The sequence below is a fragment of the Lates calcarifer genome, linkage group LG12, assembly GCF_001640805.2.
Source record: "Lates calcarifer isolate ASB-BC8 linkage group LG12, TLL_Latcal_v3, whole genome shotgun sequence".
Taxonomy (NCBI): domain Eukaryota; kingdom Metazoa; phylum Chordata; class Actinopteri; family Centropomidae; genus Lates; species Lates calcarifer.
In genome coordinates this window covers 10472296-10601343 of record NC_066844.1, presented here as the reverse complement: position 1 = coordinate 10601343, position 129048 = coordinate 10472296, and the positions used below count along the sequence as shown (strand labels likewise).

The 129048-nt window shown below is 39.9% G+C and overlaps 3 protein-coding genes across 4 annotated transcripts; 2 read left to right on the top strand and 1 right to left on the bottom strand.

Annotated features, from left to right (window-relative positions):
- Positions 1 to 35932: 35932 nt before the first annotated feature.
- snrpe (small nuclear ribonucleoprotein polypeptide E) lies at positions 35933 to 41014 on the top strand. The gene is made up of 5 exons (XM_018667615.2): positions 35933 to 36125; positions 36889 to 36915; positions 37017 to 37079; positions 39793 to 39871; positions 40790 to 41014. The coding sequence occupies exons 1-5, from the start codon at positions 36072 to 36074 to the stop codon at positions 40843 to 40845; spliced, it is 279 nt and encodes a 92-aa protein (XP_018523131.1). The 5' UTR covers positions 35933 to 36071; the 3' UTR covers positions 40846 to 41014.
- A 554-nt stretch (positions 41015 to 41568) lies between these two features.
- cdc42 (cell division cycle 42) lies at positions 41569 to 54674 on the top strand. Of its 2 annotated transcripts, none has more exons than XM_018667571.2 (6): positions 41569 to 41689; positions 47248 to 47388; positions 47924 to 47996; positions 48339 to 48448; positions 49366 to 49563; positions 50929 to 52059. In XM_018667571.2, the coding sequence occupies exons 2-6, from the start codon at positions 47284 to 47286 to the stop codon at positions 51016 to 51018; spliced, it is 576 nt and encodes a 191-aa protein (XP_018523087.1). In that variant the 5' UTR covers positions 41569 to 41689; positions 47248 to 47283; the 3' UTR covers positions 51019 to 52059. The 2 variants fall into 2 exon arrangements, with proteins under 2 accessions (XP_018523087.1, XP_018523086.1); XM_018667570.2 differs by lacking the exon at positions 50929 to 52059 and adding an exon at positions 52853 to 54674 and having other exon boundaries at positions 41570 to 41689.
- Positions 54675 to 64810: 10136 nt separating this feature from the next.
- On the bottom strand, positions 64811 to 87733 carry wnt4 (wingless-type MMTV integration site family, member 4). Its single transcript, XM_018667618.2, has 6 exons — positions 87052 to 87733; positions 69927 to 70008; positions 68584 to 68737; positions 68174 to 68305; positions 67653 to 67795; positions 64811 to 66799 (listed from the first exon to the last, which is right to left on the bottom strand). The coding sequence occupies exons 1-6, from the start codon at positions 87126 to 87128 to the stop codon at positions 66329 to 66331; spliced, it is 1059 nt and encodes a 352-aa protein (XP_018523134.1). The 5' UTR covers positions 87129 to 87733; the 3' UTR covers positions 64811 to 66328.
- Positions 87734 to 129048: the final 41315 nt, after the last annotated feature.

Here is a 129048-nt window from a genome sequence, read left to right as displayed (position 1 = left end):
AAATAAACAAATCAGCTGGAAAGAGGATGGCAACAAACTGATTATACCTTTATCCTCAGTCTTGGCAAACAAAAAAACATCTGTTTGCTGGCACTTCTCTGATGGCAATGCAAATCTGTTGGTTAAGGCTGAAAAAGTAGTAAAAGGAGCTCAAACATATTAAAAAGACAAAACAGAGCCTTTTTGTTAATGTGGCAGTATCAAATGTCAACTGTCTGTATGTCTGTTAAATGTATATATATATATATATATATATATATATATGTATATATATATATATATATATCCTGATTATTTATGTTATAATCTCTTAATTGTGTTTTACACTATAACTATTTTAATATACAATCTACATTTCTATGAACATGGCAAGCAAAAAAATCTTAATATTATTATAAACTCATGACATTTTATTCTTATATGTATAGGCTCTCTAAATTAAAAAGCAGCTTTCACTGTGTTTTATTGTTGCATAAAAAGCACATAAACTTGCTTATTCATGTCCTGCACACCAAACAATACATAGCTGTTATGTGACAAGCATTATGGGAACAGTGAGACAAAAGAAACCTGTAGTTACGGCCCTTTCACAAAGATCAGAACTTAAAACACACCACATACTTCCCAACAAAAGCTTCCCTCTCAACTCTGTATTTAATGAAACACACCTTAGTCCTGTAGGAGCTTGCATTTCTGACGTCGCGTGCTGAATGAACACACATGCATTCGATACAGGTGTGTACACACATGGGAAAGGTTTTGAAAATTTGAGACCTGTGTTTTTTTTGTTTTTTTTTTGTTCTCTTTTTTAGGGTTGAAAAACTATGGCATGAGAAATGCAGGGCAGCATTCAAGGATGCTTCCGCTCTTTCTTCGTCAAAACTGATTTACAGCTGTTGATAAACAGCCTGCCTCAGCTGAAAGCGCGGGCTTTACTCCTGCATTATTAACACGTTATTATGAGCTTATGACAGCGTTCACAGACGAGTGAGTGCACATTCAAAGCACAGCTGGCAGAATGTAAATGCACTAGGTATGTGCAGGACTCAATGAGATCCTCTATCTACTTATTTAAAACCTTTAATCTTCAGCTTTATATAGAATAGAAACCTAAATATGTGGATATCAGACACAAGTTATCAGATGCTTTAACAAAAATCAACACATGAAAAGCCTACAACATATTTGGGCTTGTGAGCAGAGAGGCAAACAAACCACGCTCATTTTACTGATGTTCGTTCAAGAAGAGTTTGCAGTATGGAAAGCAGGAGTCTTACCTTGAATGTGTGTGTAGATGCTTACAGGGTTGTGTATGTGTGCAGCTGCTGTTGTTTCTAGGTGTCTCTGAGAGTGGCTCATCATCAGTGTAAGACTTGTACTTTATCACCCGCCCAGTTTGAGCCACTGTGTCCGTTGTGTGTGTGTGTGTGTGTGTGTGTGTACCTCATGATGCTGTGTTTCCTATTAAATTTCTACAGTCATCCTTACCAATGCAACAAGTGGAAAGTGTCTTAAAAAAAAGTCCACTGAAGAATAATGACAGATGTTAAGATGAAGCGATGGGATTCAAAGAACTCGTCCACCTTTGTGTTTCCTTCATAAAGAGATGAACTCTAACAGCTTCTCCTGACACATTTAACCTCTCCGCTTGTAATTACTGCTCTTTCTTGCCCTGTTTGCCTCAGATAAAAAAAAGAAAAACTGAAGACGAGCTGCGTCTTGACACTTAAAGGATGACCAAGAAGTTCTCGCTCTCAGTCGTCTCTTTCAAACAGGCACCATTTTCTAAGCACTTACACTAAATGTACTGGAGTTTTGTCTTTGTGTTACTGATGTACAGAATCATTGGGGACATGTTCATGGGTCATGATAGCTTAACATGAGGAGAGCGGGCTGTTACATAATGCAAAAGAGGGCTTTGTGAAGCATAGAAACTGACTGTGATATCACGCTCTTATCAGGGAAGTAGTGAAGAATTAACCTGAATAATCTCACTTTATCTACTTTTTAAGGCACAGGATAGAAGAGCCTGAACAGAAACATGGAAAATAAACTCATAATTGACACAACAAATACCACCTAAACACCATCTCTAGGCAACAGACCTTCAATGCTTTAAAATACGGCCTCAATTATCGTTTTGTTTATTTCTTCACTGCTTTGTCAGTAAAGTTCCCAGAGCTCAAGGTGACATATTCACAATTCCTGTTTTGTCTCACCAACATGCAAAGATATTCGGTTTACTATGATATAAGAGAATGAAAAGCAAAAAATCCGCACATTTGCAAAGAACCACAGAATTTTAGAAATTTTTGCTTGAGAAATGATGACAGTTGACTCAAAGTAGTTGCAGATTAATTTTCTGCTTATTGAGTAATCAACTAATCGCAATGCAGTAACGGTGAGACTTCTCGTTTGCAGACAAAGGTGTTTTTTCTTTAGATGGAAGATATTAGTGTTTAAAAAGTTAGAAAAATAAAGTAAAATAAATATAAAACATTAAAAGTCAAAGTCACACCAGCTGTATTCAGATTTATCAAATGGTAACAGATTTCAAGAAGTGAAAACATGTTACATTACTGTATAACACATGAAAGTCATGAGAGCACAGTGTTGAGGACAGATCTCAGCAGTTGCCACCAAACTCAAACTCAGTTTTAAAGGATATAGATTGTCAGTTGTCTCAGCCTGTATTTGACCTATTGTTTAACAATACACTGCCCTCTTGACCTGTACTATGAAGCAGGATTTGCGGTTAGAGAGGTAAGTTCATGTTTTCAGTCTTACGATGTTGGTTCACTTTGTAGTGGGGTAAATCGGTATGGTAATGGTAACTCGTGCTGAACAAGCTAACCTGCTCCAGGGCAGGTTAACTTCAGAGGGTCAGATCAAAACCTGTCAACAGCCCAACTACTGACCAATAAGATCACTGGAAAACTAGCGTCGTCATTTCTGGAGGATTCCGACAGGGTTTAAAATAATAAAGTGACAAATAATATAGATCAATAGATATTTTTTATGGCCTTTAACTAACAAGTCTGCCTCTTTCATATGAACCCTGCTCAGGAAATCCTGGGTTGACTTAACCAGTGTCGCAAGACTGCTTAGCCAGACTGTGATTGTTAGGTTTAGTGAAGCCAGATATCAAAAAGATATCCTGGCTATGTTGTACTTCGTAGCACAGACCTCAGGTCTCTGATTAAGGGGTGCCCTGATGGCCGAATGGTGAGGCCATGTACCACACGAACTCTTAATGCTCTGAGCAGTGATTCCCCAGTTTGACTCCCAATCTGGATGGATATTTACTGCATGTCGCTCCCCCACTCTCTCTCCCCATTTCCTGTCTTTCTATCAAATAAAGGCAAGAAAGCCCCCCAAAATAACTTAAAAAATAAAAGAAAATGAGAATGGAGGGGGAAAAGGTCAAAATCATCATCACAGTATGTTCTAATTTTTCATAGGAAAATAGTGCACCACAATTTTGCAACTGTACACAAAATCATTGACAAAATAATCAGGGCTGCAACTAATATCATTCATTTTCATTATTAATTTGTCAATTAATTTTACCAAAAAAATGTAAGAAAATAGTCAAAATTATCCAGCGAGGCTTTTTTTTTATCTATCAATTAGTAGAATTTGTTGACTTTCGATAAATAAATCAATTGCTCAGCTCTAAAAATAATCCAACTGATATTCAAACTGTGTTCCACTGTCATGCGGACATGAGACCAAACTCTTCACATGTGTAAAACAAACTCACTCAATAACGTGATCATGTGATCATATTCATATAATGTGATTGATTTGACTGACAATGATTCTAAACTACTGCCAAGCTCCACGCTCAACAATCAAAACTAATGATGCTGACCAGTCTGAAGTCTGAGTGAGAGACGCGACATGTAGACAAAATTGTCACCTGTCAGTGTGTTTATAAGTCAGTCGACCAACTGAGTGTTTTCACATTCATGCTTCTACAGATTCATCAAAATGATACAATGCAGCCAGAGGGTTTTATTTAAAGAGATCACAAGGCTTCCCCGAACCCAGCATTGTTCTGTGTGATTGGCTTGGCCTCACACTGCGCTAAAGGAGAGGCTAAGGAGCATGCACGCACACGCACACACACACACACACACACGTACAGATACACCATTATTCTCCATTGTGGTGTTTCTCTGTGGACTCTTGGTTCAATAGGATTCAGAGAACAATGTCCAGAGGATATAGGAGGTCAGGAGGAGAGAGGGGGAAAAACCTTTGTCTGCTCTGCTGCCCTTATGGAGATGTCGGATGTATAGGAAAAGGTACACATGCACGCACACACACACATGCACAGACACACACACACATTCTCACTTCCTCACAAACACACAAAAGGTCTAATGCACATATTTTTCAAATGTGAAAAATAAAATGCACAACAAGGTGTCCTGATATACAAATTAAAACCTAAGGTGGAGTCTATTATTTCCAATATTGCAACATAGCAATTAGAACATGGCTGCTTTAGGAAAAAAAGGGAAAAGAAAAAAAAAAACTGCAAAAAAAAACCTGTCATTCATTTGGACTGTTATAGATACAATTTCTGCCACTCCTGTATTACCATTACATTCCACTCCTCAAAATAAATACCTGCCAGCGTTTGAAAAACCCAGCAGGTGATATAATAGCACTTGTTGCTGTTCTGAAGGTTCAGACTCAAAAACATTATGTTTGGTGAATAAATAAATGTACAAAAACAGGCGCAGCTCAGGAGACAGACTAAGTATATTTTTTATTGTGCAGCAGATGCTGAGAGGGTTAGACAGTAAATGTTGTTAGCTGAGGTTATAATTAACTAACCCAAGTGTGAGTTTACAAAAAACTTTCAAAAATGGATGACAATTCTTGCAGACCCTCCTTTTCCCCTTTTGCCTGTTTAATAAGCAGCTGTGTTATCGTCTCTATGATGCCCTCTACTGTGTTTCCAGTACAGCACCTCACCTGTTAGTTTTGCTGGAGTTTAATTATGATTTTAAACAGAGGATAAACATAAACTATCTCCTATGACAATGACAGAGAGTCACTGACAGAAAGAGAGAGAGAGAGACAGACAGAAACAGAGAGGGAGAAAAAGAGAGAAAGACAGAGAAAGCGTGAGCCCAGGTCACCTTTCCTACATGAACCCGTTCACCTGGAAAGACAAAGCTCCAGAGGAGAGAAAGGGGGAGTAGGAGGGGGAGAGGAGCAGAGGTGAAAGGTGAAATGCCAAACCACTCCTTGAGATTATCCTCTGTGTGTGTGTGTGAGTGTGTGTGTCTGTCTGGTCTGTGTCTGTGTGTGTCAGAGAGAGAACAGGTACATATCACACACTATACAGTGGTGACTCTTTACATCTGCACTGATCTGTTCTGTTCACCAATGTTGAGAGTTGTTGCTGGATATAGAGATGCAGCATTACAGTCCTAACAAGCCTAAGGAGAGAAAGAAAAGAGAAAAGAAAAAAGAAAAGAATAGAAAAGAAAAGAAAAGGAGTGGTGGCAGCAGTAGGGGGTGTGAAGATGGGAGCGGAGAGCGAGTGAGGAAAGAAAGGAGAGTGACAGAAAGAAAGGTCAGGGACTCCCCACTGACGGACAGCTTTGTATTCAGCCAGCCACTGTAAAGACAAGCACACAAAACACACAGACACACACACTTCTACGCACAAATCTACAACTTCACTGCTCGGTGCTACCCCCACTGTGGAGTGCCCACAAGCTTTTTACATACTTTGTACTCTGCGCTGAGACCGAGACATCACCTCTGAACAGGTCCCAGACCTGCTGTCTGTCCGTCCGCAACCAGAGTTCACACTGAGGCTTTCCTCAACTCACTGTTGAACCACATTAGACACACACAGCATGCCTGTTTGCATGCTGGGGGTCCCCTGAATGCTCTTTAAAGGACCTTTGGGTGGGAGCCTTGACACCACTGGTCTACATTACTCCCGTGCTTCATGTACTTTGTGTTGTAAATGACTTCTGTACAGCAAGTGTCATTTTTTTTACTCTCAACCTTACACATTTCTAAACAAATGCCACCTGACAAGATGTCATTTAAGTGCTGTCTTGATGTTATTTTTAAACACATGACCACTGGGACAACTTCATCCTGAAACTTGATAAAGTTCTAATTATTCTGCTGCACTCACTAAACGTCAGCATATCAGCAGGAGAAAAAAAAAAGGGTGTTGAAGCCTTTGGTAAAATGTTGACGTCTGTACCTATTCTCGGTGAACCTGCTGATATCTGCTCATTTGCATCTGCCAACAGAACTGACATCATCATCGCCATCCTCATCATCATCATCCCCCCCCTCCCCCGGATAATTGTATAAGCTGCCTGCCATGCAGTGAAGTGTGGCGCTAGGCTGTCAGTCTCTTAATTCTGGCAAGTTCAGAGAAAAAAAAAAGATGTCACACGAGAAGGTGAAAGAGATGGAGCCTGCTGGTGGAGGACAGTGGAGAGAAGTTGGGTCAAGTCAGACTTAAGCGGATGATGCGATAGGAAGAAGTTTGAAATTCCATTAAAGTTTTAGAAGCTGACAGTTTGATGACATCCAGACACGTCATAGGTCCACACCTGACATTTTGGTCATAGACTAGAAGTTTTCGAAGTAAATGTTGCGTGACGCAAAGATTACCAGTGAGTTTTTAAGTTGTGCAGAGGTACCCGACAAGAGCTTAGTTTTTCATGACAGAGCTTAGTTTTTACATTGAGTGCATTTCATGCGTGATGACACTGAAATATAATCAAGCCTCTACTCACCAGTCCCCGTGCGCCCTGAGCTCCCCACGAGAGAGAGAGAGAAAAAAAAAAAAACTTCCGTCCTCCTCCTCTTCCTCTCCCGCTTTAATTGCTCACCGCATGCAAAGCACGGTGGTTTGGGACAGAGGCTGCTCGGTACGTGCGCGGACTTCTCTGCTCCCGGTCCTTCAGTTTGGAGAGAGCCGGTTGGTACAGTCGTAGATTTTTGGTAAGATGACGGCGGAGAGCGCAGACATTGAGATGGGTGAATACTGCTGCGGTGCGTAATTGTTTTGGAGACAGAGAGCGGAGCGCTGCTCTCACTAACTCACTCCCGGTGACTTTCTGTCTACTGGTCTGGGTTTCCAACAGTCACCGTCCGCAGCGCCCTGCCGCTCACCTCCCACTTAAAGGGAGAGGGACTGATTTCCAGGTGGTAGCGGTGGGGCCAGAGAGAGAGGGAGAGAGAGAGAGAGAGAAAGAGAGAGTGTGTAAAAACCAAAACAAAGAGTGAAGCAGGGGAGGGAGAATCGATAATCTGTTACTTGCTCCCTCGTCATATTTACACACAAACTGACTACTCTATTGATGACTACATGGGTCAGTTCACATCAATTGAGTCTCCATTACATCAATATCCAGTCCTTGAGTGATACAGTCACAAGTTCCCAAGGTGAAGTCTTAGGGACTGTACAAAAATTATTAGAGGGTGAAGACATAGTTACATCCTGTATTATAGGTCATAAAGTTGTGCAATAAACAGACAACAATCATGTCTTTGTGCCAGGGATTGTCCCCCCATAATAATCTAACAATTGGCTAAAGGGATGTTTTGCAAAACACAATATAATCATTAAATGTTATCTCCAGCAAAGAGCCCTTAATCTTTTTCACTAAGCTACACAGTTCTTTGTTCTGCATCATAACAGAAAGCAGAAATAAAGTTAAATGTGTCATTCAGTATAAAATTAGGTTTATAGTGCAGGTTCAGTGTTGCTAGTTACAGTGAGATGAAACATGACGACTGTGGAAAGTTACTTGTATTGTCAGTTCTGCACAGGTGTTTTCAGTCCTTGGGTGATTTAAATTGACTCCCTTAACTGACCCTTCAATAAGTCCCGCCCCTTTAATGCAGACTGGCCAATCATAGTGAAACATAAGCCAGCTGCAACAACTACAGGGGTATACGCTATGCTATAGATTCTCAAGCAACTATTGAGGTTTTTTGTCATTTTTTCTGACTGGTTTTGTGGATTCACAGCTAGTCATGGTTAAACGTTATGTAACAGTGATACTCATTATCCCAGAGAGGTCAGAAAAATCTGTATTTCCCCCTTTCCAAAACCAAAATCACATCAAGCACATTAGTTATTAGCTATGCTACACTAGCCACTGAATAATATACTCTGACTTCTGCTTTTGTTTTTTAATGATTTTAACATTGAATTAAGATCTACCCTGCTGTACTGGAACAATGTTAATTTCATAGTCTTTTGTCTTGATTGCCAGGTCATGAGATGGCTTCACTTTTACATTGTGATCTGTAGCTTTAGCTTCTATCTTTATCTTTATAATGTGTTTTTGCTGCTGAGTTTGATGTTCTGCATAAATAGCTCAAACACATTCTTCAGACCCTTATGTCTGCTTCTCTCTGAAATAGTCTTTTTGTTTATTTGCTTGTTTGTTTGTTTTGTTTTTACAGAATTGTGCAGTTACTGACAGTGTGGGCACCTTGCTAACTCCGACAGCTTGATGGACTGGCAGCAGCTAACAACAAAGGGGCGGGTCTTAGCTAAGGCTAAATTGTCCATATTTCAACCAGTGGACCACTGAATTTCTATTAATAACCAATACACTCAAAGCTTCATTCATGCTGCATATTGGACATAAGAATTACCTTACCCTAACACTTAAAATATATAAACATTTGACAAACACAACAGAAATGTGTTTTTCCAGGAAGAATATTCTGTAATCCACAAAAAATCTAATGGTTTTGTGACCTTGGCCACAAAAAATAATTCTGAGAAGAAACATTTTATTCAGAGTAACTGAGTTTTCCTAAATGAAATACAAGATGCTTTTGCATTTTCCAAATATTATTTAATGCCTTGAACACCACAAGCAAAGTTCCATTTCACCACCATTGTTTTCATGTCACAACAAAAATCTCAGTGACAAATACCTCAAAACAGCAAATAAAACTACCAGCATGGGTAGACACAGTGTTTTGTGTAATAGGGGTGACATTATCATTGAAATCTCTTGATTCCCCACTTAAACTGTTTAAGGAATATTCTGTAAGCATTCTGTATTTCTTGGCATACAGTATATTTGAATATTCAAAACAGCTGCACTATTACATCAAATGAAACTACTCTGGCAATCTTGTGAATATATTTATATTTTTATATTTCTTCCATGTCCTATATGTCTTGTATCTTGCGTGTTTGGGGTGTAAAATATGGTTCTTTTGGTTTAAACTGCTGTTTTAAACCTCTGGATGTGTCAAGTGTGGATAAATTAGAAAATGTGGTGAGTTACTGTGGGTTTTCTGTCTGCACTCGTGTTTTCAGACTATTTAATAAGTTTGCCAAAATAATACAAAAACACTTCAAGCTCCTATGAAATACAAGACTTTTCCTCTTGAATTGCAGGAGAATTGTTAAAAAATTTTTTGCAGAGGCTGTTAGAACAGCTCCACTGATGTCGGCATGCTAAAATTCTCATTTTGAAAGTGTTGTTGTTAAGCAGATATAATGTTTACCTTGTTCACCATCTTAGTTTGGCATGCAAGCATGCTAACATTTGCTAATTAGCACTAAGCAGAGCTGAGGTAGATGTGAAAGTGGTTAGTTTTCAGGCATCAAACCAAAATACTGGACAAATTGAAATTCTGATCTGGTGGAAAAGTCAGCAAAATCTCCGAAGTAGTTCCAATTCATCCCAAGGGAAACATGAATGTATGTACCATTCAACTGTTGCTGAGATATTTCACATTACAATAAATGTGAACCTCATGGTGGCACTAGATGAAAAAAGTCATCAAGATCACCAAAGTCTTTAGGATTCATCCCCTGGGTTGCATGAATGTCTATACAAATGTCATGGCAAAGTACAGTAACTGTTTAGATACCTCAGAGCTGAACAACCAATATTTTCATCTGTAAAGCCATGCTGCTGTCATGGTTTAAAAGAGATGTGAGTCCAGTGTGAGTAATAAAGAAATATTTTGCAGAACGATCATAAACTGTAAACACAGTTTGAAGCTGTTCTACAAAACATCCTGTACAAAACAAGGTAGTGGTACATCTCTACAAATAACTTCTTTTTTTTCTGTTCCCAAAGACAGTGAATCAGTGTTTCTACTGGCCAACTGAGCAAAATAAAAGTTGAGCAAACATGGACTCTTCCCCACAAGTCTAACAGGAAATATATACTTGAATTTAATGGTTGTACTGCTTTCAGTTGAAATGAATGGGAGATTGAGTGAATATTTGCAGGAAGTATAATATGAGCGTATCAATACACCTACAAGTACACTACTTAAAATGTACTGCTTCATTGGAAGGTTCCGTTTTCCAAGAGGATCAAGTGCTTCTTTCATGGGATCTTTAAATCTCCTCTTGCAACCCTCTGAGGTTAAATCGATGGAACAGTCTCTCTGCTTGGTTGTGGCTTTGTCTTTGTGTTTCAGTATATTGGATCACACTGTAGCTGTCACTGATGTCTTTCTGTTTTTGCTGTCAAAGGACTCAATATGTGGAGAATTGTGATTTGATCAAAGTTTGATGCACTGTTCCTCAGACTTTTATCCCATTAGTCATATAACAGAATCAGAATATGTCAATAACAACACCTTGTTTCTGAACCGTTTGATAACATTGCTACAACGTGGAAGCACTGGACCTTTTCCATAATTGTGCATCAAACATCAGCATTTCCTAAAAGCTCAGTGTTCAACAGTGGAAAACATTGGTTAAGTGATAATGGACAGCCAAAACTAAAAGATGTATTTTTAAATGTATCTGCATTAGTGTGTACAACTTGTTCAGTGGCCTTGACGTGTCTGCATCTGAGTGAATAGCATTGGCAGTGAAAAAGGCAAAGAAGAACAACAGGCTGACAGAATGTCACAAAAATGTGGCTGAAGAAGAGAAGGCCTCATATCAAGAAAGAAAGAAAGAAAGAAAGAAAGAAAGAAAGAAAAAGAATCAGTGAGGTCATGGGAGTGCACACGGTGAGAAGATAAAAGGAGGCGCGGCTCTATGGGGACAGAGAGTGATAGAGAAAGAAAGAGGGGGAGAAAGAGAGGAAAAGAGAGAATGAAAGAGAGGGAGAGAATGAGGTAGAGAGAGCTTGGCTGTGCATTGGGGGAGCTGATGTGCCATTTCTAATCCCTCCTGTTCGTGGCTTTGTGCCGTGGCCCAGCAGGAAGTGGGAGCTGGGCAGACAACAATTAACAAAAGAGCTGTGAAGAATACAATTAGCCATCAATGGCCAACCACGGGCCTTTGTGCCTGTCGCCATGGAGACGGCACAACACCACTATACCGAGATTACAAAACCCTTTTCTACACTTCTCCTTTTTTTCTCTCCATCTACCCTTTTCTCTTTTACCCTTTCACTTTTTTTTCCACTTTCCTCTTTTCTTCCGCTTTCAAACTAATGTCCCTTTTTCCTTTTTTCTCCTCTGTTCATCTTTTCAGTCCTTTTCTCTCTGGCACAGTAGACAGACTCATGCGCTGCTATACATGTGGCGGCTTGGTTCATGTTTTCTGTGAAGCCACATGCTGTCTCTGTGTTGTGATGTTCAGGCTTCTTGAATTTCTCTGGATGACAGACAGTCTGGAGACTGAGACTGCACCAAATGCACCTCACTACATCCTCCAATAAGAGAAAATGACCTCTCAGTATGAGCTCTGGTTAAATTGGTTTGAGCAGTTGTAAACAGTGATGGTAGATGTAGTTTTATGTGAAGAATGAAGCAGCTGCAATCATACTTGCCATATTAATTACAACATTTATTGTTTAGTTGCATATTGGCAACACATGAGACTGTGAGAAGTAACTCACGAAGAAAAAATCATCAAATGGCTAGATGTTTTCAATCCCTCTCGTCATGTGGTGCACCCCAAGTGTCTCCCCATCAAAAGATTTTTATGCCTTAGTGCCACGACAGTTTTGTCTGGAGGCATGATGTCTTGTCCTTCCCATTCCCATTAATTAGAATTTGGTGGTCAAAGGTCAAGGTCATTGTGACCTCACAAAACACATTTTTGGTCATCTCCGACAGACCTGTTGGCCGTCGAGTCGAGTTGAGTTGAACGTAGTTCTGCTTTAATGATTTTTATCTCTTTATCAACAGTCCATCATTAGTGTGAAAACAGCACTACAATGCTAAATCAAGAGCTTAATTAAGCTTAAATAATACCTGCATCCCCATAGCTGAAAGGGACTATGTGATGTACATTTTGCTCTCTGCCCTTCTCACATCTGCACATGAACACCAGCTGTTGTATATAAACCAAGCTGTGTGCACCTCTGTGTCAGCCTTGCAGTGTATACTTGCAGTATGTAACAGTGTTCGCCGTGTCAACTTCTGCTGATGTGCTACCAAGCAATATACAGTGGCAAGAAAAAATATGTGAACCTTTTGGAATTTCATGGTTTTCTGCATTAATTTGTCATAAAATGTGATCTGTTATTCAATTTGTCAAATGTATTGACAAATATAAAATTTATTGTACACACTCATTCAACATTCAAAATCGTAGTGTATTAATTCCAAGGATTCACTTACTTGTTACACTACCATTTTGAATGTTGAGTGAGTGTGCTCAGTAAATTGTATATTTGGCAATACCCTTGACTTAGATGAAGATGAAAAAACCATGAAATTCCAAAAGGTTCACATACTTTTTCTTGCCACTGTACAAGTGACTTAAGTGAAACCGCATGTTGTCCTGTTGTTATTCAGAGAAACACTGGAATCTCCTGGATAATTAAATGGGGTGATTTCTGGGCAACCATTTCAAGTTTGAACTGAGATGTTATTTTGTTTTTTGTTTGTTTGTTTGCCACAGTATGTACATCAAATCTAAGTACTACAGTGCCCGTGAATGTCTGCACCTGCTGCTATGGGGAAGACACCAGTAAGAGGTGCAAACCCCGACTTTGGTGAATTCAGGAAGCTTCATAGTTGCAGTTAATAACAAAACACATAACACACTGAGATGCGTTACCACCACCCTCTGGATTGGAGTTCCCACAAAACTCATGTTTATGTTGTTAGGGAAAAACCAAGACAGATGCGATTAGATTTACCATTGCTGGGATGTTATTTTTTTGCCTTGATATATATCAGGCACAGACTTCTAAATGTATTTTGGAGTTGTCTGGTACTCAGTGTTGAGCACATTTCAGGCCTAAAGAGTGCAGGACACATATGCCACATCAAGTGGAGGTAAAACAATGCACTCCATTATTTACCCAAAATATTGCTACATGAAGCTTATTATGAAATCAAGAAGTAATGCTCTCATATACAAGGCTGGCAGTTTGGTAACATATGGCCATATCCTGTAGGCAGTATGCACCAGTGTAAACTTGACTTGTATCACAAAACTCACAAAAATACCTTTAGAAAAACGAATCAGTTGTTGATCAGCTCTAAATTTGTGACTTGGCCAGCAGAGATGCATACAACATTTGTGGCTAAGTGAATATGAAAGTGTATTGAATCTCTTATGGAGAAGAGACGCTTGAAAAGAGATGCTCGAAATGACCAAGTGTCAAGGGATATGAAAAAAGATGACAAACTATGGAGGCAAAAAGTTCCTTTTGCTAGTTTGTTATAGTGACAAAATGGAAAATGTGGAGCATCAGATTATCACTGGTCCACTTCCCAACATTCTCACCATTCCTTTTTTTCAAATCACATCATGAGCTGCCATGAAGTTATGATGACATCACTGCAGTCATGCTAGTGTTGGATTTGTCACACAGACCTTATTATAACATTAGTAATAGTCATAAACAGACTGCCTATCCAAATTTTACATTCAGTTTTTTGTTATCGTTAAATGACTGCAGGTGTGAAGTGATTGTATGAGGAGTTTTGAAACACAATTTTTCAGTCTTGTTGTTTCTGTCACCTCTGTCTCTTCAAAACTGAATCATTTGTCTCCAACAATGCATCTAAACAATGGAGACAAACTGTAGTGTGTCAAAAACTGGAAGTGCAGGGAATAGGAAGTGCAGCTGTGAAACACAGGGTTGCACAGGAGGAGGCCTGCGAAGAAAGGATCAAATTAAATCAGGGCAGCGGTTGTAGATGCAAAGCTGTCATTTAATCAACCACAGGCAAGATATGGAGCAGTACGCTTCTTTAAACTGTCCCTCCATCCTCTTTCTTGACAGCTTATAATGTTCAAGGTCGAGCTGGTCAGCAGGTTCAAAGCCAGGACATTCTGGCTCTGACCCACATGCCATCCCCCAATGGTACTGCCTGGAATATTTTTTACATTTTTAACATTTTATTTTCAGTTTCTTGTGTCACATGACTACAGACCTCAACTGTTTCAAAAAGAGAAATGAAGATTTTATTTGTAGTATTTTATTAATAAAAGACTTTCAGAACACAATAATATTTCGAGTGGGCATTTTCTATCTTACAAACGGTAACATCTTGGGTTTTTTGTGTCCTCTATTCTAAAAAGTATATCCTATTGTTTTCAACAAAGCATGGGAACAATCGGAAGAAGCTGTATTTTGCTGAATGACTACCTTCAGCCCGCCAGCAGCAACACAATATTTTGATTATTGTTATTTTATCACGTTTCATACTGGCAACTCCCATCTGCCATTTCTATAGCACCAAGATGCTTTTCTCTTGTTAAAAGCTCTGTACAATGAGGAAGACAAGCTGAAAACTTACCAAGACTGGACAAACCATGCATACAGATTCTTCCACCAAATTGCACGCAGTTTGTAGTTTTTGAAAGTCTGGAAGGAACATAGAACTTACAAGTGAGCATATACACTAGACAATGCTGAGTAACCCTGGTGGCAGACAATCCCACAGATCCCACAAGAACACCAAATATCACGTGTTCTTGTGCCAAAACAAAAATGGATGGCTACCAGCAGCTTTCACTTAAGATTAGAAGCTTTACATATCACACACTAAAAGATTTTATCAGAGCTTGATGCACCTGCAATTTTGTGGCACTTGTAGACCTCTAGTCAGGCATATGTTGGGTGGAGCTATGCTGGGTTTTGTGTAATGTCACCATACTCTGCGTATTAATAAGAATGAAAGTGGGGTAGGTTTTGGCACCCTACAAAACAAAACAGAAGACTGAGGGAGCTGTCAATCAAGTTCAGTTTGTACACACACACACATACAAACACACACACTTGCCTAAGAGATCTAAAAAAGAAACATTAATGAAAACATCCACAAGGGTGGACTATGCTGTAAGAATTTACATACTAATTATATGATACTCTAAAAAGATCTGATGTAACAACTCAATAATATATGCAAGCTCCTGCTGCATATTAAGTCATTTTAGTTTTGATACTTAAAGTACATTTTTCTGATGCACACCTTCACATCACACACTGGTGATTTTACTTTCCCTTTTCACTGATGTACACCCGGACACAGTGTTGTGGCAAAAAAGTGATTCTGATTTTAGAATGATTACCTCTGACAACTGTTTCTCAGTCTTGAATATAATTTTCAGTATATTACTTTTTAATTTGTACTTCCTCTGCATTGTAATGATAATTTATATTTTGCTTGTGCACTAATATTATTATTGCTGTGTTCATATTAAAAGTGTCTGAAATAGTGCAGGTGATTTTATTGGAAAAGAACTTACAAACCAAGGCAATAATAAAGTACATACCACACAACAGTATATTAATATTTGCAAAACAATCAGTATTCATACAGTTGTGGCCATACCACTAGTGCGCACAGGCTGGTAGATATGACAGTAGCATTTGAAATTATTTTCATCTTCTTGTCATAATCAAGATATGGCTTTGTGTCAAAGATGAGAAAAAAAAGCATTAGATATAGTCTCAATCACATCATACAAGAAAACATCTGATCCGTCCACATGTTGGACAGACCAACACATTATAGAGTCTATTTTCAACTCATGTTGCATGGTGGGACTTAGGGACAGGAAAGTGACATTTTCATAACCATGTTTATTATTCACTTGCATCTGTTTGGTGTTTTGGTAACAGACAGTGAAGTTAACTGTGCCAGTGTGGGGGCAGATGTACAATTCCAGTAACAATCAAGCAGTGAAGTGCAATTTTCATGTCAATTATTACCAGGATTTGCATTTGCTCACACCAGGACAGAGGGCTGGATGCAAAACACAGTCATATTTGTCATGTGCTTTGTGGCTTTGCCGTTATATGTGTCCGAGTATTGATCAAAAACTGAACCTTTTGTAGATAAGTTGGCCAACTGATGCAAATGTCTCAGGCAAGAAAATAAAAGGAAGATATTTCTTGATTTGAACCACACACATGGCTGTGGTGTGAATGACTATAGTCCAACACAGAGCTGTCAGTTTTTGCACCATGATGTGGTGAGAACTGTGGATGTGGCCATGTCCATTAAAGATGTTTGTTTTCTGCATTGGCTAAGACTGGAGCAAGATAGTAACCTATATATACACAAATATATGGCAACTTAAAGTTAATATACATAGCTATATTAACTTTAAGTTGCCATATATTTGTGTGTAGTGATTCTGCAACTACAACATCAGTTTCCCTTTGGAAGGTTTTCTGTTGTTGAAGCTATCAGTGTGCAGCTATCAGTGTGCAGCTATCAGTGTGCTATGGCACACAGTGCAGTGGGAAAGAGGGAATTTCATTAGTCACAAATTAAGCCAGACTTGCCACATTTGCTGACAATGTATTCCTCTGTGCTAGCTCGATAGCAGGTGTGCCATGTGCCTCAGGCTCCAAAATTACCTTAATAAGATTTAAGTCACCATATCCTGGTTGTCAACGCCAAACAGAGCCTTACATGCAGTACCTTGTGCTACAGGTGTAAAGGTTCAGTCAAACCAGCATTTGTAAAAGCCAAATTTCAAAATAAAATTAATTGATTTGAATGAAACATACAGTAATATATGTGTGTACTTCTATTTTTTCAGCTTTTCCCTCTGATTAAAGGCAACAAGACTACTATCAGGCATTGTGGAGTCAGATGTGATCCTGTCACCATCTGGAGACAAGTGGTTAATACTGTGGTAGTGGGTGACAGCAAAAGATATGACTGACAGTGTCATGTCCACTAGCCTTCGAAGACTACTCCATTAAGCATTTCACTCCAGTAACATTTTTTTTATTTTCTTCTTTTCTTTCTTCCTTTCTTTTTGTTAAAAGGATCAAGATTGATGCAACCTACTTACTTAGAGTTAACTTTTATATTCCATGGATGCTTCTTCCTTGTCAAAAGGGCCTACATTACCCCTAATAGCAACTCAGTTGTTGAAGGTTCGGTCAGACTGACACTAAAATTATCTATCAGACTTCATACAGCTCCCTCTGAAAGCCCCAAAACTACCCCCACTACCCTACTCCCCAGCATTTATAAACAGACTTTAGTGTCTGACAAAACCGATTAACAAAACATGAAACATTCAAGGGAATATTTGTATAATTTCTCTGCTTCTGAATGTGGTTTCTTGTCGGGAGCTGGTGGTGGTGATGGTTGATTATTGTTGAGTTTACACTTCAAGAGGCTAGAATAAACCCTCTACCAGTGCCGCTTCCTCAGGGCAGTCTGGATGCTAGCTGGGGTTAGCTGGTTGGCATACTAACTTCAGTAAAAGAAAAGAACTCAAGGCAAAACATTTGCATTGTTTTCCACCATTGTAGACAGCTCTTGATGGGTAAAGGAATGAAGTTTATAGAAAACAATGGCTATGTAGTGGTAGCAAATCTTACAAATGGCTCCTTTAACAGCCTTTACTCAGTTTGAGACATTTAATAGTACTTAAAAAATCTGCCAATCTTTCCACATTAGCTTACAGCAGCTGTGTGTCACTACTGGCAGAGGTTAATGCTGCTGTTAGCATTACATTCATTTTCACCATCAGTGATGGACTTCTAAAAACGTAGGTATTTCTAATTAATGCTACACGATCAACCTTTCAGTGCACTTCATGTCTACCCTTAACCTAAACTTAACCCCAACTCAGATTCCAGTTCCAAATACCTAGTACCAGTACTAGAGAAAGGACTGTGAGTGGCCACTACAACTATTTCATAATATCACTCTTAAGATCTAAGGCAGTGTCTGTCAAGGGCAGGAAAACAACACACCCACGCATAATTAAGATCCAAAATCACATACAAAAAGATGGTCAAATACATTACAAAACAAAAATAAACTCAACACATGCTAGCTTTTTGCTAAACCTTCAACCACATCTCACAGTCTTGGATGGAATTTGCTTGGTTGTCAAAAGAAGCTACAAAGTGGACCTTGAGTTTAGAATATTTTGTCAGACTACAAATTTCAAGGTTAAAAATAATTTTTCATAATAAATGTACTTTTACTCTACAGCAGAGGGAGAGAGACAGCAGAATAATACAGCTACTACATAATACTATACAACTACAGAAACCATACAGCTCATGGAGCTGGTAGCCAACTTTAAAGCACTTAGTATCTAACTGCTGAGATTTGCATCATAATTCAAACTCAGTCTCTGACTCATAATTCAGTCAAAACTCAACACACAGACATGATACACATATATTTAGATTGAGTGTGACTTACACTTCAAAGGGAACCTCTATTGTCTATTCAGAATAAACATCCATAAATCCACTTATAGATCATAAAAAGGATGCTCCAGAGCTTTCCCTGAGAGTCATCAAGTTTTCTTGCATCAGGTTTTCTTCAGTATCACAGTAATACATGTCTGTACATCTATGAGTGTACTGCAAATAAAAATGCTTTTTTTTTTTTTTTTTGGCAGCCAAGTAACTGACTCTGTGGCAACATTACACTTCCTGTCTATATCCCCTGGTTGCACCAAGTGATGGGAACTGTAGCCCCTAAACTTAATAAATGATTATTCCCCCCCAAAGAAGTAAGTCAAAAACATTTGCCTTAATTTTGTCTGAGAGTCAGACCTTGAGAACGCCTTCTCTCTAGTTAGTTTTCACTGCGCATCAGCACGGCAGCAAGAGTAATAAACCCAGAACCAGATAAGGCAACTAGTTGGGTTATTTAAGACCAAATCCTGATGATGGGAACTCAGCCTCACTTTTTCAGTCTTTAAACTTGTTCTTATTGCAGGGAATAACAGTGCCAGCCTTAACAATCTCGTAGCTTTATTATGTTTCAGGTCATGTACCTTTGTCTGTGCTGATGAGGCCAGCCAAGGCTTACTGAGAAGTGCCAGCTTGCTCTGTTTGCTCTGCCAGGCTGGACCATGCCACAGCACTTCCAGCCACTGTTAGCTATAGTTTCTAGTGTGTTCTTGTATTACCATGCTCTGTACTATATAGCCTCAACCCCTATTTGTACTATTGGAGCACCAGAGTTTCCATACTAGTGTGCCAGGTTGTTTAGAGGATGAAACTTTAATGATTCCCATGAGGATATTGAGCTGTTGCAACAACAAATAATAAGTTACAGCGGAAAAATAGGCATTATAAATAGGCATTGAGTAAACAGGGGTATTGAAAATACAGCAACATGTAAGAGCAGCTTGCACTGACCAGGTCTAGTAGAAATGTATGAATGAAATTGGAATTACTGAGGCATAATCATTAAATTTGCACTGATTCATATTTTTATGTTGACAATTAAATGACTGCATATAATGCGAAGAGTTTTGCTTGTAGTGGCAAAATCACAGACAATTATAAGCCTCAGCTCTAGGAAGCTTTTTTTTTTTAGCATCTTCCAGCTCATTGTTGTTCACTATTTTACTGGTTCACTCTGGTTGCTTTGGTTCACTCTAATAGCTCTTATCTGTTTCACTTCCAGGATCAGGCAGCTGTTTTCAGTGAAAAAGCTCCTCCTAGCATCAGACTATAGACAGACAAAGTTAGTGATCAGCTGATGAGAACAGTGGAGCACTCTTCTAATAAAAATACATAAATAGCTTTAAAAAACCTCTGTAATTTACCACTAATAGTGCATTTTGAGACTATTCTTCACTGTAGATTATTACATATTTGTTTGGAGTGAGTCAAACTAAGCTATAGTGTGTGTGTGTCACCCAGTGGCTCACTGATGGGATGTTAATACTGTAGAGCTCCATGGAAAACAGGAATATGACATATCAGACAGTGTCTGTTAGTATAGTAGATTCAGTTCTTAGTCAATATTAGTCTTTCCAAAGAGGGATTTATTTCCACTATCATTTAATAAAACAGCAGAAGTATACCAGATGAAAGGTTGAAGATACACACATAAATTTGTTGACAACATGCTCCAGTCCCTTCGGATAGATTATAAGTATGAGATATGTAAGTAATTACATACGGTACACTTCTTATCTTTTTATTTTTCACAGAGCAGCTGATTGATTCTTTCTCAGCATTGTTCCTTTTCATTGTTCTTACAGTTTTATTCATAAAACACTATTAAGTACTATACTACAGTAGTGCTATATAGTACTAGTGTATACTATACTATATAGAAATTCTATATTGGTACTGTATTGGTATTGAGTCATTCAAGTACAATGGATTGAACTAGCATTTTTTTCCCATCAAAAACAGACAAAAATGTAAAACATTCTATAACAAAGTGCTAAAAAGTGCCAAATCAAAAATAAATGAGTGACATACAGTATTCATCACAATGGATTTGAAAAAAAAAAAACACATAATATGAAAAACACACTATTTCATAGGTAACATCTAGGCATATGTTATTTTCAGATATTTTACATGTGAAATTTACTGATCTCTGTCAAAACAAATAACAGGAAAGCAAATTCTTTTTTAAAATGTTTTTTCATGTGAAATATTTTTTATTTGCTAAATATATTTTACACGCAAACTATATATTTATTTATATTAGAGGTGCTCCACTCTTCTCATGTGAAAACAGGAACTTTAGGACATTAGGGCTCATTAAATAGTATGGTGAGTATGAAAATGATATGACTGGCCTTCACTTTCACCAGATCTCAACCCAGCTGAACACCTATGCAAGATTCTGGAATTATATACTCGCACTAGACAACACTGTCCACCGCCATCACCAAAACACCACATAAAGGGATATCTTTTAAAAGAATGCTGGTCTGCCCCTCAAAGAAAGTCTACGACAAGGTGTACTCAAGCTGAAATTTGTCACCTGTCTGTATCTCAGTTGATGCAGAGATATAGTAGATATTTGTGTACAAATGAGATGAGAAATGTAGGTAAGGGGTGAATTTATCTACAGCAGTTTACATAAAATGGAGCTTACTGCACAATACTGTAAAAGGCGTCATAAAATAATTAAATAATAATTAATAATTAAATTAATTAGACTAAACGCAGAAATTGTGCAAAAAAAGAAAAGCTCTCTAAAGGATGTCAGTGAAGTTAATGGCATCATCCATGACTGAACGTCTAAGTTTCTTAATTTAAAGGTTTAACTATGAGGAAAGTTTATTTATACTTATAATCTCTTTATAGTTTGTGACAATTCATCAGAAATATTACAGTGGTATACAACAAGTAACAGAAAATATGTTATTAGAGCAAATAGCAAATAGCAAATAGCAAATACGTGTTTTTCACATGTACACCGACACAAACCCCTCTCACCGCAGTGGCAGTTACTGGAGGCTTGTGGAGACTGTGTATGAGCAGCCCGAACGTAATCTACATGCAACATGTCATAACAACCTCAACCTCAACTGAAGTCAATTACCCACACTGTCTTCCTGTGTCCCAGTTTGCCCCTCTTTTCTGGGGTTGTCGAACCCTGATGGTAGAGATTGGAATCAGGTCACTCAGCTGCTATATCTCCACTCTGCCATTAGATAAATATCTGTTCTATCTGAGGGCTGCTGACTGCACAGCTTACCTGCCGCTTCACTCACACACACACACACACACACACGCACACACACACACACACTAAACAGCTAGGTATGTCCAGCATGATATCCAGCAAATATTTTGAAATTAAGTAGATTTGAGATGATGCACTGCACCAACAATGAAACCTTCTACAAATATTGCTAAAAGTTGAGATGTGTGCAGTCCGTTGTAGTCTCAGTCTGTATGGCACTGGTTCAAATATGCTGTCACTATATTATTTAAAAACTTCCTTTTTGTTTGAATTGATGAGGAACTTTACAACATCCTGCATGCCACTCTCTGTTGAATGCAAAGTGTTAGAGACAAAAGTAGACAAAAGTTTACCATTAGTCCGTTTGGTCGGTAACACTTGAATCAGACTACAGGAGATAATCACTGAGGTCCTGTTGCACCAGCTAGAGTAAAAACACTCTTCATCAGCCGTAATGACTGGAAACCAGTGAGAGAGACTTGTAATCCCCCATAACTGACCCTCACAAAGACACACTGGAGTTTGTTGGGTCACAGAATTGGTTCAGAGCACAGAAATAGACACGAGAAACACCAGACGAAAGAGAGAAGTAGGCCTGCAGCCACTGCTCAAGGGAGGTTTTGGGTCACTGTTTCCAGCAGTAATGGTCAGACAGACTTGGTCATTATAACTAGTAATAATAAATCTTGTCAAATCAATATGTGTTTCTTGTGGTGCCTGTTACCCACTGGTATGTTTTTGTAAAGTCTTCAAAAATCATAGTTATGTTGATGTTTTCCTGCTATATTCTTGTAGTATTATTCCAATTCATCGAGATTATTGTAGTTCTAATTTTGTCAGCAATCTTGATACAATTGTTAAAAAAATTTTAAAAATTCTGAATGCAATCTGTTAAGTTTTTTATGGATTTATGTATATTTGATGCATTTATAAAATAAGTGCAAACACAACATACACTCTAACATTCCATATTTTTTGTATATATGACCAACACAATTCTATACAGATTGTTCCAAATGAAAAAAACAAAAAGAGAGAGATAATGTATGCATTTAAGTTAAGGTCCTTTCATCACATGTTGTTCTTTTAACAGAATTTCAAGATGTTTAATAGGCTTTATGTCAATATACCTAATCAGAGTCCATGTATCATATATTTATTTTGTGGTTTTCAATGAAAATAACACCTCTCCATTAACTTATGTGAAATGTCGAATTTGCTATTTCCGTGATGTTTTCCTGAAACCAGTAGCTATCCTGATTAATTTATGCAACCTGGATATGTTACCAAGTAAGACAGTATAACTGTTTAAAATCATTTAATACAATCCAAACACTGGAATTACAGTGAAGCTCTATGGCTTAATGGGGGCACTGACTGATAAACAGTTACTTTGTAAAGCACCTGTGTTGAATACCAGCAAAGAATGTCCACCTACATTTTTTATCAAGTGTTCTTACAGAACAAAATATGAAAATGAGGCTGAATTCTTTCTTTAGCTGCACTTTATCATGAACTTAAGGTTGTATAAGATTGGTAAGTGCAATTTAATTATTTAAGAAACAGCTCTATGAATACATGAGCACTTAAAGTGTGTAAATATATATAATATAATACATAATATAGACATCTCACTTTTGGTAATGAGTTTCAAGCTTTTACCTTTAAGCTTTTAGTATAGTTTTATAGCAGCTCCCTTCACCTGCAACAATATGACCCAGGACATCCAGCCTAAATATGGAATGTACCATGCACACCAGAGAGAGGGAGGGCCCCTGACTGACTGAGATAAACACCAACAGTGGAAAAACCTCGTAAGATTATTCTGCTTAGCTGACACAATATCACAGCGATAGAACAGATCTGCTTATGAGTGCATTTAGACAGAACAAGGTGTCATGTTTGCCAACATGAAGGGCAAAAAGGCAAAGTGAGAAACAACACACACACACACACACATACCGACACATAGCAAACCGCAGAGATGCGGCTGAATGAGACTCGTCGAAACAACCGTTTTTGTGAGCGTGTCAACATGTAACAGATTCTCCCATCCGATAAACAAAGTTCGCATTATTTCTGAGAAGCAAGCACACCGAAACACCCTCTTTTCCGACCCCTCATCCGCTGAATGTAGCAAAACAACGCTGCGGAAGCATGTCAAAAGCGAGAGCTGCTTTTCGCAAACATTACCCTATAGAGATACAGAGACCACAATGACCTGATTGAGTCGATAACGACATGCACAATATTCTACAGAAGGTTTCCAGGGGACAGAGGGTGCTCGGATCAGTATCGGCAAGCACGACTTGACATCGCAGGTCAGCTGGACAGGGTCATATACTTCTACAAACCCGCACCCATCACTTCCCCATCTCCTACGTTTTTTCTTTTCACCTGTCCCTCCATCTCTCCGCAGCTCTGGCCCATGTAGCTGGCTACACTTTGACCTCCACTGATGGAAAGCAAATAACAAGCCACATAAAAGGCCTGCTCTCTGTCCATGGACACACACATACGTGCACAAGCACACAGAGCCTTACACAAGATAACAGAGCCTTTGCGGGGGCGAGGGGGTGGGGGTTCAGGGAGTTGAGGATCGAAGAGGGGTGGGGGAGTATGGCACTGCCCCACACAAAGGCAGCCCTGAAATAGCCCCCTCACACAATGAGACCTGCCACTCTGTCTATGAGATAATGTCTAATTGAAAACACTGCAGCCATTGTACTCCTGTCACCGGCTCTATTGTCCAGATAGCCCTCCCCCCCCCCACCTCTCTTTTTCCATTGACGCGGTGCGATTGTTCCTCACCATTGTGGCAACCCTACTCTCTCTCTCTCTTTCTCTGTCTCTCTATCTCCCCCTCTCTCTGTATTGTTATAATTTCATTACTTATTTGTTTTTTGTTCCGCTTCTCCTTTCACTCCCCTGCAGACCTTTTGTTCACCATATTTAGGCACTTCATTGGGATCTGCTGCCAATGTGTGTGTGTGGTGTGTGTGTGTGTGTGTGTGTGTGTGAGCAGGTGTCAGTTTCAAGAGGACATAAAAACAGGAAGCAAGATAAAATAGTTCTCTGAGATGAAATAAAGCCCTTGCAGGCATCACAGAGGGGGAGATTGGTTTTATCCATGCGCAGCTCTTGATTCAAGTAATATGAAACATGGCCCTCATGTTTCTTTCTCCTCTGAGACAAGCAGTTATGAGGATAACAGGCATTGTCCTGAGTAAATTACAGTCTGTGCAGAAACAGCCTTTTGTTGACATTGTAGCTGCCTGCCCGTGTTCAGAAACTACAGACAACCTATCACCTAATGACACAGATATCTGGCAGAGATGAGGGAAACCTGTGTCATGAATCATGGGCCTGACAAGACCGGTCGACCTGAGGGAAGGCTCAGTAGTGCACCAGAGGCCTGTGGGACTAGTGTTATTACAAACCTGTTGCTGTATGCTCAAGAATCTCCTGCCTCTCACCTTACAGTTGCTTTTTGTATGGCTTTGTGTTCACTTTATGTATTCACAATAACTGCAAAAACATACAAAAGGTTGCATTAAGCATTATAATATGCTGTTCAGAAAACATAAACCACGTTTCCACAGATTCTAATGACCCCAGAGTAGTGGTTGACCAATTTGGCTTTATGAACGCCAAAACGAGTAGTGCTTTTACATTTTCCAGGCCCCAATCTCTTTGCTAAGTGTTCATTTTTATGATAAAACACATCTGTTTCATTTGCCAGTAAAACATTAAAATATTTTACATTACTCACTAAAGGCAGCTACATAAATTTATCCAGTCAAATGTGAATTTATGTAGTAGAGTAGGTAACCACACCCATGATATAAAAAAAGCACTTGACTGTTAGCTAATATGGGTAGCTATTATTCATTTAATAGTTTCTTTTATGTGACTATTCATGAGCAAAAAACATCCAGGTTTTTGTGGTTACCATTGGTTTTGAATATCTGAGTCCCTTAACGAAGGAATAGTACAACATTTTAAGTAGAAATAGCTTATTCGCTTTCTTGCAGAGAATTAGTTAACCCTAAAGCTAGGAGACCATTAGCTTAGCTTAGTATCAAAGGTGGAGATAACAGCTAGCCTGTCTCTGGCCAAAGGTAGCAAAATTTACCTACTAGAATGAAAGGGTGGGAGAAAGTGGTGTCAGTTTTCTCACATAGTTCTAAAATATAAAAATAAAATTAAATTAAAAATGTATTTCCAAATGTTGACCTCTCATTTCCACATTACTTAAGACAGTAATGAAAAGGTTTTTGGAAGATGACCAACTGGCTTGTTGTCTCCTTTAAGCTGCACTTACACTTTACATTCTGTGCATAACTAAGATCCAGTCACTCTGGTTGCAGTTTCTGTTTGGTTGAACTTCAGATGTGACAAATGAACCAGTTTTGACTTTGCCTACAGCGTTCGTTCACTCCAACCTGTAAACATGAACTCTAAATGAATTCATATAGTTTATAGTTTATAGTGGGTACCATCCATTAAATTATGTATCTAAATACATGCTCAAGTCAAAATAGTGCATCTCCACAATTCACAGCTGCTTCATTCAGGTACAAAAACAAAAACTTGAGGTGTAACAGCAGATTAATGGAGCTGGCAAAAGCAGCAAAACACGGTGACTCTGACATTCACACTTCTACAGACTGGAATCAGAAGCATCTGGTGGATATTTCAAGCTCAAGCTGTATATAAAGACCTAGAACAGTTTTTGTATAATGGTGAGTCTTGGTTTAAGCAGCACAAAAACTGAGAAGGAAAATAGAGGAAAAATGTAAAAATTGAACTATAAATAATTATGGATAATTAATAAAGAAATTATATAAAAGCAATTCAAATCAAAATTACAAGGCAAGCAATATATACAATACTTATGGCCAATGTTACATTTTAAACTAAAGGTGCTGTACAGCCTCTAAGCCTGATAACATATTATAGGGCAAAACTTTTATACCAGTCTCTTCTGCAGGGTGACAGGCTGTGGAGATGACATCACCAAAAATTCTGTTGGTGCTCACAGTGAATAATAAAACAACTGGCAGCACATTATGACTCCAGGCATGGTGATTTGGCTACAATATGAGACACATCCTGACTCACAGCTGGAACCTCTTTATTCAAAAAATGCTTTTTTATTATCTGAAACCAAACTCTTCCACTAAATTTAGTGGAATTTCCAATGACAATTCCATTTTAGGGCAGATTTTCTCTTTAGGAGATATAGCATCTAGGAGCCCAGTGTCATATCTTGCAGAGAATAAAAATGTAAAAAATATTCCAAGATTCCCATTACCTGTGAAAACATAGAAACCTTTACAATTTATAAAGTACCCTGGTTTAAACTGTGACCTAAACCTCTTTCCATTTCCTTGGGGATTTCAAGGTGAAGCATTCTTTCCCTTCTCACTCCCCTCACTTTTTTACAACAGAAAACCACAAGAGTAATCAGAGAGATTTATAACAAGGCTTCAAATCAAAACCATTTTCAGAGGTGAGAATGAATTTGAACATTATATTTATAATCCACACTATTTGCTGTTAATGCTTTTCACATCAAACCTCCAATGCAAAGAGGGATGTTTTAAAATTGCTAAAATTTTGTGAAGCTTATTGAGACTGTGTATGAGACTATGCATTTCAAATGACCTTACTAACCTACGTACTTCAGTTTTGGCCAAATTAATTGGTTTAAAAATTAGTTTGTCTTTCAATGGTATGAAATGAAGGAAAGCAAACAAATTTTCATAACTGAGAAGCAGTTTTAATGTTTTATATTTTAATTTAAAACTGAATTTGTTTATTTTATTTTGTTGTTAGGGGGTTCACTATTTATAACATTATCAGTGTTATTTGGTGCAGGGCAGATAGCTTACAGAAGATTTAACAGGGTTTTTTTTTTTTTTTTTTTTTTTTTGCTGAAAACTGCGATGGTGATGACCGCAGGCCAAGAATTTGATGCAAAACATTGCCATTGCTTTTCAGCAGAATTTTATATATGTATTTACAGTATACATTATATACTGTATAACTAGCACTGAATACAGTTTTATTTGTTTTTGGCCAAAGCCCAAGAAAAGCCAATTAATTTGAGGAAAAGAAATGTTTGAGACTAATTGAACTACAATTAAAAATTAAATTTAAAAATATATATATATTCTATACGAGGGGGCTTCAAAAAGTTAGTGGAAAAAGGACATAGCTAAAAATCATATGCAGGGATTTTGATCTCATTGCACCTGTATGTTCTCATACTAATGTGTCATAACATGTTCTAACATGAACCCTTAAGTGCATGTGGCAACGCAAAAATAAACATTAGTTAATTACAACTTAATCCATTTTTCCCAACTGTCCTTTTTCCATGAAAGTTTTGTTGCTCTACCTTTCACTTTAAAATACTCTGAAAGTCTACAGGATTCAGGTCAGGAGATGTTTGGCCAGGTCATAGTTTTCACTTTTTTCATCTTTACAAACTGTAAAATTCCTCTCTGCCAAGCCTCTTGAGTCTGTAAGCCATCTTTTCATTCAGTATTTGGTTGCACAAACTGACATTCTTAGTATTGTCAGTGAATGTCATCTCCCATGCACCTTTGCACTGATGCAGCCCCACCTCTGTGTTTCACGATCCACACTAAGCAGTCACTGTGTTAGCCCTGGCCAGGTACACAGCAAACATATTGGATCCTATCTGATCCAAACAAATTTATTTTGGTTTCATCTGACCAAAGAATGTGCTGTCAGTATTCATCAGGCACCTTTGGCAAAGTTTAATCTTGCAGTTTCTTTTTTGCCTTTATGTGTAGAGATTCCATAGTCTGTAGAGGTTGCCCTCATGCAATGTCCTTCATACTGTCAGTCACTGAAGACAGGCACTGAGCCCTCTGTTATTAGTAGTATGGCTCCTCCTGTACCTCCTAACTACTACTGCAACTGTGTTTCAGCTTCTGTTCAGTAGCCAACTGATGCTCTTGTATTCTCTCCCATCTTTATGAAGTCTCACAGTCTGGTTTCTTAGTTGTTCTGGCTGTTCCTTCCCATGTGCAGCCATGATTGCATAAAACACAGCTCAGGCCAGAAACTGTGTGTTCACAGGTTAAGTACCCTTAGCTGGAAATCACAGATAGGTTGCACTGAAGTTGTGCAACCTATCTGTTTGTTTGTGACTATATATGAGAATCAATTCCACTTTACTTCAACTTAAAAGTAATATGATTATCATAAGATGGTAAAATGTTAAGTAATTTATCACTTTTGCAATATCGCACAGGGGTGGACACAGTTTTGTTAAAAACACATTGGTTTTAAGGATTTTACTTTCTTGCATGGAACAACATGTAAACACTCAAGAGAGTGTTAATATAGTGGTTTGGAATAATCGCTGATTAGTATCTGAGAGCAGTGAGATGGCCAGTGTCAGAGATTTTGCTAAAGCTTTCCTCCTCCTCTCCTCCCCCTCAGTGCCTCTGCTCTCTGACCCCTGCCACTTCTGGCGCAGCTTTGGCCTGACATGTTCATCAGATCCCTAGTGTTACAGCCAAACAACCTCACAATGAAAAATGCCTCCACATTTCCTCGGTTTCACAAACACTGTTTGAAACAAAAAGCCCTTATCGGACCTGCGTATTATTCACCGTGTTAATTGGAGGGAAAATAAATGTATTGTGCATCTCGACTGTGCTGTTAAAACAAGATAAGAACCACATGAGTAAGTCTGAAGCAGTGGCTATTGAATGAATTGTTTAATAGAGAAAGTGTGAACAAGTTGGAAACTGTTTTTTTTCCCTCTTTCTGCTGTACTGAGGCCTGGTGTAGCTGATGTGACCAATCTGGTAATCCCCCCTGTAGATGTCATTCATAGATTGTCACTGATTTTGGCATTACCCATTCAAGCAACAAAGGTCGGAGGTCAAACATGTACGTGGAACATTGAAACTACTAACACACACAATCATCAGCCAAAATAAATATGTCTGATAACTTAACCATGCAAGACATGGATGTAAATTTGTGTGGATTCCCCGCAACAACCACAGCAAGCTGCATTTGCATTTCCAAGCTACACTGAACATTACAGTGAATTTCTACAGATATGGAGAAGAGCATACTGGTCAGATATATTTGAATGAGTCTGAGGTTATATTTCTCTCATTTACATGGAGAGTTTTATTACATTTTCAGCAGCTGTCAAGGTTTCTCCACCTTTGGCCACAAAGGACCTCACCTCTCTATTCAGTTTTGTTCCTGACAAGTATAGCCACCTAATGTTGAGAAAAAGACAGCTTTGTGTGACCTAACGAAAAATAAACTTTACTCTTGAGCTCAATGACCATGCATTTCTAAAGTTTGTTTTCACTGGGTTTCAGAAAGGTCTCATGAGCTCAAGGATCCAGTTTTCATAAATCACATAAAATTAAACCATGAAAGTCCACCATTTTGATTTCAGGGTTATTTTGATTTCAGGGTTATAACACATGGAAATGTTTTGAGAATAACCAAAGTAATAGTAGATTCAAATACGGGTGTATGCTTTGAGATGCAACACCACAAACCATAACCTGGTTTTGCAGCCTCTACTGATTGAAAAAGGCAGTAAATTGAGGTAGTACAGTGAGATGGTTATATCATGACTCAAAGTAGTTAGCTCCATATTTGGCGAAGTTGGGGCACAGAAAATAAAAACATGATTACACGTTTCTATAATTGGTTTGTGTCCTACATCACAGGTTAAAGCAATAACGACTCACTCCATCCTGTTCAGAAGCAAAATGATTGTCTGGTCTGAGAAAAGGAAATAAACATGTCAGTAATCATGCTTGTTTGATAAAAACCCTATGACTGCTCTCACCTCTTTGAGTGATACCATCGACTGGAGAGGACAGCGCCACAAACACTGACCTGTGTGTCACACTGGGTGTGAATGGGTGCGTGTATAAGTAGAGGGTTCACCTGCAGGTTATAACAACCCGCCATCACAATACTCACCAAACCACTGATTGTGACAGTTTATCTATATCAAGTAAATCTGGAGACAAAACGGGTGCTGTGGCCCTTGAGGGATATGTGTACATGTAAAGACTGATAATAATACTTTTTCATAGATATTTTGTGTGAATATACAATATCTTTAAAGTGAAATGATCTCCATTTGTTTTAAAGTCTACACACATACAAACATCAGACATGCGTTCCAAATCGTCATCTTCATCATTCATTCACTGTTCTCAACAAAAACTCTGTTTACTCTATGATGAACATTAAACAGAGATTTCAGATATATCAGCTGCACAGCAGAGAGTTGCGACATTTGGCGCTCATAACCCACACCAAATAAAATAAGGATGTGTTGATGTTGATGTGTGAATGTGACAAAAAGGTTGCTTTAAGAGTTAATGTGGCGCAGCCTGATGAGTCGAAGCACGTCATTGTAACTTGTGGCTGCTGGTGTGCAGGCTTACGTAAAAGCAAAGGTGCAGGAATTTTGACTCACATCTGACTCTGGCTGTTTACTGTATGTTGCCCCTTGTGAATCATCATAATTTTTTCGCCATTACTTGCAGGTGACTTGCATAACTCCAAATCAAACATGTATCAAATTTTTAAGCAATACACTGTGGGATTGTCTACTATATTTAGTGTTATTTATTTCATTGAATTCTGGTGTGAAATTTATGCACTATACAGCACCCTCAAAAATTCTCAATTAAAGAGTTTATGGATGAATCCTAGAGGAATCATTTTAGGTACATGATATCACTATAATTAAACTGTGGCATTTTTTAGTAAAAGCCTATATAGGCAGAGACTAGCAGTCTACCTCTAACTGTGTCCCAAGCACGCTATGAATATCCTCTCAGTCAGCGAGGCAGGAAACAGGCAGCCAGCAGGGTGTCTGGCTGGCTGTACCAGGCTTGCAGGGGTCAAGCCTGTCAGGTGGGGGTCAGGCAGGTGAGGCAGACAGGGGAACAAAGAACAACCAACAACACCCTCCCCCACCCCCACTGTGACCTCCCTCCTCCTCTTTCCCCATTCTGTCTGCCTTCCCTTCCCCTCAGAACAATCGCCACCAACAGGAACAGGAAGTGATGTAGAGAGGAGGTTGATCTAACCGGGGCAATTCCTTTGGCTGGGTCAGATGAGGAAAGAGAAGGTAGGAAAGACAGGCATGGAAATGAGAAATCATAGAAAACACACACAGCAAGTGGTGGCAGAGTATCCTGTTTGGGTATGTGTGTGTGTGTGTGTATGAGAGAGAGAGAGAGAGAGAGAGAGAGAGAGAGAGACTTTCCTATTTATAGAATATTCCAGTAGAGTCTGGTGTTGTTAGTGGTGTTAAGGAGTGACTTACAGTACAGTATCATATATTGTGGAGAAAGAGTTTATTTTAACTCATGTTGTATTACTTTAGTGCTCTCATGATATATACCATATGTTATTATTACAATGTATTTTTCTAAATTGTTCTCTTTTATAAGCACAGTTCCCCTCCCTGAAAGATATCAGAAGATGCCCATATGACCTTGACCGTGAATAAGGCCATGACAGCAGTTTGAGCCCCACACTCCATGCATGTTAACACTAGCCTCTGCATTGTTATTTTGACTCCGGGGCCTCTACAGTATGGTGGCCAGCTGGAGTGCCAGTGTCTGCAGTGTCTCCCTTCTCTCAGTCCTCCTTGAGAATGTGAGCAGGCGTGTGGCATTGAGAGTCAGCAGCCCATTCCTGCTCTCATAGCACAAAGACAAGCATGTGGCACTTGACAGCGATGCCCAATGAGCGACGCACGCTACCACAAGCCCCAGCAGCCCTGCCTTTTAAGATGTGGCTGAGGGGTCCCTGCCCTGAAAGGTGACACCTCAGCCCGCGCCACTGAGGCTCCTTGCGTCTTTTCTTTCCCCCCACTCGCGGACTCTTGTCTGTCCTGCGGCTGCTAATTTCCATCACACTTTCTCTTCTGAGCAGGGGGACAAGCCTGTGTTGTATGTTATTAATACTATTGTTAACTGCACACTCAAGGCTGGCCTCCCCAACTCAGCTCATCATGTTACAGGTATATTGTGGCACAACAGAGAAATTGCCAATCCTGCTTTATATAATACCATCTATAAATATCAGAGGGAATACCTTGGCCAATTATGGTCAGATGCAGGCTGATTGTCATGATGCATCTGGCAACAGACTGAAAGGCTTTCTTCTTGGCCTAAACGCAGGAGGTGTATTTTGGAGATGGTGATTTCTGAGATTAAAGATTAAAGGAGAGATTTTTTTCCTGGAGGTTTAATGTAAAAATGAGTAGCCAAAATGTAAGAGACACCAAATGCCAGATCATGAGTGAATGCTGATTTTAATTTATCTTCCCATGGTTCAGAGAAGCTGCTCTTAACTTTAGCAAACAGCTCAGAAATTCTCTCAAACATTCTGCTCCAGTACTTTTTTGCAACATTTGATGTGGCACAGCACACTCTAGAGGCTAATACAGGCATTGATTTGGCCCTGTATTCATCAACTGCTGGAAGTGAAAGTTAAAATTCTTCATTTTTACCTCTACTTGCCAACTTAGAATAAAAGTGATATTGAAATTTATTAATCACATCTCTAAAAAATTAAAAACATTAAGAGATCTTCAGAGGTCTGTTAACCCCAAAATGACAATACAAAGACAAAGGCGAGCACACACTCGTGATTGTACATGATACAATGATACGTTAACTGAGGCAATGTGTGTAACTCAGAATTTGCTGGTTATTGCATGTAACTTGAACATTTAATGGGATGTGACAACATTTATTTCTTTTAAATACATGAATAACAAAGATGGGGTGACACGGTGGTGAAGTGGTTAGCACTGACGCTGACACAGCAAAAGGGCTCTGAGTTCGAGCCCTGGTTCGCCTGGGGCTTTTCTTTGTTTGTATGTTCTCCCTGTGCCTTTGTGGGCTATTCTTGGGTACTCTGGCCTCTTCCCACAATCCAAAGACATGCAAGTTAGGTTTACTGATGACTCTAAGTGTAAGTGTGTTGTTTGTCCATATCTGTTGCCGAGCTGGGGCGGCATGGTGGTGCAGTGGTTAGCACTGTTACTTCACAGATTTGAGCCCAGGGCTTTTCTGTGTGGAGTTTGCATGTTCTCCCTGTCTGTCCCTGTCTCTCCCTGCCTTCCTCCCACCATCCAGTGTGAGTGTAAATGTGATTGTGATAGGTCGTTTGTCTATATGTGTTGGCCCTGCGATGGACTGGTGATCCAGACAGGGTGTACCCCATCTCTTGCCCAATGTCAGCTGGGATAGACTCCTGCTCCCTTGTGACCCTTAATGGATAAGCTGTATAGATAATGAATGAATGTTGCCAATCTGTCTAGGGTTTGCCTGTGTCACCCAATATCAGCTGTGATTGGCTCTAGCCCCCTCATGACCTCAAGGGGCATAGATAATGGATGGATGGATGACGCTGGCATTCTTTCTTTCTTTCTTTTTTTGCATGCATCTTCATTGTTTAGACTCATCAGTGTGCTACTAAATTCTTTTTAATTTCTTTGCCATTAAGTCAAGGTCAACATCATCCCCAGAACTGTTGAAAAGACTCAGCAATATGGAGGCAAAGATGGGTCATAAGGATTGGAATATTAAAAGCAACTGAATAGCTACAATTTTCTGTTTTAAAATACTGAATACTTAATACTAAAGTCTAACCCAGTTGAAGGACAGTCAGTGAGTCAGTGCTCATTTAAGCTCATCATAGCTCAATAAAAAGACATTTTTCAATACATTTTAAAACATTTGAACAACAATAATTTAATGAAAAGAAATAAAGTACATTCAAAATTCTTCAATTTGATTAAGCGTTCTTCAAATGTTAGTGCACTGTTGCTTTTATTTCATGAATATAAAAAACAGTGGGAAATTAAACATTAACTGTGGCATGTGCAAACTTTTGCACATGCCACAGCACCTTTCTACTTGGAAACTCAACCTCTCTAACACCCTAAAACTAACTTGTATATACTCTGCACTTTTTTTTTTTAACTTGATCTCCTTGCACTGGTCTTATTGGTCAGATTCAGCACTAAGTACTTATTTCAAAGTCTCCTACTCTGATGAAGCGTATGTGTTGTGACTCACTTCTAAGTTACTTTGGATAAAAGCTTCAGCCAAACGAGCAGATTTAAATGAGATGTAAAACAGTCAGAGCTTGTTAGGCCTCAATGCAAAGGAGTTGCAGAGAGATTTAGCAGAGACGAGAGTGGTGGTTCACCATTACACTATGCAGTGCTAATGCACAAACAGGATTATCTTTGAAGAGTCATCAGCAGGAAACCTTACTTGTGACCTCATCACAAAAGTCTGATAAGCCAGAGCAGTTTGGGGAATGAGCTCTTTCTCCACAATCAATAAAGGTGTATGTGGAAAAAAAGGAGCAGCATTTGATGAATAGAACACTTTCCAATTTTTTAGCATGGGGGTGTAAATATTCTGCTTTGGCTGAGGAAATTTTCCATGGATAGAGGGAAGAATGGATTACCACCAAATATCAGCAGAGTGTGGATGCAGATATCCAGCTGTCAGCCGAAGAGACTGACAGTGAAAATAGGATGGTTTCTTCAGCAGGACAATGATCCAAAGCAGACCTCAAAATCCACCATGAATTACTTCAAGAAACACAGTCTGTACATTTTGGAACAACCCCCACAGTCCCCTGACCTGAACATCTGTGGAAATCTGTAGCTTGATTTGAGTAGATCTGGATTTGGACTTGAAACTGTCTACACTGCACAGATGACATTTCCACAGTGCAACATGGCAGTGGCAGTGGGTCATGTAAAACCTAGACTCCAAACTTTGTTTTGTGGTTGGCTGCTACAGTACACCCACAGTGATTTACTTTAAGATTACTTTTGTTATTATCAGTGCTTGCCTGTGAATGTAAACATTGTTTTATTTTTCACCTTATAGTGAGCTTGTCAAGTCAAATGTGAGCACGCGCACAAATAGTTTGTTGAACAAATAGGTGCAGTAAAGGCCTCCTACCTGCAGAGGCGCTGTTTCATATCATGATACTTTTTTATTACTACTTGGACGCACGCGGAAGGAAACCCGCCATTGAAGCAAATTCTCAACGTGAGTGTTTCGTTGAAGAATAATCTATAACAAAGGTGCAATTTTTATCTTCTTATACCTACCGTGGGTATTTTTGTTGGAGGGATGGCGTACCGAGGACAAGGACAGAAGGTCCAGAAGGTTATGGTGCAACCCATTGTATCCTTTTTATCGCAGTGAACGACTGGCGCGGTTGAATCGGTTGCTAGCCTTTTCTCTTTAGCTAGCCAGTCATTCATTTTACCGTAAATGTGACGACTTTTAACAGAGCGTAAGGGGTGTAGCAAAGATTTATTTCAAGCGAAAAAAATGTACGTTGAGTTAATGCACTTTTGCAGACAGTTCTGGTTCTCTGAAATGCATTCAAAGGGCCGGTATGTAGACGTATCCCCGGTAAAACCAGTAACCTTAGCACGCCGAACTCCGTACAACAGTTATGGTATTTTATATTATGGCGTCCGTCGCATGCGAAGGATCTGAATTTCTGCTTAGATGTGAGTCCACACATTTCGGTACATGAGTTTGTTCGGTAGGTGGCAAACTCCAAAGTAACGTTTCAGGAAAAACCGAAAGCGTTCATTATGCAAGAAATCGGTCGACATAAAAGTCCACAACAAATAATCTTGATTGTTTGGCGTGGAAATATTGTGGAGTTTTCCTCCACCACACTTCATTTGTCTTCCTCCATAACAGCGTTTTCAAAGGAGAATGTAAGATACGCTGGTTCTAAACTCAAGTCAGCTAATTATATTACTGCCTGCATCACTAGTAATGAGTTTAAGTGGAGACAGAAATCAGACAGAATTAGCAGTAAGTAGTTGTGTACAATTATTTCTTGCTGTGATATATTGACTTGTGCAGGTGTGTGTGTGTGTGTGTGTTTTCTTTATGAGCGATCAATTTCCTTAACTCCATGAATCAGAACCTCATTTTCAGGTATCTACAAAATGTAAGTATATAGTTCAACTTCATTTTACAGTCTATTCTGATTTATTTTGTGTGTTGCTGGAACAAAATAAAATTTTCATCTCTCGATCTTCTCATTCCCAGCGCTCAAGGATCCAGGTCTGGTTGTATGAACAGGTGAACATGCGGATAGAGGGCTGCATTATTGTAAGTAAGCTTTTTGCTGTTTTTCTGTGTAATTCTATCAAACCGGAGCATAAATTGAATTGATTATTATTTGATTTCTTACTTTACTATCATATGGCCAATGGACAAGGTAGGGTAAGTAGGCTGAATGGTTTTGAGGAGATTCAGAGATTATGTCCACACTCGGATGGAAAATATGACAATGCACATTTACACATAGTAAATGAAAAGATGTTAAAGTACAGCTAACTAAGTATAGCCACTTGTGGAAGGACCTGAGTCCTACCTCTAAAGGTGAATGGAAATCACTGCACAGTGATTAAGTTCCTAGGGATGTAATGAAATTAAAATCTCACGATACAGTAATGCCTCAATAGCAAGTCCACAAATACGATATTTATTGCAATATTTAAAAAAAAAATAAAGACTTGGTTTTTTAAACATTGAACAAGGCATTCATTTTAAAGTGCAAAAAACAGTCAGTTGGATAATAAAGTGCAAAAAACAGTCAGTTATATTCCTGATGTGTAGCTAACAGCAGCCTGGCAGTGTCTGCCTATTGTATATTGTTTTTTGTTTATCTGTCGCCTTTTCCCCTCTCTCATTTCGTGACACGGGGAAACCGAAATGCTTTCACATGTCCGATCTAAAAGCGACTGGAGCATCCACAATTTCAAAGGCTGTTTTCCCTCGCCTCCAACACCTAGTCTACCAGCTTCACTGTAGATTTGAGGAGGGAGTTAGCAGAGCACAAAGGATGATGGGCACGCATGAGACAGTGGTCTCTTTAGTTCTCATTTCCCTTCACTCTACTCCACCATGGCTGAGACTGGACCTGAACAATTTATCAAAATTGAACCGCAATGCGATTGGACTACTGCAATTTGCAAATCTTTGTGACTGCGATTGTTTTTACAACAGAGTGTCAGTGGATGCAGGTTTTTTTTTAGCTTCTTAACGGCTCATGCACAGAGCACGCAGGAGCAACAGAGCGACAGGCTGTAAACTTTACAACCACATTTTGTCTTTAAATGACCAAACAACAAAACTAACTGTGGAGATAGACAAGGAGGGCACAGCGTCAACACGACGCAGGCGTGAGTGAGTCGCTCTGATTTTCTCTGCTCCAATCTCACGTAAGAGCTGTATGCTAGTCGCGAGAACAGACACAAGCAGAAACTGTGATGAGTTAAAAGTGACTGACAGTGTCAACAGGTTGACATGAGATAAGCTGTGAGCTGTGACCAAGATGCCAACTTTGTTTGCAGTGTTTCTGCTATACATATTCGGCGGCCTGGTATTTTCTACCAGGACAAATCCTGTATAGTTTTATTCAGCTGTGACTGTCTCTACAGGCTCTCTGTGTGCGTCAGTCAGTCACCTGTCATTCCCTCTCAGTGTATCAGTTTTGAAAAATTACCACAGGCAGCAGTATAGCAGAGCGAACATAGTGCTACTGTTTGTTTTTTGAGAATTATTCTGTGGTTCATTATGTGTATGTTCTATACCATTTATTAGAATAAATCCAGGTCCACAATGGTATTGATACGCTTTATCGCAATACAGTGAAATTGACAATACCCTTACATCCCTAAAAATGCTGTTTTATGTTTGAAATCTTGAAGATAAATATAAACAGATCAATGAGGTGTCTTCATGTTCAAACTAACAATTCAATCATCAGCTTGTTTAATGTAGTGTGGGTGTTCCTGTGGAGACTTAATGCACTCAAATGCATGTAGTGCAATGTCAGTAAACACTGTGGAAAACAACTTTCTGTTATAAATACTAAATTTTGTATAACCCAGTAAATGTCATGACATGTATTTTTCTGTTTGAGCATGTGGTTGAGACAGGCAGTGGGGGGTGAGAATGTGGACTATATTGTGGAAAAAAAGGGCTGCAAAGGGGTGGAAAAATTCTGGTAAATTTCTGGAAACTTTCAATGGGAATTTAAGATGGGGGATTTTGGTATTATTCAACGCTCTTTAAAAATATTTTACAATTGATTGGATAAATGAATAGAAACAGGCTAGGTGAATAGATGAAACCTCTGCAATCAACAGCTAAATCAAACTAATCTACAGTTTTGTATGAATAGAAATTTATCAGAAGGCAGAAGAAAACAGCACCACAGTTGAGCTAGCTAGCACCATGATAGCCAGCCTCTTAAACTGTCAATGAGATGTTAGCTAGCTTACATTTAGCATCTCTGATTTAGCGGTTAATTAGCTACTGCATAAACACATTTTTGAGGAATGCACAATGAAGGGAAAACTCAACTGACTTTACATTAACTCAGGTTGTTTTAACCAAGATTATGCTGCCAGATTTTTGTTCAGCTACATTTAAGTCCCCTGTTATAGGCTAACCTGCTGTTTAGCAAATTTCCAGTTTATTCCTCTTAATTCCTGCATATTCCCGTCAATTCCCATATATTCCAGTTAATGAATATAGAAAGTTTCTAACTTTGAAAATTCCTGGAATTTGCAACCCTATTAAACGCATTGGTATGTTCCAGGTGTCTTGGCAAATTAGCCTTAAATGCACTGAATCTTAAAATCAATACAGTAATCAGTCATTTAGATACAAGATACAAGTTTTGTGCAGTTGATTAATTCAGTATGAGCAAGACTCACAGAAAAATATGGGCGCTTATGTAAGAAAAGTGAAAATGTTCTTGTATGGGGCCCATTGACACATTTTTTGGCTCACTGTTCCCTCTCTGTCTCAGGGCTTTGATGAGTACATGAACCTGGTTCTAGATGATGCTGAGGAGGTCCACATGAAGACTAAGAACAGAAAGCCGCTGGGTAAGAGTACACATATTTTGATACCTTTTTTCTCTTCTTTTTGTAGCTTTGGTACAGAAAATTGCTGACCTCAGTTACAATGCTTAAAAATCGTTCACTGCAGACATTTGGGTATGTTATAGCAGGTAAGGTACAGGTGTAGTAATATTAATGAGTACATGCTGGCTGACTGGTTGGGCTTACTGAGACATTTAATGAAACTGAACCATAGTTAACTGAATTAGTTTAATCTTTTTCTCCTACTGTATGTAAATATGTCTGCTGTGGAAACAGGTCTATGCAGAAATGTGCAGATAATACCAGGGATGGGTATTTACTATCAAGTATTTCTTGCAAAATAACCACAATAACTATTTGCATAATGAAATTAGATGACATCACATTTAGATCTGTTGAATATTTTTTCTGCAAACGTGTGCATTTGTAAAACAAAGTGATGCAAGGACAGTAAGGACTGACATGTTAATGGCTGACTTTTTTATTCTGTGGTTATCTCAAAGTGAGCAAAAATTTTTGGATGACTGAATTTATTAAAGACTGAAGATTAATTGAATTTCAGGAAATTCATACTAACTCGAGGAATGTCTTGCCTCCAATTGTTTTTGAATGAATTTCAGTTTTTCAAAATGTAGCGCATGTGGGCACTGTTATATTCCTTCATGAAGCCCATTTCTGCCTTTTACATCACCAAGTGAACACATCTGAGCTGTGATGGCATAGGCTGGTAAAGAGAAGCTTAACATGCTGCTGATCCTACATGTACTGTGACACTAGATGCCCTTTCATCTTCAGTTTGGTGGACTGTCACTGCTCTGTTCAGAGATTAACTGACACTTTGTATCTCTTTTCATCCATCATCTTTTCTTCTGATCCACATCCACTTGGTTTTCTCTTTGTTCCTCTATCTTTGTCTCACAGGGAGGATCATGTTGAAAGGAGACAACATTACCTTGCTGCAGAGTGTGTCCAACTAGGACAATGGAGATGCATAAAAATCTTACTTTTCCTAGAAAGAAATATTTTCCCCTCTTGTTTTGTTTTTGCAAAAGGTGTTGAGTACATTTGTGTTTGTATAACATGAATATTGTAATTGTTTCTCTCTGTCGTATGGATCCATTTTGAGAATAAAGTTTGTTTTTCTTACTACTCTTGTCCATAGTGGTTTCATGCATATTTAGGTCATTTGACTATACTGCTCTCCACTGGCAGACAGCAGTATTGCAATGTACTTATGTAGGTCAAACTCCCAGTTCCATATTCACCATAACAGGACAAGGTGCGTGTACCTGAGAGAGAATCCATGAACTTGCTTGTATTTTTGTGATCTTTTTCTTATAAATGTCAGAGTTATGTAACAGAAAAATTGTAATGTACTTCTGGTACAATATAATGCAAGTAAAAAGGTTGAAAAGATGATCACTTCATTAAAAGCAGGCTTTGATGCAAGAGAACGTGAGGAGCAGAATTCTAGCACACGTCTAGATTGTACATGCTCTATACAGACTACTTTTTAATGTTTATTACATTTGCCAAGCTTAGCAGAAGGCATCAATTTCCACTCAGTGACTAGAGAGATTTCTCATACAAAGCGCGTTGAACACATGACTATCAATATCAAATTCTGTATTTCCAAACTGCACTATAGGTGGAATTAAGGTTCTTTTTTTAGATGTTGAAATAGCCTGGTTTTGGTGATATTGATTAACGTAATTACGTAGTACTTCACTACGCAACGCAACGTGTCCCTGTTCTGTTGACTGGGAAGCCCCTAGCACGGAGCTGCCAACGCCCGGCGTAAAGACACAAATAGAGGATACGGTAAGAGAAAATTTTATTTTTTTCCTTCACTGTGATGTAATTATGGTTGGTTCTTAGTTTGAATGTTGTCAACGCCACCTACGCCATATATTTATATTACATTGGTTTTAATTGCCAGTTTAGTTGTGTCATTCAGCAACAGCATCCGCTAAGGTTAGCTCAGCTAGTTAGCAAGCCAATAGGGGAGGGCAGTAGTTAGCAAGGCAGGCAGACAGTAATTACATATAACATTCGACTAGCTACTAAATAAACCTTGTGGGGTTGTGTAGTAACAGTGTTTTGCATCCACGTTATTTGTGAGTGTAGTGATATGAGAATTCTCTCAGTCTCTTGGTCTTTAAGCAAAACCCATTGGCGAAAGATGCAGGTAGTGACTAGCTAGCGGCTAGCTGCTTAAGAGCTGAATAAAAAGGCGGAATAAATGGTAGATAAGTATTCATTCTTGATTCTAGCAGGGTCTCGGAAATAAAGTTTAAATGCTAAGGTGCAAGTTCACAACACTGAATTGTTAAACAGAGGGACGGCTAGTTAGTTTGTCGTGAGTTTAAACAACCGGCAGGAAATTAGGCCAGATTGAGGCCGGGGATGTGGCCGAAATACAGCAGCTGATGCTAGTGTTAGCTTTTGCTGGTAGCCATCTCTGCGATGAGATCTTAAAATGTTTTTGTTATGTTGTTAGCGATGGTTAAACATACAAGACGATGGTAACAGTTGCTCACACCACTCGTGTTCGCAAATTTATGCTCGTCATAAGTTGTGAGTACCGTTATGTAACAAATAGTCAGTTATTGGACAACTTCTAATATATTTTGGATGCTTGTTGGAAGAAAATACTCTGGCTCGAGGTCTGCATGTGTCAGGTTTCAAACGGCCAGATGTCCAAGGATTTTCCTTGTCAAGGCTATGCTTGAGCCCATCACTGAGTCTGTGAGTGTTTGTTTCAGATGAACTTAAATGGAAATTTTGATCAGTCATTGAAGAAATGTTATTAAATCCCATCTAATGCCAGTCGCATCATGGCAGTGATGCTTCATTCTGTTGTTGGCAGAAGTGCTCAGTTTTCAACAGAAATACACTCTGCTCAAATCTGATGAGCTTTCCACAGTCTTGCAAAAAAATTTCTTCCTAGCAGCTGTGTCCAACATTCAGAGTTCATTTCAGATTAGGAGCATTATGTGGTGGTGAAACTACCACATCAAACTGAATCTTAAGCTGCTTTCACTGCTAGTCTTTAAGCTGGCCTGTCCTCAGAGTGCCTGCTGGCCGACAAACACAAATACATGGATTAAGTCTAGCACCATTATTGCAGCTGCAGAAACCGTTTGTTGCCCATGGCCATTATCTTAAATATTCAGCTGAGAGTTACTCCTATTTGAAGATTTTAGATTTTCTTCAGTCACATATAACTCATTGAAAAAATACACTTTATACACTGTTGAATAAATGTAATGGTGATCGCAGTGCAGTGAAATTAAATATTCTAAACTGACCAAAGTGGTAAAAAGATTCTTCCAGCACATGCTTAACAACTTGTTTAGTTGGTGCCTAAGGCACAGCTTCCCTTGGTGGTGTGTGTTGGAATGCTGTAGCTGTCTTGAATTCTCAAGACCAACAAGGGGCTTTCTAAACTTTGGAGAAACAAAATGACATGTATTGTGGTCACTTTACATTAAAGATATTTTGGGAAAACCTGGAATGATGAGCATAAATTACAAGTATGTTTATGACACACAAACATATAAATATGTTTATCAAATTGCCAGCTAAGCAAGTTTTCATCTATCCTTCATACCACCTGCTCACAGGATGCAGTCTTGTTATCACTAGCTTCACCTGCCAGAGAGAAGTTTGCTGCAAGGTTATCCCATCCCCTCTCCATTCAGGCTCCACAGCAAGTGACAAGAGAAGTCACTTCCACAGCCACAACCACAAGAGACTATCATGGAAATACAGTTGGCTGTATTGTAAAGGCACCACAGGTACCACAATTAGGAATCAAGGAGAGGGTACAGGTTCTCAGACAATTTACTAGTAGGAGTAAAGCTGGTTTTATACACCATCCTGCCTTTGGATGTTTGCATGGCTCCTCTACCCCCATACCTTCCTGACGTTGTGTTAGAGGGGTGTACGCCTGACCATTTCAGTTACAAAGTGACATTTCTGTAAAATAAATTATCATTCACATCCACTTCATACAGTGAACTTGTGAGTTGTTTGGAGGAAGATAGGGGCATACCCTGCCTTCCAGAGTGGCCATTTGGAACAATTAAAACACTTTAAATAGCATGTCATACAAACTAGTTTTGACAGAGCATCAACCAGCCCCAAGACCCTGCAAAGCAACATTCACAGTGCCTTCTACATCCTGCAAACATCTCACAGCAGCAAACACATCAGTCTGTCATGTTTTAACAGTTAATATGAAACTTAATAACAGCTTTATGTTTAGAAGTGAAAAAGCCTCAGCTAACAGATTAACTAATTAATATTACACATTCTTTGTCTGAGGAGCCTAATTATTGGCACATGGAGGATCATAATGTTTTGGAGTTTGAAATAGTGAGCTTGTCTTCAAATTGTAGTATGCCACAGTATGTCCTATGCAGATACAGATATCTAATCTTCTGTTATCTGTATTTTTTCTTATAAAACTGCACATTGTAGTCTCTTGTTTGGGTCACATTTTACCAAAATTAGACCTACTAATCACATATTTATATATGTGTATTTATATCTATTAAATTTATGTATCATAATATATTAATATTCCATTGCAGTAACTTCTTGGGCAGGAAAACTGTATTTCATTAGGAGTTTCTTGATAAAGTGTCATGCTCGTTTTGTGGTTAATATGAAAAAAAGTTTTTGTAGGGAAATTCAGGGTTCCACCAGAAAAGTTGCTGGGCCCGGTGGCCATTCTTGTTCTAACAGCATTACTGAGGATAGGGTTGTTGCCCACTATGCTTTGTCAACCTGAGGCTGGGCTAATGGTTTTGACACTGTGGAGCGGCAAATGTTAGTAGTCTCTTACTCATCGCTAACACCTCTAGTATTTGGCCATCTGAGAAAACTGCTTTACGCCTTGTCATTATCCCTACACGTCACAAAGATCTGTTTTACTGAATATTTGGCTGGCTAGCTAAAGTTGCTAGGTAACATTAGCTTGTGATAGTGGTGTGAACTGAGTGTTGAATGTCACTGTACTCACAATATGCTTCCAACCGAGCTGTCCCAAAGTCCCTGGTGCTTAGGCCTGGCGGGCTGTTGGGCTCGCGCTACACTGGTGGAAACCCTGTAAATCAGTTTCATAGTCAGCAGCACTAAACATTTGATCACACATTACATAAAGGCTTATCTAATATAATGCCAGCCTACTTTGCAAAAGAATCAATATGCTAAAGGAATCAGTGCATTCAGTGTCCCTCCTCGGGACATCCACATATTCTGTTCCTTTGTTTAACTACAGTAACATTTGGTGCCTGCAGTTTTGTCCCTCCTGCTTCTCTCAGTGACACCCCCACCCCCACACAGTGCTGCAGAGCTCTGCAGTGGCTTAGCACTGACATACTGTAACTTCTTATGGAGAAACGGGGGAATACTGTGGTCTACATACTACATATAGTGTATAGTCTCAAAATACACTGCATCAAGATGTACTGTGTTGTTACAGACGGATTCAGGGTCAACTTTTAGGATTTTACTCATCTCTATAGGCCTTTTTGTTGAAGATAAATTGACTTGTCACAGGAGGAAAACCACGGGTGTAGATAATATTATTATTGAAGGCTGAATTCACAACCAGCTAATATTTTCATTATACATTTATCTGCTGTATATCTTCTAGATTAAGTGTTTGAGATGTCAGAAATTATTGCAAAATGGCCTTAAAAATGTCCTCAGCCCATAGTGACCTGTTCCCATAGTTTTTGTGACCAGCCGTTTAAAACCCATAAATATTCAGTTTATTCTTATACATGACAAGGAAAATCATCAGAACCTCTCATTTTAGGAGTTGAACCCTTATCATGTTTGGTATTTTTCTAGGAAAAAATATGGAAATGATTGATATCCAAATTGTTGCTGATTCATTTTCTGTTCATTAATGATCAACTGAGCTTTTCAGCTCTAGTAGTGGTTTCAGTTTCAGTGTTGTGGCGGGGTGCCTGCTGGCCCACTATCACACTGTCAAGGCTTACTGGGATACTTGCATAGAACAGAACCATCATTAATGTTTCCAGTAACACTTGAGTTACTGCTTCTATGACAAGTCAAAATGTCTGCTGTTGAAAAGGGCCTGTTGAGGTTTCTTGTGGCCATTGTTATCCTTATTGTGGTGGTTGGGCTTTGTTTTTTACAGCCCTGCAGCTGAAGAGGTGACCTTTTAATGACCACAACATTGTTTGGATTGTTAGAATTGTCATGAAATGATCTCTTGGCCTTGTTTTTTTGTTCAGTTTCAGCTTTGGTGTGTTGTATTGGTATAGCCATATGTCTTGCAAAGACAGTTTTGTCTATATCCCAGTGTTAAAAATCCAACTTTATTTAATAGATTTATCACTGGTACAAACGGCCAACTGCTAAGTTGAAAAGTTAGATTTAAATCCCAAACTAATGCAGGCTACAGCCATTTTGAGTGTTTGTGATGGCGTGTCTTGCCCTCTGTAGACCATTGCAGACTTTGATGATCAGACTGGGGCTGTCTTTAAATTTTGTTTTAAGTTTCCTTTTAGGTAATACAAGATAAGTTATTTGTTAAGCCCTTTATTGCATAACACAATTGCTTATTTGATTTCTACTTTGTTTTTTGGGAATTGTATGGAAAGGAGACAATCCCAGTCTGGTGTTTTTTCCTTTCCTTCTGCATGTCCTCCACCCAGTCACTCTTAATTCTGTTCTGTCATAGCCACAAAATGTACAATGCCTTTATGTGAAATCCTGCATTGATACTTTGTTATTTGTTCCCTAAATGGGTCTCCAACTGTGGATCTGTACAATCCATCAATCCTTGAAATTAGCAAATCTCATCTGGTCATCTGGACACTTCCATTGACTCAGTGTTTGATCGGGGAGGTCCAGTTATTAATCTGTGACTGGATGGGGTTATAAAAATCCCAGTGTCAAGTAGATAATGAGTTTTTTATGCAGCTTGAGATTCATAAGTCTTCTTCAGAAAATTGGTTAGTTCCCACCCCATGCTCTCCTCTCCTTTTGTATGTTCTGCTCACACAAAATATCCACACAGTACAATACAGTTCATTTTTAGAACCAAGTAATGCACAAAGATTCAACGTTGTAATTGATGCCAGTAGTGCCTTGGTTAAGTATTGACCCTAGCGATAGGAAAATAATTACACAGTAAAATACTTAGTATGTAATATGTATTTGTTTATTTACGTTCAGTTACAAGCAAAATTACATCTGCTGTGATTCAGTGTTTTAAAATAAAGCATGAAGGCCAAACAACTCTGTAGACAGTAGTTATTTATGGTTAGTGTCTTTGTGACTTTACGGTGCTATTAACTAATGAAGTTTCCTCTCTGTTGTATTTTCCCTTCCAGATCTTGAATGAGTAGTGAAGACTATAAAACACAGCTATGCAGACCATCAAGTGTGTTGTAGTTGGAGACGGTGCTGTGGGTAAAACCTGCCTGCTCATCTCTTACACCACAAACAAGTTTCCCTCTGAATATGTACCTACGGTAAGTGTGTGGACAGCTGTCATTGATAGACAACTTATGTATAATGTAAATATAGTCCATCTTTTTGTCAGTAGTTACTCATGGTTGACAGAAGATACCCCACCTTTGTAGCTTTGTATGTGACAAAGTTCCCTCAGAGTTAGTTTTGTGTGTGTATTTAAACAGTATAATTGTGGCTGCCCCCTCTGTGGTAGTTTGATTTACAATTTACTAATATTTAAGACTAATAATCCAGTTTATGTAACTACATACAGTTTTGGTTCATTCTGAACAGTTTAGAGCAACATGTTCAGTTTGGAGCGTGGCTGGTTTTGCTTTGATAACCCCTGTGAACCAAATAATTACAGTTTTAATTTATTTAATTAATTAAAATTACAGGCTCTGTTTGTTGTTGTTCAGTGGTCATTTCTGCTCCTTATATGCAAAATTAAATGTTTATTTTAATATTGTCACCATATTTGTCAATATGTAGTGGTAATAAGTTTATGTAGTTCACCAATTTACAATAACTAACTGGTTTTGGTCTGTGTTGTAGGTGTTTGATAACTATGCTGTAACTGTAATGATTGGAGGCGAGCCCTACACTCTGGGCTTGTTTGATACAGCAGGTATGTCCTCTCTTTTTCCAATCATACACTTGTTTATGTATGTTCATCTGGGGTATCCAACATATGTAATTATTGCCTATTAAGCCCATAGCCATTATATAATGTGTTTTTATGAAGTAAAATGAATATCATGGAAACAAATGATGAGTTGTTTACCTTCACATCTTTTATGCATGTAGAGTGTGTTAATGGCAGTATTATTTTTGACTGTGGTGTGCTCTGTGGTTTTGGATGCTCTGTCTCATTCTGCTAACAGAGATAACCCACTTTGTCCAATGTATCAGTGCCAACCACTTGATGGCCAGACTGTGTACGGTAAACGTGTGTGTGTGGTTCCTCCAGGTCAGGAAGACTACGACAGGTTACGACCTCTGAGTTACCCTCAGACAGATGTCTTCCTTGTCTGTTTCTCCGTCGTGTCCCCCTCTTCCTTTGAAAATGTTAAAGAAAAGGTAGCGTAACCCCTCTTCTTTTCTAGTTACTGTTCTTTTTGAATTATGAATGTCTTGTTGGTGTATTTTTTGTGTTATATAAGACTTTGCAAGTTTCAAAAAAGTACAGAGTGTTTTGTAGAAATTATTATTTCAGACCTACCAGAAATACAGTACAGTTGATCCTATGTGTGCCTCCCAGGGTTATTGACATGATAGTGTGAGGCAAATAAAGCATAAGAAGGAACAAAAATGGTCAATACTGGTTGACAACAAGTCCCAAACTACTTCTTGGTTAGCCCCTGTTCTACTTTCTTTTGATTGTCAATGTTTTGCTGTTAGACAAGTCAACAGTTTTGTTAGTATGCAACAGCTACAGTCACTCCAGAAAGTATTCAGCATCCTCTCACTTCTTGCAAACTCTCTTCAATTTAATACATTTTAAACTGACAATTTCGCTCATCAATCTACACACCAATAAACCATAATGACAGTGTTTTTGCAATTATCAAAAATCAGAAACTGAAAGCAGTGAAAGGCTGTCAGAGTTTTGGACATGATCAGAATCTCATAAGAGTAATTGATTGCTAACAAATAATCATTTTTACTTTTTCACTTGCCAAAAAATGAGTTTCTTCAATTCTTCTGTCCAGCACAGTAGTAGATACATATTTATCATTGTATACTGACATGAAAGAGAGCTTGTGTGAATCCAATAAATTATCTGCCACAGGCAAGCCTGACTACCCTTTTTAAAGGGGGCAGAACTCTGGCTGGCTGTCTTAATTATTTCTTAACATTTTTCTGATGGATCTGATCTTTATTGACAGAGAATAAAACTTGAGTTAGTGTGGAGGGAACCACTAAAAGTCTAACAACTCAAAATCTGATGTTAAATGCATGTGACACGGTGTTGATTGTTGTGTTTGTGTATCCAGTGGGTTCCCGAGATCACCCATCACTGTCCAAAGACACCCTTCCTCCTAGTTGGGACTCAGATTGACTTGCGGGATGACCCCTCCACTATAGAGAAGCTGGCCAAGAACAAGCAAAAACCCATCACTCCGGAGACAGCTGAGAAGTTGGCCAGAGACCTCAAGGCTGTGAAATATGTGGAGTGCTCAGCCCTCACACAGGTAATACACACACAGACACACACACTCTTGGGCATACGCATGGTTCACATCATTATGGCAAGAGTTAAGAAAGTGGAGGAAAGAGGAACATGCCCGTATCTCCCCCCCGGCCTATGCATGCTGTGGTTGATGAGTTTTCTTTTGCATGCTGGTTTGGTCTCCAGTGATCATTCTATGTTGTGAACTCAGTGGTCACAAATCATCAGGTGTTTTCATGTGGCTTAAAAACCTTGCTGCAGGTCATAGTGTATCTGTGGTACAGTAAGCAACCTGTACTTGGTTGTCCTATATTAGTGCTGGTGAAGAGAGCAGTGTAGACTGTATGTAGTAGAGTCCTTAAGTGGTCAGACAGTGGGTTTGACATTGCCTTTACAAACCTCTCCAACATAAAAGCCCAGTAAGAGTGACACTAATCCCATCTGTTGTACCAGTTTCCTTTTGAGTATCCCAGCACAATGGAACTGCTTCTCACACCCAGAGTTAAAGGTGTGTGGGTGGTGTCTGTAGTATTGGAATGGGCATGGTGCAGCTTTTGGGGACACTGATTTGGATGAGCAAAAAAGAATTAAAATGTCTTGTAATGTGAAAATGCTGCTATTGGTGAAGTTAAACAGATTCATTAACTTGATAAGCATGTCTAGCTTGTTTTCTATTTTACTTTTTTTAGTTTAACTGTAATGGTCTGTTTGATTGCATCCAACAAATTATTATTACTGGATATGTTTAAATGGAACAAAAAGAAAACAGAATGAATTACTGTAAAATCCATGTATTTTCTCAGTATTGAATTTAATATTGTAGTTCTCAGGACCTGTGTTGGATTCTCTGTTTAATAAATCAGTCAGTGCTTTTATGAGTTGATCTGCTTTAGTACTTGTATTGGCATTGATGCGTGGCTGTTAGAAACTCAAGGAGAGGAGTGAGCAGAGAGAACATGACTCAGAGGAGAACATATAAGTTAGACCTCACGCAGACAGAGAACAATAGTGTTGATGGAGCTGAGGTGTAGTCCTCAACTCCTCGCTCTGCTCCTTCCTTCCTCCCTCCTCCCCCTCTCTCCTTGGCACAACTGTTGCACAGCTGCTGATGTCATTTCCTGTTTCCTGTTGGGGATCTCAGCCCACACCTCACTTTCAGCCTGCTGTTGAATGACTTCCCTCTCTATTTTCAGTAGAATTAATCTCAACACTGTTGCACTTTTCATCTTTGTACTATGCATCTCCTCTGACTATTACACATACTCTGTATTTCACACATACTTTCCTCCTTGTTTTGCCATGTTCCTCTTATCCTCCTCCCCCATCTATCTCTTTCTGTGTGTGCTGTGCTAACTGTGCTGTTCTCTTCCCTCTCCTGTCGTTGTAGCGAGGGCTGAAGAATGTATTTGACGAAGCTATCCTAGCAGCCCTAGAGCCACCCGAGACGCAGAGAAAGAGGAAATGCTGTATATTTTAAGCTCTCTGTGCCACTGCTCTCATCTCATCTCTTCCTCCTCTGATTGCATTTATTCTCTGCATTTCTCATTCCTTTACCCCATCTCTCCCCTCTCCTCTCCCTCTATCTTTTTACTTTTTAAATCTAGACCAGTCTCAGTTTCAACCAATAAACTTACCAGTCCGTCATTCTGATATTGGTCTAACTCCCAAAACAACCTACTACTCTGTAGTGAGAGTGCATTGCAGTTAATCTTTGTGCTCTGGCCTCATTCACTCAAGGCCTTTCTGCACTTGTGTGACTTGTTGCCTTTTCTAACCTGTAACTTCTGACATTCAGTTTGTTTGGTGTGTTAGCATGCCTCAACATCTTAGTTCTGGAGTGGTTTATGTCCGCATAGTTTAACATCATAAATCTTGTACGTCAGCACTGTAACATTTTTAGTTTTCCTACTTTGGCCCACTGCTCATTAATGTGGCCCCTGTTCAGCAGCAGAGCCGGATCGTACAGAGGATGTAGGATGCAATTTGGGATGTAGCCATTGTTTTAGTTAGTCTTTCCCCTCTGTCCTGTAGTAGTTCATGGGAGGGTTTGGACTATAGTGAGGGCAGTGGCTTTACATGGCTCCACACTGAGTTTGATCTCAACACTAAATAGAGCTTCCATTTCTGATGCTAATGTATTTTTTGTACTACTGTTGATGTCTGATTAAATAGAACTTGGAGTCTGACTATGGATGCATATAAGACTTAAAATACTAACATCATATATAGGGAGTGTTTGGCCATTTTGTCTACATAACCACTAATTTTTCCTGTTTGGCACTGTAATGATACTGTCTTACGGATTCAGTTTGTTGCTTAGCTACACTTGATGTATCTTTAAGTTGTAGTATTCTGGAAAGTGCTCTCTGACTCATTTGGCCTAACCATCTCTATATATGACGCTAATGTGCCATTAACTGTGGTGCATATTCTGCTATCTTGGAAATCCAGATAACAAAAATCTACGATTGTGTGAAATGACCTGTGAAATTAATTAATAAAGGACAAATGAACTTGCTCTCCTTTCTTTGGCTCTCTTCTTTTTCCAGTGCTTTGTCAGAGAAGAATTTAGCAAGGTTAGTTGACTGAGTTAAGCAACACTGAGGGGCTTACTGGTTTACAGCACAGTGCAGCACTGTGTTGGAGCAGCTCTGGTTACTTCACATGACCAAGCTCATGATTTAAGCAGCTCTGCTCAGGGGCAAATTCAAAGAGAGAAAAGCACTCGCAGCTTAAGCTGAATAGAGTTAGTTTGCAATGATGTTTTAAAATGTGTCTTATTTGTTGACTCTGGATGTCCTCTTGCAGGGAGAGTAGAGCCCATGAAGGAGGTGTGGGGTAAAAATGGCGATTCCGTTTTTGTTTTGTGCTGTTGCATCCGGGCTCTTGCTGTGTTTTCCTCCACTTTCTTGTTTGACTTGCCTTTGATTTCAGCTGCTCTTTGCACTTAAACATGCATGTGGTTTATGTTGTTGACACTTATCCCTGACCTCATACAACTAACTAAAACAACCACATTTACAGGAAAACAGAATATTCTCTTTAAGTTGTTTGTTGTAAATCTGTTTTAATCTCCTTGACTTCATTTATATATTTGTTGAATTTCTTTTATCCCCAGCAGCATTCACATTCTGTTTCTCATGATACTGCACTAAATGATGTTCAGTACTGCTTTTGTTTTCACCTGGTTATTTTTCCCCGTTAAAAAAAGATATTGTGCTTTCCCTCAACCTTTTTTATTTGACCTGTGTGTGTTTGTGTTTGCAATGCCCCCTCATTGAGCCAGTGTGTTTGTGTGTTTGTGTTCACAGAAAGGCCTAAAGAATGTGTTTGATGAGGCGATATTGGCTGCATTGGAGCCCCCAGAGCCCAAGAAGAAACGCAAATGTGTGCTGCTATGAGCGGTTCCTACCTTTTTCAAAGCGCACACACATAGCACATCCACACATCTTAAATACATACACACACACACACATGCCCCCCTGCCCCCACACCCCTTTCCCTTGCTCTGCTAAGGCTGGTTGACAGCATTGTCCTCCACAGGGAAGACTAGAAAGAAAACAGCCTACCAAGTTTCAGATAATTCTCTGCAATAATAAGAAGCTTCAACCCCAAGTTTGGGACCGAAGATGAACCTAACCTGGCCAACAGGCTGCTGTGGGCTCCGGACAGGGTGGCATATCCTCAGACGGTGATCCAGATACCAAGCTTACAAACAAGTAGAATTAATTCTGTCGAGCTTTTGATAGATTGATTTTAATTCAGTCAGTGTTGTGGCCTAATCAGTCTAATTAGAAGCCCAGCCATTTAGTTGTCCTCAGCCACTGTAAAGGTTTCATGGATATAAGCCCCACCCCAGCCCCTCCCAGCTACCTGATTGGTGGCTGCTCATGCTGCTGGTCCTGCCCTCTCTGTTGACGAGCACACTCATCACCCAATCCCTACATTCTTTGTCAGCACTACCAGAAGAAATGCTAACAGAGTAGTTTTGTTTGCCAACACCCCCTTTTCTTCTCAAACACATGACAAGTCTGAGATATTTATTCCACGTTCCTGATAGTTGCGCTCTCAACCACTAAGGAAACTGTGTAGGTCTGACAGGACTTGGTAATTCAGGGCAATAAGGCTGAAAATTCATACAGTTCCCTCTTTGAGGAAATTGAACTGGTAAATATTGCCATCTACTATCCAGTTCTCTCAGTGCGGGCTTTCACAGCGCAGAGTCGCAATCCATTTGGAGTGTGGTAATCACTTGAAGAGCAAAAGGCATCCAACAGTAATGGGTCCAATAGTCGACCACAGGAATTGGCCTTTTAGAAGCAGGGAACTTAAACAGTGTTAGCAGAACAAGCGGTGTGTTCTTCATGCGTTGCCAGGGACCAAGGAGAGTAAAGCAGGATGCTGTCATCACTTTACACTTAGAATGGGTACAGCAGAGACAACCGTGTAAAACTAATGTTTCTTGGCTGGAGTTCCGTATTTAGACAACTGATCAATGAATATGAATTTCCACCAGATTTCTGTGCCAGGTCAGAATTTGGTGCCTTCCTGTAGTGTGTTGTATCCAGGCTGTATGTCTGAGGTGTGAAGGGCTGTTCGTTCTGTTGTACCCATTCAAACTGTGCAGTGCTGCATGTAGCTGAACCTTGGTCTCTGTTCTAAATGATAGGTTTAACAGATGTAATTATAATGTAAGCTGGCACACAATGTTGATGTAGGCTCCAGGTGTTTTTACCAAAATCTTTTTTTTTCTTCATTATTTCTGTTTGTGCTGTTTTTTATTTTATATATATAAATATATAAAAAAAAAGGTTACTTTCACTCCTTTTACATTTAGGGGTCGGAACTCATCTGAACTCTTACCTGCCAGTTTATACCAAGAAAACCTCTAATTGGTTTAGTTGAATAAAAACCTCCAATGGCAGAGAGACTGTTTGGTAAAGATTATTTGTGATTGGTTGGTTCTTTTTCTTTACTGGTGGCTTAGAGTTGGGTTGACGTCCAGCCCAAGTCAGTATAATTATTATAACCTGTTGTTGTTTTGGTGCAAAACCAAATGCTTTGTCTAAAGTCTTTGTTCTTTGTATATGCATTCTTTTCAAAAATATTAAACTTATACCTTAATTGCCTTTACCACTTTTCCCTTGCCATTCTTATTATTTTTATAGTGACTGGTGAACTATAGAATAACCTGTTCATCACAAATAATTGTTTTCATGACTGAAGCATTTTTCTGTGTGTTATCTTGTGTGGGTAAGTAAATTTCTTTTGATTCTGTAACAAGAGGTGTTATGTTCTGTCACAGCTCGCTACAAAATTGTTTTGGACATATAATTTAAAGTGGCTTATATGCCATGTGTACATAGAATTTTCCATCATTAACATAAGTGGATCCCATTCCACATCCAGGTGGCAGTCTTTACTTCAAATGTTGGGGGCATCACAGCTGAATGGTGTCATGGCATGTTTAGCCAATAGGAGGTGCTGTTCACCCAAATATCACACCTGTTATCAGTGCCCCTCTGATTCTTACTGAAGCTGCAACAGGAAAATGTGGAGAAACTGTGAGGACATTCTCAATCCACCAAAGTGCATTTATTCCTGTTGTGTTAGGTTAAACTCAATTACATATAAAAATGATATTTAAAGTATAAAAATGAACACAAATACATCAATTGACACTGGTATAAAAACATAAATATATGAATTTGCATAACAGATATGTGAATGTTGATCATGGTTTCAACTCAACTTTTATTTCAAAATGCGAGCATTTTCTAATCCAAGATTCCCTCATCCAGAGTTAACTACTCACCCGTCAAACTACATGCAAAGAACCAAATTAGCTGGACAAGAATAAATTAGCCTGATAACAGCACGTTAGCCTAAATTACCTAAGCCACTTTTGAAGACTGGAGTCCTGGTCCAGATAACTCTTGATAACCAGCTACATTATTAAGTAGAAATAATGAAACAGTTAAATGAAAAGGAAAATCCACATCTACTTATCATGAGGAGTACGACTCGTACCTGAGAAAACAGTTGTAATATGTCTTGTAGATGATCATGTCTAATAACAGTTTGAAACATCAGAAAGCCTTTTACAGAGGAGGGCAGAGAGTTTACTAAGAGTGGCTTTAAAAATGAAAAGCTACATTTGAATATTCCTATAATAATAATTTTAGTGAGGTCCATCCAGTTAACACATAAAGTACAGTGATGACTTTGTGAACCAACATTCAACATCAAGTTGAGATGAATGACGTGATCAAGCCTGTGCAGTAGATGTATGTGTGTACAAGATAAAAGTGTACACTGAACAAGGCTTTTTCTTGCTACAAAAAGAAAGCATTTCTTAGTGTCTTTATAAAAGTATCAGTATGGAGAGTTACAAGATTTGTCTCTCAAGCTACACTTATCTTCCTGTCTTTCACACACACACACACCCATACACACACATAGTATCTAATAGTGTATTTCTGTAATGTTGGCGTTGAAAGATCAGTATCACTTTCACACAACTTACACAGATGTCCAGGAATTCCTCAAATGGCAGCAAATGAGGGTGATGTCCCAGGTTTGGTGACCTGGATCATCTGCCACAGACGATTGGGAGGGATGTTGCCTTGCCCCCCCCCCAACCCCAAACACCCACCCACCCTCAGCTCCCTCTTCTACCCTCATCCACCCCTGTGAGGCGTTCACACATTCCCTGCGTTTCTGGAGTGCAGTCTGTCAGCGCCTTCTTCCACTAAAGAGATGCTGACAGCCATTAATTATCACACAGGCTGAACGAAGGACATTCCTCTGCTGAAATATCAGTGTACACACACACACACGCACCCACTCACAGATGCTCCTTAGCCCTTTACATCCACACACACATGCAGAGAGACACCACCTGGCCTCCATTGGTCTTCATCATGTTTGACAAATGACTCTAAATGTTTTGTCCTCTGGGGTCGTCCAATCACCACTAAATCTGGTGGAGCATCTCCTCTGGGTGGGACGAGCAGGCAGAGGTGGGGACGTAGTGACCAGGCAATACACCAGGACACTCGAGAAACCTGAAACACTCACTCATATGCACAGTGCTGGCGGAGGGCTGCCTGTGTGTATGCTGCACCCATTTTTATGAGACAATTTTATGATGATCTGCACAGATACTGATTTGTGATGAAAAGCATGCTGAGGATTTTAGCAGTTTATCAGAGTTCAGCAGTAAATCAACGCTCAGACATCTCAGCCATATACAGCACGAGGACATGCCTGCTATGTGTGTGTGTGCGCGCACATGAAAGTAAATCATTCCTGGCTGACGCTGGGACACAGCCTGCTTAGCCGTGCCGGTACTGAACCTTTGACAGTCTCTGCTGTTCCAGTGTCCAAAGCTCCTGCCAACACATGGAACACAATGTGGTTTTCATGTAGATGTTGGCCGGGGTGTAGAGACGCAGGTTTGGCCCGCTCTGCCTGGTCTAAATGCTCTCCAGCAGGTAGGAGGAGGGGCCGGAGAAAGAGAAACGGGAGAGGGGCCATCTTTGTTTTTAACCTAACCATATTGTAAGTCAGCTACAGCATGAGCGTAAATGTACGTTCCATGGTCACAGTGACCTTGACCTTTGACCACCAAATTCTAGTCAATTCATTCCTGAATTCAAGTAAATATTTGTATCAAATTTGAAGAAATTTCCACAATGTAATACTGAGATTTCGTGTTCACGAGAAGGGGATGCATAAACATAACCCAAAAACATACTGCCTAATGAGTGTTCAGCAATGACAATGATAAGATCTTTTCATTTGACTATACTGACAGTGTGGATTAGTTTTGTAACGTAATGACTCTAAACCTCCCTTAGGTATAAATGTGAGTGTGAATGGTTGTTTGTCTATATATGTTGGCCCTGCAGTGTACTAGCGATCTGTCCAGGGGTGTACAGCGTCTCTCGACCAGTGTCAGCTGGGACTGGCTCCAGTCCCACAGATGATGGATGAATGGATTCTGCATATTACATCTGTTGCAGGACTCCTTGTTCTTCGTGTGGCTGAGGATACTTCTTCATGACACTGGCTGAGTGTTTGGGGTCGCTGATACACTGCAAAATGAATAGGACCAATCAAATGCCTCTGTGACCTTATTACACAATGTTACACAAAATTACACAAAAGGATCTAAACATCGAGACTACCTGAAACGTTTGCACAGTGCTGTATATTGATAGATATGGAAATAGATGGGTGTGGATGTGGGGTGGGAACTCCTAAGCTAAGAGAAGAGGCGTGGTTGACCCTGTTGCTATGGATGACATCAAGATTCATGACTGAATGTTTCTACTTTGTCCACAGTGATCGGTGTCTTGTCTGACAGGTGATTGGACTGTGTCACTGAATGTGAAAGAATCAATCAATGCACAGGAATGTGAGGAACAGATTTTTTTTTTTAATTACACCAGACAGATGTAAATAAATCACCTTTATTTATGTGTTTATTGCAGTTAGTGATTTTTTAATGTGCACTTAATGACCTGTCAAACAGTAAGGGTCTGACAAGCATTTCTGGCTTGATGAACAATTCTGTCAGACAGCTGAGGCTGAGATCATCGGAGCTGCAAACTGTGTTTTTCCACAGTCCACGTAGCATAGACTTGCGCAAACTATCGTCTCCAATGTTACTGGATTGTTTCGATTTGTTGGTGAGCCGACTGAAAGCTGACTGCCATCAAAATATCAAAATATGGTCTTAAAGGTTCATTATCATTCAGTTTTTAGAAAAGACTGAGGCATACCACCTGCAGCACATTACTGCTTCTGAGCAGGTCATGGTCACTCAGGAGTCTTCAGGATGTTTTTGTATCTTACTAAACTTAAACGATAATTCTGGTATTTTGAACCTGGGCCATGTTTTTGGATGTAAATGATTGATAGGGACAAAATCTTTGGAAGTGGTGCAGTATTGAACAAGAGCGACGAACCCAGCAACTGTGGACAGCTGTTGCAATGTAATCCAGTGGGCAACTGTGGTATATTGAGATAAGCTTTATTTTATAAAGGGTAAGATCTTTTTTGTTTAACCAGAAACATTGCTCTATACTGCTGTACTGCTGGAGTACTGCTGCTGCCTGGATAATACACAGGGACTGAGCTGGCTATTCACACACAAATTTCAGTTAGCCTGTTACTTTTAGAAGGCCTGGGGGTGTTTCTCTGCTGTTCATGCCCTGTATTGTATCCCATATTGGAGGCTGTGGTACAGAAATAAAAACTTCACTTGATCCAATGTTACTATCACTTCACTGTAAGGCTTTTCTCACTGGGCAGCATTTTCTCCCTGCATAAAACTCAGTTAGAATTCAAGGGTTGTCCCATGAAAACTCCCCTGTATACAAAATTTAATTTAACAGTTCAATGAGTGTCATTTTGCACACACCTCATTAATTGTTCTGTTTCATATTTTTCATTCTTAATTCTTGCTTTTCTTTGCTTGTCATATTGTGTTCCTGTTGTTATACATAGAAGCAGATCCGTACATCATGATGTCAGTTTTCCATCCTCTAAAACAGCTGTATGTGTGTGAACATGTGTATTCCACCTGAGGTTTTCAGTGTGTGAGTAGAACATGTCTGACACTACCACTGGTCACTGCAAGGATTGTTTTGACACGGCAGGTTGCTGTTAGCTAATGGATACATGTAACACACACACCAACCCCTTTCACCCACATACACACACAGGTGTGTGTGTGTGTGTGTGTGTGTGTGTGTGTGTGTGTGTGTTCAGTGCCCAGGTGTTAAGGGAAAGTTCTTGCAGTTCAGCTGAAATCTCTCTGATGACAGACACATGGCTTTAAGTGAGAGCATGTGTTAGTGTGTGAAGTAAACTCACAGTGGTCCTCCATACCAGCATCCAGAGATGAAGCTGTGACAGTTACAGCCCCCATCAACAGCCTCCGTCTGTGTGTGTGTGTGGGAGAGGACTCGTGTGTTGTCACTTTTACTCCTCCTCCTCTCCTTATCTGATCTGACCATGCTGGGATAAAATGTAGCCTGAATGGCTGTGAGATGAGTGTTTGGAATTGGTTTGTACAGACAGATGTGAAAAACACACCTGGATCAATTTCACTGTAAATGTACCAGCAAACTTTTGTGTCCATCATTGAATTCAGAGCCGTTTTAGATTTTTTGATATAAGTCCAAGTCATGTCAAGTCTGCTGAAATCTTTACATCCTGTTGATCGGAATCCATTTATTGATGCAGTGAGCTGATGTGAGGGGAGTAAACAGAAACAAACAAACAGTTGCAAACAACAGCCTGCAGAAACAGGAAGGAATCAGCACCAAAAGTAGTTCTATAATAGATATTCATATTTATTCATAAACTTTACCTGTGTAGAATCTGAAAGCAGCTTTATTTTTTCCTTGTAAGCCATAAGACTTTTCTTCTTCTCTTCTTTTCCATTCCTACTTTCCACCACTTTCTATGAAGTTCTATACAGAAACAGTTATTATTATTAGTCCTATAATATCAGACTATACCTGAAGAGAATTCGCGACTTGTTGAATATATGGTCTTTCACAAACTCATCAGGCTCACATTTATAGCTGTTTTTATTGCTTCCTCAAGTCCCTTCTGTTCTCTTAAGAATAAACACTCTTAATTCTTGGTTGGTGTTTCTGTCACTCACAGTATATGGTCAATATGGTAATTGGTCAATACAATTTCCCTGTCTTGGCATGTTTTCCTTGTGCCTCTCTCTCATCTTCCATGCTGGGAGGAGACATAATGCGACGAGGAGACATGAGTGCGGCAAGCGAGAAGCTATGCTAAGTACAGGGTTTAGTCACTAAATAATTTTCATAATGTGCTCATTTCACAGTTTCAGGCTACAGCTCTCTGTTTCTGTGTGTAGCAGAGTGAATATCTTAGTGTCTGTCTGTCTGTCTGTCATGGCCCATGGGGGTTAACCAGTACGGAGTAGAGGAATGTAGACAGTAAGCTGCTGTGGGTCACCTACATCTCTCTACAAAATCAACCACTGACCTTCTGCTATCTGCCTCCCCTGTGTGTTTGTGTCACCACAGCCTCTCCCACAATAACTTTAGATTAGTCAGCTGTCTTTACCTCTTCCTACATAAGTCTCTGTCAGCCTGTTACCCTGATCTCTGGCCCCTCATGAATATATATGAGGTAAGTTCTAAGTCATGTGACAACGATTTTTTTTTTCCTATGAATTCTGTTCATATGCAGCTAATCAGTGCTAGTGAATTACCTTTGCGGCAGCAGTGTAGGAAATTGTGTCATTCCTATCGTGAAACAGAAGTTAAGGGTGTGGAGGTTAATGGTTCATGTCCTTACTCACACTTGTAATTGGTGCTGACAATATGTTTTGATAATGTAAAATAGCAGCAGAAGAATGCAATTCGTAGAAGATATGATCGTATGTGAGGAGATGGGAAAAAGCAAGAATGAAAGTACACATTACACTTACAGGAGGTCCCAGTTTACCCACCTTTTGGTTGACTTAAAATGCACTTGTGAGTAGACAGGATACCATGCTTGCAGCCGGTGCAAAGGCAAAACACATCAAGTTATTAGAAAGTCTGCAGCACCAGTGTATAGCCATGTCAGATCTGAAGCCTGGTGTCCTTGTCTGCGATGCCCACGAGCCCGACCCTCTCACCCGCTTTGCTCATGTTACACAACGTGGCTGTTTCAGGGCAAAAAACAGCAGAGACACCAGAGGAAAGCCGAGAGGGAAGAAGAGGGGAGGAGGGCTAGGGGAGAAAGAATTGCAACTGTCATCACAAACAAGAACCATCTGTCTCATTTGTGTAACTTGTTTTCTTTTAATATGAGAAGTATGCTGAAGAGATCTGGGAGTTTGAGAGAGGCCTGGGAGGGCTGGGCCCTGGGCTAAAGCCAGCCTTCTCCTGGGTTCTCTGAGTGAGTGGCATTAATATCCAGCCAACCTGCACTGTTAACCCTTCACACTCACAACACACGCTAAGAGGGAAAGAGAGAGACAACATCAGAAAACCTTTAACCTGAGGTATGCAGTGGTACCTGAGGTGTAATTTGAACTATTAGCTGACTCTTTGGGAGAGGAATTGGTTGGAAGATTTATGTGAAAGCGTAAATGACACCATCCTTATCTCATTACGTCCCATACCTTAAGGAAATATTTATTAGAGTACACCCAGTGCGTCTGTTGGTTGTGAATATCACATGCAAATTAGACAACACATCAATCATTGTTTCAATAAGTTTATCTGATTTATGCATGGTTGGCAATCACCTCTACATTCATTGCTTGCACTGCTGATATTACCTTCCATGTTTATGTTGATACACTGAATAAATGTTAGTTAAACTTTTTGTCTTAATTTGTAGAATTTCCATAATGTGTATGCCCAGATGAAGCCTGTCTGAAAGTTCAAACTGTGCACAAGGATTTACAACCCACTCCAGGCCCACATTGTGTTGTATGTAGGTTCACTTTGGCTATAGAGAGCTGAAGTGAAACCGGAACATCCAGGATCTGTTCAAGAAGTAAGTAAATCTCATTCAAAATCATATCATTGGCATTTGCACTAGTGTAGAAAATGAAAAGTTCAGCCTTTGAAAACAGCCTTTCTGAACAGTATGTTGTGTGGCTTGCTTCACGTGTTTAGATAAGACTGGTACATTTTTATAAAATCATCTAATGTTGTTTATTCAGTATTTTTGTTTCTAGAGGCCTTTAACAAACACCATTTCCCATAAGCCCTAAAGAATTAGGAGAGTCCATGACCGAGTCAAGGCTACCGGTTTGGCTCAGACAAGTCTGTAATAACAGCAGAACAGAAAAGACAACGTTTTTAGACAGCAGAAGTTATGGCTATAAAGATGGAAAAATGACTGTAGAGGAGATTGTTATATAGTGGTATAAACAAAATGCACATATGTTATGATACAAGTACCTTCACTGCCATGCTAGATTTTTTGTCTGCTAACATACTAATCATTGTTTAATTATAAAATCCAAAAACATCAAATTCCCAAAGGTTTCAGCAACTATTAGCAAAAGCTGGAGTGAACAACGGTGTGTCCTAGAATATGGAAACTCAAGGAGCACACTTCATTTTTTCAGAAAGTCCAAAAAGAAATTCTATAGGAGAGACTGCATTTAGTTACATAGGCTAGAGGAAGAGGGGCACCAACTTGACGCCATGACTTTGGCTCTCTATGGTCCCATAACTATGAATATGTTTTCATACCCATTAACAAAGTATGTGTGTCTGTATCCAGTCTGTGTTATAGCATTTCCTCTACTGCTGCGTCAAGATAATATTGACTCAGTTTTGATAAGTTAAATTAAATTAAGTTTGTTTTTGGAGAGTGTTATTTATCAAGAGTCAGATGATCTATCAGATGCCTGTCACTCTAATATCTGTGGAAATTCACAGTCATCCAGGTCATGATTATTCAAGAGGGGTTGAATTGCATCAAGGGCAACTGGACTTAATGTAGATACTTGTTTCACCACTCAACCAAGAGTCTTTCTCAGTCACTAATCACTAATAATGTAATGAGTGGAGAGTTCTGTGTAGCTTTAGTTGGTTGCTGTTTGTCTTCATTTTACAATGATTTGTAAAATCTGTCATCTACATATTTGCAAAGCCACTAATTTCACCTAAAAATATTTAATATTGCTAAATGTTGGGTACTGTGGCCACAAATGATGATCCCAGGGTAATGGTCAATGCTAAAGACAGGCAAAACTGCAAGACAAACACAGAAGAGTCATAAAATCAGTGAACTGACTCAGTAATGTCAGTTACACAGCAATATCTACCTAACATTAGCAACCATAAGCTGCTGGTCATGCCAGAAGAAGTAAGATTAACTCTCGAGTGTAATGGAATTAGAAAGAGTGTATTTTGTTGCTTATGAATTCAGCACTCCTCTGTGTACAAGCACAATATAAACAAACACACAATGAGCTCATTACTAGTATTTTCTACTTGTGAAAACATTTGTCAAAGTAAAATCCTTAGGCTAATGTTTTCGTGCATTTGAGCACAGCTGTTTCCTGATCCAGTAATTGAGCTGTATCTATGGGGCTTTTTGGCCTGAATGGAGTCTGCATGGATGTTAGGTATTAGCACAACATGAGCTATAAGTAGTTTCATTCCACAAATACTACGTATGGTCCTTCATAAACCCATTTTTGTTGCATCTTAATTTCAACGCTGCCACATACACTAAGTGGTAAAACCTTACTGTCAGCCTCTTGTCTCCGCCACAACCGCAGCAAGCCACAAGAGGCATTAGAGTGACTGACTGGCTGACTGACTGAACACACACACACACATGAGCCCACAGACATTCCCAATCAGTGTGGCCACCACCACCACCACCCGTCTCATCTAGGCCATCATCGTAGCTGTAATGAAGGACAGATCCCCACCATTGTAGACTGAGAGAGGTTAGAGTTACACTTTTTGCAGAGGGGGAGTGGACTGGAACCAGTGTAAGTCAAAGATATTGCAATAGAAAGAGCAAGAAAGCCGGAGTGGGGGGGGGGGGCAGTACAATATTGATAGAGACAGGAGGAGGGAAAAAGCTTGTGCCATGTGGTCTGCATTTTGCTGTAATCCCTGTTCTAGCCTGGTGTTCCTGCCTCTGTTCCCTCTTCAGCCCAAACCCAATCAGGCAGTCGCTGAAACCCGAGCGGCAGCTCTGGTTCTTCCCAAAACCAGACTACCAGGTTCCCAGCGCCGCGGGAAACACATCCATCTATCTCTGGTTGATGTACTGTATGTGGTGATATACAGCGCATAAATTGTGTTTATGGGTGTCAGGGGTGCAGGGAAGGACCTCCGGGTGTAATGTACCTCACACAAACAGTGCGCACGCACAGACACACACACAAAATGCTGCACAGTGCACACTGTGGCCACATAATAATGCAGCTGAAAGACACGGGAAATGGACGATTTTATTGAAATATGTGTATGTCTGTCAGCAGGGCTGTGGGTGTGCATCTGTGTGTGTGTGTGTGTGAGTGAGTGTTTTTCAGGGCTTGGTGGTGGAATAGGATCTGCTCTCCTTTACTTTCCATCTTTCCTCTCATCCTCTCATGTTTTTTCATTCCTTCTAGGCAACAATGTTTTTGTTGCATTCTTTCTCTCTCTCTGTCTCACACACACACACACACACACACACACACACACACACACACACACACACAACATGCAGTGTCATTTGAAAGAATCGGACAACAGTAGTTTTTGACACAGCATATATTCCGTATTAACATACATTCATAGGCAGTATAGTCTTCTTCAGTGTATAAGTCTTTACAGATCTACAGTATGTCTCTATAATGATAGCACGTTATTATAGGAAAGCTTGGCTTTATGGTGGTGGTACAAGACAACAAGAGAGTCCTGACAGTGGCATGGGAAACTGTGTGAGTGTGTGTATGTGTGTGTGAGAGAGAGAGAGAGTGAGAGAAACAGTGAAAATTGAATATGTGGTTGGATGTTTGTTGCTGTGGGGCGAGAGCTCTATGTGCGCTTGGAGAGAAAGTGCTTCAGTCATCATGCATGGTGAACATGCTCGGCAACCCCATGGCAGACCCCATTGTGTGTCTGTGTGTGTTTACATTGTGTGTTTGCTGGTGCATGCATGTGTCTGCGTGTTTGCTTGTGTTTGCATTAAGCCAACTAGCATTTGGCAGATGGCGACGTGCAGGGTGAGGCCAAGATCAACATCAATCCAAATGAGCACGTAAGATTTTCACAACATGATGTTCTGTAATGGTAATGAATCATTTTGGATCTGATCTGGAAAGAGTTTCAATACAAGATTTCCCATTGCAGGTAGCAGCTATGGATGTATACATGTGTTTGTTTTTTATAGTAATTTTGTTGAGTATGTGAGTGTTCTGTGTCTGATGCCCATCACCTGCCAGTGCTACTGGCTGACAGAAAAGACCGAAAGGAGCTGACAGTGGCTTTCACCTGTTCATCATCATAACCCCTCTGACGGAAAGAGAGTGAGTGTGTGTGAGTGGAGCAGCATCAGGGCATTGCAGGGGGCAAAATAAATGCCTCAACAGCAACTGAACCTCAGCGAAGCACAGCCATGTACACTCAGGAGGCAAATCACAGAGAGTCTGTCTGCGACTCACTCCTCTTTGTTGATCAAGTCTGACCTCTGACAGACTTGGCGTCTCCCTTTTTGACATCCAGCCCTCCAAGTGAGTCACCGAAGCAGCAGCAGCAAGGACAGAGGGCAAATAACACTCCTCTTGACCCCACCCTAACCCTTTAATCCCACCCACCCTTCTGCCCACCCATGGGTCCAGTTTGTCCCTTATCTCCACTCGTCTGTCTCCTCCTTCTAGGTCCACCCCCGTCAGTCTCCTCAGTCTCAACAAATAAGTTAAACATTACAAAAATAAGAAGCATCAATGACAAACCAAATATGAGAGTGAGGGAGGGAGACAGAAAGTGAAAGATGCTCTCTACTTGAGAAGAAACAAACTGCCTCTGTAGCTTTGTAGGAAGTCCCATGCATAAACTACTGATATCCATTATGGTGGCATAAAATGAATAGGATGACCTTTGACCTCTCAGCCACTCAGTCTGTTTCCGTTGACCAGTAGTAGGAGGGTGGGGTGGCTTCAAGCAGGAGAAAAGGGAGCTTCACAAGTCCTCCACGCTCCCTCTTGGTAATTGAGAAAGAGTGTGGGGCGTTTGTTTTGTTCATCAGCAGTGCCTTCTGTGCTCCCACTTCCATCACCGGCAAGTGTGCATCTCCACCATTTTACGGCACTGTTTACATTTTACATAACAGCACCAGTGGAACTTACAGCTGCACCTGTCCACCACCTCCACCTCCTGTGTCTGGAAGCCGCGACCGCAGCACATCAGCTCACAGCCGTCAATGGCCTTTGAGGTTCTGTTACACTGGCGGCCCACCGTTCCCAGCATACCCGGCGTGCGTGGATCATAATCGCAGAAATCTGGACTGGGGTCCAGGTAGACCAGGTCTTCGTCTGTGTGAGGTTTGAACTGGGAGTTGCGAGGGACCAAGACTTTGGTGCTGCCCACCTTGCGCTGCTCCACCTCAGTGGCACCGTCAAACTTTTCCTTGATGACGTTGCCCACCTTGCGGAAGGGAGGCATGGCTTTCCAGCAGGTCTTTACCTCACAGGAGCCTGATACGCCGTGACATTTGCACTCCACACGCATGTGGGACAAGATGGCCTGCAAAGATACCAAAGGAACTTTGATTAGCTGACAGACACTTAAATATAATAATGCATAATACCCATAAAGACTGTCTGTGGATACCAGCATCCATCTCTGAAACATTGACTGTTCTCACAGTAACAACTACAACAGCATTTTCTACTGGTACCAGAGCTTTACTCTTGAGACTTGGACTTGAGTTGGACTTGACTGCTCTGAGACTTAACATATTTCAGACTTTCAAATGTAAAGTTTGAAACTGAGAAAAAACAAAACAAAAAAAAACTACAGAAAGCCTAGTTTATTATTTGCCATTTATGCCATTTCACAGAGACTTGACAGACTTGGAACTGATTATTGATAATTTGCTCACGAAGACTTCTGACATGATTTGGCTGTGGATGTGTTCGAACAGATTGGAGACTTGATTGTACATGTCTTAAACGTCTTGAACCTTGCTTTGGACTTGTTTCAAATGACTTGAGATTTGAGATACCTCAAATAAGAATCTTCTCAAATTACTTGAGACTTGACTTGTGTCATTCATTCATTCATTTATTCATTCATTATCTGTACCGCGTCGGTTAAGGGTCGGGTGCTAGAGCCTATCCCAGGTGACATTAGACGAGAGGCGGTCTTGAAGTGGTCTTTGCTAAAAATATTTAAAACTGGTCTTATCTCTAATGACTTAAAACTTGATAAATGTCAGCACACAACCTATGTCAAGGTCATGTCTAATAAACTAAGCACATTTTTTTCTCAACTTAAGAAAAACTTTTCTCAGCTTTAGAAAACATCTTCCTCTAACACTCAAAGAGCTTCAGTGTTCTGCAAAAGGCTTTATTTTACTTCAAGAGCAGTGAGTTACCTTTCTGCCGGCCTCATTGTTGTGCAGGTTCATGAGAGCCCGACTGGATGACTGGCCTTTACTCCTCTCTCTCACATCCACAAAGGACTGAGAAAAGGCCACTCCATACGCAATGTTATCACTGCAGCCCGACCACTGGAACCCTATGACATAATAAAAAAACAGAAAAAGTGGTCTTCTTTATGGCTCTCTCATCACCATTTAAACACTACACTTGAATGGTACAGAAATTTTTCATTGTAGTGACCAAGTACTGATGTTGTAAAAGATCTGGCAATACACACAGAGATATAAAATGGCATCATTATTATTCTACCAATGATATCTGGCAAGTCCTTTCAAAAATAAAATAAGTGTTTAATGTCACATTATTTATTGTATTAAAATGTATTGGGTCAGTTGCTTGTTTCTGTTTCCCTTGCCTGTATGTATTTGTGTATGTGTGTGTGTGTGTGTGTGTGTGTGAAAAAGAGAGAAAGAAAGAAAGAGAGAGAGAGAGAGAGAGAGAGAGAGAGACCTACCCTCTGGACTGACTCCATGTACATTGTGGTCGCAGCCACATTTTTCCAGCTCTCCGCTGCTGCAGGCCCTTGTGACCGCAAACGCCACACTGGCTGCTGAGATGGCATACACAAAGGCTGCCTCACGGGTGCCTAGCACACACACATGCACAAACACAGTCATATTGTTTCATTATGCAACTGAAAGGAGCTTCTCATTCTGAATTGCAAAAAGCAGTTTGTATATAAACAAAGAGTGTACTAAAGTCTAAGGGAAGGAGTCCAGACATTAACATGCAGGAGGAGGTTAAGCCAGCACAAAAGGAAACACACAAATGTCACAAGAGCTTAAAAGATGTTTAGATATATTTAAGCTGACTGATAAAATGCTGGGTGTTTATGACAGAAATCGCTACAATGTATAATCTTACCCTGGGTGACCACTTTGCCAAACACAGGCATGGTCTCCAGAGTGGAGCAGTTCCATCGGCGGTTGCGAAACTGAAACTGACATTCATCTATAGCCAGCTGGGCTCCACGACGCACTGCATCCATCACCTCCACACTGCGCTTACAGATCTGAACCTGGAGCAGAGATGCACAGGATCTACCTCAGCTTCAAACAAAGTACAGAAACGGACTAAAATCCTGCATTTATACATTGATATATTGTTATTAAATCAATTGTGGTGCCTTTGTGTGATTCATGTGAACAAATGAGACCAAGACAAGACTGTTAATGCCTACAAATTATAAAAGACGCATATTGTTTTTCAGGCAATTATCCAGAAATTGCCTGCTGGGCAACAATAAACTGAACAAACAGGCACACTGCTAACTTATTCCTGGTATTTATTTTCTCCTATAAGTCTTCCTTGGGTATAAATAAAGCACTGAATACTGTTTAAGGATACATACATATTTGATTTTCTCTTTGGTAAGAGTCTATGCGTCAGGCTAATTGAACAGCCTGGCAGCAGTGCAAAGATATTTCCTTCCAAAGTTTTTGGGCAAGCCTCACCTTTCTGACCGATCGGAGAAGGCCAAAGACAGGGGTGGGAGCTCATGGCTGTCAGTCAATATATAAACATGCTTCTGATCTACTGCTCCTCTCACACCTAGGCGTCAAGCCAGTATTAACTGTTGGAAGACTTCGCTATGGCTGACTCACAGGCTAACAAGCTCCTCATTCCTGCATTAACTGAGACATCTAACATGTTCTTCAGATGGCGCTGTAACCTTACTAAATGGCACCATCTTAGCTACAACGCTGATATTGCTAGCATTAGAAATTTCTGAGACTCAAATAGTGCTTTTGTTTCAAACCTGATACCTGCATCTTTATGTTGATATTTTACCAAATGGATATATTTGTTAGCTGGTCTCAATATGAGGCCAGTTTGTTACTGTGCAGTTCTGGAAACTAGTAAATATTTTGTCATCCATCTTTCTGTTCAAGCATTAGTCAACAATGACGGGCTGCCCCTACAAAGGTCAGTGCAGCGTGGGTCAAAGCTTGAATCATTGCAACACTTTACATACACAGTAATGGCAGTAATGTCAGTAGGACAGATCTTGGCCATGAATTAAAAGTAGAACCATACACAGGTGCAGCTATGTGTGTATTGAAAGGCTCTACGGGCAATGCAAGGAATCCCACCGAGTTATGTTTAAATGTTTGTATTTATCGTATGACAGATATTTGAAAAAAGAGCCATATGTGCATGAAGTTATAATTATTGATTCATTATTGTCTAGTGTTAGAGGTGTGTACCTGTCTCTGGATGAGGCCTCGTAACCTCTCGCAGGTCTCCTCATCCCTGATGCTTCCCACTGAGGACAGTTTGGCCAAGTACCTAACAGAAAAAAAACCAAAAAAAAAACCATAATGGGATCTCTTTAGTGTGCAGTGATGCAGTTTTTCCTGAAGGAAAAACTAAATGTTTACAGGTGACCTGAAAGAACATCTGGAAGACAAAGAACTTAAAATGACTGAATTTGATGCTTGTGCAGGTCAGTGGTTCAGATGCACACATCTGATCTCCACCATTGTGTCACTTCAATTCTGTTACTGCCACAATAAATGTTCCCTTTCAAACCAAGATGGTTGATTAGATGACACCATTCATGAAGCAGAGCTGGTAGGAGGAGGATTAGTTCCCATGACGTTGTGGGAATGTTTTGGATAAATGTCTGGTAATGAGGACACTGAGAGGAGGGAAAGTGGCTTATCACAAACACCACCTCCAGGCCAGACGTGTCAGGGAGATATCCTGCATACACACACACACACACACATAATCTGAGAAAATGGCATTGGTCTGGATGCCTTAACCCTCACACAACCACCTAACCTCACTTCAGTCTCATATCTCCTCACCCAGCTGCAACTTACAGAAATAGGCTTTCTTATAAGCTGGCAGTGATTCTCCCACAGATGTAACAGCCCTGGTGATGTCCTGTTTACACTGCTCAAAGTGTCTTAAGCCGTCTTTTGGACACATATTGAGTCTAAAAATCATAGTTTTTCTACAACAAACAGAAAAACCTCATTTTCAGTGCAGTTTCACTTCATGCAGTCATTTTTCCAGAAGTGGGGCACCATTCTGTTCAAGCATTAGACAGATTCCCTCTGAAAACACTTGATTCAAAGAAACATTTATTTGCACTGTAAAAAGTGAAAATTCATTCATTCATTGATTCATTATCTATTCTGCTTATCCTTACAGGTCACAGGTGGCTGGAGGCAATCCCAGGCGACATTGGGTGAGAGGTGGGGTACACCCTATATCGATATTAATCTTCTCATCTCACTCTCAGCAAGAGAGAAAATAAATGTAACAATATTTACCATTACAATAACACAGTGTCTAAAGTTTATAAAGTTTAACATTCACATCCAAAATAAGGATTATGAATATCAAAATGGCCCTTAACAATGGCAAAGTCCAACAAAATTAACTTTTAGTCTCTTATTCTGTACAAGTAGACATGTTTTTCCTTCAGGTTTCTCAAGCTTGTTTTATGAGTCTCGGGTTATGAGTTCCCAAAACCACACATACCTCTGTAAAGCCCTGTTTGCCCGTCTCAATCAAACCCTGGCACAGATCCAGACTGCAAAGAAATCTGCTGTTTGATTATTGACAAAGCTATAATGGACAGCATAAAGTCATGCTACTGGTGTTTTACACTAGTGGACAGGACAGGCATATCAGTGGCTTTATGACATCTTGATTATTTATCTGATTTTTCAGAGGTCGGTTTGTAGCTACATCTCAGCTCTTAAAACCCTGCCGAGCTTGGGTGCTAAAAGGGATAGAAATTCTAGAGGAACTTAGTATTGATGCACTATGTCTAATACTATTTGTAAATGTTGTAGTAAAATTACTATATCATCCCTCCAGAGGTCAAACAGCTCCATCCTCTCTATTCACCCTTTCATCTCCTCCTCTCCACAGTACTGATAATTAATCTTGCTCTCTCTTTCTTTTTGCCTCTTTGATGGCCCCCTTCTTCTCTTCCCATCCAGACAGTGTCAGTATTTAGCACTCATCGCTGTGATAACCCCGCTCTCTCCCACTCCACCACGTCTCAGCCACATTCGCTCACATCCACCCTCTTGGGTGACCTCACTCTCTCTCATAAAGTTGAAGCACCACCAAGGCCCCGTCCTTCGTCAGGGAGTCTCCAATGTTTTCATGTCATGAACCCCCAACATTTTGTTTAAAGCTGCACTGATCAGTTATTTTTTTATTTTTTTTTTTACAGTTGATCAAGTTACTATGTGTAATTGTAATTGCTGTAGTTATTCTCTCCTCTGCGGATTATTTAGCATGTTTAGCGCATAGCCTGATGAACATACTGTGCGCTACCCACCACAGCAGACACAATAACAGACTAGCTAGTGAACATAGTGGATAATTTAGCAGCTAAAGAGCCACTGGATTTAGATCAGTCAGGTGGACAGAAGCACAACAAGTAAATGCTAATACATCCAACTGAATACTAGTTTAACAACACTAATATCATGGCTTTTTACAAAACAGAATATATAGCCAAATATATTTTACAGATACAGATATTTTAACTTAATTCAGTTGGGTTTGGTTTATGTGAAAAGCTTTCGCAGTTTTAGAGAAATATAAACAAGAAGCAACTCTTGCTGAGTAGTAGAGCCACAGGAAAGAGGTTCAGACTCATGGAAAACCCAATCTGCATAAATTCATTTTCAAGACAGAGAAGCCTGAGCAGACAAAATGCAGACACTGAACAGACAAACATCACCAAAACTGGCAAAAAGAGCAGCAATAGCAGTCATACAAACTAATTACACAAATAATTTGTTTGAAAGTAGCATGGAGTTTTATGAATTGAGGTTCAGATATATTTGGGGGACCCCACTCTCTGTGAGGTTATTCCTCCTCCTAAATCAAAAGGTCACGCCCCATCTCCCAGGGTGGACCGAGTCCAACTCATCTCTGCCCTGCTCTGATTTGCTCCAACGCAGTTACGAGGCTCTCATCAAAGCCATGTGCAGCATTTGATCCCAAACTTTGTTGTTTAGCGTAGCCTTGGGCAGGGTGCTACGTTTAGGCTGAGGCATCCAGCTGGGAGACCATCATACAGCAACTACAAGACAACAACAGAAAGCTACTGCTCTGACGGGCAGCACCACACAGGCAAAGAACAGCTGGATGGCATCCCACTGTCCTGACTTTCACCCTGGAAACATTTAATAAACATTGGATAAGCTGTTATTCAGGTGATTTTCTGGATATGTGTTTGTGTATATATACACGCGTGGGAAAAGTTCAGTGCAGGCCTTGGGTGAGTGTGTGTGAGTTTTTCAGCCCTGCCTCGCTTTATCTGTTCATTCTACTGTGTGTACCCTTCACTTCCCAGAGATGAGGTTAACAAAACACCACAACAAGGAGACAGAAGGACAAGGCAACACACACGCACACGCACACACACACACACACACACACACACACACACACACACACACACACCATCATCCCACATTTCATCTTCATTTCTCTCCCTCTTCTCTCTCTGGCCTCTGGTGGTTGCGTGCTTAAATCCCAGGGGCCTAAGCCCAGTGGAGCCAGTGGTGTTGTGAAGGCTGCAATGTGTAATGCAACACAAACACACAGTGGCCTGCGAACGCACTTTTGTCCAGGTGGAATGCTCCATACCTCCCACCCAGAGCCCCCCACAGCCTCATGGGAGGCTAAAACTGAAAATAAAAGATAATTCTAAACAGAGAAGACACTTATTTCCTGTCTACAGATAACAACTTGCATCACAAGGGAGGACATAAAAATGATGAAAAGCATGCAAAAATCACTTTTGAGTCATTTATAAATATGATTTACTGCTTTTTCCAATAAAACGGTAGCTGTGATTGTGACTGAATGATAGTAAGGTTGTATGTAACAAAACAATCTAAGCTCAAAGGTCTGTGTACCAGCTTTTAGAGCTTCATTCCCAATGAGGATCATGATATACCCTTGAAAGCTCTGAAGGTAGTTAGTGGACCTTTGAGCTTAGGTAAGGCCTGTTTTGTTGCACATGCTGTTACCATAGACTCCCCCCCCCCCCCAGTGGTTAAAGGAATAGTTTGACATTGTTTGAAATAAGTGTATTTGCATTCTCAGTTTCTGCAGAAACTTAGAGAGGCTCAAAACCACTCCTACATATCATGTCTGTATGGTAAATATGACACTAAAGCCAATAGATGGTTAGCTTAGTTTAGCATTAAGATTGGAAACAGGAGGAAAAAACCTAGCCTGCCTGAAGAAAACAAAATCCACCAATCGGCACTTCTAAAGCTTTCTACGTAATACGTTATATCTTGTTTGCATAGACTATGCACAAACTTCAGTTTAAAAACAGGGATTCAGTTTTAGCAGAGGTTTTGTGCCAGACTATATCTTGGCCAAGAGCAGTGATTTCTTCCAGCTTCATTTTGAATGAACAGATATGAGAGTGGTTTGCTTGTTCTTAGCTTCTTAAATGTGAGAATTTCCTGCTTCTTTTCTTTTTAAACTATTGTGAGACAAAACAAGCAAGCTGTAGATATCCCCTTGTTAAGTCTGTTAAGTTTAAGTAAATACAGATAAATAACTTTTGCTATTAAGCTACTAGGATCTGACACCTTTTATTTCTTTGTAGTTTGATCTAAACTCCCTTGTTAAACCCTGTCTTTACCTGTCTGCCATGGTGCAACCTTTATGTTCTGGCTGAAATGTATTTGAAATGTAATTATCTTTATCTAAAAAGGAAGAGAGATTATGGCTAGTAGAGAAGAGAAAAAGCAGGGAGAGAGGGATACAGAAGTTGGACACATCTGCATGACAGCAATACACTTCAGTAAACTTTGCAGCATTGCGCGCGCACACACACACACACACACACACACACACACACACACACACACACACACACACACCAAATGACACAAATGCTCAGAAACTGTGGAGGACTCTCTGCACCTCCATCATCTCTAATGTGTATTTATATGAAAATATCCTCATGTTTGCCTTTCCAGCACTGAGCACACAGCGGAGGTACACAGTGACAGGTAAATATAGCATGGATGGGAAATGCAAGGAGGAGAGCTGCAAGAAAGAGTCTAAGAAATGTCTTTTCTACTGAAGCACTGTGCACTGAGCTAACAAACCTGCGAGCAGCACTGCAACAAGTTACAACTGAGTCTTTAACTTGATGCACCAAAATGTTTTTCTTCAGACCAACAAAGTGCCAGGAGGAGAATTCAAATGACACGAAGCAATAACACAGTTTCACAAACACTAACAGTAAACCCTTACATTCACTCTTGCCTGTTGAGAGGCTGCAGGCAGCAGAGATTTAAAGTGCTCGTAAAGTGTGACTGTGGTGTGACCTGAGCTAACCCTCCCTGTCCCCTCTGCAGTGGACATCTACAGTATGCAAAACATATAGTGACCTCTAGAGGGCACTACTCTCTCAGTTTACCTTCAGGTACCTCACAAGACTCAACAGCTTCTGATGTTCAGTGTCCTAGCAGTTGAAGACGGACTGTTTTTTTTCTTGTCTGTCCAGCATGTTCCTGAAACACTGTCCACTGTCTGTTCAAAGCAAACTCTGGCTTAAATTCTTAAATTACAGGTAGGTGGCAAAATAATAATAATAATAATAATAAAATAAACCTGTCTTTGACATACTACATGGGCCTTAGCGCTCTGGGCAGTGAGTCCCTGGTTCGACTCCCAATCTGGTCAGACCTTTACTGCATGCCTACATTCTCCCCATTTCCTGTCTCTCTTCACAAAGAGAGACCCAAAAAATAACTTAAAAAAGAACTATTGTACACCTCTATATATCAGACTATGCTGATAGGGGTCTTGATAACATCTTTCCTGAGTGAAAAGAAAAAAGGGGAGCTGCAAAGACAACTAACCAACACTAACTTCTTACAGACCTCATGTTAACCTTTGAACCTCTCTCAAGTCCAGTGCCATTGAGCATCTACCCTGCTTCGGTGTCACTCATTAAGACTAAAACTTCGCAGTGCTGTGCTGCAGCTGACCTCCAAACCTCAGAAAAAATATTTTTCCATATTTGTCAGAAATTTCTGACAGGTAATGCTTCATCTTGAAGATTTTCTCCCCCAAAATATCTACTCATCATGACTGAATGACTCAGTCATTGTTGCCTAGAGGGCACTACCTCAGGCAGGCCACGGAGTCCATTCACAGTTTCTTTTGTGCAGTTCTGCAATTTAAGTGACATTTACCATTAAAAAAGATATTACATTCTGAAAAGACTGTTAAAGCCTCATAGCAGCTTTGGCTGAACATTTTCATACAGACTTACTTTAAGAAGGAATCTCTCAGCAAATACAGCCACTGATAATCCTCTCACTGTACACAATGTATGTAAGTATTGTATGAAGAGAAAATTAAACCTATTCTATAAGGTTCGGTATAGGTTTACAACCAGTCCTCTATCAATTACTGTATTGTATGTCCAGATTACATCTACCATTCTGTCAGTTTGTTGACAGAAAACACAGAGAATGTCTGGCAGGTGTCTGTTAAAACAGTATTTTATTACACATCAAGCATAATTCCAATCAACAGTTTAACCACCTAGCACTAACTTTTTTTACACTAACAGGATGGCAACACAGTCTAATTTTTCTTAATTTTTTCTTTCTTTTCTTTTAATTTTTGAACATTCGTTCGAATGTGGGGTGAAAAATTCATATTCGAGCTGTAATGACATGTTCGAAATGTAGGCTGCAGTCTCTTTAAGTGTATCAGACTCACCTGCTAGCTCACTATCCTGGTGAACCAGTGGAGGCAGCGCAGATGAGCAGAGGAACAAGTTAATAAAGTAACGAAAATGATAATATTTTGTGGTGTTTTGGGGGAGCAGGTTAGAGTGCATGGGGGAGGAGGGTGCATTCAAATTAGTTTGAATGAATTTGCGATCTTGAATAATTTTGAAAACGGGACAGCCTTAGTTTGTAATGCACTTGGAAGTGGACTGTAAAACATTCATAAAACACAGAAAGATAATGTTTGCCCTCAACACCAGTATTCTGAGTTTACATTCAAGTTCATGCCAGCAGTCAGAGGTTGCAACTTTTATATTAAAACATGACCACAACACTATTTGATAATAACTTGAAACACACCTCACCATAAACTCTGGCATAATTGTCATTGATGTAGGCATGACTGCAAGATTTACCCTGCAACTTAAATGCATGTTGTTGATGTAATGAGTATGTATCTATGAAGACTATATGATTTTAAGGATAATCTATGCTTTGAAATACAGATGTTCAGATATAGAATGTGAGGCATTTGGGAAGTAATATGTTGTATGTATTTCTTTGCCAGGGTTCAAAAAAGTGTGAATAATTTAAATGATAGATAAAACTTCTCAAATGCTTATGAACAAAAAAATCAAATATAAAACAACAAATAAAACAAATAAAAAACAGAGCACTGCTGGCATATAGCCACCTTCAGGTGGAGGTGGTGGTGGTCATAATCGGTGGGTGTGAGGGTTTTTGTATTGTAAGGCTAGGTGGATCTAATTTTGAGTCATACTAGTGAAAATAGCTCTGCTTTTCTGTATTCAGTGACAAATAAAATAAATGTTTGAAAGAGACAGTACCTCCGATGGAAAGAATGAAAGATAAGGAGGAGGGAGAATGTGAGGGGAAAGAAAATGGAAAAAGGACGGAGGGGATCATTTTAAGTCAGACAGTGAAGGAAAGACAAAAAAAGTGGAAGGAGGGAGACAGTGAAGTGATAAGACGGGAAGGAGTTAAAGGAGAAAATAAAAATGATGAGTTCAATTAACACTTTTACTGCGCAGCTAGCAGCTCACACTAGAAGAGTTTTGTGTGTGTGTTTTTATGTGCCCACGCGTGTGTCTGGGTGTATTTATATGCTGCTGGCTCCACTAGAGCTCATTTCCCCCTAAAAATAACATGCTCTGCCAACACCACAACCCTCACACACACGCATACATATCCACACAAAAACACACTTTCACACACATTTGGGGAAAAGAGGCAATAAAAGCCATGAAATTAACCTCCTGCTTGGTGTTAGTGCCACGGCCCCAAAATCCTAGAAACCAATTAGTGTGTGTGTATGTGTGTGTCAGTGTAATGTTCATGGGCACTGGCCTCATCCGAGCACAGTCTACAGCCTGTGTTAATGTCACTGTCCTCTGATTCTTTGTCCTTCTTTCTATCGTATTTCAGGTGATGTAACAAACACTCTGGCGGCCATGTTGGCGGTCTGTAGCTCTTGGGAAACAATAGCTGCGAACAGCTGATTGTTTCTAAATGCAGGTCTTGGCTGCAGCTGATTCCTGTGCTGTGTACCTGTGACCATTTCTCTGTTTAGGTAAAGTCAGCTTAGTAGCTAGCTAACTATGAGTGAAGCTGGTAGAAAATGTATCATACCACCAAAGTGACGTGGAGGTTTTGCGCTGTTGGATTTGGTTGGGCAAAGATGATCGGCATGCATGATCATATCAGCTTTTCAACAAGCAAGTCTCTACATCTCTGTAAAACATCATCCATTCACAGGGTGCAGCTTTTAGCTCTCAGTGTGTTTTCTTTTGTAGAGCTATGTTCATGACTTTCTGAAAAACAAGTTTTTAGCTTTTTCTTTTAAATGTGAAAAGAGTGTTTACAGGTAGTAGACAGTCATATTTAAGTATCTTGTCATTTAAACCAATTTGTAAAAAACAAAAAAACAAAAAACAACAACTAATAGTCCACAGCCATCCTAGCAGTTCTGTGAGATATTAATTTAGGAGGTTTTTGGTAAGCCAAAGTGAATCTGATTATAGCGATAGATTAAAAGTAAAGGAGTCAGTGATTTCATTTCATCCTGTAGGATACATGAACGTGTGTAGCAAATTCAAGGGCAATTCATCAAACAGTTCTTCAGATGTTTCACAAAAAAACAAACACAAATGTCAACCTCATGGTGCAGCTAGGGGAAAAGTCAAGATCACTAAAGTCAGTATGATACATTTTTTTGGGCTCCATGAATGTCTGCACAGCTTCCAGCAACAGGTCTGGTGGTGGACTGACCAACGAACAGACAGGCTGACATTGCCACCCACAGAGCCAGAAGTAGTTTGTATTCAACAAGCTTCCATAAGTCCTTGCCAGAAGCTAACTTGAAAATCTGGCGAGGGAACACCAGGCCTGGCCAATCAGATTCCAGTGGGTGCCAGTGTCCCTTGATCTCTCTACACATCGTGTCAGCCATTTTTATTGAGTTGCAGGCTAAAATAGTACGAGTCAGCTGAGAGACAAAAGTAACACTGTATCAACTTTTTAACAGTCCAATAGTTAAAAACACTAGCGGATAATGGTAAATGACATTTAGATTATTAGAGACATAATAATATGATAACTCAGTACTTAATTCATATTTAAAACATAAAATGGGACTGTGCATCAAGCTCACTTTGTAAATTATAAGAGTGTTTTTTTTAAGCTGCATTTTTGACCAGTAGAGTGTCAAAGAGACTCTGATGTATCATCCGATTATTATAATTTACATTCCCTTCCAACAATTTGCTGCTTAAACCAGACACAGAGCAGAGAGAACACCATTCAGAACACCTGACAAATCCTATTAGCTTGTGTGTTTTGGTCTCCACCAACACCTTACCAGAAAAGACTCAACCACACAGCCTACAGTATGTGTGGGCTAAATAACCCTAACCCAAAAGTGGCAAAAAGCTGCACAGAGATGCCAAGTGGCTTGCAAAGAAATGAATGTGTCTGTAGTTATTGCAAATCTATGGTAAGCTATATTTTTTTGAGAATTTGTTTTAATTATGGCCTATTTAAAGTCAATGAGCTGCAAGAGGAGAGTGTGTTGATACCAACATGTATGAGAAAATGCGATTGGAAATTGAGTAGGTTGACAATCTCATGACTTTCTAATGACACAGAAAGAAAGTGAGCAAGTGAACAGGATGGCTTTACCATAACACACTGGCTAAAATAAAAGACAACTCACATGATGTGCATCCATATATTTGCATTAGTGAAGGGTTTTTCTACAGTGTCAAAGATGAACATACAGTTTTTATTTTCACATTCAGTTTGGATAGATAATGAGATAAGCTTGCTTGTAAAGTTAAAATCAGTCATGAAGTCAGCAGTGGGCAAGTTTGGACGCGCACCATTTACCACTCCTGCTTACTGTTTACACAGCTAACACACATATGTAAACAGTGTGTTGTACACAAGTTTGTATGTATAAAGAACTCTCTGTGCACAAGGTTAGAATTCATTTACAGCATGGCTCTCACTTATCTGGTTCCTTCTCATCACTACTGAGCAGGATCTCTTAGCTTATGCTTTTGGTCTGTTTGCAGTGTACACATTGATGCATAGCCCACTATCACTGGATTACTTTGATACTGAAGACAATGTCGGTATATGGTGTCTGTGTATTTTGATTTGACTGAGTTATGAGTTTAGATTTTTGATGCAAAATGCTGCAATCGGGCAAAGGTGTTGAAGTAAGTGGGCTTAACTACAAAAGAGGTGCTACCTCTGGTTTACAATAACATGCATTTGCCTATGAACATTATCAAGTAAACTGTTCCCATCTATTACTTGCTCACTTGCAAGTTTCACCAACCATGGTGTTTCCTCGTCAGCCCGTGCTCTCCTGGCCATAATCTGGTTGCCCTGAGTGATTCCCGTGGCTCCAAGTGTGTCACAATAATTGTACACATTCTGGTGACAAGAGGTCTTGAAATAACACGCAGCAGCTCCACCACATTTGTATCTGTCTGTGTGTGTATTTGTGTGTGTGTGAGAGGGTGTAAAAGAAGTGTGAGGCGCCAGCATGTACCACAAGTACCACGAACCCAAGGTCTCTGCTTTCTCTGGTTACCCATCAGCTGCCATATCTTTAGCATCTGGCCGTCCAGGACATATGCATATATGTTCACACACTTACACGTAAAAGTATACACTCACACACACAAAGAAACAGAAAGACAAAGCGAGAGACTGAGAGGGACTGAAAAAAGGACCAGTGTGTGTGCTCTTTATCCTGCAATATATAAATGGACGTAGTTGACATGAGGTTAGAGTTAGGGTTAGTGAGTTATCTGAGATATAACTGTGACAAATCTCCCACTCTGTCTGCCTGCCTGCTTTGCTCTGCTGTTTTTCCTTTTTTATTCCTGCAGGTTGTTTGTAGGTGGAGTAAAGAGGCCTATGTGCATGAACCTGCAGCATCTGGACTGAGCCTCTAAAGAGCTTAGACTACCATTTTGGACCATCTCTCTCTCCTGAGTTTCAGCATCCTCCCGAACCTACCTCCTTTGTCTCTTTGGTTTGATGAAGCATACACACAAAACACCATATTTAATTATCCTGTCTAAACCAGATCATTCAGTGATAATGTTACCTTCCAGCTATATTCACTTCCATATTCTGTTTGCCTTTCTGCTGTATCTTTTTCTTCACGTTGACAGTAGCACCTCCAGACTTGAACCCGCTGTTCCCTACTGAAAGTGAAGTGTTTAAAATGTAAACACTCAACTCTTTCTAGGTTTTAAAGGAGACATGCTTTCCTAAGCAAATAAATGAGGGTTGTAATCCTTTCTGCAGAGCAGATCCATGATAGTTTAACTAAACAAATAAATGAAATTGAGTAAGGCCTCTTGTTTTTGGTCTTTTCTTAAGACACATGCCAGATGTAATCCTCCTTTATCCACAGCAGTGGTGAGTGTAATTATTCTCAAGCACATTTTCTTAGGTCAGTGTTTGAGATTTTTTTTCTTGCATTTTAAGAAACCTTTGAAAACATTTTGAAACAAGGACACAGAATCATTTCACAGAAGAGTAAGAGTTTACACTCATGGTAGTATGCCATACATGCTGCAGCTACATGCTAATGTCAGCAAGTTAATATGCTCACAATAACTAACTAACTAAGTTTGTGTTCAGCAGGTGTAATATTTACCATGTTCATCATCTTAGTTTAGTGTGTCAACATGCTAACATTTGCTGACTCGTATGAAACACAAGTAAAACATTGCGACTGATGCCGCTGATGATGTCACTATATGAAAAGTCAGCGGATCATCACAGTTATTGCAGAATGTTATTACAAAACCATGAACATCTGAACCAAATCCATCCAGTAGCTGTCAAGTTCATCACTGTAGGCAACACTTAAATATCGGATGGTAAGGCATGGAATGTTGTAGATTCAAGGTCCTAAGAGGATGAATCCAGATGACTTTGGTGATCCTCCTACCCTTTTTATCTACCACCACCATGAAATTGACATTTTTGTTTTGAATGAACTATCTTAACAGCTTTTGGATGGATCACGATGCAAGTTAGTACAGGCATTCGTGCCCACCTCAGGATGAATTGTAATCACTTTGGTGATCCCCTAACTTCCGCCCTCTAGCACTATCACTTCACCAGGTCAGAATTTAGAATTTGTGGATTGATTTTTGATTTTCAGCATTATTATACTTTTATTTCAAGCAGTAAAACTAGATGAGACACAAGGTAGCTGCAACAAAAATTCCCTTACTGGATTTGAACCATTGATGTTGTGTTTCATTGTTATTATCATTATTCATTATAATAGCATTGTCATAAAACAATACTCACATGTTCATGTACATGTATATACACTAAAACAGGTTTTGATTACTATAATCATTCATACTGACTATTAAGAGACAGCTTCTTAATGTACCTCCAGTGGAGCTATGGCAGAGGATTAGTAACAATCCTTTAACTCCTAAGCCACAGGGGTGCCTCCAAAATTTTTATTCATCTTTGGTTTCTGACCATATATTTGCAAAACCCTACAGAACAGAATCTGTCAAGCCTTTACTGTAAAACTTCTTAAATTCGTAAGTAACTTTACAGATTAAAACTTCAGATTTTTTCTTCTGCAGACTAAAGTGAATCCACTCGCACACATACGCACACAGACAACTTTTATGCCTCCTTTCTAACATTGTCTTCAGCTCCACATGTGTCGCTGTGTGGGTTGAAGTGGGTGTGTAAGTGGCTTCCGTTCTTCTGCAGTTGGAGTTGTAATTATGGAGTGTGTGCCACTGTTGAGGGAGATGCCAGATTACATAGTCTATCATAAAACGAAAATCCTACATACAAAAACACAGACATGCACACACGCACGCATACACTCACAGCTGACCTGGAGCAGCATGCAGGTGCAGCAGAACCAGTCGGTGCAGGGTAAGAGGAGGAAGAGGAGGAGGAGGGTGACGACAGACAGACTAATGAAAAGTAGCACTGAAATCCCTGTTCCTCGGTGGGACGCCAAAGATGACTCAGCAGCCACCGAGATTTGGCAAAGTGATTACATCCTGGCTCACAGACTAAAGGTGACGGTGACAGGCAGAGGTACAGGTGAGGTAAACAAACAGTCCAGTTCAGGCTGCGGTTTACTGTGACGCAAGAGCAGCTGACAGGTGTTAGAAACAGTTAAGCTGTTGTGAATCATGTATGCAGATTTAAAGAAATGTCTCATGGGTGAAATAATTATAGCATGTCGTATTTCTCCAATACAGTTTATGAACAGAATGAGAGCTGTAATTATTATAATTATTATCATTATATATTTATCTTCTGAGTATTTTTCATGATTAACAAATACTGGGTTGATCTATAAGATGTCAGAAAATTGTGGAAAACGCCCACCACAGTTTCTCAGAGCTTAACATGGCCTACAGTCCAAAACCCTGAAGGTATTCAATTTACAGAAGACAGAAAACCAGAAAATATTTTGGCAGGATTAATCAATAGTAACAATGCTGTGCAAATATAACTGAAAACTCAAACTGTTACATAGTTTTCTAAAACACAATATTTTGTCTAAATTCACTGCATTTCAAGTCCTGGGTATCTTTTCACTGGTTGAAGTACAAGCAAAATTTAATCTACTGTTAAAAAACACTATCACCATCCAAACAAACAAAACAATCGGATTAAACTGGTAGATCTTTACTTACTCCACTGACTTAACATATAAAGCTATTACTCAGCCTGTGATGTGTAATGTCTGACTTTTCCCATAAAGTCATGATATATCAGCCTCTGCTGCTTCGATTTTGAACATTTTTATCATACAATTTTTGCCTCCTCAGAGTTGTCTGGCTGTTTAAATCTAAATCACTGGGTTGCCCCCTGCAAACTGTATTGACTTTATGTGTCCAGCCCCTTTTTTCATTTGTTCCACTTCCACTTTTGTCTTTTAATATTCTGTTGCTATTGGCATAGTAAACTCAAGTCGCAGTCCCGGTCAGATCACACAGCCTGCTGTAAAGTTCTAAAGGTTGAGAACACATGTCCACAATTATAAATAAGGAGGTCACGTGACCTGACATCACCACATACTCGACAGATTAAAAAGATGATCTTTGGTGCAGCGTTACATTCTGTGTTAAGTGGCTTACAACTGGCTCAGCCGGTTGCAGAAGCAGCTTGATGTTTTCAAAGTGCCGATGCTTAATTTATCATGCCTGTAATCCAGCTTTTTAAAGTTTTAGTATTACAATCACTACACCAGCTGATTTTCGCTTTGCTAGTCTGGAACCTGAATTACAAATATAAATTAAAATATAACTTTAACTTTTCACCTTATTGTAAAATATGTAATGTAGATTTTATTAATAATGTAATTTTGAATAATCAGCTTTTTACACAGTATTAAGCCAACTGGACGGAGCAAAAATATTTATATACTGTATATAACACACATTTTGAATGGCCACTTCTGTTATGATGTTGTTTTGTTATAAACACATAATAAAACACAAATACTAACACATGTCAACCTACGCAACATAACACATTCCCACATAGGCAGGAAATTAAAAGACAAAAAGTCTTTTTTTTTTGTTGTTGAAACAAATCAATACATTATTCATTATTTATATTAAAATGAACCTCAGCCATCTAGATGCATACTCTTCCCACTCACAGATGGATTCCTGAACAGGCCAGTCAGGTACCCAGGAGTCAGGTGGGCCCTGGGCCTATGCTCCTCTGTAGGAGAAAGTCTTGTCTGTGCTCAAGGGCCGACTGTTTCATAATTCGTCCATGTTCTCACGTCATTTCATTGAAATATTTTATTGACAGTAAGTCACAGTCTCGTGACATGTGAGAGATGAAGCCAAATGCTGCTGTGCTGAACTGTTCTGTATATACAGAAAGTTAGTTGTTGCATGTTTTATGATCTGAGCTCCCACCACTTGTTAACAGCAGTAATCTAATTGCTTCCCATCCTTTGACCCTGAGCCTACCTGCTGCTGTGTGCAGGTGAGACTGAAGCATGAGGGTTTGTTGAGGTGTTGAGGACTCAGATACAGTCCACACAGCCCCACACAGGTTTTCCTGAACAGTATAATCCCGTAGAGCAGACTGGCAGCTCGGCAGCTTGCCTGTACATGCCTGCTCTGTGCTGCTGTCACCACGCCTTCAGCCCCAAACAGCACAATTACCCTGCACTCAGTGACGGAGTTCAAGGTAGGCAGAGTTGTTTGGCGTGGCCTTAATTTGACTTATTCTGATGAATCTGTCAACAATATCAGTTAGGCCGTCTGCAGCACTATTCTCATATAAACATAGTAGGCTGTGGTGATCCTATGAATCTCGTCAAGGCATTAACACAAGGAAAATGAAGTAAAATAAAAATACAGCTATGAAAGTCAACATGCAGTCACTATTTAGCAAAGTTGCCACCCCTTTTAATCCCCCATAGGAAGATTAGAAGAGCAGGGAAGCGTTTCAGATAATAATAACTGTATCAGTGTCAAGTTTAATTCATATCATCTGAGCCTCGATTCTGTGGAAGAGAAAGGGAAAAGTCCCTTTGAAATGATGAGCGCTGCTTGTAAATTTGCTGAAGCTGGAAGGAATGAATGGCAGCAGAAAATGGAGCGGAGCCTGTGGAGGAATGCAGAAACCCACCTAACCACCTCCCACAGGCTGCCGGGAGAGCAGGCACACACATGCGACCCAACCGACCGGCCCCAGGAAGAGGTGGCACTGTGCACTTCAGCTACAGGCTCACGCTGTGCATTATCCCCGACGGGGACTTAACTAGACTCCTGTTGTCTGATGGCTCTGACATCTTCTTGAATTAAATACATAAATTAACAATAAAATATTCTTACATGGGCGTCAGCTTTTACTAACCTTGCTTAAGCTTCCTATTATTTCTACTCTCCAGAGATATCCCAGTGATATTGCATTATGTTCACTTGGCCACCATCTGTAGAATTTAATGGTAAACTAATGGTGGTTTTATTTTACTTTATGTAATTATAAGTATTTTGCTATCACTCTAATATTCATGTGGTATTCTGGTAATATCTGTCTCCGTCTTCATTTTATAATTTTGGTATTTTTGTTACAGTAGTTCTTTAGCACAGATGCAGCTAACCTGTCCCACACCTGCATAATTATGACTTCATCAATGTTCTACTTTCTCTTGACCTGCAACAAGGCAATAGCGTTGACTAAAACATGAAATTAGGAGGATGAAAAATGACATTGAGGATGAATGGGGTTTAATTGGTCTGTGAACGCCTCACAGTTACTTGAAGTGAAGATTTATTTATTTATTTTTTACAAAAAAGATAGCTCATCAAGTTTTTACAGCCTAAAATCTTAATTCTCTCTATTAGGTATCTGCTACATCTGTTCTAAATGTACTGATCAGATTCATCAGAACAACTCCTCTCAAATGGGGTTGGGGGGAATCAGGGTGAGAAAACTCGCAGAGGAGACCAGGTCACTTAAAAACAAATGACACCTGACGCCGACTTTATGATTTTTTTTCTTCAGGCTGTAGCTGAATGTTATTCTAACATATCTATTTGTTAGCTTCATATATAAAACTTCTTTTTACACTCAAAATGCACTGTCATTGTCAATAAAGTATAACCTATGAAATTTCACCTAAATCGAAACCCGCGCCTTTTCCAAAAAAGAACATGTGCTTTTTCACTTGTGGGTTGACTTTTTTGTAAGGGTCTTAGCGCGCGGGGGGGTGGGGGTGTAGCGGTGTTGGTAAGTTATTAAGTCTGGGGGGGAGAAAGAGAGACCGCGAGAGACAGACGGAGAGAGTGCGAGTGTGTGTGTGTGTGTGTGTGTGGATGGTTAACAATTAACCTGAGCGGCCACTGAGCTGGAGGTAAAGAGAACGGAGGAGGATGATGTGAAGATGATGAGGAGGAGAAAGAGAACAGGTGAATGGTAAGAGTGGAGGTGAAAAAGAGCGAATGATGCGCTCCACTCTCTGAAATCAGGAACGGGGTTAGATATGTGAAGTCCAACTTACAGCCAGTTACTCGCGTTGGCGGAGAGGAGCGCGCAGCAGAGCATCAGGACGCACCGCAAAACATATTCCTCTGTCATCTCGAGAAGGGGGGAGGGTGGGGGTCGGTGAGCGCTGAAATAATCCCAAAGTGGACAGGGGGTCGGCGGTGAAAGAACAACAAAAACCGGCAGGGTCCGAGGAAGGCTGTTAATCCATCACCCCGCATCCAGTGGATCAGCCACCGGGGAGGCGCGCAGCTTCGCGGTCCGTCCGCCCGGTTCTCCCGTCCCTCCCTCTGCCACTCCGCTCTCAGAGGGGACGGGGAGAGGGGGAAAAAAGGGGAGGGGGGATACTAAAAATACGGTCAAAACTTTAGAGTTGCTCGGGCTGAATCGGACCCTTCTTCTTGATCAACTTGTTTGCTTTCCTTCTCAGCTGCGCGTTAACGTCAGCCGGGAGAGCGCGTGGAGAGGCAGTCAAATAAATGAAGGAGCTCTCAGGCGGTTCTTCCTCCTGCTCCTCTCTGAAGGCTTATCACCGGCTGCCGGGTCCCGCTCTCAGACAAGCGGGGCTCTCCAGTCTGCGCGCTGCGGGCTCTCCAACTCTCCCCGACACATGCACTCACTCTGAGCGTAAATACGCACGGCTCCTCCTCACACACCACCGTCTCTCGGTGTGTCTGGCAGAGGAGAGAATGTGTGTGCTGACTTTAGTTGAGGGGCGGTGCGAGGATATAGAGGTATGGCAGCGAGATGGGAGTTTTCTGGGGATGAAGGAGGCGGGTTTAGTGAACTGCTAAGGTACTCTCTCTCTCTCTCTCTCTCTCTCTCTCTCTCTCTCTCTCTCTCTCTGTGTGTGTGTATGTGTGTAGACGAGACTATGTGTGTGTTTTAGAGGTCTCCTGGGAGGATGCAATAGCACAGCCATTCACTAATGCCCTCCCCAGTCACCCTCCACTCCTCTCCAACACACACATAAATCACGCTCTCTTTCACTTACACACATACACACACACACACACACTCACAACACCGCACACACTTCTTGGCAGCAGCTCACTCTCTCTGTCACACACTCAACCAAATATTCTGCGGTCAACAGGCTATTTAAAGCTTGGCTGCAAAATGTCTGCATTTGAAACCAGCAAATCCCAATAATATGACAAATGTCAGCTACACACTATTGATTGATGAAAACGTTGTAGGAGGATAATAAGGTGAGGCAGCCATGCTGGCCTCATGTAACACCACTGAGGACTCTATATGACTCACCTGATCCTGGCGGAGAAGAAGAGCGAGGTGGAGGACTGAAGACTGAAAGATGATATTCAAAAAATATTTACATAACAAAGGCATTTAAATGAGAAAAAACACATGTACTTTATTTATTGTACAGGATCAAGGCTGCCCCGGTCCATCACTGCAAATGACTTCTGTCAAACCCACAGGACTTTATTTTTAACAGCAGTGAGGATCTCAGCGTTTCCAAATATACCAAATATGTCAGGACTGAATTATGGGGAAAGGTGTATAAGGAGATGCACAAACATGTAGAGTATTTCTATTTTAAATATTGAAACCATAGGAAACACAGCACTGGATTACAGTTTGAATGTTACATTCAATGTCAGTAGTAATTTGAATGAAATGACTAAACAAGCACTTACAGGATAAAGATATTCTACAGATATTATACAGTACCTTTAGCCTTATTTTAGGGGAATTTAAAGACATAACCAGGGTCTAAGAGGTTAATCATAATAAATATAAACGCTGTATGCAGATACACACATACACACACTGCAGCAGGTACATACATATATTAATTAAAATGTACTAAGATGAAAACATATAACAAGATCAAACTTCACTGATCTCAGGAGAAATTTGTATAATACTTAATAATACTAACAACAAATTCTAACAGCTGTATCTGCTTATGTTTCATAAACCATTTGAAATGTTTATAAATTATGTAAAAATGGTAAATAGCAGGACTTTACATAACATGTTATTATGATTACTGACTTACTGACTATTACTAGACACCGTGTGTAGTGTAGTGATGATAGAGGATTATGTTATATTGTATATATAATGTTATGTAGTATTGTATTTCAGTGTAAGCATAAAGCTACATGGTACAAAGCACCATAACAGAATACAATATAATGTAATATAATATAATATGATAAGTAAAAAATATAACCGTGTCTGTATTGATTGGCATAATATAACATAATATATTAATGTAATATTATATAATATACATACACATAATACTATATTACATACTGTTAGTATAAGACGAAAACACTAGTACAACATAAAATATTATCAAAAATATATGAATATATGTGTGTATGAGCTGCTACTTCTTAGCATATAAATACATGGTGAAAGTCTAATATGACCATTGGACTCACTGATACAATTGCGACACCTCACAATTACAGTAAACATAAAAGCTAAAATGTGTGCATGAATCAAGAGAAACAAATACAGACATGAGCAAAACACACAAAAATAAATTAACAATTTGTTCATTTTGTTAACCCTACTGACACTGACCTGCTGGTGGGTGAGTCAGTAGCTAACAAACTTTATTCAAACTCACAGACCTTTATTCAAAATTCTAGTGAATTTTAGTGGTGAAAATCTTCAAAACGTCAAACTGTGTCAGACTCAGTTCAGGATTAAATGTATAAAATGAATGCACAAAATATAACAAAAATTCCAAAAACTGAATATTTTGCTCACATCATACAGCTTCAAGAGCTAAGACAAGGTTGTGCAGAATATGCAATATGTTACACTGTCAGACACTGTAGAATAAAATGACTTTTCTAACCTTAAAGCTACTCCAGAGGGAAATAAAAAGGAAAATTATATGTTAAGGACAATGGACATGTATGTTAACATGTGACAGCAGAGCTGCTTTCAGTCACACACACACACACACACACAGTCACACACACGCAGATGTGGAAAGACCCAGAAAAACCTCAGACAGGAGACTTCAGCAGCAGCCACTCTTCACACATGGACTCAGTCTTAAGCATGTGTGTGTCTCTGTGTGGGTGGTGGTGGTTGAGGTTTGGGCTATGTGTGCAAGTGTGTCTATGTATGTGTGTGTGTGTGTATGTGTGTGTGTGTGTGTGTGTGTTGTCTAATCTCATTTCACTTATTGGGTTTTAGGGAGCTAAGAATACACCCTGCTGGGACGAGACGCTGCATCTGCGCCACCAGCTGTGTGCAGTGTGGCTCCTGACTGCCAGACACACACACATATGCACACACACACACACACACACACACACACACACACACATGCTGTAGTGTTGAGTAAGACAAGACATCTGTCTGATTTTGGAATACTTAAAGATAAGATAAATGTGTATTGATCCCAGTGGGGAGATTCTGCTGCAGCAGCCAAACTAAATGAATTCAGCAGCGGAAAAAAGTGGAATATGAGCCCAAAAACAGAGTATCAGCTAAACACTGAAAACACTAACTGACAGGGGGCTCTAAAGTTTTCTCCTCTGGGCGGAAAGTCTGCAGGTTCTTCAGAAAAAGCCACAGAGTTGAAGCTCCTGGACAGCAGTGCAGGGCTGGTGTGGGAACCTGCTGACCTACATTCTGTGTTGTCAGTTTCTTCCAAACTTCTGCTCCCACTGAACCCGTTTCTGCTTCACACTGAGACAGATGGCACCTGCACAGAACTCAGGGGAGAGTGTAAAACTCACAGCGTATTACGGAGTGAGTATGAGAGCTGCCGCCATGCAGTCTGCTGCTGTGAAGGCTTCAGCGTCCAGCGATGAAGTGAAATGAAGAGAACAACATCTCATGAGTGCATTCAGGTCGTTTCCCAGAGGTCATCACCTGTATCAGCTCTGCTGCTGATCGGCCAACAGAGGGGGGAAGTGAGTAGAGGAGCTTGTTGATGATCAGCAGGGGATCAGAAATCCATAGACTCCTCTTACATAACTGAAATGTACCTCATTCACATACCATCATGTTACATAGCTGAGGCTGAAAAATCTTTATTTGTGAAGAAGACGTGTATACTGTTGTTTGGAAAATTGTAGCAACTTGAAAGAAATGAAAGCCTAGTATTGCATATAGATAACTGCTTTAATGATCCCTGACCATGCAGACCCCAAACAGCTGGTTTAGTCCATTTACACTCATATGCATTAATTTTTCACCATTAAATATGTTTTAATACGCATATATTTATATTATCTAAATAAAACATATAACATAAACAGTAAACATTAAATGACAAATATATATAAAAAAATAATAATAGTCATGTAAAAAAAGACCAAAAACAATCATATAATCAGTGGCTCGGTCTTTGTAGAACCATATAAAACATGTTAATCTGTTTTTGGATGATGGATTTAAAAAGTGTAACTGCTTTTCCAATGAGTATTTCCTGTACACCTCAGTCTGGACACAATCATATGGGAGTGAGATTTGTCAAGAGCCACAACTGTTATTGTGCTTAAAAATCAGACATATTTTTACTTCAACAAATATACAATTAAATATATGTTTTTATTATACTTACAGTTTGTTTAAGTTTGTGTCAGAAGTAGCACCTTATTATCAATGGACATTTCATGTTTTTGAAAAATTTACAAAATTATGACACTTTGTGGGAGGAATCAGTTTGAAATAAATATGCTCTACCAAAAGGTTGAGAAGGCTATTCATTGAGAAAGATTAATATTATAAGGCAGCTTCATTCAAGTTTTCATACAAAATGTCCAAAAATGTTCTCTTTTAATGAAATACATGTAATGGATAAATCCATTTCCTCCCAAACCGGAGACAAGTCCTGCCAAATCAAAAGAAAAAAACTTGACCAAAGAAAATCCCTACAATAAATTGAGTTACAACAGAGACACATTCAGAGACCTGCAATGTCAAAACTAATCTAAACAGCTTGTTTAGTTAATGGATACAACATGCACAAAATAAAAACCAGCAGCAGCCAAACTACAGTGAAATGAAGTACAATAAAGAGTGTGTGGACACTGAAAAAACTATATATTTGCTTGTATGGAAGTAAAACTTAAAAATGATTGTCAACAATGATTAAAGAAGTTTTTATATCCTTTACTTACATAAAATTAGCAACACAACATTATAAAAATACAATATTCCAGCATGCAAAATCTTTTTTAAAAAAAGTATTATTAGGACATTATTATTATTTCATCAAAAGTAAAAGTTAAGTTGTTAAATTGAAACAGATTTATTACATTTATTTGAAACAGATATACTCAGCTAATAACACTTGTGACTTTCAACAAGTTTCAGTGTTATCACAGAATTTACTGACATGAAAATGCTTTCATTGTTGCATAACTTCAAATAGATACCTCACTTTTGCAGTGTTCCTTTTCTAGTAGTAAATATATTTCAAATTATTATCCTTAAAATTTTCTGATTAAGTCCTTTTTTACACAGTTACTTATTCTGCTATAGCCATTAAATGTATTTATGTGTGCTCGTTATCTCTCTGTTGGCATCATCAGTGGCAGAGTCCGCCATTCTCGTATTGGATTTAAATTCACATGCCTTCACATTAACAAGGGCTTCACGAGAAACTATGCACGTAGCTGCTAGAAATCCATTACCTAGTTTTGGGACTTGTATTAATTAAATATAGTGTCAGGAGACTGTCAGGACTGAAATCTTACAGATTATAACTTTTAATGCTAACAAAATTTGAATGGTCTTTTATACTGAAGAGACTTTATTTAATTTTTAAAAAATGTATCTAAGAGTATGTAAATTGTAAGTAGTCACATAGCTGTGACATGTAGAGTTTTTGACTGAATCCTCAGTTTGCAGCTGTAGACTAAACTCCTGCTGTGTCCTCAAGTATCCTCTGCTGCTCACAATCAGGATCAAATCTAATTTGCATAAAACACACAAGCATGCGGGCACTCATGCCCACACTCAGCAGCTTCGACCCATGGCTTCCTCTCCAATGCTGCGTGAGCGTGTGTGTGTGTGTGTGTGTGTGTGTGTGTGTTGTAACTAACTCCCATTCAGTTTGTTGAAGTGAGATCACTGCAAGCATGTGCCACTACTGAGGGTGCACAGACTCATACACATTTTAAGTCTCTCCCTCACTCTCTCTCTCTCTCTCTAACACACACACACACACACACACACACACTATTGCCTCTGAAAGAAACCATTATCCCCCATGGAGCCCCAGACATCTGGGCTCGCTACACACAGCATGCAGGCAGCCCACACACACACACACACACACACACTCTCACACACGCATGATGGTGTGTGACTGATAAAGATGGTGAGAGAGAGGGACAGACAGGCATGAATGGTGTGTGTTCTCGCTGGACACATGACACATGGTGAAAGGGGGTCATGAGAGAACAGGTCTGAGTCAGGATGTGTTACCCCAACGACCCCCCCCCCCACCATTAATCCCCATGGCAACGGGAGCTGGCGCACATGCCCGGCACAAAGGCATTCTGGGAAAGCACAGGTTTTATATTGCCCCTGGCTTTACACTCCTGTGCCATCACCCCGGTAACACTAATGCTGCTCGACCCTCTAACATTTACTCTCAGGCGACACACACAGTCGTGCACAAATGAACTGCGCACACACACTCACACAGACAGTGTGTGACCTCTGGAAGAGTTACGATGAGTCTGACAAGTGTCTTCCTCTCTGTGTGTTCCCCACTGTTTCCTGATCTCAGAGAGACACAGAGACGAGATGTCTGAAGAAGAGGACAAGGAGGGAAAAGATATACCGTGTTTTCTGTTTGCACATGTAAAATCATATTAAACTTTCAGAAAACTCTACAACATCCTATTAAAATTATTATTAGATAATTATTGTTATTGGAAGAATTCTTGCTCTGGGATACTGTAGCATTAAAAAATCATATCTTTCTGATCATTCTCCAATATGTGGGTGTAATTTGTCTTCCACTTAAGTTAAGTGGCAGCTGGTAAGTAGCCTAACACAAAAATGAAGTCACTGTTAACACAGAGGATAAATATTACTGATGGTGCTGTGGAAAAGTCAAACTCCAGCAGAGTGGCAAATATAGCTGAGTTCAGCCAGAAACCAAAGTGGGCTCATCCTGAAATATTGAGGTTACTCAGTTGGAACTGAAATCACTGATTTTCTGGATGTGGAAAAACCTAACCTGTTTCATGTGGTTCAAACAAACTCTAGTACTTTTGCCTGTTTGGCTTGGGTTCCATTAGTATAGTGTGAAAGCTGTCAGTCAAACTAGCATGACTACCTTATTTGGTCCAGTTCAGTCAGACATGGGTGCAGTTTGTTGCGGGTGTGAAAGCAAAGGGAACTTCATGGAAAGGCCCTTTTTTCAGCATAACTCCTCGATGGTAATTTTTTTTAAATGTCACTTATATGGATGAATTAATGTATCTAAATTTTGTAAGAAGCTGCTGCACCTGTTGCATCATGCTCCTGCTGCAAGACTCAATAATTCTTCAGTCTGATATATATATATATATATATATATATTTTTTTTTTTTTTTTTTTTTTTTTTTTTGCTGAAGCAGTTCAGGCATGCAACGCATTTTTGTTTTGATCTGTTGAGACAAATTCCAGGACACACTTAGATAATTAAAACAAAAGAAATCATTGGTGACAAGGAGAAGTGGGGAGTAACACAACAGAAGAAAAAAACAATACAAACATACAACAACTTGCAAGGGCATGAAGAGTGTTGCAGAACCCTCAACACTGTTACTTCTGTTGGATATGGCTGAGGGTGATGTGTCTTAGTCTGGAATATCAGGACTAGCTGCGTCTGATGCATGGTGCATCAATCAATAGTGGTCAACAAAAACTTTCCTCAGTACTCACAATGACTTTTCTACAGAGCCCCCAGTATCAGCTAAAAAAAGAAGAAAAAAGAACCACATGCAAATCTGTGGGCTCATGGTTTTGCAATCTTTGAGCACACATTGTAAACAATGCTCTCAGATTCATAATCTGTGTGCCCACTGATTTCCAATCTAAACTGAGCATATGGATCTACACACTTTTTTTTCTCCCCTGCACTTACAAGGCTCCATGCTTTCCCACAGTCATCATTAGTCAGTTAATGAGAAATTTGTTTATAAATTTCAAAAATGTTTGACCAATACCGTGAATCTTTAATGATTAAAAAAGAGGCTCCAAACCACGATATTAGTGTGCAAGTAAACACACTTAGTGCTCAGCCAGAGGAACACACACATTTCCTGTCTTTTCACTTCAAACACAAGTTAGATCAATGCTGCTCAATATTGACTGTAGAAATCAATGATGACATCATGCTGTCTTTCTCTGTGCACTCTGACTCTGTAAGCTAAACTAATGACTAAATTTCCCTGATTACAAATTAAAATAGTCAGTGACAGATTGTAATAGACAGTGAGATGAAATCATTTGAGGTAATTCCTAGTTCAACAGTATCTTGATAATCAATTTACAATTTGTCTCTTGTTTACATTTCATTTGTTTAATAGCTAAGCAGAGATGAGGAAATGATTTCTAATTTGTTGATTCTATTTTTGTAGGTTGATTTACTGCTTTACTGTTGTTTCATTGATCTTTTAAACATCTTCTCTGCTTAAATTCAGATTTTCTTCCCGATGACCCCAGTAATCTGCTATTGTGACTGAATGACCTCACAGAGAAACTCTCAAGTTTCTGTTAAATTGCTATGCTTAAAATATATTTATAAGTGCTATTTTACTGCTTCAACAACATCAGTACATGTCCTGTCACACAAATAAATCAGACTTAAATTGGGCTGAATTTTGTTGTGCGTCTCCTCCCCTTTCTGTCTATTTGTGTGTTGTATCTAGAGTGTAGTTACTGATTACCTTGGGTTGTTGTGTCCTTTCCCCCCCCACCCTGCCCAGTGCCCCAGCCACAACACAGAGGTCAGAGGTCAAATGCCCTTTAGCCTCCCCCCTCCCCTCCCTTGCTTTGTTACCCTTCCTCCTCATCCTCCCTTTCATTTCATCCTCTTTTCTCACTCTGTTTAGAGGAGATTTTCACAGGGTGGATGTTGATGTATTTCCCGGTAGAAAAGATAGAGGGGTGCAATGAATAGAAGGTGATGATGTGTGTGTGTGTGTGTGTGTGTGTGTGTGTGTGTGCGCACACGTACTTGTAAATGCTACACAGTGAGGACCAAAAATGAGAGTCCCGAAAAAGACAGAAGGACAAGAATCGGAGTCCCCAAAAAGTAAGAAGTAGAACAAAAGTCAAAGCCAACATTGCAAAATTTCACTGATGATGTCATATAGACATTACTGATGTGATGACATCAGACCAAGGCTTTAACTGGACGTTTTTCAGACCATGTTATATCAAAATTTCAAAATTACGGTGAGGAAGAAAACATTTCAAAAATGGACACTCGCAGACCACGGAGAAACATTCTTAAAAACGAGATGGCCACTAGACAGACGCCAAACAAAGAGATGGAGTGCAATGAACTTCAGCAATAGATCACGAAACTTCAGGACGTGTTGAACATGGAGAAGGCTAACTATGCCAAGGCGTTTCAGGAGTTGCAGGAAACCAAAAAACAGTTGGCCAAAATGGAGCCTGACCTGCAGGCAGAAAAAGATAAAAACATGGCTCTCCAGGTTTCTCCGACTTGAGAAGCAGACAATCATGGCCCTACAAGAGCTAAAGCTCAGCCAGGAGAAGCTCACAGCTGAGCCCCAGGTAGAGGAGACCAAGGCTCTGACAGACAAATTAAAGCTGTGTCAGGAGAAGTTTGAAGCTCAGCTTCAGATGGAGAGACAGAAAAATATGTCTCTCAAAGATGAACTCAAAATTGCCAAGGTCAGGTTTTCACTTGATCTCTGACTTGAGAAGCAGACAATCATGGCCCCACAAGAAGAGCTAAAGCTCAGCCAGGAGAACTATTCATCTGAGTTCCGGCTGGAGAAGTGAGCCCAGGAAAGGCTGAAGCTCAGCTGAAAGAACCTGATAGCAGAGGTCCAAAAGGTGAGGGATGCTCTCCATCAGAAGACTCTGGAGGTCAAACTCTTTCAGGAAAGAGAGCTGGAGAAGGCTCAGCTCACTGCTCAGTCCTCGCCCAACCTGGAGCTCTCCATGGAGATTGAGGTAGAGGAAGAGCAGGAGATTCCTGAGGAAGACCACAAGAGTGAGACTCCTCAACTGGACCAAACCGAGCAGGAGAATCCTGAGGAGGACCACAAGATTGAGACTCCCCAACCGGATGAGACTGAGGAGGAGTATTTTGAGGAGGGTCCGTGTGTGTTCACACCTGAGCTTCAGTTGGAGAGATGGATAATTGCTGATCTCAAAGAACTGAAGATTGTGGTCCAAAAGATAAGGGATGACCAGGATGCTCTCCAGAAGACTCTGGAGGAGATGAAACGCTTTCAGGAAAGAGAGCTGAAGAAGGCTCAGCTCACTGCTCAGCCCTCGCCCAACCTGGAGCTCGAGGTTGAGGAAGAGCAGGAGATTCCTGAGGAGGACCACAAGGGCGAGACTCCTAGACCAGACGAGCAGAGAATCCTGAGAAGGGTCCGAGTGAAACACCCCAACCGGACCAGACTGAGCAGGAGAATCCTGAGGAGGGTCCGAGTAAAACACCCCAACCGGACCAGACCGAGCAGGAGAATCCTGAGGAGGGTCCGAGTGAAACACCCCAGAATGAAACACCTAGAACTTCAGCAGCACCAAGGAAATCAGCCTTCAAGAGATTCCGCCATTTTCTAGGTTTAAGAAAACCTCAGAGGTGGAAGAGACCAGCGGTGCAAGCAGGAAGAAGATCTTATTCATGGCAGATGTGAGACCCGGTCAAGGCAGATGGCCGCCCAACATGAGCCCAGTTCTGCTCAAGGAATTTTTCCTTGCCACCGATGCCAAGTGCATGCTCATGGGGACCAATGTTTTGAAAAAGCACCAAAAATCTGCTATGAAAACAATTTAATTCAATAATATCCTTCAGGGGTGAACAGAGGGATTACAAAAACAACAAAACAAAGCAAAAGAAAAACATTAAAAAAACCACACACCCCACCCCCACTCCCACCCCGCCAAAAAAAAAAAAAAACATGTAGAAAAAAATGATTAAAAACTTATTTTTTTCACTTTTGTGGGCAAATCAAGACCAACACATCGATATATAATTTTCATGTTTTTTGTCTGTATTATTGGTCAGTTTTAGTCAAATATACAAAATTAGGTCTCATTTACTAGTAAAAAACAAGGTAATAAAACCTGAATATTTGTTTCAATTGTTATAGTGGAAAAAAATGAGAATGATGGGTTTGCACAGATGTGTTTGGTGAAACTTCTGTTTTGAAAGCATTGTACATTTTTGGATGGCAGCAAAAAGTAATGATAAAATAACACCTGTGGTACAAATGAACCCTTTAGAGCTGATTTAAACAAAACTTATCAACTATTTTTTTTTTTAGATAGAAGTACAAGTGTGTGTGTGTATGTGTGTGTGTGTGTGTGTGTCTGTTAGGTGTCACGAGGGCTGTCAGGGGTTAGGCCAGTAAATGAACAGCTGAGAGCGGTGATTTAGTCTGTATAAAAGGAGCCCAACTGTCATAACAAAGACACTCTGACAGCAGGCCAACCGGAGACAAAGAGGAGTCACCGACCCCCAGGAGGCCTCCAAAGACCCCTTTGGACACACACACACACACACACACACACACACACAAACACACATACCACGTGCACACTTACACAGACAATGGGGAGTCAGCAGCAGGCTCCCAGAGGCCTTGCGAGGGTCTAAGGACCAGACTGAGCTGGGTTGAAAGGACCTGGAGGTGTCCACTACAAAGCCTAGCAGGCGTCACAGGAAGACAGCAGTCAATGGGTCAACCATGGGCCCTACTGCTGCCACCCTCAGTCAGCCTCAGAGGAAGATACTTCATCAGCAAATATTGAAAAAGATTCTCATCCAATGCAGTGTATCCAATCACTACATTCAATTCGTGTAGTTATATTAACTGGCATTTTGTCTGTTGGACTATATTTGGTTTGAGCCAATTATCCAATAAGGTGTAACTGTTTAAAAAGTGCTCCAACTTGACTACTGATAGTATTGCCGAAGATTTAGTGTGTTATGCTAGCAGCAGCTGATGTAGCCTAGTTTACTTCATTTTAACTCCACATGTCCAGATTTTTATATTTTGGTGGACAGGCACATCATTTCAAATCAGTGCTACTGTTGCCCTTCTCTTGGCAATTGTTTGTTAACATATTTCATGCATCATCTTTACAGGCTGCTGATATGTCAAAGTTGTGTTTGCAGGTTATTCCGCTGCCCCCAAGTGTCCCCAAAATCAATGGGCACTACTTTTATCAAGTAGTCTTACCCTAACCTTGTTACAAACCTATTTGCCATTTAGTTATCTCGTCCATTTTCTCTTCCCTGCTTATAGAAATGAAACTTTGAATTTCACTGGATCAAGTCAAGGAAAAAAATGATAAATGTCTTATCAAAATAATACTTTTTAAATTAGAAACGAGAAAGGGCTTAGGATGATCAAACTTCTGTTTGGGTAGTTCATCTTGAGACTCATATTAAAGCACATGATAAAAACATAATGGCTTGATGGGAAACTTTGTCTCCAGGAATCCCCTGAAGTTTTTCTCGTCTGTCAGTCAGCCAGTGTCCTGCAGGCCTGTCCAGCTTCAGTAAGAGGACGAGAGTAGCGCCTCCATCCTATTAGGCTCCGATTAATCAGCCTTTTCTTCAGGGTCAAGGAGCGTGAGGAGGAGAGGCATTGAGCCCTCTGTAACCCCCTGCCTCACCCCCTCCTCTCCTCCTCCCTGCTACCCATCCACCTGCTGTGGCTTTGTCTGTGGCTTTGGAAGAGCTTTGGCTTTCAGCAAAAAGCCAACACTGACCACACACTTCAACACGATGTGCACACACACTCAAGCTGGCATAAAGGCTGGAAAAATCAGCTGCCACAGAGTGCTCCTCTTGTCCAGGTGGAAATGCCACCAGAACAGGGTTTTGACCATGAAGGGACGCTTAAACTCTCCCCTGAAACTCATACTGCTGAAATTTTCTAAGTTATGATTGCAGACAGGGCGAGGCAACTTTCACTGCAGGTTTTATAGACTTTAGAGAAAAATTCTCCCACACCACAGTGGAATGATGTCTCTGCTCAAGAGATCTGATACAAAAATAAACAAAACTCAGTCCTGCATAGTTGGGTGGTGGAATCCGATCAAATTATAATTAGACCTTGAAAATGACTTTGTCTCTATGAGATTAACAAGCATGAAAAAGGTCTGGAGACAATCTCGTCAGAACATGTGTTATAATGAGAACTTCAGCCTTTTTACTGGCTCTGAGTACTGAAACAGCACTCTCCCACACGCCCTGTTAGCTTTTCCAACATTAGCTAATCTACAGTGCTAGCTTGTATTCACAATTCTATAAAATAAAGGTTCTAATTTTCTTAATTTCCCTTTGATAATATTCCATCAAAAATACTTTGTTTTAGGTAACAGTGTATTATCTCTAGTGCAGTTATGTAATAGGAAAAATACCTTGTAAAGGTGATACTGAGCTGATCCCATCAAGGTGGCCAACCTTAAGAAGCCCATATATTCTCCTGAGGTCCCATACGATCCTTCTCTCAGCTAAGAGGATTGAATTCAGGAGACAAAAGCTTGTCAGGGATGGCTGTGGCAGCTTTGTCACAAGCAGTGGATTATGATCTTACTACTCTGGGTTTTCCTTCTTCTCTGTCCTAAAATATATAAGAAAATAAGGCAACTGTTTAACCTCTACCTCCATTATTTTATCTGTCAGTACATCCCTAAGTGTACTGTGGCCACCGTCAAATGAAAATCAGAGGTTGTGTTTAAATCACCAGTTTAACCCACAGTTAATTTAGTTTCACACATAAAAGTGAACTGGTAAACCTGCAGTTTGATAAGCATTTGTACACAGAAACTATGACATAACTATCTGTTGACAACCTTTTTTCCATGATGAAAACAAGGTTAAAACTAAACAAAAGGTAGTCTTTGAAAACAAAAACTATGACAAAATCTATTCAACTTTTAATTGACAAATACAAACTAAATTATATTATAAAAAAATATTGTTTTACTATAAAGTATTACTCAACAAACTTCTTCTACAGAATCATACCCTGCATGCCACTGATTGGTAAAAAGGTGGTAAACAAACAGGTCAGCCACCCTGCACTTATACTAAGGTAAACTAAAATTAACACAGGTTACCAAGGGCTGTGGGTGTGTACCTTTTCTAATAACCACATACTTGTATACTGGAATCTACCTTTTCTCAATTTTGTACTGCCAGCCTTTTCAGAGTTGAAATGCTTTGAAACACTCTGCCACTCTATTAGGTACACCTGTACAGTCCAATGCAACTTTCTTTTTAAAATCTACTTTTGTCATACCTATAGTGATCAATTTTTGTTCACATTGTCATAGAGGTGTTACTTAAATTATGTTTTAACACCGAGGTCATAGTTAGTGATGGTGTTGTACTAGAGTACACTACAGTATATTGAGAGATATGCAAATATTCTGCCCCCTCCTGTATGTAAGTGGAAAGGACAAAAAATTGGAAACACCTTGGAGTATAATAAATGAACACATTTCTAACCATCTCACAAAAACTGAGCATTTTGAGCTTTATGAGATATATGTTATATAAGTAGGTGAGCTGTTGTATTGGATTGCATTAGACTATACGAATGTACCTAATAAAGTGGCTGCTGAGGGCACACAGCACAAATTAATGTGTATCAAATGAGAATAAGGTCTATTGTACTGCAATAGTAGATATTAAGATTTGACTAATGCTGTCATGTTTTAAGATGACTGACTAGAAGTGGTTTCCTTATTATTTACCTCCACAACACTGGTGATAAGGGTCAGTGCACTCTTAGAGTTCGTAATGATTACATGAAAGCAGTGTATACAGGCGGACATACTTTCACACACACAAACACACACACTTAAGTCTCTGACCCTGTCCTGGTCCCAGTGACCAGGTCACACATAGTGGTTATTGAAAGTCAGAGGCGGGTGGGCCCTCTAAAGGCGTTGACTACATAGGTGCTGGCTTTGGTGTTGGTTCGCCCTCTCTTTCCCCACATTTACTGGCTGTGACTTCCTCTGTTTTTAGTGACAGAAGCCACAACTATGTATGTGTTTATTCCTCAGCGTCACTCAGCAGCGAACAGTTTCCTCACTTGCAGGGGGAAAGTGAGAAAAACTGTTTGTGTGTGCAGGAGGCCTGTGTCAGCGCTGAAAGTTCCAATTTCCTACATGCATGTCAACAGAGTGCCCTATGCCGTCACTGAGGCGATAAGGAATGTATTGCAGCATATTAAATGTGTGTGTCAACATGTTGAGAAGTTTAGGTCCTCTGGGTTTGTTCACCTACCTTATCAGAGCCATTTCTGCAGGAAATCAGATCGTTGCCTTCAGCTGCAAAGGTTTGTCCAAGTATTCCAGGCATTAACCACAGTACCAGTGTGAAAACAACAACAGCCGACAGCTCCAGTCTGCCGGGCCTCGGTCTCACCGCGGGTTTCCCTTCCCTGTCCAGCCCAGTGTCATTTTGGCCCACACATAAACACACACACTCACAGCTGAATTTAATTTGGTTCATTCCTCTGTTTTCTGAGGGCGCTGAACCTGCGTCACCTCTCGCTGTCACCACGACTCAGCCGTGAGGGATTTACCACAAATGTGCTCTTCTTTGGCCATCCAGGCTCCAACGTGCATGCAAATACACACGCACACAATTCATATACATATACAAAGCTAAATGTGTGTCTAAACTACACTCATTAACAATACCAAATTACACTCCTTGACTTTATAAGGATGTTTAGAAATCTGACATCTCAACTGAAAATTTTGTTGTTACAGCCAAGAGATAAGAGTAGAACATATAGGAACACATGATGTCTGAAATTACAAGAGTAAAATGTTAAGCCATAGATAAATGAAGCCATCGGTTTGTAACTGATTTCAGATGTGGAGGATACAATGAATTCTGGGTTGCTTTAACCAGTCTAAAACTGATAAAACCTAATTTTATTAGTTTACACACATTTACATTCCTGGGTCCATAGAGCCCCAGAAAATCTCCTGAAATCTCAGAGCAGCCTCTGTGTGGCCTATGAGACGAGATCTAGCACAAAAAAACTTAATAACAAATGGAAGAAACGCAGCATTGAAAATGACACTGAAATATAAGAATTGAAGGCATAAATGCAAGGTATAAAATTTCAGTATACACACTGAGACAAAAGAAAAAAGAAAAAAACAGCTATTCCAATAAGTGGATACCCTATAGTTTTGCAGAAAAAAAGGGGGGGACTATGGGACTGTCTGTGTGTTGCTGTTAATGAGGTGGGGTGATTAACCAGACATGTCTTTACTCAAGCAACAAGTTAGTCTTCGATTCTTAAGTATACACTTCCAGTAAGGCAGAAATCTAATTGTTGTGTCACTTGTGGTGGGTCATTTCACAAGGGGCAATGATGAACCCTACGATGTGCAAATGTGCACTATGATGAAGTAAAGAAGTCGGTCGAATGAAGGATGAAAGATGAAGACTAACTGGTTGGTTTGGGAAATGCATGTTTGATTACCCACCTCTATTAACCCAAGGAGGGGTTAGGAAGACTAGAGGAGCAAAATACTGCAGCTACTGCAAGATGAATATTAACATATTGTGTCATCTGAATGTAGAAAGGTACACATCTATGCAGTACTGGCACTAATCATCGCCCCCTCATCAGCTATGCACCCACATCCCCAACTTACTGCTGGTCCCTGTGGTTTTTCTCTACACACCTCTGTGTGTCTCTGTGTTGGACTATCAGATGGCAGACAGGGATTTGGGGTTTGGGATCTTTGCTGTGTGAGGTCAAAGCTCTGGTATTTCCAGGCGGAATCAGAGTTCCACGGAAAACCACAGCATCAACCCCACGATCCCCAATTACCAGTACACACACACATACACACACATACACACACAAGGCCCTGCCACCGATGGACAGCAGGGTTAATGCTTGTGGACAATGTGAGGACACTCACACTTAGATTTGGTTTGTACACTCAATTGACCTGTAGTGGATAAAGTCAGACAGACACCTCTCAGCACAGAAAGTACAGGGATTCATGTCTTAGTTTCACAGGAGAGGAACAGTAATAGGTGGGTAACCGTTAAGAGCAGGGACATCAAGTAATAACCTAAAACTTGCCATGTTATGTAGACAAATGCCCATGTTACATGAATAGTATGATGAGGCAGAACTGTTTCTTGTATCAAATCTACTTGTGTCTTGTTTTCTGTCTCTACTGCCTTGGAACATCCAGCTTGGAGTTAAGAAAAAGGAACTCATCCTCATTCAATACAAAACCCCAACATTAAATACCAGAACTGTGTGCAATATATTGGCAATGTTAGTGGCATGACTCTAGGCAAAGCAATGCCAGTGACTGCTATACTTAACACAGACATTCATGGTTCCCAGATGATGAATCCTGACTTTAGTAATCCCTGAATTTTTCTAAATGTGAATATAAAAATGTAAATATTCATTATGTCCAGTATTTGCACCTGCAAAATTGAAGACATTTCCAACAGCCTCCACTGTATTTATGGTGCTAATTAGCAAATACCATGTTTGAAAATGGAAAAGCTCTGGAGGTGTGGTGTTAGAAAGAATTGAGCTTATTAGACCTCTGTAGTTCGCTCCTCATCTCTGCTTGAGGACAGCCTGATGACTCTTACTTATTTAACTGAAGTGTGGCCACATTGCACTGTGGGGAATTTAGTGCAATGCTAATGGGTGGAGTGCTCTTTCAAGAATGGTTGTGCACTTTTTGTTTTGGTTGTGTTCACATGGCTGTGCTAATCTGATGTATTAAATTTCACTGTTTGATCCGAAATGAAGACATGCAACGAAAGGAGTATTTATTTTTGTAACATTGTTTTAGCAGACATATTGGTCCAGCACAAGTATGCTGCTACTAGCCTAAGCACGAAGTAGAGATTGGCAGGTTGATAAACGTAAGGAATTGATATCCTGAAGCAATGTAACTAGTTTTCTAATAAATTTCACAACGAACTGTTGTAGATAACTTAACCTGCCCCAAGAACAATCCATCACTTTCATTCTGGTATGAGCACAAACACACATTTAAAAAATGACAGCAGTGACTGTGGGTGACACAGGAGTTTCCTACAGCTTGTGGAGTTGCAGTTCTCAGTGGAGCAGGACACACACACACACACACATACACACACACAAGTCTGCATTCAAACCACAACTCTGTCCCGTTCTTCGGTAACCCATCTTCATTCTATGACTGAGAAATAAAGGCCATGAAATGAAGACAACAAGTAACCTTTCTAGTACATACCTTCAAATACACTCACACATAGCAGCATGGACACACGCACGCACATAACACACACAAGAGCGTGCTCAGCCATAAAACCACTGGGCTCCAGAGACAAAAGCCTTGTCATGCTCTGGTGGGGTCCTGTCACTAATCCACACAGCTTTAGGGGTTGCAGACAGCAGACACACACACACACACACACACACAGACACACACACTGTAGCTCAATGTGAAAGAGAAATTCGACACACACACTGCCTGCATTTGTGGATACATACTTATACAAACGCTCTCTCTCTCTCTCTCTCTCTCTCTCACACACACACACACACGCATACATATACACACACGCACAGACAGTGGTGTTGTGTAGCCGGCTGGCTGGGTGTTAAGGCCAAGCAGAGCTACTGGCGACAGGTTGGAGAGAGGAGATGGCTCACTAAGCCTAATCACACAGGGGAATGCTGTCTGGGGCACCTGACCATCAGACCTCTCCCTGTGTGTTTGTGTATATGCTTGCTTACTTACATGTAGTTTTGCATGTGTGTGTGTGTGTTTGTGCGTACGTGTGAACTCCGGATGAAGGCAGTCATAATTGGGGCTTATCACCCTGAACGGGGCAGAAGTAGAGGTGCCAGAGCAGGACTGGGGGGCGTCTGACCGGGGCTGGAGTGGGGCCGTTGTAATGAGTCATCCAGATTCTTACGGGCAAAGCCTCTCACAGCCGGAGAACATATTCCATACACTGAACACAGTCCATCCCATAAAACTCAGCATCAATTACTTTAATCCACAGATCAAAGATAGCACAAAATGTTTGATGTTCATCTGTTCTGTTCATCTGTTCATATTCTCTGGAACCTGCAGGGTAGAGACAGACTCTGACTGACGTGTCTGGTTTGCTCTTAGCAGATCTAATTGCCAATGTATTGGAATGATAGTAGGTTTTATCAGCAAACAAGAAATTGGTTCACCTGACCTCTGCAAGCCCAAAGCAACTTATGTAAAAACTTAAATCTGTAGAAGAGTTGGTAAACTTATTAAGTTCTCCCTTGGTTTGGTTTCATTTTCTTGTTTCTTTGCTCCAGAATTTGTTTTTATTCAGACCAAGACCACTTTGTTTTTGTGTGGTTGGTCTGCACTTGAGTATGACTGCTGTGTTGAAATGAATTGTGCCAAGGGGAGAAATGAATTAAACAAGGCAGGTTTGAAAACATCCAAAGTGACTGATCCATCTCTTCACCGATTTTACTGTCATATAGTGATCTTTGGAAGAAAACTAATATATGCTCATATTAGGGACACAATAGAATATATTTCAGATTATACTGAGTTCTTCAGTGTTAATGTTTACATTCATTTCTACATTTACACTGACAGAGAGGTAGCCTTAATTTCTTAGTTCTTCTTAGCAAGTGCAGAAATTACTAGCTGATGACAATGTAGCAAGCGAAATGTGTCCAGCAACACATAGAATATTTTAAGTACCAATTATATTCTTGGTCAATATGTCTATATGTTATTGAAGGTCCCATAGGGACTCACAAGGAGGGTTAGTAGGTTTTGGAAGAGCAGTTGCAACTCACACTCCATCTGTTTAGTGAATTCCTTTGAAGATTGGTTGGTGGTGTTGTGAGCAGAGGTGAAGGCTGAAGACAAAGAAGAAGTAGATAGAGTCTTGTCTGGTGTCCAGCATCTGGAGAGTTTCACTCAAATCACATAAGACGTTTATTGATTTTCTTTTTTTAAACAGTACGCCTTTCAGCAGCTCTTCTCCTTCTCTGCCACATTAATGAGAGGATTGTCACAGAGTGAACTTGAGAGGAATTTAGAGATTGAAGCCCAGAAGACATTCTGGTGAGGGTGAAAGGAGTTGTTTGGTTCGAGTTGTCTCTGTAGGGAGGTGAACTGGATGGAGCTGTACTTTTATTTAATTATAGAGGAAACACTGCAGGGAGCAGAGAGACAGCTGCAGGTACAGTGCAGCAGGTGTTTCCTGATGTGATCCTGGGTGAAGCCAGGTAAATACAAGATTCTGAAAAACTCCATGTAGTCTCTGACATGGAGATGACACAATACAGTCTTATAATACAGTATACAGGGAATAACCTCTTGGCTGCCCTAATTTTCCCTGCATGAGCCAGCCATTCCTCCATACAGTCTCAACACCCTCCACATCTTCTGTCACAAACCAAAAACTCATCCCACAAAGGGATCCCCATCCTCTACCAAACCCCTCCCCTCACTTTTGAATCATTTCCTCTTCTCTTATATAATCTCTCATGTCAGCTGTATTCACATACTGTATACATCTAAACTATGTACCTGAAAATCATAACTTTCAGATACAGCATGATCAGTTGTCATGATCAGTCACTGAACCCAAACACAATAGACATATGTTTGGGTTCAGTGTGATGCACACTCTGCTATATCATTAGTTCTGATGTCCATACTACTTAGAAATCATAGATAAAATATGTTTCAGAACATATTTATTTTTTCTTCATTCATTCATTCAGTAATTCATTGATAGTGGTTGCTACATGCAATAGTACACATATCTACCAGGAGATGGCTAAAACAACAGGGCTAAATCGATGATTCAATGGAAAGTTATCATCTATCATCTATCTATCATTATCAGATAGACTTTGTGGGAAAAAAATCATTTAATTATACAGATTCGGAAATCAGATTCAAGCTCTGATTGGGCAACTTTTTTCAGTCAAATCTGGCAACACTGGTGGCCAAACTTCCTCTGCTGTCAAGCAGCGGAGCTGTGTGAAATAAGGAAGCCCTCTCATTCATTCCAATGGGACCTGTCCTTCAATGCAAGACACTGTGTTGGCTAATCAAGTGCACGCAAGTGCACATTTCCAGTGGTAAAGTGAATGCCATATTTCTACTGTTGCAGCAACATAAAATGTATGCTGCTGTGATAACATAAAATCTTGTCTGTGAAAATTTAAATTGTTGTGCAGTGTTATTGCATCTGATAAGGCTTTAGACATGTGATCTGTTACTCCAACTGGACTTTCTGGATCGTACTTCATGTCTCGCCAGTACCTTAACAACACAAACCCACCAATGCAGCTCCCTGCGAGGTTTTAACTGAGGAGAGGACAGCAGTGTAAAGGTAAGAGCACAGCACAGCAGTTTAAAAGTGGATCATTCTGAAACTGATATACAAGAAATTTCAGGCTCCATTGATCTACCTCACTCTAAGAGCATTAACTTGCTCATGCTAACATAAAGCAGAGCTATGACTGCTAATGCACCTTAACTTCTCTGTTACAGTTCATGTCTTACCTTTTAACCTTTAACGCAAGCTTCATGCTCGCCCTTTGTCCTAAGTCCCTCGATCTTACAGTATTATTGACACCCTGAACCCAAAGGAGCAGCCATTATCATTCTGCCCTGTGGTCCAACTCTGTCGTTGCCTCATCGCACTTCCAATGTGGTTATGATTAATCACGCTTACCAGTAATCGGAGTGCCCTTCTTCCCCTCTGTTCCCTCTCTCTCCTTCCATGGGCTCCAGATGACTGTCTGATGTCGGGGCATGAGACAATGGGATCCAGATGCGTGATCGATGGAGGACGGACGATGTTCATAAGTGGTGAGGCATTGCGGTTTAGAGTTACAGACATACGGTCCCATCCGCTGGCCTGGTCTGCCTCGTGGCTGCGTGGGTGATTAATGGGACTTTACTGGCAGCGAGAGGGACCTGTTTCCGCTTTGACACAGATACAGAGCAATACATTGCATACGGCGTATGCTGTTGTCGATGCTTGGATTCATATGTGCACACATGCAGGCGCAGACTCAGGAAGGGTAAGCCCCCCGTGTGCTCAACTGTCAAAATGATGAGTTCTTTGAGGTCGTGGGGTAGGTAGAGATTGGATTCGAGGGGATATATGAGGCAGGAGAAACAGACGGGACATATGAATGATGGCAGAGAAGACGGTGGATGGGTATATGAGTACTAGTTAGGTCACGACAAAGCATCTTGTAAGTCACGTGATTGTTGGGCAGTGAGATATCACCATGTAAATCATCATCTGGAAGAAATCACCAAAGCACACGTTCATGCTTAAAAATGCACTTGCGGGACAAAGTCACCACAAATCAATAAGTGATAACCCCCTCGATGCTGTCATTTCCCCACTTCTTCCCCATATACCACTGCTTCAGTCTCATCCCTCATGTCTTGTGTTTCTCTCTCATCCTGACTCATTTTTCTCTGTAAAAGCGCATCAGAGCAGAGCCCCGCTGTCCCTGGCTGCTGTACAGTACTATATGGCATGGCTACAGGGTCATATGTTGAGCAGATGTGGTTTGTGTGGAATCTCTGGGTGGCTATGCATGCTATCTGATGATAAGCAGAGGATCAGATCTGATCGCAGCTGACTCTGGACTTTTGTTTCCATTTGCAATGAATCTGTCTGATTTGAACTACACACAAACACAGCCCACATGAACAACATTTATTGTAACAAGCAGCATGTTGTGGGTTAGCCATCTGATTGGAGATATACATCTGTCTGATAGCAGTTCCAAAACTTTACGGCACTTTTGTGCTCTTTGCAGGAAAATACAAAGGTGGAACCCATTCCAAAGTTTATTTTTTACTTGTTGTGTTTTTTGGAAAGATTTTTGTGCTGTGTATGATTTTTTCATCCTCTGCTTTGAGCTATTTTTTCTCTCTTATTGAGCCGTAACACATTTTATTCTGTGTCTGTCTGAAATGCTGCATTCCTTCTTCTATACATATATATGTATAATTACTGTATAATATTTCATTTGAAACTACAATGATTTTGTTCTTCAAGGAATATCCTTGCTCATATCCTTATCACATGTCTGCTGCTATATACACTTAAATGTAAAGCACAATGTGTTTCCCTACAGTGAAATGTGGTGTATAAAATTGCCTTACCTTGATTAGTAATCATTAATTTTTTTCATCATGTCTTTTTTTCCTGCAGTAGTTTGTGGTATATACATGAGTTCAGATGGTATTAATATCTCCACTTACTTCTTTTCCTTCCCGCCTTCACTAAGTCAAGCACACTGCCAAGAAAAACAGTCCACACACGCTTGCACTCAGACACCGCACAGCGGCTTACGGAACGTATCATCCTAAGTGTCAGGGATTAATAATACAATAGCTTGAATCAACAAGGAGTGATTAAAACCTCACTGTGAGGGAGGCAACCTGGTGCAGAGGTTTAATATTGTAACCACAGAAACTCCCCCAGGTGAACTAACCACTGAGCTCTCTCCGTCTCTCGAAGTGGCTTCCTACCATCTTTTATCATTAAGTAACATTTTGCTAAATATAGACAAAAGAAGTGGCATTTTACAAGCATGCAAATAGAAATATATGGTGCAGTTGGGCTGAGACATTTGCCGAAAGTAAACATATACATGAAGAGATTTAAAAAATGTGTTATTGTTGCAGATGTATGTGAACCAATACACAATGTGCCTCATTCATAATACTGAGACTAACACTTACACAGTAGTGAAATATATCTAAATGGTCAAAAATGCATTTAAGTACAATTTTGAGGTACTTTACTTCAGTATTTCCATTTCATGCTACTTTGTACTTCCACTCTACTACATTGATTTGACAGCTGACATTATGGTGTATTACTATAGGTTAAGGTTCTCAACATTAAATAGTTAAAATTATCCCTAATTTCAGCAGCTGCAACATTTGTGATGCTTACACATTAATACATCAATAATTATCATCTAAAAAGCTATATTATTCTAAAACTGGTGAACTCATATGTATGTACTTTTACCTCAGTGAAACTTTAAATGCAGGACTTTTATTTATTACTTTAGACTGTGGTAATTTTTGATTGTGATATTGCTACTTACTAAACAATTAATGACAGCTGGAATGTAATAACATATATGAATCAGTCCCATGTTATCCATCACCACCTGTTCCCACTTGTTCCTTAAGTACTTGTTGAACATGTGGATCACATGTATTTCAGTATTCAAGAGGGACAAAAGCAGCACTCCACATGGAGTAGATTACCTGAGTCAAGATAGAGTTAAAGCTGAGTCACTGGTTACCTGATGGCACTGAGAGAGAATAATTTAAATGAAATACTTTGCTGTATTTGGCATAATTAAAGAGCTGCAGATGAAGATATGCATACAGCATTCAATTGTGTGAGTTTGATTTCTATAAAAACTGGGGGTTGCACAGTTGTTAAAGTGATAATTCATTCAAACAAAAGATTAAATTGCTACTTAAAGAAGTGGATCAAACATAAGAACAATCATTGACAGCATCTGGCCATTTCATCCATACTTGCTGAGGAAGCACACCTGTGATATAAAATGTTAATTGTTAGGCATAAGTTGACAGAAATTTGTCTGGTGACAAGGCCTAGTTGCCAAACAAATATCAGACTGTGTGTTTATATGTGTATGTGTGGGATATTTCTATATTATTTGGGTGTTTAACCATTCACAAAACACATAATGTGTGTGTATGTCTGTGTGTGTGTGTGTGTGTGTGTGTGTGTGTGCTGGGGAGGCTGGCCAAAGTCTGTGACTGTGTGTGGCTTGGCTGCGTGTGTGTTTCGGCTTGTGTGCGGCCTCAGGCAGGGGGGGTCAGTATGTGTTTTGGGGTCACTCTGAGGGTCTCGGATGGAATTACCACCCCACTGCAACACACACACAGACAGTTTGCATAGCTATCCTTGTTGGGACATTGTACTTCTTCCATTCATTGTGGACAGCCCATTCCAAACCCTAACCTTAACCATAACCAATTCATGCCAAACCCTAACCTTAACCACGGCCTCAAATTATGTTTTGCCTGATTAGGACTGGGCTTTGGTCCCCATGAGGACAGTCAATCAGTCAGTCACACACACACACACACACACACACACACACACACACACACAACCATACAGTACACAAAGAATAGATTTTTACTGGTTCCAGTTCAATGTGACTACCACCCCATTGCCTCTGGTATGAGTTTAATCTATCACCCTGACACTGCACCTCAATCAGCACCCTGATAGTGTGTGTGAATCTTGCCACCCAGGATGGAGACTATAGACTGAAGAATCTGCCTCAGGCCCACTGTGCATACGTGTGTGTGTGTGTGTGTGTGTGTGTGTGTGTGTGTGTGTGTATGTGTGTGTGTATTTATTGTCCTGGTCACAGCATCCTATCTCTCTTTGTTAACACCTCCACTGTCTCAACCCCCACTATCCAGATTTGGAAATGCACTGGTGAAGGGGTGTGTGTGTGTGTGTGTGTGTGTGTGTGTGCATCAGTGTTGTGATGTTTCTGCGGGATCTGTGTGAAGAAGTGCGATTTTATCTGTGCAGTTGTGTATGACTGGTGGTGTGTGTGTGTCTGCGAGTGTGTGTTTTGGGGCTGCAGGGCAGCTTTAGGATGACTGATATGTTGTGAGCATTGCTGAGGGACACCTGAGACAGCAGGAGGATCAGATGGACATCACTCCATCAGTAAAGTGTCAGTAAGTCTCTCTCTCTCTCTCATTCACACACACACACACACGTGCACACACAAACACCAGTCAGAGAGAAGAACAGGAAGCAATGAGATGAGACAAGACAGCGAGCGTGAGGGGGGTGAGAGAGAGAGAGAGGGTTGTATGTACGTGTCAAATTGGAATGTGTGTGTTAGGCAGGTGAAAAATGAGGAAACTGTTTTGTAGACAGACCAAGTGTAATTAGTACCACACACAGACACACACTCGCACTGTTTGGTTTGTTCATGTCTTTGAGTGATAATCGTGATGATTCCAAGATGTTCTGAGCTTTTTATGCATTAGTTCACAGACCAGGGAAGCATCTCAGTACAGTACAGTACAGTAAAATTTGGGTACAATTCTGAGGTACCTGTATTTTGAGTATTACCAATGAATGCAACTTCATACTTGTATTATTGTACTTTATACATTTCTAAAAGTTACTAGTTACTTTGCACGTCCAGATTTCAAATATAAAAAGTATGATCAAACTAAAATATAACCAACACTCCCAACGTAGCTGAAACAACTGCATTACTTGATTTCTTTGGCCACTAACTAATGAAGTATGGTGAACATGTGATCAAATATCTGCCTATTAACATATTTAGCAAATATGAAGCAACAATATTCGCTTTCCTTTTAGCTCTAATTTTGATCTCCACTAACTCATCAAGTAAATTTCTGGCTCTTAAGCTGCTAATTACTTAATTATGTTCACCAGCTAGTTGCTAACTTTGCCAGGTGTTGGGTGCTTGGCAGGTCGTTTGCACTATGTTCACTATGGATGACCCCTTTCACAACTAAATCAAATATACTGATTTATAACTTTAAGCAATGCCTCTGAATCACTCTTCCAATATAGTTTGTTCCTGATAGTATGATTTTGTATGCAGTCTTTTGTGTAGGTGTGTGTGTGTGTGTGTGTGGGTTTGGTGTGTGTTGGACTGTGGTATTGTGACAATATTCCCCAGGCATAAAAATGTCAGACAGACTGAATCAGAGTGGGAGAAAGAGAAGGAGGGAGGGTTACAAATTCTCTACAAATTGGCTCCTGTTCAGGACACAGAAGCCTGTTGATGACAGACTGTCAGACTCACAGGCCAACAGGTAGAAGAAGCGGACATTTAATGCCGTTTTCTCCACACCTCCTTCTCAATTTTCAGTGTTTCTCATTTTTGTTTGCTGACGGCTGCTCTGTCAGACCAGTAAACAAACTGTTGTGAGATTTGCTGCAACTCCCTCACTCCCACCTTTCTGCGTCCTTGCCCAGTCGTGGTGATACTGCAGTGACTCAGGCCCATTCACAGGCAGACACCTGACACTGAGCCGCTGCTCTCACACACGGATTAACACTGGCATTCCTCCATCCATCCCTCCCTCACATATGATTCCTCCTTCCTCATTCACCCCACTTCCTACCCTTCCTCCCTCATTTTTTACTCACCAAATTTTCACATTTTGTCCTTTCTTTTGTTGTTTCCATATTTCATCCCATCATTATTCCTTGTTTCCTGTCTTTTCCTTACTTCCTCTCTCCTTGTTTGTATATTATGCATATTCCCTCCTTCTACTTCTTCATTATCTCCTTATCACATTATTTCAATATTTTATTTACCTATTTTTTTGTCACTGGGAAAAATACCACTATGAAATAAAAATGTCAGCATTCATATGATTTTTTGTAATGTCTTCTTTATTTATTACTGAACACAATTATTCTTTAACAATCTTTCCTCCTCACTACCTTCCTTCCTGTCTGCACTCTGATCAATCCCCCTCCTTCCTACTTGCATCTTCCTTTGTGTGCTCCATGTTTAGTTGTACTTTGATCCACAAGATCCACAATCCACAAGATTTCAGTGATTGATTCTCCTGCACCCTAATACTGATAATTTCCTCCCTACTTTCTTTTCTAATTTGTCTTTATCCTGCCTTTCCCTCCCTTGATCAGTTGCTTCTTTCCTTATAAAGATCTTGTTTCCCTCTGTTCCTTCTATATTCATTTGCTTTCTTATCCATTCTCCTTTTCATTCCATAATCAACCCTCCTTTTCTCGTCATCCTTTCTTAACCCTTACCTTGCCTCCTCATTTATTTTATCCACTATTGCACCCCTCTTTTCTTCCCTTATTCTGTCTTTACCCATTAGTTCTTTTCCCTTTCCCTTTCCCCCCTCTGCTTACTTGCTCCCACCATCCTCATTGTGTGCTCAACATGCTATGGTGGAAATGAGTCGGTTTATGAGGAGAGTTAAGTTTCATAACCCACCATCTCCCTGACCCTAGGCATATTAACTACAACAGCCCCTGAGGACATTTATGTGCACACACACATACACACACAAACATGCGCACACACTCTAGTGGGTCCAATAAGAGAGGGAAGTGTGCTTGGATGCAGCTCAACAGCAAACCCACCTTAAGTCTTCCCCTGTGTATCCTATAACAAGTCATATCTCACATCTACTCTGGCCATTTGGAAAATCATTACTCAAATTCACACATCAGCTTTTCTCATCTGCACACAAATGTCTTGGCTTGGCGTGTGAATAAAACTGTGTTTACACATACAGAATTCCTCTGTTCCCTTCTCTCAACTTTCATCATTGTACACTCCAAAAAATGAGGGTTGTAGCATGTTGGAATGTAGCCCATTCTCTTCAATCTGAATATAAATCTATAATTATCCTATATTTTACTTATTGTCTACAAATCCTCAAAAAAACAAAAAACCAATAAGTTAAGCTGAACAAAAAGTGTGTTATTAATATTATACACTGTGCTAACTCACACTGCACACACATACAATCCTTTCTGCATGTCCAAAACCTGTGACTGTGTGTGACTCATATTCACATTATACAGATCAATTGACCAGCCATGACCTGCACCTTACACTGAACATACACTTGTAAACCCTACTCAGTTTATCCACTGACTATTCCATTAAAAATTATTCAAACAATGCAGCCGCATCATCAAAAAAAGACAGACAGAAAGACACCATTGCTCACTTTGTGTAATTTTACAATAAATGGAAAGTATGAAGAAAAGAAAAATATGGAGCTGCAGATAGCTGGAAAGTGTAGCAACGGTGGCCCTGAAGGTCAAAGCACAACAACATTTAAGAAAACACAGTGACATTTCACAAAACACATCATTTCAGAAAACAAAACATCATTTCACAAAACAGAAAGGGGGGGACAACAGCTTTTATTTATGATTGGCCAGAACCCCAGTCAATTCAGAGTTATTGCAGTAGATGTGTTCAGTTGGTGGGTGATAGATTTGAGCATAAAGAATGGTCATAGAGAGAAAAAATATGCATATAGACCGTATAGTGAGGACATGTTTTACTACACTCCTTTCTAAATGTTGATTCATTTGTGTGCACAAGATATTTTATATACAGAGAGCCATCACAACATACTGACTTTCTCTCTGAAGCATGAAGTGCACAGCACTTTTGTGAAATGCTGTTGTGTTTTCTGAAATGTCATTTTGTTTTCTGAAATGTTGTTGTGCTTTGACCTTCAGGACAACTGTAGTAGACAGAATAGTCAGTCAGAGGAGTTAGGTTTTACATCACATTAGTCTCAGTGAAAATTACAGTTTCAGCAGCGACTTGTAAAATACTACTCTAAGCAAGCTCAGTTTACTATAATGGATGTTTTGGTACCATCCATGTGAGAAATTAGCTGATGGTACATAAAAAATGTAATACTGTCAACCAAGGTTTCTGCTTGAAATCCCACCAATTCGTCCAAGAGCTAGAGAAATCAGGAATTGTGATCGCCATAAAATTGCATGTGAAACTCCACCAATCTTGTAGGATTCTGTCCTAAAGTCAAAGGCAGCCAATGTGGGGTTACAACGGGACTTAATCTGTACGGTGTCTTCCCAGTTTTAGAGTACCAGTCAGTATTTTCTGACCTCCCTACCCCATGGCTCTCTGCTCCAGCCTACTTTTTTCCTATTGGAGGTGTAAAACTGTAAACAAACAAACAAACAAAAACCAAACTGTAATAATTGGTTGGGAACTATTTTCGCAGCAGATTAATCTACATTTGATGCTCTTTTAAGTATCTTTGGCAGCAATATGCTGTATGTGGAATTCAGTCAAATAAACTACAGTTTATGTGTTCACAGAAATGAAGGACCATGTCACCAAGTACAACAGTTAGGTTTACTTATGAACAATTCAGTTCTATAGCACAGATGAATAAGCAATATCAGGTTTTGGATACACAGATAATACTTAGTTAGTGGGAGCAAATTATGGTCAGTTTTGCACAGTAATGACAAAAAGGGACAAAATGCCATTATTGAGATTCAGAAGGCTTTCACGAACTGGAAGTGGGTCAGTGGGAGCACACCTGACAGATGCAGCTACTGGAAATGGAAGACTATGAGTGAGGATTGTTTCCATCAGTCTCATCACCCCTCTGTTTGTCTGTCAACACATAAGCCTTCTGCTGCGATCTTATCTCTCAATTACTGCACCCAGCACATTCCTGTTAACCACACACATGAATGCATGCACACACGCACCTGCATATTAAATTCAAAACATCTCAACATGAAGCACTGCCAGACTCATAACCGCTCTTACATTACTCTCAGTCTTGACTTAATGGGTCACATTTTTCTTGATGAAAGCACAAATAACATTTTGCTCACAAGTACTGAAGACTTGGTTAGCCATGAGCACTTTGTCAGGTGATGAGAAATTGCTTTTGCTGTGTTCCATATTTCATACATTTCATTTAAATCATTTACAACACACACCCATCATGTTCATACACTCATTTCTCACACTCACACAAAACACCGCTCTCATTCGCAGAGTTCTCTGAAGAACAAATGAATCTGAAAACACTCTTAAAGAGTTTTGAAATTCTTACCTACTGACTCATGTTAGTCTAAGAAATGTCACAGAGTGAGGTCCTCACATACACAGAGCTCAAAAACACATGTGCGCACCCATGGGCCGCTTTGACGAGTGAGAACCCTCAAAATTGTAATAACTCTAAGCTACTCCCTATGAATCATTAGAATATCCAGAAACACACAATGAGTATGAATGTGTGTGAGTTTGCCTCCAGTGTGAACCGTGAGCCCTGTACGTGCCACTCTCTGAATATCAATCACAAAAGGGGCTGACAGGGATTTTGTGGGAATGGCAAAAGCAGGGTGGACACCTTTTGCTTTAGTGAAATTAACCAACAAATTACAAGCACAAGGGGAATAGCCACAGAAGAACATAGCCTAACAAGAATTCCATGTAAAAAATGTAAAGTGGTATCAATAAAACAGTAGTAGTAATAATAGTAGTAATACTTAAAGTAGTACTAGCAAAAGTAGCAATAATACTAGTAGTAGTAGTACTGGTAATTTCTAATTATAACAGCAGGTGTTGAGTGGGGTTGTAGGAGCAGCAAGAGGCTTGTCATCACAGATTGGACTGCAGCTCCAGAAGAGAGAGACGGAAGAGCATAAAAATATGGGAAAGGGAAGCTATTGAGTTATTAAGTGGAGCCAAGTGCGCCATGGGAAATCTCCCGGCAGTCTAGGCCTATAGCAGCATAACTAAGGGATGGGTCAAGCCTGAGCCAACCCAACTATAACTATAAGCTTTATCAAAAAGGAAAGTTTTAAGCCTACTCTTAAAACTGTTGTGTGTGTTAATAAACATATGTTGTCTAAGCACTTCGTCTTTAACAATGTATGAAAACACACCTAAAACATCTGATTTATTCTATTCTACTCCAGTAACAGATCAAACACTGACAGGCCACATAACACGGAAGTAACCAGCAGCAACCAGCAGCAACTTTTTAGGTGTTTGCACCAGGCAAGCAATTCTGATAGGACTAAACGGGCACCTTTTTCAGTCTGGTATCCAGCTCTAACATTACATCCATGTGCTCACCATCATGAATGTGTGTGTTAAATTTCATGGCACTCATTTCGCTAAAACCACAAATATGAACCTCATGGTGTCACTCCATGAAAAGGGGATCATCAAAGTCATTCAAGTTATCCACAGTGGGCCATGAATGGCTGTTCAAGCTAGCTATAAGCTAGCTATTTCAGTCTGAACCAAAGTGGTGGATCAACCAACAGACAGACTGACTTTTCCATACCTTGAACCATGGCACTATGCTAGGAAACACCCTGGTTGACTGCCCACAGCCTGTGTTTTTCATGCATATAGTGTTTGCTTTTATACAAATAGGTATAAATTTCCTATAAAGTCAACTGTCACAAAAAATGGACTAAGATGCCCTTCACTTGTATATGCACATGTCCAGTGACTGAGTCAATTTTTTTCATACCGGACATAGCTGTCCTTGACAATCCAGACATTGGTAGAATTGAAAAAACACTGAAATAGTTTGAAATATATCATATTGAAGGCTATAGAGAAAAAGGCAAAAGAAGCAGCACTCTTAATAGGTAAGCTCCACACATTTATCTGAAAATACATTATTCCCTCGGCCCCGTTGTAAAAAAAAGAAGAAGAAAGAAAGAAAAGTCTTTTGTACTCACATTTAATAGCAATAGGGAACTAACTTATACTCACTTCTCTGGTAAGGTGTAGATACATCTGCTATATGGACGATGTCCCTGTGTCATGGTGTTTCTTTGGCAGAGTTTGCACACCTATTCTTGTGTATTCTCTCTTGTGGGGGTGGTTTTAGCTCAGATTGACTTGTGGGGTTGTTCTTTTCCTCCCTGGAGAAGGTGGAGAAGACATCTAATCCACTGACAACAGTTTCTGAGATGGCCCTCTGATAATAAAAGGCATTGTCTCTGAAGAACTTCTCTTTTCTGGTGGACTTTGGTGAAGAGGCCTTTAACTTTCTGCTAGATTGTCAAAATAAAAGCAGTAAGGTGTCTCTCATGTTATAGACCCCTTTTCTGTTAGTAATGTTTTTTTTTTTTTGTGGGCGGACCTTGGGTGGAAACAAAATGATAAATCTAAATATGTACAGCTGCGTACTGTGTGACTGCATGTGTCAATATTAAGTGTCACTGGAACATCATCAACTGGAAGACGTTTGTGAAAACAAAGATAAGGGCCAAGGCTGTCTGATAATTTGGTATGACATCAGAAATAACAAACTATGTTTTACATAAAACAGAATTTGAATGTGTTCACCATGGCAAGGAGCCTCCTGCTCCACTGTTTGGCTCGCCCTTTTCCTTTTTCTGTCCAGCTTTAGAAAAACACAGATCAAACCAGAGACAAAATGTAGAAAGCCTATAGTGAAAGGGCAACAACATCATGGTGTATTGCCATGGTAGTGGTCATCATATTTTAAGATACACTTCTTTGTTTGCATTCATTCATACCATAGTCACTTAGCCACAGTTAGAAACCTGAATTTGACCTACCTCTCCAGCTCTTCAGCAGGCCTCTCACACTTCTGCCCATAAGGAAACGCAGAGGGGATGTAGTCTATGGTGTCTTCATCCATAGAGGCCTCTCCTACAAAATAATAATATGTTATTGAAGCTTGAAGCTTGCTATGAAAGTGTCAGCCTAGCCCTCTAGCTAGCTAGCAGTAACCAACCAGCTAGCTAGTAGGCTAGGCTGACACTAGCAAATGAAACTTTACACAACTGACACCCAATGTGCACCTTCTCATGGCTGAAGTGTCCTCTCCCGCTCTATAATGGCAATTGTAGAGAGGGAGAAACACTTTCACCCATTTCCTTTATTCTCTTTATGTCTCTGGTCAAACATAATGCTAGCTAACAAAGTTAGCTAATGTACCACAAGAATTTATGTTACAAGTGAAATCAGCGACTCCTCCGCATTTCCCAATTTCTGATTAGGTGGGTATTACAAACCTTTAGACATTTTGTAGTCTTGACTGACTTGACCTAATAAAACCACACCATCTTGACCAGAACATAGACATGGTTTACTTTGACACATATATCAAACATGTGGCTGTACCAATTTGGGAAGAGATTTGTCCCCACACAATCTGCAAGAACTTGAGAGACAACTGCTGGTATTGTCCCCTGTATTTGAGGAGCCTTCACCCCACTGGTTTTCAGCAGTCTCTGAAAGCACTTCTCAGTGGCCTAGCAAACAGCAATAGTGCCAGCTGATAGATGATATCTGTAGGCCACCTCTGTCCCTTAACAACAAAAAATGATGCATCCAAGTCATCTGATGTCAGTGCCTGTGCACAAGCAGGTAACCTTCTGCTCCATCTTTGTCATGATAAAGCCTATGATGTAGCTAGTGGCTGCCTCTTTGTACTTCGAGTGGTTGTCTACATCTGTGAGGTCAGAGATGGTTTTTTCATAAGGCAAAAGCAGTTTCACAGGCTCCACATCCACCCTGTGTGCAATGTTGACATTTGCTAGTGTTAAATCCAGGATGGCTGTGTTATCACACAGAAGACATTTCAAAGAAGACAGAACACTCAATTTGAAATTGAGACAGAACACTCAATTTGAAAACACAATGAAAGTGACATACCACAATGGTGATCGCGATAACATAACCTACTCTGTCTGCCAGTTCTGCTTGTGAACTGAGGATTCTGTCTTTCTGTTTACAAAATGTAGTAAACTAATATTTACTTAATTATGGAATTATTTTCAAGGGGACCTCATGAGAGAAGTTTCACACTTTTTGAATGGGAGTCTATTAGAGCCAAGAGATTTAGCACTTAGTGGCTCTCAGTGGTATTGCACTTTAAGGCATAGTAATTTATCATAGTTAACTGCATAATGTACTGCGCTGCAATGGAAGGCTTGACAGGTGTAGCAACACTAACTAAAGAGAATGGTCACAGTAAAAAGTATCTTATCCAACAAGCATCTTTTTTCTCTTTTTTCCTCTTTGGTTTTCCTCTACCTAAGCCAACAGCCACACACACACACACACACACACACACACACCTATACACACACTCATCGGCCTAAAGGTTTTACATGAGAAAATGTCTCTGCCTCACTCTCCATTTCTGACCTTGTGCCCCAAACAAATCCTGAATTAATTAAAAAGGGAAATCCCAATGGTCCTCAGGCAGAGACACACACTCTCCCTTTCTCACAGACACACAGACAGACAGCCACACACACACACACACACACACACACACAGATTGAGTGTCTCTCACCCTCATGCAGTGGTAAGGGATTAGTGGAGCTTGCTCAATGATGGGAGTGTTTCCAGGTTGACAGAGAGTGACGGAGCTCAAGCAGCCTTGGGTCAAACATTACCAAGTAGGTAATGCAGTGACACTGGCCATTTGAACTGTATCTTTGTCCAGTGTGCATGCACTTTATCATAAAATTTGATAACTAAGTGCTTAGACTTGGACCCAGTCACACCAGAATTTAAAACTCTTACTCTGCATTTACTTAATTAGAATCCATTAGTAGCTCCATAGAATCCTCACAGTCAGTGGACTAACTTGTGAGAGAAGTGTTGTTACTGTGTGCTCGCCATGTTTCACTCACTTTTTAATTAGGAAGTGTTAAAATATAGTGTGAATGAAAGAGGGTGTTACTAATAAAGTTTGGTGCTGTGTGCATGGTGAATAGTCAGTCAAATGGCCTAATGACATGATCCTGTTTAGGTTGATATGTTGACATAGGTGAAATAACGCAGTAGTATCTTGTATGTTGTTGCCAGAGCTTTTGTATTACACACTAAATGAGTAAGAATATGATATGTATAACAATTAGTATGTTGCGATTGCACATCTTATGTTGCCATTGCACATTGCACATCTTAACCTTGGGACTGTTTGCACAAAAAGCATGGTTACCTGTTGAGAGAAGCTCCATCTGTTTGTTCGGGTGCAGCCAAACAAGTATAAGATGCTTTATGGTTAGTAAGTCAGTAAGTGGTCAGTAAGTGGTCATACATCAGAAATGCATCCAAGCTATTAAAATTAGTGAACCTATCAAAATATTATAGTAATAATAATAGCTTGATTGGTAACAGCTTTTAAAATAAGGCATGAAATGAAGTTTGTTTAAAAACATTTGCAGTGGCATTAATCTGATGGGTCTCACAATACAATGTAACACCTGTTATCTCATAGTTATAACATCCAGATCTTGTAATTATAAGACATTTACTCAGTGTATGAGAGCTACCCTCGACACATAGGGTATAATTATGTGATAAGGTCACAGATAATTTTTTCTTCTGGTAAATCAGTACATGTCAGTGGTCTTAACTAATAATGCTAACAATCAGTAGTTTCTTCCTAAGTGCCCCTTGTGTCCACAAAGCACAAAAAACAAACAAACAAACATGGAAACCAGTTTAAATATGTCTGTATGTCTACAACAGTGTTGTGGTGGCATTCATTTATTGTAACATTCTGTCGGTGTCCATATGTTATTTCCTGGTATATTTTTATTAACTTACCTTTGCTGTCATTTCTGTTTCCTGCCTTGTGTGTCGCCACCCTTGATCAGCCACTCCCGTCTCCTGTTACCTGCCCCTGGTGTTCCTGTCAGTTCAACCTGTGTATACATACATCCCTGTTTCCTGCTCTCCTTTGCCACATTGTAATCTCATGGTTTTTGACTTAGTTTTCCCTTACGCTCCTTGTTTGCTCCTTTTTTGCTTTTATTTGGTTTAATGAGTTTCCCTGCATCTCTGAGTCCTTGTTACCAACATATATGTTACATTGATCCATTATTATTATTTAGGAAGCATCATGTGACCTTTGTACATCTTTATTGCCACCAGTGGCCTGATAACACCATGACAATGACAATGACATCTAACCCCAACCCAAAAATCATTTGAGTTTCATTTTATATATATATATATATATATATATATAAAGGTAGACTGATGCTTAACTTTCCTGACATGTCCACTCATAAAGTTAATGTTTTACATAATTATATCTCTAAGGACAAGTCTGTGCTCCAAACTTGAATAGAAATTACTCTTTAATGTCAGAGCTGAATTAGGAAAATGCGCCCTTCTGTCTGCTGCACTTTCAAGCAACCCATTATGAAATGATTTAGAGCTGAAAGAGCCTGTCTGTCCTGGTGAGTTGACCCTGATGATGAAGGATGTTGTGGCAGACTGAGTAAAGGTCTGCCTCTACTTTGTTTAGTCAAGATTAAAATAGCTTTGGCCTGTGATCCTATTGGTCACAGATTGGACTATTTCCTTAAGGAGCAATTATGTGGATGAATGTACTTTGCTTTCTGTAAAATGGAATTGTGGTTCTGTTTTGATTACATGTATACATTTATCTTTAACTGACCCAGATTTGACCTTTTTTGACTCTGTATTGATCTTATTTGTATGTTATGGTCTGCAACTTTTGTTATTTTACCACTTTGGTATTGCTGTTTCTAATAGTACATCATTTCAATGTGTTAAGTGTTATGAGAAGCTAACTAGATTAATCAGCAATAAACTTAAATAAACATTAAAACGAGAGCTCAACAATCAGTGTGATTGTACTCCAGGCACATTTGTTCTTAAGATGTTTGTTCCTGTGGTGTTTCCCTTGAAAGTTACAGAGAACTGGAAATCTTGGAACGCCTGTAATCAACTTCTCATCTTGTCTGGCTGTTTTGAAGTTGTCAGGCCAAAGTTACGAGTAAACAAAATCACATCTGTAGAAAATCAGGGAAGTGTGGAAATCCAGTTGGTCGTTGATGGCTGGTGATTAGGAAAACTTTCCTCATCTGACAGGCTTGTTGACTGGACACACTGTCTGACATTCATCTGTATTATGACTGGACCTCTGGCTGTCTAGGTGATACTGTTGCTCAGGGGGGTTGATCGACATAGGAATCTTCTGGTAGGTAAAACACACCCTTTTAAGTCTTTTAGGCAGTCTTTAGACATGCGTAGTTGTGTAAACCCTGAACCCATGTAATCCACTTTAAAGTTGAATTTACTTCAGACAAATGTGTCAGCTCTCATGAAAGCATCAGTTGGACAGCTGAAGAGACATTCAAAATCCACTGCCAGTTAGCTAAGAAGATAAATCTGGCTTTACTTTACTTTTGTGCCTCATTTTGTAATTTCCAGTTTTTTCCCATAAAATAGTTTCTCCCACCAAAAAGTTTTTTTTTTTTTTTTTTTTTTTTCCTTTTACTTGTTTACTTTAGAGGAATATTCACTATTACTCAAATGTAGATAGAGCAGTACTTTTAATTGAGCACAACACTTTGGTACTCTATTTCTGTGGTGGAAAATAACTACATGCATAACTCCTGTGTGTGTATGTCCTTTTTATCTTACTTAAAGCTATTTAGAATATTAAGTAGTATAATATATGTTACTGTCATTTATTGTAAGATTTCAATTCACATTCTGAACTTGCAATGCAGGAATGTATTGTTATAGATGATATTACCCAGCAGTATGTTATAACCTTAACCAGTTTTAATAACAAAGGCTGAACACACTTTAGTGCAGTTTTATAATTCAATAATATAATATACTGTATATGCATGATTATATTAAACTGATTCGAGATACTGGATATTTTGATACATGAGTGCATTTTCTTCTCAGAAATCCTCATGTCCATATTTAAGTGCAGTACAATGTATTTTTTTATTGTCATGTTAATGTTGTTTATCATTTTAGACATATTCAAATTTCAGCTCTTGTTGTTTCTCGTCTTTAATACAGTACACAGATATTTGACATAACTTTTGACCATGCTCAGTAAATGACAAAAACTACCATTTCAGCATTTCTTGTGGACGATGAAAATATTAAATGCAGTCATATTAATCAGGGGAAATTAATATCCACCACAAGTCATCCATTGCTGATTCTGTGTAGAATGGAAGAGAACTTTTTTGTCCACGAGAGTGGAAAATTGTCTTTTGCTCACCAGCACATAACAACAGGACAAGAACATGTAACATTCATACATAATAAGTAACATATGTGGCTATTGGACCACAGAAGTCAAAAAAGAAAGAAAGAAGGAAAAAACACAAATTACAGTCCAGTATATAAGTAAATAATCTAGATAAAATACCTAAAACAAAGTATCAACATGAAAATAATCAGTTTCCTCCTAAGCCTAATTTCAGGTGAACAAACTATGAAGTTGGGTGGATGTTGTGTGCTGTTCTTACAGTTAGTATTTCAGAGAGGCTCAACTAATGATACTGAACAAATATGTGGACTTTGAACAAATTGGCCATCAAGTCCAAAAGGCCCTGCTGCTGGTGGGATGGAGAAGCACTGCCAGTGCATATGCACAGATCTTCCTCCACTCTAAAAGACAGGCTGATTGACTATGTGTGTGATGGAGAGAGACAGATAAAGAAAGAAGGGGAAAGTAAGAAGGAGGGAGAACACAGGCTTGTAATTCATCATCTATGACTGTTGAGGTTCCATTACAGAGTAAACAGGCTGCTTCTACAGAAAACCCACTCACGGGTGGCCATGTCCCACACTGCACTGATCCAACTAGTTAACGTGTGTGTATGTGTGTGTGTGTATGTGTGTGTGTGTGTGAGAGAGAGAGAGAGAGAGAGAGCGAGAGAGTGGATGAGAAAGCATGTGGAAGAGAAAGCTTGTGTAAATTCATGTAAGAAGGCTACAGTATTTGTGCGAAAGTGTGCGCATTTTAGTGTGTGAATGCACCCCTTCCAAACAATCTGGGAGGTAATTTACTCTAATAACAGACCTGATGACACTCCAAAACCGTGATTAAAAACCATTTCTATTCTGAGAAAGTTCTGTGTGTGTGTTTGTATTGGTCTGAATACACCAAAGAATGTCTATCAGCAGTAAGCAGAGGTGTCTCGGTTGGCTTCCCATTGCAAGGCAGCTTGTGTGTACAGAAACCCTACAGCACCAGTGTATGTCATGAGTGTAAGTGTGTGTTTGTGGCTTTTGTGTATGTGTGAGTGTTTGCGCCACTGGTTTTCCTGATCTAAAAATGGTCAGATGGTTGGAAGCTTGTCATTGCGACCCCAACCAAGCAATTCCCCTCCACTCATCTGCAATCACTGAGATGTATCAAGGTGTTGATGTTGGACTAGAGTCTACAAGTGTGTGGGTCTAGTCTGGTGTGTGTATTTCTGGCTATTTTGAGAGAGCCATGGCAATAGGCCCATATAAAACTCTGCTTTATCTCCACTCAACATACCAAATGGCTAAAAACTCCTCCCCTAGGGAATGAATAATGAAAGACTGTACTCTACTGTAAACATGCAGATAATCTTCTATCATCATTCAGTGATCCTACTGTGTAAACTGTAATGATTTGACTTTTCAATGATTTTCCATAACTTGATTAAACCTAGTTTCCTTAATTTACTGTAGTTCCCGCAGCAGCTGAACCTTATAAAGGTGACAGCTGAAAACCATCATCTTAAGGTAAGCTAATTCATGGAGCAATTTTAGGAGGAAAAGTCGCTAAAGAGTGTTGCTAACTGACACATTTGACAGTTGGAACACTGAGAAAAGGTGACCAATATTTAAAGTGGCTATAGTCAATATTTTTACAATAACAAAGTATGAAAAAAGGTTAATAAGAGCAGTGAGAGACAACCAAACTCAGTTTGCAGACCAGAAAACCAAAATACTGAGTTAAAAGAGGCAAAGAAATATATCTGAGGGGAACTGCAGAGTTGGTTGATAATTCTCCATAGGTTTATGTATGAAAGTGACACCTTTCACAAAAACTCACAGGCATTTTACTTTGATCATTGTTTAATATAATATATCGATTAGTGCAGCTTTAAAGTATTCAGAGTTATTACCAGGCATAATTACATAACAAAATGACAGCAACATGGAGACAACATGGCAGCCTTTACAGGCTGAGTCCACTATGCTGAATTCACATAAATATCCATTAAATTGCTTTTTGGCACAAAATATGAAATTGGTGCTTCTGGATAAAAATAAAAGAACTTGGTATCCCAGACTGAATTCAGAGTTATTGAGTTATTGAGTTATTGAGACTTCATACAATTTCACCTGGTTTTTAGTATTGTTTTATTGTGTGACTGTTGTTATGTTGCACTGTTTTAAACTTGAAAAGGTGTAATCCTGGCATCTCTTGAAAAAGTCAATGCAAACCTGGTTGAGAAAAGGTTAATTTAAAAAAAAAAATGTTTTTGGCAACAGTAGATGCTTGAGGAAATTAACAGAAATTGGACAGTTCATTTCCAACCTGACTATTAAAGCCTGTGTGTGTGTGTGTGTGTGTGTGTGTGTGTGTGTTAAAGAGAGAGAGAGAGAGTCAGAATCAACCAATCATCACCATTTCTCATTTGTACTAACACCAAGGTATCACAGTTTATCTAACAATTACATAATGTCATTTGAGAATTTTACATGTTGAATATAAAAACTCTGAGCAGCACCAGATAACGAGAAAATTTCAACAAAGAATAAAGTGTTTATGTGAAACCCCCAGGACATAAATCATTGAAGCTAATGTCTGAGTGACTGGTAAACCAACTGCCTCAGAGCAGCAAAATGACTCAGTAATAAGAACAAAGAAGTGCTCGAGCCTGACAAACTCTATCTCTGCAATTCCACATATTTGTGTTGTTTATGAGCATGTGCATTTGTAAAGCCATATACACCAGCATACAAAATTAACACACCAAATGTCTAATAAAACACATATTCCGACCATACATATCATACACAAACCACACGGAGATACATCTATAACACTCACACTCACTAACCATACACAGACATGTGCACGCATAACACCCCTACACACATGTATGAGCACAGATGCACAGACTGTGACGAGATCCAGCTGTGCAGTGAAGGACAGAACAGGGGAGGAGACACGACACAGCTGGATCCCAGTGTAAGGTCTGACCCAGCTAATGTGTTATCACAATGTAAGACTAAAATGCTCCCAGTGGAGCCAGAGAGAGGAGAGAGAAAGGGCGTGTGTGTGTCTGTGTCACTGTACTTATATTAATCACATTATGGGGACATAAATATATTGTGATAGTCACATTGGGGACTCACCTCCACAGCAGACC

Bases quoted from the DNA above. Each gene is read 5' to 3' on its own strand.
- cdc42 (XM_018667570.2), top strand. From the start codon at position 47,284: ATGCAGACCATCAAGTGTGTTGTAGTTGGAGACGGTGCTGTGGGTAAA. The intron at 47,389-47,923 runs GTAAGTGTGTGG...TCTGTGTTGTAG, and splicing joins CCTCTGAATATGTACCTACG to GTGTTTGATAACTATGCTGT. The intron at 47,997-48,338 runs GTATGTCCTCTC...TGGTTCCTCCAG, and splicing joins GGGCTTGTTTGATACAGCAG to GTCAGGAAGACTACGACAGG.
- snrpe (XM_018667615.2), top strand. From the start codon at position 36,072: ATGGCGTACCGAGGACAAGGACAGAAGGTCCAGAAGGTTATGGTGCAA. The intron at 36,126-36,888 runs GTATCCTTTTTA...TCCATGAATCAG, and splicing joins AGGTTATGGTGCAACCCATT to AACCTCATTTTCAGGTATCT. The intron at 39,872-40,789 runs GTAAGAGTACAC...TTTGTCTCACAG, and splicing joins TAAGAACAGAAAGCCGCTGG to GGAGGATCATGTTGAAAGGA.
- wnt4 (XM_018667618.2), bottom strand. From the start codon at position 87,128: ATGACAGAGGAATATGTTTTGCGGTGCGTCCTGATGCTCTGCTGCGCG. The intron at 68,738-69,926 runs GTACACACCTCT...TCTCTGCTCCAG, and splicing joins GAGGCCTCATCCAGAGACAG to GTTCAGATCTGTAAGCGCAG. The intron at 68,306-68,583 runs GTAAGATTATAC...TGTGTGTGCTAG, and splicing joins TGGCAAAGTGGTCACCCAGG to GCACCCGTGAGGCAGCCTTT.